Source organism: Colossoma macropomum, unplaced genomic scaffold (assembly GCF_904425465.1).
Source record: "Colossoma macropomum unplaced genomic scaffold, Colossoma_macropomum, whole genome shotgun sequence".
Lineage (NCBI taxonomy): Eukaryota > Metazoa > Chordata > Actinopteri > Characiformes > Serrasalmidae > Colossoma > Colossoma macropomum.
The window spans coordinates 34,525,605-34,669,783 of NW_023494789.1; the positions used below are offsets into that span (position 1 = coordinate 34,525,605).

Genomic DNA, 144,179 nt, shown 5'->3' on the forward strand with positions numbered 1-144,179 from the left:
AGCTACTATTAAACTATGGAGATTTCCAGGTTTAGAGGGAAAGGTTTGTGATTGGCCAAGTCAATTACCTGACCTGAATCATGCCTTTTGGGCAAAAAGCCACCAAAACAAGAACAAGATTTTGTACAATTCTTTATGATACAGTGGGGATGACTTATGATGTGCAAAAGGGTGGTTCACCCAGTACATGTGTAAATACTCCCAAATCAAAGCTAACATTCTGTTCTTTAACCTCAATAGTCTTTGTTTAATTTCAAATCCAATGTGCTACAGTACTGAGCCAAGTACCGAGAGTCAGTTACCTACTTACTGCACTGGGAATATCATTAAATTATGTCGAGTTTTGCAGCGAAAATATCTGTTTTGTCACACAAATATGTTTAAGTGCTCAGATATTAAACTTCATCAACAAGAGATGAAAATATCCAGTATTTGGAACATGACAAATGATGACATCCTGGAAAAGCTGGCTTTTGAATTCTGTTATTCCAAGTCAAATATATCAAAATAAACCTCTAACAGAAAAGAATTTAGAAGAATTATAGCTGTAATATTGTTTTACAATATATATGTCCTTCAAAGTACAAAAACGAGCTCCTTCTGCAGGTTTGATTAATGGACAAATCAGGGGTATTTCCATGTGCTGTGGAAAGTTGGGGTGTGCTTCCAGTCAAATATAGAACTGAGAGCATCAGTCTATTCTGAATTCTTCTCATAGAAGTTCTTGGTGCTTTGTACCATCTCCAGTGTCAAGTCCTTGATCTTAATTTCAGTTAGCTAGACTAAATCTGGGAGTCCATTTAAGGGAAAGAGCGTAACAAATGTTCATTCTTGTCAAACAAGTCTTAAAAGCAAATTAAGAGTTATGTATGTAAGTTAACATGAGAGTCTTAAAGCAGTGTGCAACCATTTCTACGATCTGATCACAGGTCATTCAGCCACGACAACGCAAACCATAGATTAAAATATACTTTCCCATGACATCCAATGACTAGCAAGGTTCCAGACTTGGTAACAGCTTCGCCTCTGTTATTTCACCACGGAAGTCCAACACGGTTCAAAGGTTTGCTGGTGGAGATCTGGAAGCTGGGGCCCGGCATCCCATGATGCAGTGGTCCACTTGAAAAACCTGAGAAGATGAAATTCTTGAGTGCTTGGCCGCAACCATGCCAGTCAAGTGAGATCCAGCCAGTCGGGCCTCTTATGTGGCTTGCAGGTGTGAACGTCCACAGTGTCTTCACAGTCGCTGCATTCTACAGCGCAGCACCACTTGAACTTGCACTCGCATTTGGTGACTCGTTTGACTCGTGTGGTGTCGTATCCGCGGCCGCAGCACATGACTTCGCAACCATCCATGCCCCTGGATGACTTGTTGCACACCCTCCCTGCAGTGCCCAGAGAACCTGAAACAGAGAGAGAGTAGGTCAGTGTGGGAAGTTTGAAAGAATACTTTGAAAAAGTAGTGATAGCTGAGTACTGAATACACTGCCCTACATGTGTTCTGTTACAACACATTAAAAAGTAAAGCACTGAGAATGCAGCTTAATTCAAACTGTTTCTTGCTGTTACTTGTTGGCAGTTTTCTTCAGGCAGCTCTTCTCCAAACGTTTTTTTTTTTATCAAAAATTCGCTTATCAACTGAAAAAACTTCCAAGATTCTCAGCTCCTTTTTCACTCATCGCTTGCTCCAGTCCACTGCTGCTCCCACACTCTGCCGAAATGGACTGCTGCCTGTCTCATTAACTAAGCAAAAGTGGGATCCACATGGAACCTCTTTTAGCTCATGCAGTTTTGTGTTGTTGTGAGATGTCACAAGCCTCCTAATATTTTCAGCTGAAGTGGAACAGTGTGTGCTAAAGTGGGACATCGCTTTAAGCTTGCAGGAAACTTGTTTAGCAAAATAAAACATTTCATCACATTCAGCTGAATCAACAACAATCATGAACAAAACTGGCTTAATGTTTTTTTTAAAAAATGAAGTGGCTTTGAAGAGTGAACATTTGAACATTCCCACAGCTTCCTCCTTCACTAAATAGTTAATATGCTAGCATTTTTTTAAAGATTGTATCCTTTTTAATTTAGTATGTAAGTATTCTAAAAAGTGCCCCGGCGATGGACTGGCGATCTGTCCAGGATGTTTCCTGCCCCCTGCCCAACGACCGCTGGGATAGGCTCCAGCAACCCCTGTGACCCAAAAGATTAAGCAGCTTAGATAATGTGTGTGTATTCTAAAATTTTAAAAACTGTATTCTGAATATGTCCTTTTTAAATGTTATGTGGAATAAACACTTAATATCTGTATTCTGAATATGTATACCATTCCATTCCATCTCATTGTGTTAATGTCGCATCCACTGTTTTTTAATCAGTCAGTGAGTGTACATCATTACCCATGTCAAGGAATGAAATGGTGGGTGAATGGCCTGTGCCAGGGTGTTTAGCTCTCTTCCTGGAGGGCTTTGAAGTCCGGCATAGTGTGAGCAATGAAATCACAGAAGTGTGCTGGAATCTAGGACCAGAGCTGGACACCCTTGGATAGGTCATTCAGGGGTATCGGTGAATAAGTTTGCTGTCTTTATAAAGCCCTCAGTTTATTTCTAAGCACATAAGATTTATGAGAGATTTTTGTGTACCATTTTCTTCCAGTCAGGCTGACGTAATCTAAACAAACAGGACTTCTGAATGCTTGGATTCCAAGCTTTCCACTTCTTATGCAATACTTTTAATTTCTCTTTTTTTCCCATTAAGCCAAAGGCTTCCAAAGAAGAGACCATAGTAGGCCATTCGGCCTCACTCGCTAAGACCATTCACCTACCTGCTGTTCGGTCCATGAGGCAATAGTCTGGAGAGCTTTCCACGTACACAAGATCATTTTTGGTTGTTCCTCGGAAGTTCCTGTCTGCAGCCATGAACCCAGTGCCATCCTGGTTCATTGTGACCTCCACGGCTGTGTTGTACTTCTTCCTCAAGTAGTCTCCCGTGCGGCGGAAATCTGACATAGCAAGCCAACATGTCCGTACAGCGCACGAGCCGCTGACTCCATGGCACTTGCATTCCAGCTTCATGAAGCGCTTCACTGCCTAAGGAAAGCAAGGGTTGATCAATAACTCCATACACCCCCTGAGTTTTAGAGAAGACCACTTTATCTTTGATTGTATCAATGCAATAGTATTTCAGCAAGATATCTGTTTTGTATTCAGTTATTTATGTGGGCATGAGAGGGAGGGCCATTGGCAATCTAATAAGCATTGCTTTTAAATAAATTGTGGCTTAATATGGAACAGACAATGGCTTAATATGACTTAATATGTTTTTTAATGTGCTCAACAACTGGCAGTGCTGATTTAACCCAATGGTACCAAGCCCTGGACCTGGAGAACCACTGCTCAGTATATTTTGGTGACCCAATTCAACTAATCAGCTTATTAGTCAGCAAATTAATTAGGCTTTATTGTGTAGGTGTGAGTGTGTTAGAGCAAGGAAAACATTAAAATGCACAGGGCAGAAAAAATACTCCAGAAACAGATTGGGAATCAGCCACTGTGATTGACCTTCCGCTTGCATGACCACCATCACCCAAACTTCATACTAGAATGGTTTATCCTCACCATCCTCCCACAACGGTTATTGTGCAGGTTCATCAGAGCTCGGGCATCTTTTACCATCCTCTCCCTGGCATCCACAAAAGCCTTGGCAAACTTGATGCCGTAGTTGACGTTGTCGCTGCAGCCACCCCAGTCAAAGCCCCCCATTTCGTCACTGGCTCTCCCTCTCTTGTGGGTGTCACAGCTGCAGGTCTTGAGCTCCCCCTGGCTGCAGGCTCTGGTGATAGCATAGACCACTCCTGCAGAGGAGATGGCATACACGAACGCTGCCTCTCGACTGCCTGGAAAGGAATACATGATTCATGAGTCATGACGCACAGTAATAAAAGGATTGTTATGCAGCTTTGGAAAGCACACAGATGTCTGCACCTAGATACGTTTTATTGAATCGTCTAAATGCTGTTTGTTTCGCTTGTCTACAAGCAACTACTTGTTGACTACTACAGACTTCTGCTTATGGTTCCACACTTGTGCTTGTGTGATATGGACCATCACCTAACCATCATCCTCTCAGGTTTAAGCTCTTGGGTTTCTGTGCCTGTTTGAGCGTAGGAGGCCACCCTGGAGCTTCCTGCCATCAGAGTGATTCAGACTGAACACTTCTTCACCTTCAGTTCTCTGGATGATTGCACTCACAGCCTTGAGGTGTGTTTTTCCCCTGCAGCGGAGAGCACAATGACCCCCATTCCCCTCATTTTTCATCCTCCCGCTTACGCACTTAGCCAAAACAGAGGGTGATATGTCAAAGACGGCAGCTTTGTCTGTCTGCCAGAGTCATCTTTACAAATATTTACATCTCCTATTACTGTTTATACATCAGCCGCGCTGATCCCCTCCCTACTCGCCACTTGTATTTGGAGAATATCCACTCTCTCTCAGACTCTCTCCCATTCTTGGAAAGCTGAGAAGTGTTGGCTGCTTTCCCTCTCTCTTGTTCTGGTACAGCCTATTTATAAGCAATGTATAATGGATCCCTGAATATATATGGATTATTTATATCAGTATTATCCATGTCTTATTAATGTGCTATGAAGCGTGCTATAAATAAAGGAGGAACGCACTGCGGAGCATGACGCGGCCGAACACTGTGTGGTCTCGTTCCAACGTGCTGCAGTTCCAGCGGTGGTGTCGGAACTGGTGCTGGCACTCCCGGATCCACTCCTTGGCTCCCTCGCCAATGGATTGCATCAGGTCTGGGTGTCGCTGGCACAACTGCCTCTGCTTGTTGACTAGGCCTGGAATGTTGTCGCATATAACCCGAGCACCCAGTGCACCAATATACCTGCGGAACAAAGTAGCCACAGAAGTAGGCCTATGAGTCTACATTTACCACTAATGAAATAGCGGTGCTATAAAGCAGTGTACCATGTACATGGGGATATACTGTGACACTGAATTTAAGGGTTATCAACTAGTTAGGTTAGTCTAAAGGGATACTTTAGGCAGAAATGTATACAGTTTTCCATTTACCCCACATATAGTTGATCAGCCAAGACATGTTTGGTGTTTTATAAGGCTAATGTAACTAACAAGAAATTGCAGCCTATTGTCACCTGTAAGCATCCGTTGCAAACTGTATGAATAAAAGATCAGACTCTTTCCTCAAACCATGTGTAGTTCCTAAATAATCTTAAATATACTTTTTTATGTAGTATCTAACACTGTATGATGTGTTGTTATTTACAAAAAGGAACAAAAGTGAACCACATAGCTAAAAATAGTAGCAGCAGCTTAGATTTGTTGTTTTCTGTGGATAACAATGTCGAACAGTGAGAGAAACCACATAAGCAAGTCTGTTTGAGGTTACTTATAAGGGAATTCATTTGTTTTCAAATTTCTGTATAAATAAATTGTAATCAAAGTCATTCAGAGTGGTTTGGCGTGAAGTTTGTCATTGACAGAAACTTACGTGCCCAGCATTCTTCATTATGGTGGGGATAGGAACCAGATGTCTGAAGCATTTAGTATCTCTAAAAGCTCCATCACAGTAAGCTGTTACTCAAAATGGTTACAAATTCTTCATTTCATATCTGAGACATTGTTGCATGATAGTTTTGAGGAAAAGATTTGGGTTAAAACACTTTTAAAGCAATTCATGACAGAGAGGTACGTGCATGTGTGTATGGCAAAAATAGTACCCAAAAATGAAACGATTTTTTTCAATTTTACCACTATTTTACCGTTTTCAGCATTACAGCTTCACTGGTCATTTTTCATTCTAAATGGAATGGCTATATTTACATTGCAGATGTCATGACCCCTTGTTCCTATCACCACCACTTTAAAGATGATCTGAGTCATTGAACCATTTCACCTCAAACCACTCTGAAAGACTTTGTTTACGTCTCAATGATTAAATTACACACAAATTTTGAAAAATTTCCCCTTAAAAACATTTCATTAAAAAATCAAAAATCAATTTCTCTTTGAGGCAAATGATTTAGGAATGCAGTTTGCACAATGCTAACGGGTGACTAAGCTTCCATTGCTTGTTAGCTACTTTAGCATCAGAGCTCCAGTGCAAAACTAAAGAAGGAAACCTGAGACACCAAACATTTCCTAGCTGATTTTTTAGGGGACGTTTGTGTACATTTATGGCACCACAATGCTAAGAGCAGTTGAAGAGATTGTTAAGAGTAGTAGGCTTCTGAACACTGTTTGGATTAGAGAGTTGTGCAAAATCAGGCCATGGGTGGCAAATTGGGGATTACAGTATCCTCCAGCTGACCCCACCAATTCAAATCTACCGCACACACCGCAAAGTTTATGCTGTGCTCACACAGCCTTGTCTCCTTCCCCGGATCTCATTATCCAGTCAGTCGTAGCCGGGTTTGTGTGATGGTGCTCAGATGAACCCACTGTTCAGTTTCCACTCCTCTTATGGACGTCCTTGTCCCTATCACGCACACGCACTGCTCCACAAGACTTATCCTTCTCACCAGCAACCAGGGAGGGCCTGCTCTGCAAGGCTGCCCTGTTTATCCTTCACACGCACACGGTCCCTACTGCAAAAGACTTATCAGCCGCGTGTGCCTGGAATTGAGAAAGAGTAATGCCTGCAAGCCAGAAAAGCACTGCGTGTGAATTGATTGCTATGATGACAACAATCCCCATAACTGTATAAATTACTGTAGGAACGGAGAGATATTTATCACTGCGGCTCACGCGGTGTTGGGCATGCAGCCATACGTGTCTTACCGGCTAAATCTCACTCTAGCAGCTCCCTTACATGGGGCAAAGGGCCCCATTTACACTATAAGATAGCACTCCGTCTGCCCATTCATGAATAGGTATAATATCATTGCCTGTTTGGCTGAGATAGAAGATCACATTCGCATTGCTGAAGGGGGGATTCCATTCAAAGAATCTAAAATTGGGTAGACTACTGAGACTTCTGTTGTTTACACAGCTGTAGGCCTCAAAGCAGTCGGCTACAATGTGGTAAGATGTTGGACTGTGTTGATATTGCTACCACTGAGACATGATGGAGGGCCCACGGACGCTGCAATTAGTGACAGAGAGAAACATTTAATTGAGAAATCTTGCAATGTTTCATCACATCTGCTGTTACAAAACCGACAAGTATAAAGGAGCTGAAAGGCAATAACCCGCGACCAAACTCAGACAAAGTCTATGGCCCTGAACAAGAATGTCGGATGAGTTTGCACATTGCAGTCGAGTACGTTTTATGGAACGCCATTGCGTTCATATTATATTTATATTTTCATTTTTCATGACAAGTTATGTTTTTAATACTTTAGGCAAGTTCGTGCACTGCTTCTGCACTTTTGCAGATGACTCAAAGACCAATTGCTATGAGGTGGACAGGGATAGTGCGCAATATTGTGTGATATAATATAGTGTGCTGCTTTGGTGGCCAGACGTTTACTGAAAAAGAATTCTAGTCTTAGCCTAGTTTACATGCTTGGTACATTTTGAATCCTGAGCTTATTATTCAGATATTAATCTTTTTATTTGTATTATTCAGTAACTTATTCAGTAACTAAACTCATTACAAATCAGATAAATTCTGCAAATTATTCACAGGCTAAATGCTTCACAGGCGTTTGCAAGATCTTCATACATTTCAGTTATGAGATAGAATTAAACATAAAGTTTGTGGTTTAAAAAACAGTTTTGTTTATGGAGTTACTTTAGCTGACGTTTGATTATTGAGTTTCATTTTTTAGACCTCAGCCATGCTAATCGGAGACACTGGTGTTCTTTTCTGGTGAGAAACTTCTAAAGTATGAATTCCAAACACATCTTCACTTCTACACGTCTTCTTAATACTTCTTAGATAAACCATTCTTTTAAGTGCCATAGTATTTCAGTAAATGCAAGTTTATGCAATCCCTAAAATGACCAGGACCTGCTGAATTTTATTACACAGTTATATAAGCAAGGAATAACTTGGCCAGTTTGCATTATAGTCCATATACTTACAGAACAATAAGCTTCAGCATATACAAAGGCTGAGAATTTTAAATGGCCAGGTCCCACTGGTGGGCCCAAATTTTTATTACACACTTCTATAACCCAAGAATATCTCAGCCGGTTTGCATTGAAGTCCATGTAGTTATTGAGTAATAAGCCTAAGTATGTAATAAGCCTGGGATTTTTAGGGGGGATTTTTTATCCCAACCTTATTGTTATCAAGAAATAATACCTATATCATCACATTACTACCAACAAACGCTCTCCAACACATTAAAATATGTGAGCTCAGGGCTGGGAAATATAACAATACATATGGTTATTGGGATAAATTGTGTCACAATACAATATGATTTTCTGAACATATTGTGGCTATTATCAGTACTAGTAAAAAACTGACCAACTGCATGTTTCATTATGAAGAGAGCAAAATTAGTCCTGTTTAATGGGATTTAATGCAGTAAATGTGAAATATTTAATACAAATCATAGCGTTCACAGTTTTGATAGTATGTCTTTGATAGTATGTAGCGCTACAGGTTCTTTTTTCTCTGTTGCAATCAGATGTATGAAAAAATAAATATCATGACATATTGTGTTTAGTAAAAATTTCTTGAAGTATCGCAATATTTTGCTATATCGCCCACCTCTATGTGAGCTGACCACCTTTTGTTTACTAAAAACCCACAAATGGTTGCATAACCTTGCTTGTTTTGACAGAAATAGACCAAAATTTCCTGAGAATTTACATTGCTCTGAGTAGTTTAATACTGCACTTGGCACTTCTACAGTATCGTCCATCTCAATGCATGACTTGGCAATTCCTTACAGTTCACTCAAGACGTAGTGTCGTTATAAAAGTATATTTTAACCAGTGAAAAGTTAAAAGCGATATTAAATCTAAGATCTTTGCTTGCCTTGTAGGTTTTAAAGGCCTGATCTGTCTGGGAAATGCTAACCGTGACCCAGAAAACGCATATTAGCAAGTGCATCAGCCGCTGGTTCAAAAAGCCTCAGGTTTTGCAGGAGTTGAAGACGCGCTTACCACCAGGAGGAATCCACGCGCGGGGTGAACAAGAGCAGCAGCAGGAAGAGCGGAAGGTAAATCCTCTGCACAGTGGCCGTGTCGGTGGAGCTGTTACAGTGAGTCCGAGCTGAAGCAGCAGCACAGCCGCCTTTAGCACCCTCTCCCATCGCGGGCTTAGCGAAGAAGGAGCAAATGAAGAGCAAAGCGTGTTTCTTTTCCTTCTCCAAGTGACCAGTGTAACGGTTCTGTACTGTTCTCTGAAAACCTCAGCTGTCCATCCTTCACTCCTTAGCCTACCTGTCCATTATGTCCTTTATGAAAGGAGTGAAAGAGTCCAGTTGCACTGTCTGGAATGAGCACAGCTATCCGAGTCCAAACTGAAGCCCCTCAGGCAGTCGGTCCACACTTTGCCCCTCAGGAGCGGCTGATGGAGAGACAGTGCGCTCAGAGCAGCTCAGTGAGCGCAGCGCAGTTTATGAGCTCCGGCATCAGAGTGAGAGCGCAGTGCGCGTGTGGGAGGGAGCGGGGCTCTGAGTGGGACCCTCATTGGATGACATCAGTAGTCAGTGTTAGAGCTCTCTATCTGAGTGAATGAGTTGGTGTCAGGGGCGATTTCCTGATGCTGTCACAGATAACAGCGTCTTATTTCCCTGAAACTCGTCTAATCCCTGACTGAAATCAAAGACTTCACTGAGAATCGCTAAGGATAGGCATAGAGACATGTTTAACAACAACAACAACAACAACAACAACAATAATAATAATAATAATAATAATAATAATAATAATAAAAGTGATGTAATACATTATTCACAATCTAATATATTTTACATTATACAAAATAGTTTTATTTGCAGTTGTATGTTTGTATTGTCTTTCTAGGTGAAAATAAGTGAACACACATTTATGCACATTTTCGTGCACAATTATTATTTATTTGCTGAATTTAACATATTGAAAAAATAAAAATACACAAAAGTTATTGCACATAATTATATATTTTATGTTTTATTTTTACCCAGTATGCTACATTCTTTAAAACAAATAAAAATATCAAGAAACATTTCATATTTCAGCGAGTTCCCTGTAGAGGATGAGTTAACTTATTTTCACTTATGAAATCAACAAAACAAAAAATACGAAACATAAAACCGGGGGTGGCTTTTGCAAACTTTTGCATACAACTGTACAGTGCTGTGAAAAAGTATTTGCCCCTTTCCAATTTCTTCTACTTTTGCATACTTGTCACTCCTGAATATTTCAGATCATTAAATTACTTTTAATATTAGACAAAGTTAACACAAGTGAACAGAAAATGCTGTTTTTAAGTGAGGATTTCATTTGTTGAAGGAAAAATTCTGATGAGCTCTACCTGGCCCTATGTGAAAAAGTAATTGCCCCCTCAGCTACTAAATCAACCATAATTACTGCCAGACCTGTTGAATCTAAACATCACTTAAATAGAACCTGTCTGCCAATGTGAAGCTAGAAGGTCTCAAAAAGCAGCACATGATGCCACGTTCGAAAGAGATTCAAATACAGATGAAAAACAAAGTCACTGCAATCTACCAATCTGGAAAGGGTTACAAATCCATTGCAAAAGACTCTGGGACTCCAGCAAACCACACTGAGAGCTGTTATCCAGCCTACCAAAATTTCACCAAGAGCGCATCAACGACTCATCCAGGATGTCACAAAAGAACCCAGACAAACATCTAAACAACTGCAGACCTCATTTGCCTCAGTTATGGGCAATGTACGTGATTCCACAATAAGAAAGACACTGGGAAAAAATGGCATCCATGGGAGAGTTGCAAGGCGCAAACAACTGCTGACCAAAAAGAACATAAAGGCTTACCACATTTGCCGAAAAACATCTAGTTGACCCCCAGGACTTTATTCTGTGTATTGATGAGTCAAAGGTGGAACTTGGGTTATGCAGCAGGACAATGATCCTAAACATCCAAGCAAGTCCACCTCTGAATAGCTCTAAAGAAACAAAATGAAGGTTTTGGAGGGGCCCAGTCAAAGTCCTGACTTGAACCCCATTGAGATGCTGTGGTAAGACCTTAAACAGGTTGTTCTTGCTTGTTCTTGCTGATAACTTTACAGGAGAAGGAAAAAACCTACTTTACTTTTAATGTAAGTCAATGGAACCAGACATTTTCCCAAGTCATTTTAGGCCGTTTCTTTTGGTCCATTCTTCATGAAATTTACACACAATGTAAAAAGCAACAGGCATTTTCTAATTATGTCAAAAACTGAAAAATGACAAAAGGAGATACGTGGTTTTCTTACGACAGCATATATATATATATATATATATATATAGTAATTAGCTAAATAAATCAATGAGTTACATCCATTAAAGTAAGATATAATGTAGCCAGTGACACTGATGTCATTGTATGTATTCTTGTGCTGTGTTTGTCTGGGTATCAACATGCCTAGAGCAGCTTATACAAGTCTATATATAGTGCAATGAATACATTCTCTGTGAAGATGGTTGACATTGCTCATTTATTTCGGGATGTGACATTGTCATTCTACATAATCACCCAAGCCTGCTCATAAAATGTTGGTGTTAGTAGGCGTATGTGCTGCTTTACACACAATAAAGTCAAATAAACCTTAAAATAAGACTCATTAAAAAGTCTTTTTTTACGGGATAGTTGTGACTATGGATGACTAGACAATCATGACCAAAACTGGAACTGGTTACACTAAGTGGTGTTTTTGCAGTGTGGTACACTGGTTTGTGTTCTCTCGTTCTGAAACTAGGCTGGCCATTTATATATACCATATTTTAAGGTATTTTTGCACTTCTTGAAATAAAAACAATGATTCGTGGAAAGTCAAAACTCAGAAACAGAGAAAACACTTGCAGTATGTCCTCTGAGGTTTCGTAACTCTTTATTTTACGCTTTGATTCCTGTAAGCTTGTTAGCTTGTGACTGACTCTTAGTTTGGCCACTTGCTAGGCTGTAGATTTTACTGTGACATCTCTATGACAAATGGTTTTGTGAGACAACTGGGACACGGTAGCCCTTTCAAACCACAGGAGGTGTCTGGCTATAGCGGGAGGAAATTCTAGAAACTTCCAGTAATTCTTTTTATGAAGAACTGAACTTCAGATAGTCTGCATTTTCTTTTGTAAATATTGCTATTGAGAATATTCTCGTTAATCTCATGCTGTGCCCTTTCGTAAGTGCTGAAAGGCCAGCACAGTTCTTTTGAGGTTGTTAGTGGCCTTTAAAAATGACCAGACTCACTCGTTGCATCATAACATAGAGTTCAGTTATTTAGCTTTGTAATCACTCCAGTATGATTGTCCTCTCCAGAGACTGTCCAGGAATGAACACACTGGCGGGATCGCGCTCATCAAAGGGCTAGCTGGAGAACTGGGGCTTGTGGCTGGGACCAGTGTCAAATTATTTGCAGGATACATACTGCTATGCTAACCCATAGAGGCTGCGGTCTAGCTATTACTTTTCCACTGTAAAAACGCCTTTTTGAATCAATATTAAATCCCACAGGATCTTGATTTGATGGTAAGCTGATCACAACCTTCAGCTCCTTTGGTGAAAACAGCCATGTGTAATTGGATGTCTAATGTAGCGTCTAATGGCCTCTTGATTTGCACGCAGTTGAAGCACATGCACAGGCAGCAACACTGCAGTGGAATTTGGGGAACGAGTAACATGTTCCAAATGCAATGTTGCAATGCAAGCTCGTAGTGGGACGCTACAGTATGATGCATTTTGTACATTAGCTTTAATCAAACTATCACTTTAACTCCTTAAATGGCCAAGGTCCACTGGTGGGCCCAAAGTTTTATTATACACTACTGTAACCTAAGAATAGCTCAACCAGTTTGCATTAAACACCTTGTAGTTGCTGAATAATAAGCCTTATTATATAATAACCCTGGGATTTTAAGGTGTTAATTCCATAGTACTATAATATCAGGTCCAAACCCATAATAATTGTGACTTAAAGGGGATTTTTTTCTTAATTTCTGCACAATTCAATTGTTGAGATATCATTCAGAGTGGTTTGATATGAAATAATTAATTGTAGAGAAACCTACTGACTCAGATTTCTTTACAGTTGTGGTGATTATAACCACTGGCTGCAATGCCTACAATGCAAATATAGACATTTTATTTACTATCCAAAACAGCGAGTGAACCCACAAGCAAGTTTTTACCTGTAATGTTAAAGATGGTAAAATAGTAGTAAATTAGTAATAGGTTTTTTTGGGGGGTGGACTCTTTTGCCTTACAATGCCTTGTATGCACCTCTCTATGTAGAACATGTGTATTTTAATGTGTTAATGTGTTTTACTGCAGTAATAAATGCCACTGTTGTTTACTTCTATTTACATGTATGGGATGAGGAAGCAGCGGTTCAAATTTGTTGTATTTAAACTATGACAAATATATTCTAATTCTAAAAATAAGTTTTAGACTAAAACTTGGCCTCTAAACTATTGTTAAACAATACCTCAGACATCAAGCAGAATATTTGTAACCATTTCATATAATAACTTTCTGTGAGGGAGCTTTTAGAGCATTATTCAGATGCTTCAGATGTCTGGTTCCTATAACCATCACTGTGAATGATTCTGAGTCACTAAGGTCCCGTTTCACCCCTTGCCCCTATCATTTGGCCCTTAGCCCTCTGTTTTGCGCGTTCACGTCTAGGGTTCGGGTGTCCCAATTTTTGTTGAGATAGAGGGGTATGGCGAAGTGTTAGGGCTACGTGGCCCTCCAAACTGAGGTTTTTCAGACACTCCAAACGGAGTGTTATCAGAAAAAAAGAAAAACCGGCAAGATGGCTGCGCGAGCGACCAAAGAAACCCACAAATGTGAGTATTTTCTCCGTTCAAAAATTACGATAACCATTGTATTATCTTAGTTTAATGTCCCTTCAATGTATTATGGTGGTTTTCTTCGTAACAAGCATAAAAAATCGCTAAAAGTATGCTAATATCTCGGTAGCTAGCTAGCTAATTTTCGCGTTCCACCTTAAATAGTCCAGCAGTTCTGACGCCTGAAGCGCCAGAATGTAACTGCTGCACCATTTAAGGTGGAACGGGAAAATTCGAACAAGAAGCTGGCGAATAGCTGACTTCAGCTTCGTATAACCAATAAATTGACGGTGGGCGATAATAAATAATTGTCTTATACCCCCTCTTTGAAAGCATATGATGCGTTAAATGTAACTAAAGCCCCGCGGCGAGGTGGCTGAACTTTTCCCTTCTCTGCTATCACTGAAGTCAGGCCGGGTCGCCTACAGAGCACCGCTAGTAGCCTGATAATGAAGCAATGTTTTTTTTGTTTTTTGTTTTTTTTTTTGAGGGTCCCATTTCTTAGGGCAAGATTTCAACCACTACCCCGTGTAGCTCCGTTCCAAGGTGTTAGGGTGACACTCGAAAACAAGGGGTAGGGGTAAAAAGAAGAAATGGGATTGGGCCCAAGTTTCTCTACAGCAGAGCATTTCACACCAAACCACTCTGAATCACTTAGTTTACATCTTAACAATTGAATTAAGTACACATTTGGAAAAAAATAGAGCAATTTCCCTTTAATTAGTCAATAAATATAGTATCTAGTGACAAAGCCATGTTGACTTCTAAACACAACCCCGACCCTGACTGCATATTCTTCTGACATCTAGACAATACTTTATGAATGGAAAACATGCTAAACCCTGCAGAATCCAGAGTAACTGTCCAAGCTGGGCATTAACCTGTGAGGCAGGCACTGCCTCTTCCCTACAGATGTCATTAGGATATTCTCCTGTCTTATGTTCAAGTACTGGTGCTCACAGCATCGTGTGAGGGAGGCATTCGTGGAGGCCAGGCATGCGTCTCTGTTGGTCTCACAACCCCGACGCACTGTCCCCAAGAGGAATGTTAATTGGCAAAATCCAGCAGAGGAGGTGACCACATCTTAATAGAGGATGTCTGCAGAGAAACCATAGTCAGCAAAAAGTAATGTTTAGATTTTAAAGGAGTGCTCCAGCATTTTTGAACATAATTTCCACTCACATACGGTTTCAGTGTGTTTTCCTGAACTTAGAAAAGAACAGAAAACTCCTTCACTTGAAGCACACAAGTTAAAGCCAATGGGCAGGTGCTGAAACTGAAGCACCTTGACGTAGCTTCTTTTGATTCAGTTGGTTTTCTGTTCTTGTTCTTTTCTAAGTACAGGGGAATTACTGTCCATGATGTTCTACACCACACCTACAGATGTTGCAGACAGAGATTACACTGAAACATGCTGGAGTATTCATTTAAGGGACAGCGCTGCAGTTAAAACTAATTCCTCCTGGAAATATCTCTCATCAGTGATATTTGGGAGGTGCTGGAAGGTGGGAGGTGTGAATGCACTGCTTGGTTGTGAAAGTTCTCCAGTCCAGCTCCAAACCGAATAAGCTGGATGTTCATGCACGATTGGCCCTCAGTAACACGGCTGTGGCGGGGGGAGCAAAGTGACACATACTTCATGCATGTTTGCTTCTCTGTCTCCCAGGCCACACATACTCACATGCACACATAAAGAGGGGATTTGGGATTTAGGGAGAGGCTCCTGGCTGGGTAAACTGTGATCCTCACCCCTGTTAGTCTCACATGGATGCCTGCGATGTTCACAAATTTTTCACACACTTAGTTCCGCAACATCAGCACTGGTGCAAAGGGTGACAGCTAGTGGTGCTAGCTTGAAGTGGTTCAGTTCACTCACGAGAGGTGCCAAAAAGAGTGTGTCCTCAGACATTGGAGATTAAGTTCAAGAATAACCCGAAATTACTTAAGAGTAACCTTAAATAATGAAAAAACAAACATATGATAAATGTTCTGTTTTCTCTGTATGACCAGAGTGATGACATGTATCCAGTCAATGCAGGCAAAAAAGCTTTTCACTGTGTTGGTTCAATGCTCTTAAATTATTTTCTGAAAACTGTGGCCATGAGCTACCAGTGCCCTCTGGTGGCCTAACATAAGAGGTTTAAGCATTGCTCATAATATTAGGGATGCAGGGTCAGAATCGTCCAAGATCAGAATATTTTCTCCAAACATGCAGTTGGCAATTTTTTATTTATTTGCTTTTTTTTGGCTGATCTTTGTTACTATTAATAACATGAGGCAGGTAAGTGCACTTGTGCTGTACCTGAGTGTTGCTGCTCACCTGAACCAAAATGTCACAGCATATCTATGCAGGCCTCATTGTGCAAATAGCCAGCTGCCTCTTACTTTCCATATAGCATCTTATTTGATTCATGTTATTTAAAATAACATGACCAATTATTTATTTACAAATTTAAAAATATGCTAGTGTGTTTCATGTGTTTATCTAGCCCACACAGAGTAAGCTTAGGGGTAAAAACAGGCTAATAAAAATCAGCCAAACTACTTTTGAACGACTGGGTAAAAAAAAAAAATCTATCTGTGCATCCCTAATGAATATATATACAACTCATACAATAAATACAAACAGTGATATTGAAAACATTATATTGTGTGACCACTGTGAAAAGTATACATTATCTGGATAGTGTATCACAAAAATAATACACTGCATATGTGAACCTCTGAGATAAACATTATCAAATATTATGAAAATCATGCAATCTCATGTGATTTCTAATACTTATATCACTGAATAGAATACTGCAGCAGAAGTTGAGCTAATAGTTGGTACATAATATTGTACAGATATACATATGCAAAATCTGCTATGAAAAAGCATTTGTCTGCACATGCAATCTGTTACAAACACACAATACAGTGTATTAACTAGAAAATGTTCTGAGAAGGATACAAACACAAGACACACAAATATAGATACAAGTACAAGACATAAAAATATGTTAATAAAATAAACAAGCTGTGCTGTGTAAATGAAATGTAAGAAAAGCTGAAAAACTGGTTACTCATAGAGGACCTTATACAATATACAAGCCTTTGGCACAATGACACAAAATCAAATGTAAAGTTATATGTGTTCAACTCTCTGAACATCATGTAGTACAAATACATAGAAGTCCTGAAAGTTTTCAGTCTGTGTGTAACAGGGAGAGTCCCATAGTACCATCAAATAAAAACTCAACAGTGCTCAACACATGATGGGGGAAAATGCAATTAACCCTTAAATGCAACCCTCAGGTGGTTAGTGACCTGTGACCTCATTCCCTTCTTCCCTCCCCCAACTCACCTAACATTGTGACAAATATCAATATGTAGCAAAATGTTTTCTAATACATTCAAGTAACTCTGTCACTGTGGAATAAACTTTGGACAATTTTGCATTAGTTTGCAGATAAATATAAGTGCTGATTTGCAAACGACACAAAATTCAGTACTGTGCAAAAGTCTTGGTCATTAAAGAAACTATTAAAGAAGTATTTTTCTTGGCAGTAATTGTGTTTCTACCACTATAACATTAAAATAAAGACAAATAAAATGCAAATGTCTGAACACCAGAACTTTATTTAAATTACAAAGTTCTATGTTTTATTTTTTCCCACTGTGTTAAATTCAGCAAATAAACAAAAATGTGTTAACTGTTTTTCACAAAACAAAACGTAATTTGAGGGGCCCACAAACTTCTGCATACAACTGTGAATACAGTAAAATGTAACAAGAATTGTTTTTTTTAAAAACACTGACTACTATCTTGGTTCAAAGAATACAGTAAGAATTACACACGTTTGTTGCTGACTTTTCGGTGCACTACAGTCATTGTATAAATTTGCTGAATTCCATCAGCAGTGAAGGTGAAGATGGATGTTAACTATAAAAACTGGGCTTTCTTAATTAGGGATTTGGAAACGGTTAAGCTAACACACTGACAGACATACATCATATATATCATAATGTACTCTTTATTTATTTATTTTTTATTTTATTGTTAAGTGATTTCTGAACAAATAAATGCTTACTGCCCATTTAAGTGTCTTTACATACCATTTTCTCAGATGCCTAAGACTTTTGGACAGAAAGAATGAATGTTTGTGATTCAGCTGTGCATTTAAGGGTTAACTGTAACAATTATGTCGTCCTGTTTTAACAGTGTAGTTACAAACGTGGTGATGAGTGCCAGCTAGCCGCTAGAGGACAGCAGCAGATCTGGTTCTTTGCTGTTTTCGGGTGTACTTTTACGTCCACAACCAGCTGACATCTGAGCCAAGTGGGCGGCTCGGAGAGTGGCTGGAGAGGGTGGGGTCTCGGCCAGGCCTGGCTTCTTAGGCGGGATGGGGGGTGGAATCCCCCTCTCAGCTCTGGGGATAGTGGGCGAGCGAACTCCAGGAGACAGGGCACGGTAGTCTGTGCCGAAGGGTGAGCTGTTAGGGGCAGCTGCTTTGGAGCTCTGCTGGCTGCTGAAGCGACTCAGGGCCTGGGTGAGTGTGCTGCGGGCCGCCTGTTTGGAGGCACTGCCCTCCAGTGGGGGAACTGGGGAAGCGCAGGGCGAGAGGGGAGGAAAAGGAGAGGTGGGCTGAGACTCTTGCTCAGCCGTGGACTGGAACTTGTGACGGGCTGCGTGGAAACGCTGATGGATGCCAGCCTGATAGGCAGCCTGAACGCTGGGGGAGGAGTTTGTTTGTGGGCTGCTGCCTGTATTGTAGGATGACAGATTGTCAGTATTCACATTAGACAGTGAGGGGCTCCCACTGATCAGTTCACTTTGGCTAGGAGTTATACTGGGATGAAAACCTCCGTTTTCCTCATTTTCCGTCTTCTGCCTCTTGCTACTGTCTTCCTGTTTTACAGAGGTGTGGTGACCGTTCATCTTTGTCTGGTTCTTACTCGTTTTCTCCACACTGCCCTCCAGAGCACCATTGCTCATTTGCATCTCTACCTGCTCCTCCTCTCCTCTCAGCTCTCGTGCCTCTCTTCTCAGGCTCTCCACCTCATCCTGCAGTTGCCTGCAGCGTTCCTCCTCCTTCCTCAGCCGCAGAGCCAGCAGCTCCCTCTCCGTGTCAGACTCTGCCAACAGTTCCTCCCTCATGGCCTCCATCTGCATGGCGCGCCTCTTCTCCTCTTCCAGCTCCGCCCTCAGGGTTTGACTGTTGGTCCGCTCACGCTCCAGACGGCGGCTGAGCTCTCCTGCCCGCTGTGCCTCCTCGTGGGCACGGGAGCCTGAGCGCTTGCACTCGCGGCCCAGTGCTGCCATCAGCTGCTTGTGCTGCACACGCTCGTCCTCCAGCTGATCATGCAAGCGCTTATTCTCCTTCTCTATGCGGGAGACCTTCAACTTCTCAAACTCCAACTAAACACATACAAAAAAGTAGTTATTATAAAGGAGTAACCATGACTACAAGCTATAGTTACTATAACTGCAAGGGTGGAAGTAACAAAAAATTAACTGATGAAAAAAAGATAAAAATGTGAACTGAAAACTAAAGTATTATATTATGAAATGATATGATAAAAGCCATTGATCATTTAATCTTTCATTCATTTAACAGTGAATTGGTCAACACGTTACTGCTGATGTCATCAGCGGACTGTCTCACTGAGAGGTGGAAGTGACAAAAACTGCTTGAGTTAAAAGATATATAAGGCAAAAACATAACTAACACTGGAAGATAATTGAGGCAAGTAACAAAAACGGTTTGAGTTAAATAATTAAGAACGCAAGAGATTCACCTCTATTATATGCATTGAATTTATTAAATTCAGTTTCACTTGCATTTTTGTACATAATCAAAGAACATTTCCCTCTTTTTCCATTTTGCTCACATCTAATGTTTCTTCCTTAATGGTTCACAATTGTACCTGAAAGTAACCCTTATCTGTCATTAGGATCATCTAGGACCACACCTGAAAGTGGCTAAAATTACATTTGAAAAAAATCTGATTTTTGTGTTGGCACAGCTCTGAAAATGTACAACCCCAATTCCAAAAAAGTTGGGACGCTGTGTAAAATGTAAATAAACATAAATAAAAACAGAATGCAATGATTTGCAAATCTCACTGACCCATATTTTATTCACAATAGAACACAGAACACATATCAGATGTTGAAAGTGAGATATTTTACCATTTCATGAAAAACATTAACTCATTTAGAACTTGATGGTGACAACGCATCTCAAAAAAGTTGGGACGGGGTAACAAAAGGCTGGAAAAGTAAGTGATACTAAGAAAAAACAGCTGAAGGACTAATTTGGAACTTACTCACATGACTGGGTATAAAAAGAGCATTTTAGAGAGGCAGAGTCGCTCAGAAGCAAGGATGGGCAGAGGTTCACCAACCTGTGAAAAACTGCATCTAAAACTATGAAACAATTTCAGAAAAATGTTCCTCAATGTAAAATTGCAAAGACTTTGGATATCCCACCATCTACAGTGCATAAAATCATCAAAAGATTCAGAGAATCTGGAGAAATCCCTGTGCACAAGGGATAAGGCCGATGGTCAATATTGGATGCTTGTGATCATCGGGCTCTCAGGCAGCACTGCATTTAAAACAGGCATGATTCTGTACTGGAAATCACTGCATCGGCTCAGAAATCACTGTCTGTAAACACAGTTCACCGTGCATCCACAAACGCAAGTTAAAGCTGTATCACGCAAAGAAGAAATCATATGTAAACAGTATCCAGAAATGCTGCCAACTTCTCTGGGCCCAAGCTCATTTAAGATGGACTGAGGCGAAGTGGAAAAGTGTCCTGTGCTCGAATTAATCAAAATTTGAAATTCTTTTTGGAAATCATGGACACTGCATCCCCCACGCTAAAGACCTCCCAGCTTGTTATTAGCACACAGTTCAAAAGCCAGCATCCACGATGGTATGGTGGAGCATTAGTGCACATGGCATGGGTAACTTGCACATTTGTGAAGGCACCATTAATGCTGAACGAAATATACAGGTTTTGGCAACATATGCTGCCATCCAGTTTCTTTTTCAAAGAAGGCCTTGCATATTTCAGCAAGACAATGCTAAACTACACTAGCATTCACCACAACAGCATGGCTTTGCAGAAGAAGAGTTCAGGTGCTGAACTGGCCTGCCTGCAGTCCAGACCTTTCACCTAGGAAACATTTGGCGCATCATGAATCTAAAAATCCGGCAAAGTACACCAAGGACTGTTGAGCAGCTAGAATCCTACATCAGACAAGAATGGGACAAAAACTCCAGCAATTGGTCTCCTCACCTCCCAGACGTTTACAGGCTGTTGTTAAAAGGAGAGGGGATGCTACATAATGGTAGACATGGCCCTGTCCCAACTTTTTTGAGATGCGTTGCTGCCATCAAGTTCTAAATGAGTTAATATTTTTCATGAAATGGTAAAATGTCTCACTTTCAACATCTGATATGTGTTCTGTGTTCTATTGTGAATAAAATATGGGTCTATAAGATTTGCAAATCATCATATTCTGTTTTTATTTACATTTATTTACATTTTACACAGTGTCCCAACTTTTTTGGAATTGGGATTGTAGATATCTGTCACATTTAGGGAAAGAATCAGATTTGTGCCATTCTCAACCCTGTAATTTGAACATATTCTTAATGTCATTTGTATTTTTGTTTTCTAAATGACCTTTCTCAGTATGACACAACAGTAAATCCCTGTAAATAAATCAATTTTATTTTAAATTAGCACAGCATTTACTGTTAATATCTTAAATATTTTTACAAAAACATAAAATTTTTTCAAGACACAAGCTCATGAGCTACAAAGCTCTGTACCTGCTGCAGGAGGCGCTCTCGCTCTTTCTCTAAAATACAGGTGACATCATCTCCTTCGGCTGTATCCTCAGCGTGCCTCCTCTTCTCTTCCTCTAAATCTGCAATGACCTGACACCAACACAGGGGGGCACCAGAGAAACAAAAGAATGCAGGTTAAATAGTCTTAATGCAATAAAACAGCGAGACAATCTCTCAGTGACCTGCTACGGTGTGTCAGTGACGGGAAAATCCAATTTGAGTGACAAACGCATGACAGTGTCACTGTTGATGTCTGTGATGTTTGCTTTTTTCCATGACATGTTAAAACCTTGCACAGACATCAGGAACACACCCCCTGATGTGTGGTACCTAATTAACTTTTTTAGCTCTTCTAAAAGAGCACAAGTACAGAATGCTATCAAAGGATGTTTTCCGTGTCTAATGGAGGTGCTCTATGATTACAGTTTCAAAAAGTACAAAAATGAATTTCAATACCACTCGTCCAGAAATGGAGATGCCCTTAAATAAAAGGTTAAAACCGTTTAACCAATAAAGGCTTTTTAGCTTCTCACTCCAAGAGTGAAGAGGAATTAAAATTTTCTTAAAACACATATCTAGTGACCCAGCTACTCATTCATTGGTCCCCTTATCCACCCATCCTTCCTTCTCTCTCTCCCCAATTCTCACCTTCCTGTGTCTGCTCTCAGCAGCTGCCAGCTGTTTCAGCATCTTCTCCCGCATCGTTCTGCAATGTCCCACCACCTCTCTGAGCATGGACAGAGGATCAGTTTTTTTTTTGTCCTCTTGTCTCTGGGAAGAGTTTGCTTCATCTTCCTTGGGCTGAGCAGAGCCCTGGAGGACCTCACTGTCCCTCTGCAGGGCCAGAAAAGGATTGCTCAGGTCATATCTGCCATAGTGCTCCCACACGCGTGCATCCCTGCGCTGGGCCTGCAGAGGAAGTAGAATAAAAGAAAGTAAAAGCAAGTATTAGTAGTAGCCTGTAGTTATTTAGTAGTTACTATTGCATTTTCACTAATATTTAATGTAAATAAGTCACAGTTATCACTGGTGAGAACAAAACCATGTTGCAATTTTATAGTAAGTATATTCAATCATTGAAACATCCAAAGAAATTCTATTGAAAGTGCACAATCTAAACACAGTACCATATTTGTGTTCATTAGAGAAGAGAAAGTAAAAGAAGAGATATTTTATGATTTCATGAAAGGTTATTGTTGTGCATTCAGTCCTGTTTTGCAGATAAAAAAAAACAACCTTGACATTTTTGCCATGTTTCTTTTTTCTTATAAATTTAATTGTGGCCAATTCCACTTACTAGATAGGTCTCCCCCTATTATACAGTGCTACTTTGCTGGGAGGGTGAAGGCTGGACACATGCTGCTCCATCACATCTTTTCTGCCACTAATGCAATGTGATTTGCACAGCCTAATGTGCTTGTGTCAGCTAACAGACACCTGCATTGGCTAGCATCTCACTGAGTGATGGGAGAGGGAGGGCCACTCTACCCACCAAGAGAGAAAGGGGCCAAATATGCTCTCTTGGAGTCCCAGTCACGGATGGCTGAGGCATTGTTGAAAATTGTTGAAGACATTTTTTTCATGCGTTTGTCATTGAATGGCATTAAAACAAATGGAAAAAAAACTGGCACAAATGCAAATCAAATGTAAATCTAATTTATTAAGTAACTAACAATGTATTAATTATGTAGTAATGTAATCACATTTAGACAGTATAGCAAAATAACAATGATATCTTCATACCTGTAAGGGTTAATTAACTTTCATGTCAAGAAATTCTTTCTTTTATCTTTAATCTGGGATGTGCAGAGAAGATTTTGCTGAATTCTTACAAATTCAGTACAAAACTGTAATTACAACCATGTTCTTGTGATCCAGGTCAAGGAGAGTGTTTTAAAGTCTGCCCTAGTCCCCTCTCTCTGTTTTTCACACACATGCTTCTCTTTCTAAACAGGAAACGTGATGATACAGAGCCCTTGACCCTGCCAAGAGCAACATAAACCATCCTTTAAAGCACAACATGCGTGTGAGCGTGCCTTCAGTCTTTTGCATTCATTTATTCAGGCAAGGTACGACGCGGGAGGTCCGCACAGGCAGAGAGCGAAAACTGCCTGGAGTGGGTCCCTGCAGGATGCAAGGCCTAAACAAAGTTTCAACTGTGGAGTCATTTAGGTCCTTGCAGCAGAGCACTTCACTGTGAAGAGCTGATTCAAGCCAGCACACAAGAATGGCACAGCTATACAGTTAGCAAAGGAATTATACAGACTACAAAGCCAGTCTAGATGGCCTAAGATGTTTGAGGGAAATGGGAAGATTGAAGAGAGGGTGGTTTCTCTGTTTTAAGGCTGAGCTTTGAGGTCACAGCTTTGAGGTCTGCACAGACAGCATTCAGGTCGTAACATGAACAGCCATCTGATAAGTGGTTGTGCGTGTGCGTGCATGTGTGTGTTTTTAACCCTTTGTGCCAGTTCAGCTGTGGAAGACAAGTGGATAAAGTGACCAAGTATATGTGTGCTCAGCTGCAGTTTTTTCATTCTGAAATCAAGATTTGATTGAACTGTCTTTATTCTACACAGCTATAATTATATAACTACTCAGACTGGTTTGGTTTAGATAAAGTTCTCAAACACCTGCTGTGCTGCCACTAGCAAAACAAGCCCCCAAAATCGCAGCCCCTAGAATGTCACGTAAAATCTCAGACATTTGAGTGTCGGCACAAGGCCCGCCTCCTCCCCACCCACCTTGTTTCAATAGCAAATGAGAGACGACGAGAAGAGATGGCATATTAGTGATACAGTTTTATATTTCAATACAGTTTCGAATTTGATTTTGCAATATTGTATTGAAATCGTTGCACTTCTACATCATACTGACATGAAATTCAATTTGTCTTCCAGTGCAGAAATCACAGAATGTTCTTTCTTTTAGCTACCCAGATCCAAGCCAGAAAGACACAGATGAAGACTGAACAGTGGTGGTGAGTCACCCTTCCATAATTAACGGTCTATTCTGCGGCCTTTGAACCTTCAGCGACCTCCATGGCACTGGCTCTACAAGAGACAGAGTCAGGCAATGCAGTTGTGACACAAAGACAGAGTGTATCACACTCCCCAGGACATGGAAGGAGCAGGCTCTGTGCTGTTCTTCACGGAGGAGGCTTTGGAAGCACATTCCTAGAAGAGCATTTTATTAAGCATGTGCTCAGTAAAGTGGCAGATTTTACCAAGAGTTGAGCTAAGAGAATGTGTGTGTCCCGAATATGTACAAAACCCCCAAAACAGGAGTAACCTATCTAGTCAGGAGCAGCATAATTGTCCAGACTTTGTAAAGTGTTTTTTGCAAAGACTGTATGTTTCATTTTTAAAACTGAAAAGGCACAAAGGTTCAGGTTTAGGATTAGACTAACATTAGACTAAGAAAATTCCTATTACATTTTTTAATGTTACATACAGGCCATTATATACTAGAAAATGTGGCACTGTAGATATAACAAAATGCAATGCTCAATGATTAGTTACAAATAACTACAGAAAATAATGTGATTAAACAAAATTAATTATTTTAATTGACAGCTCTAATAAAAACAAATGTGTGTTTTTAGAGGAGAGAGAGCAAGAGAAAGAGAGAAGGAATGCCCCCAGATACCGAAAAAAAGCCTTCAAACAGCAGAAAATCACGCAGCCAACAGGTGTGAGAGAAGAAAAAAGTCCAGTAAAATGCACTGTTTTACATGCCAGCACAGGTCAGAGGTTCTGACAGGTTTGTGAGAGGGGGAGCAGCCTTTCTTTCCCTCCAATGTAAATCAACAATGGCAGATGGGAAATTCTGCCTTCCACTTATATTAACAGCATCCAGTCACTCTAACAAAGTTAGCCACCTGGAGGTCTCATGAGTTCTACATCTTACAGAATTCCAAGGAGCCGGGGAATCGAGCGAGGACGAGATTGAGTTCTGATGAGTTGAGTGTGCTTCAGGCCACCAGTAGTTAGGCTTCTGGCATTAACTGACAGGGACAAGCCTGCTGACAGGCAGAGATAAGACTGGCTTAAGACATGGTCCTGAGAAAGAATGTGGCATGACATTATGATTTTCACAGCATTAGCCGATCCGTGCTGCTATTCACTATAAATGAGAAAGATTGTTCTTTATAAAAAGTTCCGCTTGGCCTGAAGAACAACTGGTCAATTGAAATGTGAAGGAGAAAAAAGAAACAGGAAAATAAGGAAAAGGCGTTTCTGAAGGAAATGTGATCCTATTGAAGATAAAGAACATGGAACTCTTACATAACGCATCTGAAGAAGAAAAATAGCTATATATTTGTTTACGGCAGGAGCCAAGGCTGGACAGACACAGTACGACAATTTGCGGGGCTATAACTGCCTCTCCGCTGTGAAAGCTCTCTCTCCACATTCTTTAGTGAAAACACCCTCACTTCACACAGAACAAAAACAAACTCCAACCAGGTCCCTGCATTAGGCATTTAAGCTAGAGCAACAAATTGGAAGCTGAGTTTGCTGAGGCTAGTCCTAATGAAAATACACTCGACCATCTCACTTCCTCCCGCAAAGAAAACACTGAAACAAGTGAAAGCACTTTCTACAGGGGTACACTATGCAACACTGCCGTGGCTGTTTTGATTTCAGATTATAGTGTTTTGACACTAATAGCTTCCTAAGTTATCAAAATTCTGTTTTTGTGTTTTTGTTGGAAATCCCCATTATAGTTGAACAAAGTCAATTCTCTCAATAAATCTGAGATCTAAGTTTACCAAAAATATATGCTACAGGTCAAAGGTTTGGAATCAGTTTTATTCATGTAAAACCAGGTTGCAGGTACATGTATAAAATGACTCTATTAAGTTGCTATCAGTCTACATATTCAGTTTTCAAGTAATTTGTCTAAAGAAATGTTAGATGTGTCCAGGATGAACAACAAAGCTTCTAATACGACAGAGAAAGCTGTACAGCTTTGATAATGAAGTTGTAATAAAATTCATTCAATAATACTAAAGTTAACATCCAGAAATACCTCATATTTTACAAGTGGTGATTAAATCTCAAGGCAGATAATGAATAAAGGAACAACTGTAAATACATGTTGAAGTATAAACATTGTTTCTTTCCCCCCAAAAAACGTTATGCTAAACAAAACATTTAATACTTTCAGGTGTTTAACTTACAGTATTTCAATATATGTGGTATAAGTTATTATTGAATCGAACAACAGCAATTATTTATATGACAAGTGATTCCAATTTTTTGAAAGTTGGTGTACTTTTCAGTAATTTAAGGGAAAACAAATCCAAATCACACAAAACACTGTGCTCACTTCCTGATTTTTTATTCCGCTGTATGAAATCAAACTTTCATCTTTCGGCACAAGCCAGAGCTAACAAAACAGGAACAATAACTAAAGTTTTATTACCAGCCTATTAATAATCCAATATTTATTGAAAATAATACAGCATTTCAATTGCATATAAAGATAGTGACTGACACTGAAAACATGGAATAAAGAAATCTGATTAAATTAAATAGAATTTTATGTAACTAACAGATAACATTTTAAACTTAATAAAGAACATCAAACACTTTACTGCTGATCACATCTTGTAATCTGTTATTAGTCGTGTATGTGTGAGTGCATGTGTACATATGCTCATGTATTTGTGTGTGGATTAAATCAATTATCTGAGGCCAGCTGCACAAGAAGAGCTTGAAGAGATTAACCTACTAAAGACTGATGAAGTTGGTTAGCGTCTTCCTGTGGCTCATCTAAAAGAGTGTGTGTGTAGTTATCATCCTTTGAAGGGGAACAGGCACATACATTATGAATGAACGATTTTTCAATTGTCAAGAAAAACGTAATTTGGTGTGGTCAGATGTCTGTTAAACTTTTGGTGCTGAGTACACTGCAATCCCCTGATTTCACTGCAATCCAGCACCAAAAGTTTAACAAGTTGTCCCCAGACATCTGACCACACCAAATAAATATCTAGTAAGTTATCTAATAAAATACTCATGTTAGCTAATAGAACCAATTTTCTCTTGCAAGAGGTGCCATATATTTTTACTGCATTTAATGAGTTCTCCACTCACACGACACACATCTACATGCTTAACTGGGGACTTTCAGCCATGCCAACTTCTGTAACATACATGTGTTAACAATAGGCTTGTTGTCTGCTGCATTTATATTAGTGAAGCGAAGCTATTTTCATTTCATTTCTATGGAGACAGATGGCCACTGTGGATTCAGGAAGTGGCAGCAGTACGAAGCATGCAGAGAGAAGGATAAAAAGTTAAGCTTTTCTCAATTTTATGCAAATGAGAAGTCAGTTTCACTGGGCAGCAGCCAGTCAGATTGTTACACTATGCTATAGTGTACCTGTCTACATTTAAACCGCAAGCTGAAATCAGCATTGAAGGCAGATGGAGGAAAATTAGTGGGAGATTTTTACATTCTACTTTAAAACAAGTGATACTGAAAGCTAGGTATTAATAATAATTAGGCTATCATGCTTAAACTACTCAAACATTCTACTACATCAGGAACAAATACACAGCTAACAACATCACATCACACAATGGGCATCTTCGGTATTTCAGGCTAGATTTGTTTCATGAATGTATAAGACTCCTTTTTTCGCTCCAATATCCGATTCAGGGTTTTCTGCTGATATTGGCCCGATGCTGATACCAGATGCTGGATAGGGGTCATCTGCAGTCCTACTTAAGCTGTAACATTAGACACAATGCCTTGCAATTACTTGATACTTGTTTTCACTAGCATCTCTTCACGCCTCACAAGAAAACAAATCATACAGATACTCTGACAACATAAAACATTTGTAGATTTGTTCTCTACCTTGCTTGCTTAAAGCTTTTAATCTTTTTGGAACAGACTCTTGTGGTGGCATGCAACTGGTGTCATGGAACAAAATCTACTTTTAGTGTTTTCCTTCAGCCACTGGTTGCTATTAGGGACAAACAAGACATGGAAAACATTATTTTCGTGTTGATGATTAGTTCCACTTCCTTTTTTTACTAGCAAACGTGTAAAAAAGTGCATCACTTCCACAACTGGTGTCAAACATAGAAAACATAGACTCAAACCTCAACAGCTTCATTTGCTGAAGTGTTAAGGGCTCGATTTGCAGAAGAATCATCTCTGTGTGGTTGGCGATTAGCAAACCTGTCCATTAACTCACAAAAATGTGACTGCTAAGATTCAAAGGAGTCAATGTTCATTGAAACCAAGACTCAAAGTGGTGTTTTTCACAGACACTTCTGACACATAGTGAGTAAACCTCAGCATACATCCATGATGGAGATGATCAGATGGGCTTTAATGTGTTCATTCAACACAGTAATGCCACTGTCATTTCAGCATGCTGAAACATGACCTGTTAGAAACCACACAAAAAACATTCAGAAGAATGCAGACGAGTTCCCATGGGCTGTATCAGCCAACTTGTCTGAAGAAAAAACATTAACCACTCACTATCATTATCTGATTAACAGCTCTCACAAGTCCAGAGCGCTGATAAACAAGCACATACATGCGCATAAATGTACCGCTGACAGCCGTCTGCACCCACAGCTGACGCAGACCCTTCAGAGGAACGCCAAGGTCACCTTATTGCTTTTATCCTTCCATCTCAGTTTGAAAAGGATCTGCCTTGTCACCATGTGCTTCATACACAAACACTCACTCACAAGTCAAGTGTTCCAAGCAGGAATCCATGAGATACCATCTGTAGCTACGCATATCCAGGACACCAAAGTTTACTCTAATTTCCCAGAACAGAGAACACAAACCCACAGTGGAGGAAAATGCATGGGTTTAACTCATGCTAACATGACTGGATGAACAGACAGCATTCAAATAAAGACACACTAACATCAGACCCACAGAGCTGGCATTACTATAGCTGGATGTGTTTGCGAAAAGCTTTCGGGAAAATAAAATTCTCTGTTCTAGTGACTTCAGTCTAAGGCTAGGAGGTAGAAGTGGGCCGTAAGAACTGAAACTTCTACCACAAGATTTTCCACTACTTGGACAATAACTTTTAATAAATAAAATGGAGTAAGTGAAGTTTGTGAGGAGGACTATACCTGAAGTCCCTCAAACGTCTTGTAAATTTCTGATCTCTACTTTTCTATTGATGAAGTTTTCGCACCCCACCCCCCATCTCCTCAGTTCTATTCATTTTTCCGTCCTTTTAACTCAAAGCAGAAGACACCCAGAACTCCAACCCAAGTTCTCAGAGTTCTCATCCCTCCTACAGTCATACAGTGTCTTTCTTATACTACAACTACATGTCTAAGTCATGGTTTGAATCATGTAAATAATTAATGAATTTTATAAGCCCTTTGTTCTCAGATGGTACAAAAAGCTGGCTGGGATTTCCAGCTTTAGCTATATAGTACAATGGGGTACATTACCTATTATATGGGCTGATGTCATACCAGTATTCACTTTTATACGGGTAAGGAAAGGAAGGAAACAGCCCAGAAGTTGATCCTCCAGCAAAACCTCAAAGTTTATTTGCTCACCCTATTAGTCTTGCACTGATTCATCCCTAAGGTCTGCACTTCACAACCAGGCAAACAAAACCCACAGTCACCTCAACTCCAGCAGATTCTGTTGCTATATGAAGCTAAGATGATTGTTATGTCTTGTGCTTGGCTGCAGAGCACATATTTAACCTCAGCTGCTGGAACTCGGCTGGGCTCAGAAGGCTGGTTTCTGTAAAGAGTGGGGCTTTAGAGCCAGTAGCGGAGCTGGAATGCAATAGACATCCCGGAATGAGAAAAAAAGCTCAATAACAATGGGGAAAAAAGGACAGTCTCAGTGTAAGTAATGACTGTTGAACAGTTTACAATAATAAAGGTACAAGAATCATTTAGTTTGAAATGAAATGTTCAGCAAGACATTACAATGCTATTTTTGATTAGGATTAGGATAGTGTTTACGTAGTAATTACTATTTACTGTACTACTCATTTTTCAGCATCAGAGAAAAAGCGGAGTACATATGTAAAACACAGAAAATTACAAAGAAGCCTCAGCAATTACATATAATTTTTTCAGTGTTTAGTGTGTTCATCCTTTGCCTTTATTACAGCTTTCATTCTTTTCGGGATACTTGCTTTCAGTTTTTTTTAAAAGAAACCTACAGAGATATTTTTCTACCTCAAAAGTTCAGTCTTAGAGGTTGGTTGCATTTTCTGCTTCTCATGATCCAAGTTAACCAAAAACACAGCAAGTAATGTTGAGGTCTGGACTCTGGGGTGGTCAGTCTTTTGTTCTGAAAATATCAGCAGATTCTTCATTTGTTTTGCAAATTTTCCTCTTGTTTGTCGATTTTCTTTTTTCAGTAACAGCTTCTTGACAGCTACACATCCTTTCAGACCCACAGTGTTGGGTTGTCTTCTCACTGTGGAAGGATGGACATAAACACCTGTGGATTTTTCCGATCTTAAGTAAGAGTGGAGCTTGATTTTCTCCTCTCTCTCAAAGATAAAAGCTCTTTTTATCTGATGGTGACAGTTTTGGTGTCTACCAGGTCTTGCATGGTTGTTAGGAGTCCCATTTTCTCTATAACTTAAGTCATTTTTTAACTCCAGTTTTGTTAACTCCTGTTTTGTTACCGATTTTCCTTACCTACTTGCCCCTTCCTTATGGAAGTGAATTATCATACATCACCTAAGAAATATCATCTGAAAAAGTAATAACCTATAATGGCTTAATGGCTGGAAGTTAAATAAATGAAGGGTGGTCTCTGACTTTTGCACATTACTGTAAGGTATAAATAAGAATGACTACAAGAAGGCCTTGTTCTCTCCATGGCTGGTGTTCAACCAAAAGAGATAGACTGCTCTTAGTTATGTTTCCATTAAAATGCCAGGAAATGGTAAAAGACAATACATTTTAACTGCAATCAGAATCAGAGTTCATGTCTTCAGCAGTAATCCCATAATACATATGTGTCAAGAAAATGGCAAATCTAGCACTTACTTTAGATGTCAAGCATTTTCAACATACAAAAAGTAGAGCTGTGCACTCACATTAGCTGTGTTAGAGTTCTAAAGCACTACCAGGACGTTAGTATTAACATCTGAAGGCACGCAGCTGAGCTATGTGCCAGATAAACATCTGGATTTCATTGAGTGGTACAACTGTAATATCTCTCTGGGGCATCCTGCATGCCATACAAAACTCTAAACCTGCCTGGTGGACAACAGCCTAATGTCAGTGAGCTGCTCGCAGTCTGAAATTAAAACTAAGTGTAATTCTGGACCTAATTTAATAGGTAAACAACATGTTTCCCAATTAGGCACTGCACATTGAATCTAAAGTCTAAATGTAAATGACTGATGTGCACTAATTCCAGTCCAGGCTGCTGTAACTGAGCCTCACCAGTTACAGTAGTTAAACATGATGGCTGCAATGACTAGTTGACAAATCGACAACGTCAATTTTGAAAAAATGTCCTTTATGAATTTTACTGTCAGTGTGTCATTTGCTTAAAAATGCCATATAACACTCATATAATGGATATAATCATCTTGACAGATTGTAATACACTACAGGAGGCATTGAGGTAACATAGTTTCTACTTCTTGTTAAAGCATAAAAAAAGAAAGTGCTTCTCACACAAATGAAACTTTCAACAATGGTGGTGGCACAGAGAGAGGAACCGAAACGTTATATGAGTAGGCACATGAGCAGATGAAGTAACTGAAAAATACACTATGTCTGTACATTATTATTTCAAAATATTACAGATACCTGCTCATCCAATGTTTCTTCTGAAATCAAGGGTATTTATAGGACGTTTGTCCACTCTTTGCTGCAGTAACAGCCTCTACTCTTTTGGGGAGGCTCTACACTAGATGTTTGAACATTGCTGTGAGGTTCCTCAGCCACAAAAGAGCATTAGTGAGGTCAAGTACTAATATTGTATGATTAGTTATGGATCATAAACATCACACCACCTCCCAAAGAAATTGTATGGTGCTCTTAGGTGACCTCTTGGTGCCTCTCTCTACTGGCAATGCTTTTCTGTGTGCACAACTGAACGTCTGTGTCAGCAATAATTGCAAATAGTTCAATTCACAAATTCAGAAGGGTGTCTGAATACCTTTGGGACATAAATTGTATCCCTCTCCTACTTTCAGTTATATCAGGATAAGATGTAAAAAAACGTATTGATTTTACATGTGTTGGCATGTAAACACATGCAAAATATAACTAACTAAAGTACCAACAAGGAAACGCTGCTACCAGGAAAGCACTTTTGGTTCTGCAACAGTTTCAAATTCCAGCAAAATACTGCAACATGTTCTTTAAACTAGTCACAGGGTGTTCGTGGTGCTGTTTTAGCCATGCCTGACTGGGGCTTTAGAATAGAAATTACCCACTGTGGGTGCAAGACACCAAAACTCATTGGCAACTCATAATGTCTTGATATGCTGCCAACAACTGTCTGCACTAGTATAAGGGACTGCTGTGTTGGACCTCGAGCAGTAGTGAAGATGCTGCACTCACTCACCCTGAGGGCCTGGATGACGAGGTCTCGAGCCTCCAGCTCTCCCTCCAGCACACTGAAGAGCAGCAGCACATCTCTCTTACTCAGAGCATCCACATTCAGCCTGGACTCCTGGCAACATCACACACAAAATAAGAGCAAATAAACTATGCACATATATTTCCTTTTCCCATTTTTTTTCGTACTGTAAGTAAAGGGAAAGCAGGAGAGTGAGTTACACAGGCCAGAGCCACCGTGTTTCTGCCAGCACTTCAAACGGGTAGGAAGTAACATTGGGCTTATACCAACATTTTCATTTCTCAGTATAAGCAGGGCTTTGAGGTGGTGAGTTACAGTTACGGCCACAAATGTGATTTGCTTTCTTGTCTGTCATCACGCATGTTCAAGAAATACATAAAAATACATCCTATAATTGAGAATATATGAGTAACCTTTAAAAGTCTTAAAACCCTTAAAACCCTCATGAGTTGTTATTGTCATTTTGCTGTACGTTCCATTCATGCCAATTACATAGTTATCTACAAAGTACACTACTTAATGAATTTACATTTATTTTATAAAATTTACATTCGTTAAAGTCTCAATATTGAGCAATGATAAAAGACTGAAAAACTCTCCCTTCCCAAATATAATATCAATTGACAGTTTAAAACAGGGGTGTCAAACTGGGTGACTTCTGGCCATGGCTCTACAGAAATTTCATTTTTATATCATTCTGAATTAAACTTAGAATGGCTTGCTAATTAGCTGATGAGTTGAATCAGGTAGAACGTTAAACTCTGCAGAACTGTGGCCCCAAAGGAACCCAGTTTGACAATCCTGGTTTACAATCTGCACGTCCGATAGAATTTCTCTGCTTGTTTCAATAAACTAAGGGTGAGAAAAAATGTATGTCAAATCATAACACACTTCTCTTATTGCCCGTGATATCCGTGATCTCCAAGGGTCAAAACGCAGTTTTTGATGAACTGAATGCTCATTTGAAATAGCTAGAGCTGAATGGAGTGTGGGAACACACTGTTAACTAAAGTTAACAAAAATGTTACAATTCAGCAACATTACAGAGTAATTATGTGCATGATGGGTTAATCCCTTCGGTTCATTAGGCTGTTCTGTGAATGCAGGTTAGTGAGCCTACATCACATTCAACAGACTGCGGTATATCAGTGTGCTTCACTTTGCCAACCAATGCTGTTTATAGTTTTATTCTGAATAGCACAAGTACTACAATTCAGTTCATCAGGTTAATCTGCAAACTTAAATACATTTTGTCCTTCATCTATGCACTGTTTTATATCTCTTTCTTTAATACTTTGTAATGAATGAACTATATGTGAACTGTGACAAGCCCTCGGATACTTTTTAAATATCATAAATAGCAAGGCAGTAACTATGAAAGAGTGATGTGCAAACTTGCTTGGCAGTACTTTCAGTGTTCTGCCGGTTTACCACCAGACCTATTATGATAAAAAGAACCAGCATGACAGCTTTATGAGCCATTTACTGCCACAATTCAGGAGACGCTTGCAGGATACATTACAGCTAGCGGGAATTCCTCTTTAGGTTAAAGCTGGCAGTAAAATGTCTCAGCAAACTCAGTCAGCCTTGATGTCAACAATGCCTAAAAATGTCAATTGAGGGGAAGTGTTTCTTTGAGCCCGTACAATCGTGTATTACTGGGAATTTTGATTTTTCATGACCTCCACTGTTCCTGGTAAGTACTCCACTGTGTTATGACTCACAGGCACTTGCATGCTGTAACAAATCAGAAGCCTTTCCAGAACAAAATTATCTATTCAAAAATGTGAGATCTTTAAGCACTTCAATTAATAATCACAAGATAACTACAATGATCATCCTGGGCATAGATGAAGCTACATGTGCTCGATACTGTTCTGATTATTCTTTTTGGAAAAATCAAACTGACCTGACTAGACCTCTGTTAGAGAAATGACTGCCAATGTCACAATCACAAAATTAGCATACGCCTGACTTCGTTCATAACATCTAGGCGCTGACGTGGTAAGTCAGCTTTTGGAGGCATCTGTGGGTAGGGATAAACTTAGCATAGGCATATGGGAACAATTAGCCCAGGTACAAGACTGATCATAAGTAGTTCCACTGTTTGGGTAGTAGAGGAGCTGCCTGTTATGGACCACTCTGGCACCAGGGCTTGGGAAAGAAAAACACTCAGGGTCAGACAAAAGGAGTCAGGGGAAATCTGATGCTTACTGTGTAGCTCACTAGTGGAAGCCATAGTGCTGGGAATCCCCACTCCTTTATGGATAAACACTACACACTGTTTTTCACTTCTGCTGTTGGTGAATTTTATCTTACAGAATGTCTCTGTTCATCTAAAAGATAGTCAAAGTCACTAGAGCATGGGAACTGCTTAGAATTTCTTCAGTGGTTTTGTTCAAAAGCAAGGCAGAAATGTCTGCGATGTGGTGAGGTCTTGGTGAAGTTCTTGCAGCTATTACTTACACACACATACACACACCCAAACATGCAAAAACATCTGGATGGTGCATCTCCTTTTCTGTCATAAAGTTCATGAGAAAGAAGACCCATCACTAGTGAGAGAGGGCAATTTTTTTCCATTTTCCCCTCATGAGTCAAAGCCATTTTCCATACCATTAAAGCTGGGGGGGTTCATGTCTTGTCTCAGGGGGTTTTGCTTGTTTAAAGGCTAAAGCTGAAGTTCCAATCTTCACACATTTTAAGTCTCAGTGAGCAAACACAACTCTGTTCTCATCATAATGCAAAAGGGTGCATGGAGCCTGTTCACCAATCTTGTTTCTTTGGTCTGCCGGCACTTCTGCAGTGCTGCAAGCTTGCGTTGAGATTTGTGTGGTCAGCCAAAGTTTCCACATCATGAAGTCATGAGGACTGTGTTACATAATACGGTCTGAAACTTTAGAGCTTGGGCTACTGTACTAGATCAGGAATTCAGGCTGCACTGAACTACAGCTTCCCCCCGCCTCATCAAACTATTACCACTAATCTCAACACGGCATCATTAAAGCTCTCTGCATTAACAGTAATAGCAAGTGTTTTTGTTCAGTTACGCTATTTAATGTGTTTTGAACCAACTTGTTAACAAGCTTGATATTATGTTTTTTTCTTTTATGTGGCTCATTGCACCCAGTAGATCTGTAGCTTTTAAAGGCTTTGATGGCTGCTGTGATTTGTTGTTTAACCACACAAAAACAGATAATTAAAAACATATGGCTCTCAAAAATAGTGCATTTCTTTTTTTCCAAAGATCAGCCTTCATGCCTCAATTAAGGGGAAGATCTACAGGATCAAGATGTAAACAAGCTCACTTACAATTTAGAAAATCTTATGAAGGTCTTTGGCTGGTTTGAAATGAAATATGCGAGACAATATCACTTTCTGCTTTCAAATATAAACCTGTCTTTTTCACTTTTTGTGTCTAATCAGCAGATAAGCACACATTCTTATCACTAAGGATGTTTTTATCAGTCGCCCTCTCTATTTGCAGTATAGAGGTCACTAACCTTTTGCATTTAAAACTCTGCCGTCGCTGTAGGTCCCAGTCATTTCATTTAGAAACACTTTCCCTTGGTGTGATGCTTAAAGCACAACACTTCTAAGATCAAGGATGCAGAGAGAATCCAAATATTCCCACACTTTCAAAAGGTCCCCCTCCCCTAATGCTGGCCCAGAGGCTCTGGTGCCTTTTTATCCATGTTTGTTTGAAGCCTATCTTCTAATGTTCCTTATATGGCTGAGTAATATGGCATTTCCTCCTCGGCCCTCAGCTTTCAGGGGCACTATAGCGTTAAACACGCAGCACCACTCCAGAAGTGAGTCCACATTCCTTCAGGCTCCACAGGCTTTCAATCCAAACTCGCACAAATCTTAGCACAGATTAGCCTCTGAGTGAAATAATGCCAATGCCATTTCCCGGCTGCTGATGCATCTGGCTATTGAGGACATTAATTATTATCGAATTATTTAATAATAGCCTTTTTTGCTGACTTTATCAGTTGTTTCAGCTCTGGGAGCCTCCTATATTCGTATATTCATTTTTCAAGACCTAGTTTAAAAGACGTCCATAAAACTATCATAAGGCTTACTTTGAAATAAGACAGTAATGGCAAAGCTATTTTAATCTATATTAACAGAGTCCAGGCAAGACTAGCTTTCAAGTCATAGGTACATCAATGCAGGGCCAGCACTGCTGTTAAAAACATTAGAAACCGGCCATATGTAGGCATTTTTTGAAGATTTGTTCTTATCTCTATTGCTAACAACCTTAGAGTCTTGTCATGAATCATTTGGCTATTGGATAGCAGCAAATACAGTTAGCTAGGTTAACAATGGTTGTGTCAGCACACCAAACAGTGAAACAGGCTAACTTCCAGACAAAGCCACAGCATTTAACTAGTGATAGTCAGAGAATTTGAATCTCGTCAGAAGCAGCATCGTATCGACTTAAGCTCTGCCAACTGGCTAACACAATAACTTCACTGTATTCTTTGAATCTCCTGACAGTTTGCTAACTTAAGTCCTGCTAAACGGCTGCAGACTAACGGTAAACTAATTTAGGTTAGCGTACTGAACATAAGCTAAGCAAAACTTCGCAAACTACTACACTTGCAACACAAGCATGTAAAAGAGTTCTTTTAAAAGCTTTTTAAGTAGGCTAAAAGAGTAAAGGAAATTCCTACCGTGGTCGGTGCCATTTCCAGCTTTGTTCAGGTCCAGCACCGGTCATCGAATTTTGATTTAGAGCGGATTACATACCGCAATTCGTGAAGAAGAGAGAACGCAACGGAGGAACAACAATTGACATCTCTGACAGCCAATGGGGAACAGTCATTTCATATCGTCGACCAATAGAAAAGCACCTTGGGCAGCAGGAGGCGGGGACTGAGCAAGAAGTTCAGGATGCAGAGATTTCTTTGTGCAGCCAGGCTCTGTCTCCCTCTTAACGAACCACTGTTAGTGCGATAGTGTGGATAGGATGATTTTAATGTTAATTTAAAAAAAATCGACAAATAAATAAATAATGCATGCGGAAGACTTGTTGAAGTGTTGCTAGTAGCCTGCTCAGTACACAACCTGGCCCAGGCTGAGGCACTCTGAGAGACATTCTCATACACTGCGTTAAGTGGGACTTTTAACTACATAATTGTGATTAATCTGCAGTTTAGATTTTACTTGCAGTGTTTAGACCATATTTGGTTTTTAAATATTAATGAACATGGCTTTTTAAACGTGTGCTGAGCAGTGAAGAACCTGTGCGCCATCAAGTGGTCATACATGGACACTACGTTACAACGCATTCAAGCGCTTCATGAATATGGAATACCCGGGCTGCATCTCGTCAGGTGTTGTCGCGCTCTCTAATTAAAATGCAAATATATTCATATACAAGCTTGCTGATTGGATGTAAGACGTCACGACGTGTAAGCACGATTTTTTTTTGTTGCCTCCACAACCGCATTTGGGCACGTAATGTCTTTGCTTTTTAGACGTTTTGGCCCCAAATACATGCTGAATCATCAATGTTGTTGACTCAAAACAGTTTTGAGTCAATGGTCTTTGCATTGAGGGGAATTTCAACTTAAAAACTGCATTTAATGTTATTTGCCATGTTCAACATAAGTTATGTAATATTCTGATCAACAAACTCTCAAAACAATACCCAGCATACATTTACGTAAAGACGTCATACAACCATTGGGACCCCCACCCCACCCCCCACCCACCCAAACTCACAGTGAAAGAGAAATCCTGACTGCTAGTGTAGCAACTGATGCAGAGGTTAATAAACACAAACATGATGCATCATCAGAAGGGGATATTCTTAGTGTTTAAACAGGAAAACCTCACTCTAGAGACTATTGCTGCACCTCTGTAGGAGGTGAACTTGCATGTTTACAACAGATGTAGTAATGGTTCAACTTTTCATTTTGCCTCTTTAAAGCAAAGGTAACACCAAAAAAATCAAAAGACACAGTCTTCCGCTTATCCCAAACACAGTCCATCAGTCAAGACATGTTTGGTGACTGAAGTCTGTTTCTTTAGTTTTGCACTGGAGCTACAAGGCTACAAATTAGTTTTTTCTAATTATTTTTTGACAAGCTGGTCGCATGATGCATATAAATGCTCAATGTTCTACTAGAAAAGATGTGCAATAAGACAGCAGCAACTTTTTCCTCATTTAAAAAAAATGTTATATTACAAATTGAATGCATTTGATAAATACAGGCATTTCACAAAGTATACTCAACAAAAACACAAGACATGATCACATTCCTGTCTAGCAACATACACTGACAAATCCAGGAACATATAAAAGCACACTTTATCATTCCAAAATCTCAAGCAAAACCACAAGATATGACTGTGCCATAGGGCGAGTGTTTGAGCTGTACTTTGTATTGATACAAAAAGATTCCAAGGAGGTATAACCCAGTAAAGGCATTGCTGAAAAAAGATATCAAACTTATGGCCTTTCCATTGTAAAACTGTTACAGTAATTTTTAATGGCATATGATAACAATTCTGAACAACCTAATGTAATGCCATGTTTGATATTCAATTACTCCCATACTTTGACCATTTTGCACATTTTTTGTGGTTTAACTCTCTCTCTTTCTATCTCTCTCTCATTCACACACACTAACACACACACACACATATGAATAATTTACTTGAACATAATTATACAAAAGAATGTACAAAAAGAAAAAATAATTTCTGAAATCAACAATAATATACAATTGAAAAGTGTGGAACAGGAAGCCTGGGACAAGGTATAAAATTACAAAACTTCTTCTAATATCAGTACAGTTTAAGCTGCTGTGTTATCATGCTTGGGCTGGATCTGAAAGTTTGGACCTTGATCCATCTGTAAGCTGTGGTTGTTTTGACCTGATACGTCACCTGCAGACGTACTGTACTTCAAGGTTTTAATTCTATTCCAATTATGTTCTACAAGATGAGAGGAATGTCCCCAGGACCTGTGGGTGGACCTCATTATTTGTGCAATTCTTCATCAGAATAGTCTCTGATAGTCTAGCTTCAATATTCACTTTCATTTCTCAATCTATGTGTCATTGATGTGTGATTTGAGCTGTAGCCCAAATATATACTGTGCCAGGAGGGAGTTTAAAAAAAAATTTGTAGTGCATTTGCATTCATTAGGTCAAATTTAGGTGACCTTAAAAGAACACTTTCTCACACACACATGCACACACACCCACACCCACCACCCACACACACACTGCCTGCCAAGGCTAGGAGTCTTTGAGCATATTAATGCGGGCAAAGATCTTGAGTGCTGGACCCAGTTTGATATTCATGGCACTCATTAGGTGGTCCTCCTTCAGTAGCAGCATGGCCTGTCCATCAATCTCCTGAGAACGGAACTCATCTGCAATCTCCTGACAACCTGGCACGGGAACGACAACAGGCAACAAAATTTAGTGTTTGTCTCAGTATTGCTAAATTGATTTAAGTACGTTTTTTTAAAGGTGCACGTTAGCAAAACTCAAATTCATGGCAAATTCAAAGTCATGCTTGGCGCCCAAAGTCTGCTGCTTTAACTTTGCACTGGGAGGCTAATGTAGCTCACCGATTAGCATATGTGTCAACTTTATCCTAACAGAAATATGGTGATGGAAAACTTGTAGAATTTGATAAAAAACTGTGAGCCAAACTGTCTCTCACCCTGTTTCCTGAATTCTTCACTCTCATTACCCCTTTAAATGGCCATGGGCCTTCCAGTGGGCCCAAAGTTTTATTATACACTTCTATAACATATGAATAGCTCAACCAGTTTGCACTGAAGTCCTTGTAGTTACTGAATAATAAGCCTTAGTATGTAATAAGCCTGGGATTTTAAGGGGTTAACTAGGCCCTATATGAATACAGTTTAAACTTTTTTTGTTTATGACTGTCATTGACAAATTGCACATTGCTCCCCTAGATTAGACTTCATAATGTATCATACTAAATACTGAATTTTTAATTGCATATGTGCACCATTTAGATGTGGTCTGATTTTGCTTAGCATCGGTTTATGGTAGGCTTTTTAAATGTCAGCGCACAAAACCAGTACTCTGGTGTTTGTGAGGTGGCTGTAATAGGCAATAATGTTGGGCAGTGTAATCCAAATCCACAGATGCGTCCAGTTTGGGATGTTACTGCAACAATGCTGCGAGGCACACCAGAATTTTGTGAAACAAACTTTATTTTGAGAATGTAAAGGCTTGTGAGATTCACATGGCCGTGAGACTGCACAAAATATCTGTATCAGCCTCCACAGATATGTACATGAAAATACCAGATATGGGCACCTGTCCACGAGTCCCATGTCCATGCATTCCTACTTGTTTATGTGTTTTTTTGACACTGTACATATGTGCAGCGAGTTATTATCATACTTTTTATGTCATATTATAAAAAAGTACATTTCATATATAAAAATAGTAGTAGCAGCCATCTTGAAGTATGTGATAACTGAGGCATGCAAGTAGCATAACCCTAAATGGTTATGCAACTTGCAAGCCAACTATACGCTTGCATTGCAATCCTAGCTACATTAGCCTCGTAGCTCCAGTGCAAAACTAAAGAAGATATGTCCTGGTCAATCGACTACATTTGGAGAGAGGATAAAATTGTGTAAATCTGAGAAGTACAGTTTAATTGTTTATCGTATTAACTATGAGAAACATGGTATGAAGTTATACAAAGTGAATTATGCTGCCACACTGAGCTTCCAGCATCTCTCTGTAAATAAAGCAGCGCCAGGCTGAGTGAGCCACTAACCTGGCAGTGAGCGGATGAACTCAAACACTTCCTGCACATTCCACTTAGTGGGGTCACACGGCAAAAAATGTTGGCTGAGCAGAGGAAGGTCTTCCGGGTCTGAGGTGGTGACCCCTCGAGGCGGCCCCACAGGGCCAGAGCTGGCGGCGGACAGCGGAGAGGGGGGCTCTTCGTAGCTGGAGATGTCTGAGCAGGGGCTGGACTCCCCCTGACTAGGCTGAGAGGGGAGTGGAGAGGACACGGACTCTCCCTGAGACTGCTGAGACACAGATAACTTCTGCAGAGACAGAAACACAACAGCGTGACTGAGAGGGCACAAATGCGAACAGCTCCAGAATTCACTCCTGAAAAACAACATTTTAATGTTGCAACAGTTATTTGTTCGCTCATATGACCTAACATGTACATCACAGGCAATTCTTTAGAAAGCAACAATAATTTTATAAAGGAAAACATGAATTTTTCAAGAGATATTGGACAATGTTAATTGACATTGAACAATGGCAACAACTGATTCCTAGTGTGTTTTGTTCCAGATTCCTAGTGAGTTTTATTGCAGCATTAGGCCTGCTCGATCATGAAATTTTAGCTGAGAATGAAGTGCCATATACATAATTGGGATTAATAGTTTGTCATCTTTGTTCATTGTGTGTAACTTAATAAAATGCAATCCTAAAGTGGCTAAGTTTGCTGATTAACTGTTTGTTTCTTAGCTGTGTGCACTTATTAGCTCCCAACAAACAATACTTACCGCTGCCCTCTAAAGGTGTTATTTTAACCTATTGCAAGTTAGAACTTGATATAATAGTAATAATAGTCTCAATAAATGCGCTTTCTGCTTGCTTTATTAACATGTATTTGCCTTAAATCAACAGATGAGATGTAATTCTGTTCACATTCTGTTTGTTGCAACAAAACCATGAATGTAAAAGTTAGCAGCTGTGGAAGATAATTGCAATCATCTTAAATAATTGCGATCGGGAGATTATGTAATAATTGTGACAAGCCTATCGTAGCCCTAATCATATGCACCTGCTTCTCACACTCAAATGCCCCTGATAGCTTAACTAACTGAATCAGGGGTGTGCATATTTAAAAACTGGTGTTTTTCTCACAAAACAAGTTGAACTATGACAGTGTTCCTAAATTTCTTCTTTGCAAAACCTAACAAATGACACTGTATGTTGCACTGGTTGTTGGCAATATACATTTCTAAAACTTGAAAATCACTGCTTTTTTTCATTGCTTTCTTTTGGCCTATATCGTTCATTAACACTGTTCTTCAATGCATGTATTGATGTGGTGCACTAAAACCGGATAAGTCTTTGTGCTGTTTTGGGAATTTGCTAACCTGTTTCTTCGTCTCTGTGCTTCTGCGACCTCGACTGTGTGACCTTCTTTTCCACCGATTGGCTGTTTTGCTCCGGTCAGGGTGGAAGAGGCCAATCCGCTTGGAGCACCCTACGTTATACCTGGTTAAGAGGAACGAAAGCTTTCACACACAGAACACATAGATTTCTTTCCTTATCTCCCACCATTGTTTAATGATCTGAAAACAGGCTTTAACACTTAATTGCTTTACCTTTTTGCACACACCATGGAGCAGAAGCGCTTGGAGCCTTTAAACTTATAGGCAAAGTCGACCCAGCCACAAAACTCACACGTCAGCTTGGGCTCATCTGGCTCCTCCTCATCCCTGCCCCCTGCATCTGAGGAGAACAGGTCAAACTGTGTATAAATCAAATTGCACTGACCAGCAAAATCAGGTTTAAACATAAGCTCCTTAACTGTTACCAAATGAAAAAACAGAAGTTGGCTCCTAGGATCATTAACCTTTGCCCTTGTGGGCCCACAATTCAATTCCTCAGTGCCATACCTACACTCACTAGATAATACAGATTTATCTAGTAAGTACCACAGATTTATTCAGAGTAATAACTGTATAATAAGCCTGCAAGGGATGAGCTGATGTTTAATCTAATATCCTAAAATCTCTAGTATATAAAGTATCAAGTATTAATGACTGTGTGTAAACTCTACACAGAATAAATTTATCACATCTAAGACACAATCCACTCTTCCTACATCAAGATGCACTTCCCACCTTGTTGTGCAGTTTCCTCGGGCTCAGAGTCGGTGGTGTTGGGGGCGTTGCTAAGTGGGGTTTTCTCTGGGTCAGAGGGCAGCTGCTGCTCTGCTTTCTTATGGCTGTCAGTCTGAACTGGAGGCCGTTCCACCTGCAAGAACAGCATATTCACTTACCCATCAATGCCCTGTGCTCTATCTCATTCAAAAAGCAGTCTGAACTGAAACACTCTGTTGTGAATGTAAACTGTTATACATATATACAGATATATGTAAATATATCTGTTTTTGTGACATCACAAAAAATATTCTTTAAAGACTGGGCAGTGAATTGTAGGTTTTAAAACTTTTAATGTTTACATACAACACCAAACGCTTTCATTTTGAAAAAAAGTGAGGAAAATTTGATTTTCCATGGTATGGGCCCTTTAAGGTATTTCAAAATTATATAACTGAGACTACTTGAAAAATGTTGTCTTCATAATATTTTGCATTTTTTTATTTTTGCATATTTGTGATGTGGCTGGATCGGAAGACATTGTTTTGAAAACTTTTCCACATTTATCCAAGGTGCTTCCTCATTTAAAATAAATTCAATTTGACTATTTTGTCTAGTAGTAGCGAGTCATGAATTTATTTCACCTGAGGAAGTCCCATGGTTGAGTGAAACATCCTTAAGACTAAACCAAAGTTCTGTCTCCAGACTTCCTGCTCCTAGACAAGTATGCAAAAGCTGTATCTTAGGGTTCCAAAGAGTAATGTTTGTGGAGGACTTTTTCTTTGACTCTTTAACATGCAGTTGTGTCAGTAACCATATTAGGAGCCCAATAAAAACTTCAAAATATAATGATTTTTTACTAGGTGGACACGAGAGGGCGCCAGACTGTTTGGGTTTTAGGTTCCCAAACAGGGGAGTGTGTGTGTCTGTATGTGTATATACACCGATCAGGCATAACATTATGACCACCTCCTTGTTTCTATGCTCATTGTCCAGTTTATCAGCTGCACTTACTATACAGGTGCACTTTGTAGTTCTACAATTACAGACTGTAGTCCATCTGTTTCTCTGCATACTTTGCATAGCCCCCTTTTACCCTGTTCTTCAGTGGTCAGGATCCCCGTGGACCCTCACAGAGCAGATACTGTTTGGGTAGTGAATCATTCTCAGCACTGCAGTAACACTGACGTGGTGGTGTGTTAGTGAGTGTTGTGTTGGTACAAGTGGATCAGACACAGCAGTGCTGCTGGAGTTTTTAAACACTGTGTCCACTCACTGTCCACTCTATTAGACACTCCTACCTTGTCAGTCCACCTTGTAGATGTAAAGTCAAAGACAATAGCTCATCTGCTGCTGCACAGTTTGTGTTGGTCATCCTCTAGTCCTTCATCAGTGGTCACAGGACGCTGCCCACAGGACGCTGTTGGTTGGATATTTTTGGTTGGTGGACTATTCTCAGTCCAGCAGTGACACTGAGGTGTTTAAAAACTCCAGCAGCACTGCTGTGTCTGATCCACTCAGACCAGCGCAACACACACTAACACACCACCACCACATCAGTGTTACTGCAGTGCTGAGAATGATCCACTACCCAAATAGTACCTGCTCTGTGAGGGTCCACGGGGATCCTGACCACTTAAGAACAGGGTAAAAGAGGGCTAACAAAGTATGCAGAGAAACAGATGGACTACAGTCTGTAATTGTAGAACTACAAAGTGTACCTATATAGTAAGTGGAGCTGATAAACTGGACAATGAGCGTAGAAACAAGGAGGTGGTCATAATGTTATGCCTGATCGGTATATACCGTGGCGTGTGTCTGTGTCCGAGATATAAACCGGCTCGTCTTGTGTCTGTCCTCTGACGAAAGCAGGCCGTACTCACGGGGAACGGTTCCGCTCCCTCCTGGATGACGAAACCCTCGATGACATGCGTGAGCACGTGCGGCTTCACCACGGCCTGTGGCGGTCTGCTGTCGGCGCTGGCCGGCCGCGCGCTCTCCGCCCCTGACGTCATGGGCGCGCTCGCGGTCCCCGTCTCCGCCGAGCCTGCGCAAGAGAAGCACAGCGGTCTGGTCCCCATAACAACCACACACGCTACACTCCCGGGGACGCGTATGAGGCTGGTGGGAAGGCGCGTGAGGCAGAGAGGCTACCCTGGCCTGTCATTGGTTAACGTGGATTTGTAGATTCCAGGTCTGAGTATTTTTAAATGACAATACTTTGCTTATAGCTTATGACTTTCACTTGAGGTTTTTGGGAACTCTGCCTTAGATAATGATCAAATAAACGATCTCTGGTCCACAGTAGCCCACCTCTTTAACAGATACAAACCAATGGAAAAGTATTCCAGCTCTCTTCCTCTCTATCTCTCCCCCCTCTCTCTCTCTCTCTGACATCTGACATGAAACAAATCACTTGGTAACAACATGCAAGAAAAGGCAAAGCTCACCGAGGAAGACTAAAACCTGCTTCTCTTTAGCAGCATTTTCAAATTCCGCCTCAAATTCTGTCGGTAGTCTCATTCCATTCTGTGTTCAGCGCACCGCTGGAGATGTGTATTCCCAGCACGCTCTCGCGAGGAGCTACTCTGTCACTACTTCTGCCTCCTCTTTCATGGGAAAACACTCCCTCCTGCTCGCCGCCCCCTTCCACACCCACCTCCTCTTCCCCAAAGGAGCACACATATTACAACAAATCCACTTCATCATGTGGGAGGAAGAAACAAAGTTTTTTTTTTCCTCCAGCTGTGGTTGCGACATTCTCTGAATCACCAGCTCACTCTCTGAAAGAACAAACACATGTTTTGCTTTGGCAGAGCCTCCACTGCTTATCCTAAATTCGGAACTGAATGTCTTGTCACCTTCCTGGCTATGAAATTATGCAGTTACAGCAGTCAGTTTATGGTATAATCCAGATTATAGAGTGAATTAAAGGGCACATTTTCCCCTGAGGTCTACATATGACTTTGATGTGGTTTTAGATACTAAAAACAGCTGTAATTCATTTTTACGTGACCAATTTCCAACCTCACTATATGCCTTCAACGAAACAGGCTGTTTTCTGTTACTGTGCCTATAATATTTGCAAATGACCTCTGTTTTGATTGGCTGCCTTGTATTGGTCATACAAAAACTTGCCCAGATTGAAAAAGTTATTATACTTTCAGCATGAATGGTGGCTAAACTGCTGTCAGCTGAATAGTTGGACATATGATACTACATCAAACTCTTTCATTAAAAAATAAATTAAGGAAAATTAGTTTTTCCATGATATGGACCTTTAACCAAACTACCTATGAGGTTCCTTAAGTCAGCATTGAATATTCTGTCATTAGCTGTTATATTGTTTTGAATGGCTGTTTTATTTTTAGATCTGGAAGTGGTCAGCTTGTTTGGAGAAGTGTGTGGGTAGGCGAATCTGTCCAAGAGTCTGAATCCAGGAAAGCACACCCTATTCTCTATAAAGAGCTTTTGTATTGCCACTTGTTCCACTTTAAGAAGAAAAGCAACAAGAGTGACAAAAGAGAAAAGTCACTGACATAGTGTCTCATTACAGTAAAGCCTGATATCAGATGAAATAGGGTTCACTTCACACCACATAGACTGTAGAAGTCTTGGACATTGTACCATCTGTTTGGCTTGTGGTTGTCCCTGTGTCAGCTTTGGGAGGCTCTGGAGGATTGGTCTCTTGGGATGGGGTGGATGTGGGGACCTGCGTGACCAGTGGTGGACAAATCTCTCTCATTACCAGGGATGTGGGTTTATCCTTACTATCCTGAGCAAGTCTGGAAGCCTGTGAAAAAGATGAGGAAAGATGTTGGGGTGTAGAATAGGTGAAGACTCATTACTTATTTTCAGTTGTTTCAAGTTTACTCAACACATTCTTGGTGACATTGGATGCGTTAATGGACGGCTTGCTAAAGAAGTATTTTTAAACTTGAGCCGTGTGATGGTAAAGAACGTTTTTTAATTTTCTGCACAATGTAAAAATACTACACTGATTCATTTCTCCTATAACTGTATATCCAGGCCAAGAGCCTTTTAGGAATCTTTAATTTTTGAGGAGTATAGTCACCTGACTGCTGGTTGCTTGGTCAGTGCTGGCGGTACCATGGCGTACCTGGTTGTGAGCAGGCTGAATCTGCAGGTTGATGGCTGTTAGCTGGACAGGCTGAGCTTTGGGTTGGCCCAGGCCGGAGTGGGCTCCATGCTGGCTCACTGTTGAGTGGAAGATAGTGGCCTGTTGGCTAGGAGCCGTTCCTTGGTTGTGATTGGGAGGTTTGGGCAGGACGGGGATGGGTCCAGAGGAGGTCTGTGTAGAGCTCTGGATGCCCAGTGAGGCAGTCTGTGCGTGTGGCTGGACGGAGGCTGTCTGCAGTAATGTCTGCATCCGAGGAGTAGGCGGAGCTTGGGACTGAATGACGAACTGTTGAGGTTGCTGCTTGATCAAAGCTTGAGGTTGAATCTGGGTGTACGCTGGCAAGAAAACAGATGTACACAAATGTGAATGTCTTACTCAATAGTATCCGATTGCCGCAATACATTCGTTGATATTTTTTCCTTACAAACGGTACTAAAGGGGAATTCCACAGATATTTCAAAATTCAGGCATAAATCAGTCATGAAGAAAGACACTCTGTGTGATTTGATGTTAAATCAGTGTTGAGAAACTTACTGATTCTGACTTCTTTACAGTGGTGATAGAAACCAGGGGTCACAATGTTTACTACAAATATAAGCATTTTGTTTACTATCAAAACCACTAGTGAACCCACATGTGCCTATTGAGTGTTTATACATAATGTTGATAACAGCAAAATAGCAATACTTCTGAAAAGTCTTCTTTGCAGACAGATCTTCCCTCACAACACATGCATATACCTTTCCACCAAGAACATATTTGAAAAGATACATTTTAGGACAAAACTATATCCCAAAACTGTGGTTAACAATGTCACAGACATCAGGCAGCATATCGCTGCTGTTGAAACAAAACCTCATATCTCCATTTTTGTCATTTTTCAGTTTTTGACATAATTTGAAAATGCCACTTGTCCTTTACCTTGTGTGTAAATTTTATAATGAATGGACTAAAAGAAACAGCCTAAAATTACTTGGAAAAAAGTCTGGTTCCTTTGACTTACATTACAAGTAAAGCATGCTTTTTGTTCTCCTGTAAAGTTATCATTTTTGAGATATGAGGTTTTGCTCCGACAGCAGCAATATTCAAAATCATTTCAAGTAACAGTTTTCTGTGAGGGAGCTTTTAAAGGCGTTGAACAGTTCAGACGCCTGGTTTCTATCACCACCACTGTGAACAATTCGGACTCTGTAAGTTTCTCTACAATGAAGCATTTCATACCAAACCACTTTGAATGACTTTGCTTACATTTTAACAATGTTATTTACAGATTTTTTGATAATATGGTGGAATTCCCCTATAAGTGAGACGACACAACTAAACCTACAGCTTTGGCACAGTGTGTAAGAAACTGATATGACCAGTTTGGTTTCACAGAGAAAAACTCAAACAAGGCTTTTGCTGGATTATAAGGTGCACAGGAGCAACAACTGCAAATGAGAGGTGAAAAATGAACAGACTGAGAAACAACCTGAGTGAAGAATGTGTTGTAAGTTAAGCCCATAGCTATGTAAAATTAAAGGCATTGACAGTATGTCAGTGGACCATGCAGTATTTTATGTATATTTCCCAATGCTAGTACTCCAGGAGTGTCCACTGTTACAACACAAAGCTCATTTGGAAATGGAAATAGGAACTGTTTTGGCACTGTTAATAGGTGTGAGACTGCTCAACTTGCTGGAAATTGTGTTCAACTATGAGGTTGACTCAGCACAACTCCAGGCCCCCAGCACACACAATGTCCTGAATAGATCACTTTCGAACACTGCAGTGCTGAGAGAGAACAGGGATGGAGTGGGAGGGCTCCTCCTAAGTCCACTCAATGCCGGAAATTAGTAACAGAGCTGTGGGTCACACTGAGACTCCTAATGACAAGCAGCAAAGATGTGAGAAAGAATGTACTTTTCTCTCTCCTCTCAATGGCGTGGGATAGTGGATTCAGATGACTCAGTCCTCCAGCCGCTGCTCTCTCTCTCTCGTTCTCTCACTCTCTCTCACTCTCTCTCAGAGAAAAGGAGCTGATGAGTTAATCCCTCTGGACTGCGGAACCCAGCCTTGGAAAACCCCAGACTTTCCGGCCTGGCCTTTCAGCAAAGCCACAGCATGCAAACATTATTTTAATATATTGGCTACTTTATGTCAATGTCCATTGTTATTCTTTGATATTCTCATTCTCCTCATAGAAAAAGAGATTCAATGTAATAGATACACAATGAAAAGTGCAAAGGAGGACCCACACACAAACAGCACTCAAACCCCTCTGTGACTCCTCTTAGTGTTTTGTCTTTCCGTTGTTGTTATACTATCATCTCTAGACAAAAGAAAAATGTGTTTAGTTACTGTTTTTCAGCCACAGACCACATTCCTGAGGTTTTAGTCCAAACAAGAAAAAGTGTGTGTGTGTGTGTGTGTGTGTGTGTGAGAGAGAGAGAGAGAGAGAGAGAGAGAGAGAGAGAGAGTACTAAAAAAACAAAAGGTGCCAAAAAAGGTTCTTCGGGGGATGCCATAAAATAACCATTTTTTCAATGTACAGTACTGTGCAGAAGTCAGAGACCACCCTTTATTTACTTCATTTTAGTTAAAATGTCTATTGAGTACAATTTATTTATTTTTTTTGTCAGGAAAACATACATTTAACAGACAATGACATAGAAGCCTTAATATGATTTTTCAGTATTATGTTTGTCTTACAAACAGATCTGCAGGGATATTTTTTTCACACCTCCAAAGTTCAGACTTACAAGTAGCTATGTTGTCGCCTCACAGTGGAAGAAGCTCCAACTCCAGTTTTAGAAACTCTTGCTTTTTCACTTTTTTCTTTGACTTTCTTTTTTCTTATATGTGTGGATTATATGAGATTACAATACTATACAATACTCCTGGATTATATTTAATCTCCTCAGTAATATCTCCTGACAATATCTCCTAAAAATATCTCCTGAATAACTTGGAAATTAAATAAATGAAGGGAGGTCACCTGATTTTGCACAGTATTGTAATGGACCACAAACTGAGATGTGAAGGGCTTTCTTAAACTTTAAAGAATCATCACATAATCCAAAGGTTCCACACTAGTTAAAGGTTTTTTGAACCACACATTCAAGCAAAGAACCAATTTGGAATCTTGATTTTTTAAGACTGTGTGCATTAGTTTACAAAGTGAAATATGGCCTTCTTGTTACAGTAAGAATGGTGTGCACCTCACTACGTCCCAGATACTTGATTTATGTTATGTTATAAATGGTAACTATAGTGTCTAAACACATGTATTTGTTTCCCTTCTAGTTCTGGAGAGATTAGACTCGACAAGCTTGATGATAGAACCACAGCAGCTTGCATGTGATTCAAATTTAAACTGATAATACTGTTATTAACCTTAAGGCTTATTATTCAGTAATGACTATGAATATGTGGTGATTGGAAAAATTGCAAGCTCTGGTAAATACTGCAAGAATTAGTTGAATTTGCGTAAATTCTCATGATCATAAGATCATAAGCAGCAGAGTACAATGAATATGCCATCAAATTTTAATTTGACATATCATTCAAATCTAATCATCTGTCCAATGTCAATAATTTTTTAAAGCAAGTATCTACAAATTCCAATACTACACTGTATCCCTATTTACAAGGATTCAAATCTCAACAGTTAAATGAACAATCACTGCATTTGATTACACTGTAAAACATGTAAGGCTCTTTAGTAGTCTATGCAGTCAAGTAACTTGCTAAGAAGTTAATGAGAGATTAAGTTCTAGCTCAGTGAACACCCGCCTTATTCCCAAAATACAGAAAAACAACTTCTCTCTGGAGCTTTACTACCATGGCAACTACACCTGCCCTAAAGCTCAGTACACTTCTGCTGATGCTTCCACTCTTCCGAGACTGCATTCATTTTACTATAAAAGACACAGCCACTATAACACTGTGTCAAACACAGTCACACATGCACTGGCAAAACACACCTGACCAGTCCCGTCACCGTTCTGTGAGCAAACACTCACCAGCTTAACTTACACAGCTGTTGAATGAAGGGCATGTGTGCGTGTGTGTGAGTTCCTAAAACCAGAGATAAGAGATGCGTGAAGTGTTTTCATGTAAGAAGAAAGACTCACTCTTCCCTGAACTTCACTAATGGTTGCCGCAAGCCTCAACACACCGCCAATAACAAATCCGGTCTTAAAAAAAAGCAGTCTAAGTCTTTGATGAGTTTAAACATGGGCTTGTGTTTCAGGAGGTGCTGGCCTGTTGGCTGAAGTGATGAGGGGTCTGTTTATCAGGGCCACAGACAGAGGTGATGGGCAAATAAGAGGAAGCATGTGTCATGCAGTGTGGAGGATTACGGGGCTGTTACTGGATGCCTGCAGGCTCTGCACCACGACTGAACAAATGTAGACATCACAACAACAGAGATGTAAAACCATCAGCCAATTAACATTTATTTGTAGAGCTCATGTTGATCTATTCTGTTTTATACAGTCTCAGCTGGGCACAATTGCAAACCTCAGTGTACTCCTTTAGCCTACCAGTGCTAAGTCAAAGACCTGTGGTTTGTGGTATGGTGCTCTCGCCTACTAACTTTACAGTTAGCTGAATGTGTACAGTTTGTAGGTTGTTAAGCTCTCATTATTAAAGCTGGGAATACTTCAGTATTTATATGGCCGACCAGATCACTTCAATACCAAATTTCAATATTTAAGTATCCATGAGTCAATTAACATGTTGTTCTAAAATCCAGAACAAGCTGATTGGAAATTACACTCTGTAAATATGTTATTAAAATTGGCAGTTCTTCATCAATGTGGAACCGGCTACAGTCAGTAAATATACCCACTTCCCAGCCCTTCATATTTGTTTCTGGTTTAAGGCTCACTCACTTTCAGTTTGTAATTTAAAAGAAGGTATCGCAACAAGTTTCATTCAAGAATCTGTACTAAGATCCAGGTGTCTGTATTGGAATCCGTATCAAAACATTTCAAATGGCTCCCAGGTGCACTGGTTGTCTTTGGGGCACAAGCAATATATCATCTGGCTGATATTAAGGCTTTATGGACATTGATAAAGCACAGATTTATATAAGAAACAAGTTTTGTATTATATTTAACAGATACCAGCCTTTATAGAGACTGCTAAGCTAATAGTCATCCACTTGCTGACAAAACAGTACCATAGTAAAAAACACATGTAAAATGTACCCAAACATAACCTACTACATAACACTAACACTAGCATGGAGAATGTTAAGCTTTACTTTTTTTTAGTTTTTCAGTCAACTTGAATCAGAAATCATTACACATCTTCCTTTTCTTATTGTGACATATTTCAGAGTGAAAAGCGATATCAGGGAGGGACTCTGAACAAGAGTGTCTCTCAGTGATAGGTGGGGTTGGTGGGTGGTGTGGGTGAAACTTGGTATTCTTGTGTAATATTATTTTTCACCACTTGCTATGCATGTTTAATCAAAAAGACGTGTTAGAAGTGGGTAAAAGTCACAACACATCGGCCAGATATTATGAAAAAAACAAGAAATTTCCCTTTTAAATGGTGTAGAATGATGAATCATGCTTAATATGACCAGGAATGTCAAACAACGCAGTTAAAAATGGCAAGTCTGATTTCAGGCTGACATTAAGATATTTGACATTTGATAATGATTATCTCATTTGACCATTCACAGCAGACGACGGGCAATCATAGCAGTTGGTAAAGCACTGTTTAACTAAAGCTATTTGAATCTGCTCATTTTTTACACCCTAAAGAAATTATATTGGGTGATTTGATTATTTACTATTTATTATTGGAAAATTTAGCAACTTAAAATCAGTTTCATTACTGGTGGTAAAATCATATCGGTTTGGCCCTAATAATAATAACATCCATGTTTTAGTACTTTTGCCATTCATACAGCTCTTACCCGGTGCGATAAGGGGATGAGAGGATGTGACACTGCGGCTCATATTCACTGCCTTGGCCTCTGTCTCTCCTCCACTCTCTTGCTTCTTCCCTGCATCTCCAGAAGCTCCAGGGAGCACACCTTTCCCTGTGGTGGTCCCCGAGCTGGTGGCTCCCTGGCTGGTGGTTTTGATGAGTGGGGTGGGCTGGATGGAGACTGGATTCTGCTTCAAGCTCAGGGCCTGCAGGCCTGTGGACTGAGAGGAGGAAGATGTCCCCTGGTGGCTGCGCAGGGCAAGATTCTGCACCTGGAAAAAAATATGTAAAGAATTTGTTTACATTGCTCATAATATCTTTTATACATTTCTGACAATAAGAATACAATGATAATAGAAGGACATGTGTGCAGTATGGTAGCACAATGTTCAACATGTTAATTTGTGAATTATACTGTTTTGTTTTTTCTGCCTGCATTTGTGAATCTGTACCTGTGCAGATGCGGACGAAGTATTACTGTTTGTACCGGTGTCTGACTGGAGAGCAGTAACAGTAGCTGTAGGAGCGAGAATGAGCTGGGGGGAGAGAGGAACAGCGCGGCCTAGACTCCGAGCTACATGAACCAGGTTACTTTGCTGAGCCTGCAAATACAGACACACATACAGAACTAATTAATCTGTAAGCTTTATTTTACCCATCACTGTCTTTCTTTCTAATTCATCTGCACTGATTCATTTAGAAGCAGATCATTTATTTTCTCCTTAGTATTTGTCCAAGGAATATACAGTACAGAAAAGCTGTTTACAGTCATAAGCAAAACTTTGGGAACCGCTGGTCAAATTATGTTTTGTTGATTTTAAAAGTAAAAATAAATTAACACATCTTCCATAAAGAACACACTTCTGTATTTTAATGCATAAGTGCTGGCAATAGAACATACTTTAACAATTCAATGTGATGATGGACCTTCAGGGAGAAATCTGAAACTAAGCTTGTGTTCTCATAAGTAGCTTAAATGCTTTTAGTTAGCAGCAGTTGAAAGCAAAAATTCTTGATACTTTATACTATCACTGTTTAAGTTTATTTAATGTTAAATGGTGGTTTGTATCCAGCAAAAACATGTATTGCCATGATAAATGGTTTTATATAATTTGCTTAGGTGCCTAAAACTTGCGCACTATAGATACAGTTTTCCTACAGCAAGATTTTAGGAAGAGCTGCTGAGCTGCTCTTAAAGTTTTATCCGTACAGTTTTGGAATAGAGGCTTTTATCCTGACAGGTTACTGAAAGATCTTATCAGTCCTGAATCATGGCATGATAAACTGACACAGTATGTCTCAACTCTAGCCTGAGACAGTATCAGCACCCGGACCGTGTTTGTTTTCATGTGTATGGGTGTGAAAGCTCACCATCTGGGCACGCAGGTACATCTGTGCCTGGCTGGCGGTGAGGGTGGGGCTTGAGGCGTTGCCTAGCAGCACCGCCTGCTGTGAGATCCCAGAAGGGGTGGAGTTTACACTCTGGGCGCGGCTTATTAACTGAGCGGTGGCAGGAGACGTGGTTAGATTAATCTGAGAGAGAGAGAGAGAGAGAGAGAGAGAGAGAGAGAGAGAATGTCTCACACATGGCCCTTGCTCACTTTAAACAGCATACGCTCAGTCAGTTTGTTACCATTACTACTGAAAGGTCGGGCATTTTCAAATGCAAATATCCTAATTTTTAAATGTTTTGAATAGTATTTAAATATTCCAGCGAGGAAATATTTTATACTGTTATGAATCAAATATATATAGCTTTGCTTAGAAGTTGTCCTTATGCTTGACAAAAAATGCAGTATTAGCTTCTTATTTGCCAAGATTCTCTGTGAGTATGCTCAGCTAAAAACTTCACATGATAATCCATGATTCATTTCACACTTTATTCTAAACTGTTTTTGCCTTATTGGAATATTCAACTCTGTATCCCTATTCTTTAGCTGAACTAGTCAAGCTGGGCTCTGTGTGCACTCACTGTAGTCTGTGATGATCCACTCTGGGTGGACGAAGTCCCATTCTGAGTAGAGTTCTGTCTACCAGCAGCTATACTGGCCTGAGAGAGAGGGAGAGATAGAGAAGGTAAATATAGAGTGCTGGTCTTTAGTGAACGGCCTTTCTAAGGCCACTACTGTACCATTGTCACTGACTAAGTAACTGGCAGCAAGGCTACTAGTGACCAAGCAAGCTACCTTTTTATTAGCATTTAAAGTTGGCCCACCTGCTGCACGGCTGCCAGACTCTGTAGCTGTGCTGTGCTGAGGTGCTGCTGCTGCAGAGCTGCTGTCTGCAGCATTAGGTGCTGCTGCTGTGCCGCATACATCTGCTGCAGATACTGCGCTGCTGTGCTGGGCTGCCTGTGCAAGGCCTGCTGAATCACCTAAAGGACAGAGAAAGAAAGAAAGAGAGAGAGAGAGAGAGAGAGTGAGAGCTTGTGTTAATTACATGAAGAGAATGGATATGCTTTTGTACCTGCACTGACTGTTCCAGCCTTCTGCAATTTAACCTTGAAACTGAGCATTTTCCACTTTAAAATTCCTACAGAGTTGTTGTGAGTTCCTGGATGAGGATTTTCTTTGTGTTTGTCACCCTCTTTTGGCCATAAAATGAACAACTGAAGTACTCACTGAAGTTAGACCACAATCCTCAGATTTTGTTTTTACTTTCTGTATTCTTAAAACTTCTGATATCAACCATTATTAAAGGGGAATTCCACCGAATTACTTTTTTTTTGCATAATTCAATTCTTAAGCTGTACACATGGCAGAGAGGTACATGTAGAGTGTTGTAAGGTTAAATAGTTTTTCAGATTTGTGTCTTTTATTATCAATCAAACACATACAAACCTCTAAAGAACTAATATATAGGTTCACAGGTCATTTTGAATAGTAAATAAAATGGCTATATGCTTTGTAGACATTGTGCCCCCTGTTCCTATTACCATCAGTCAGTAAGTTTCTCTACAATAAACCATTTCAGTTCAAACCACTCCGAATGACTTAGTTTACGTCTCAATCATTGAATTATGCAGAAATTTTGGAAAATCAATCAAATTTCTCTTCAATGAACATGTCACCATACATGAACAAAAACTCTATTTGATATTTTCATCAAAGCTGCATTAAGATGTATACCTATACAGTAACTGCAACCAATAATCAGATTATGATGCATTCTAATGAAACAGACATGATTAAATATATTCTTAACAAAAGTCCAGTAGTTATAATCATAATATAATAATGAAAATAAGAAGCTATTTAAAAATCTCAAAATGTTCATTATAGCAAGTATTCAAAAACACATACCTTTAGTGAGCTGAGTCGAGTTCTTGTTCCCTGAAACTAATGGGGAACAAAAAGCTTGGGCTAAAAAAAGCAAAAACTAAGCCACTAAAATAACTGAGATTCACTTGGCAGTTACAGCAGTGCATCAGCCTACAATGTCATCCTTTCTCATGCTGTCCTGACACCAGTGAATGACACAGTGTGAGTCCTGAAGGTCTTTTCTCTGTTCGCTACTGGCTGCTGGCTGTTCCTCACACCTCCTAGCTCCTCCCCCTACCTCAGCTTTCACACGGGACTGGCCGCTACTGTACAGTTGCTAGGTAACAGCGAGAGGAGGCTCTGACCCCTGCTCTGGTGTGAGTACAGCAGAGCGTGACCTGAACACACCACACGTTCAAACTAAGCAGATAATACACAGACCACATGCAGCCGAGCATGTTATGTACTGCGTCTCAGAGCAGGAGTGCTGATCCATGTTTGGATTTTGTAGAAAACTCATTGTAATATCTAGCTGCTCTGTGCTTGCTAATGTGTAGGGATGTATTTGGATGGGTAGTAGTGTCCAAGGGTCTGAGTCTACTGACAAAAACTGTTTTTTTATTTATGAGAAGCAGCGTAGTTTATTTATTTAGCTAAATTGCGTTCCTCAAACATCATTCTTCACTGACATGCTCTGAAGGTAAATCTGTCACAGTAACTGGCACATCCACTATTTGACTTACTCATAGTTAAAACTTGATTTAAGTTCTGCAGAATAGTACAGTATGTGTTGTTCCAGCTGTTTTAAAGAATCAGATAGTACATGGAGCCGGCATGATGTTTACTCTTTTTGGCTTGACTGAAAAAAAGTGATGCACTGAATTTACTATATTCAAATGTGCGCATAATTTACGCATGTAAAACAAATATTAAGTGGTTGGGGGGTGGGGGTCAGGGGGGCAACGTCAGGAGTCTATAGCCAACAAACAGCAATTCAAAATAAAGCTGTGTAAACACAGTACAACTACAGCTTATCATATTGATATCACATGCTTTACATGTCAACATGAAAACACAAAAATAAACAGCATTATTAATAAAAATAATAATATAATACATCAATCAGAATGGCAGTTCCATTGTGTTACTAAAATTCTTAGTTTGTATGTTGATAATAAATATAGTTAATAAATATAAAATATAAAATAGCAAAATAGCCCAATAATGATAAATATAATGATAATCAAGAAGAAAATGAATAACTGTTATGGGCAGTTATTGCAAACTATAACTTAATGAAACAAAAGCCTACTTTGGGTTTATTTAGAGTTTATACTATAATTGACAACTTTTTAATAATTGATATTTGACGGTTTTTGCAACAGCTAATTTTTTCAACAGCCAACACGCAACCCCTAAAATTATCACCAATGACATCAACAGTTTTGCCTTTGATTTTACTTACTTTGATTTCATGTGGAAAATCATTTAAATCAAGTCAATTCAATGCATTACTTTTTAAATGCTCCCAAACATGGGATTAATTCCTGCTGACAGTTTTCTCAAAAAAATAGTTCAATAGTCTCAAATAGTTCAGAACTGATCTGTCTCAGTGAACGTATCAGTGAATAATAAGTTACAACTGAGTAAAAATTGTGGGTTCATTTTGGGTTTGTGATTAAATAAATCCAGTTTATAGTGGACTCATCATTCACAGTCATTAGGAGCCTACTGTAACTGATTACGTGTCTGTATGTCTAATGCATTGTAGGGTAAATTTGTGTAGATGACTAGATTCTCTGTTCTTGCCATTGCTGTCATTTTAATTATAAAATAATAAATGATAATCTTTATAGCCAGCCCACTGAATTCAAGACTGTCACCAAGGTCAGCTAGCAGATTAACCAGGGGAAGATTTGCCTCTGAGGTCAGAGGTCAAGGTTGATGCAGACTAAAACAAAGAGGGGGCGGAGAATGTAAACCACAGTAACCTGACACAGTCATCAGCAAATGCCTGCAAAGATCTTGATGCGACAAGGATAAAGCATCCCAGCTGAGCAGCTTCAAACAGTACGAACATATTTCTTGATATTTTGTGCACTTCATGCAGTTTCAGGGTTGTCCAGCAGGAGGCAGCACAGGTAAATTATTGAGAGATGCTCACTGGCAGCCTTTCTATGAATGTAACACAAATTTAACACTCTAAAATAGGTGTGAGTGAGAAGTTGTGAGGGTGAGGTTACAAATGTGATTAAGTGTGAGTGTGTACCGCTGTGTTTGTGTTGCCTTTTTCCAGCATGACAACACGGGAGTTCATATCAGTTGTGTGTTCAAAAAATGCATTGAAATTACTTGATTTACATATGTACATCATTTGTACATTAATAACATATATTAAATCAACACCAGTGTGTCTTTCAGTTTAAGTAGTTTTGTGTTATTATCATTATATGATATGTATATGATGTATACGTATATGAATGTATATGATTCATGCCAAAATGGTGTACCTACTTGAATCAAGTATTTAGTGCATTTGTGCATTTAAGATTTGCATTAAACCTTATAAACCTATGCACTCCATGTACAGTTGTATGCAAGCGTTTGGGTGCTCCTGGTCAAATTACATGTTTTCTTGATTCTCTAAGTGAAAGTAAGTTAACACATCTTCTACAGAGAACACACTTCTGCACATTTTAATGCACAGTTACTCTTTATTTGTTGAATTTAACATAGTAGGGAAAAATAAAACATAAAATGTGTCCTGTGCAAAAAGTTATGGCACACTTTATATTTTACGTTTCATGTTTTTAACAATTTGTGAAACTAGTGAAGTATAAAGTAGTTTTAAGTATTCAAAATGTGCGTACGACTGTAACAGCATTTACTTGTCTGTTCCCAACAAAGTAGACTGAAAAACACTGAAAGGTTATTCACGGTTCATTACTGTTTAATTAAGTCTATTTTTTGGTTTGGTCATTTAAAAAAATCTTATTACTTGAAAATGTGTACATTATTAATAATATCACTTTTAGTGACAGCCCACTAACTGCTTGTATGCTTCCTCAGGGTGGAAGCTGAGTTGTGAAAAGAGGAGATTTTGACAGGTTTCAAGGGGCATAATCAGCAGCTCATAAAAATGAATCAAGATGACAAATCGGATAAAGCATATTCAGTGTGTGAGCTCGTATCCTCTCTCAACCAAATCTGATATCCCTCAACACATCTGAACTGTAGGGTTTAGTGGCTGAACTGTAACTGGAGCTGAGTGCTGCTGTGCTTTGATTGGCCTTCATGATACAATATTCTTCTGAATATTCTACATTTAACCCCTTGACAATCCAGGTCTATTTCATACAAAGGCTTATTGTTCAGTAACTACAGGGACTTCCATGCAAACTAATGGAGCTATTCTTAGGTTATAGAAGTGTGTAATAAAACTTGGCTTGTTAACGGGTTAATAGGGCTTTCATCTACTTGTTTTACAAGCTAAAAGGCACATTTTTCACTCTCTGGGTATTAAATATGAAAGTTATTTTTTTAATGAACTCAAGTAAAAGTACTATAATTTAATTCAACTCAAGAAGTACTGTTACAGGGAAAATGTGCTCGAGTACTGTAAAGCCACAGTCACACGACTTGTGGTTTGCGTCGTTTTATCAAATGGGTGTGATTGGCGATGAAAAAATCCTCCATGTCGGTGCAGTTAACAAGCTAGCTAACTTGCTAACCATGAACAATAAAAACACAGTGAAATAATTATATCACGTAATTAGATGTAACAAAATGATATAGTTAACTAGCACAGTTCCTGCGGTGGTGGGACAGTTAGCCATGGGGCTAACATCACAGTTAGCAAAAGTATAGCTAATTATACAGCGTCATGAAGTCTCTCTTTCATGTGTTTATTTATAGCCAGTGAGAAAGAAATGTTTAAAGGTTTGTGCATATACACTTGTGAAATTAGCATTTCCTCCATTTTGGAGGTTCAGTGCTATGATACAGTGATAGTTATAACTGTAATTTTTTACTTTATAACTGTACTTTTCTACTTTTTTGTTTTTAGTGTATTTATACTTATTCAGTGTATTTAATATATTCTTATACTTTATATTTTTTTTCTAAGACTATATTGGTGAATGGAGGAACAGCAAAGTAAGAATTTCATTGTACAGTGTAACTGCCTGTTTCTGCTGTGCATATGACAAACTCTTGAATCTTGAATGAAGGGCCACCAGTTCAGAGGTCAACACGTTCAAAGCAGTAGCGCTATTAGCTGAGGATGCAAATTTGCATGTCAAAGTTGTCCAGAGTTGAACCTTACGTGAAATTCTGCACACAACCCTGGAAGTCTACAATGTGAAATCACTTGTTGTAGCAAATTCCATTGCAATGAAAGTAATTTCACTCATGAAAATTCACAGGCAAACACTAGTATGACTGGGCCTTAGCACAAGTAAATGGAATTTTAACTTTCCAACACTGCATGTGCAACTAAAAGTGTCAGAAATAAACATAGGTGGTCTCTAGCTCTGTGTTTGTGTGTGATCTCACCTGTACAGTCTGCCGGTCAGGTATTCCGCTGTACACTGAAATCTGTGGTACGGTCTGTCTGCTGCTGCTGGTGCTGCTGGCTGAGCTGGTACTGCTGCTGCTGCTGCTGGGGGTGTTTGGTGGGTTGGTGGCGCTGCTGGTGCTGGTGGTGGTGGGGGGAGTGTTGGTATTGGTGGAGGAGCTGGAGGTGCCTGTGTTGCTGGCACTGGAGGCAGGAGGACCCTGCTCGCCCTCCATGGTGCCGCCCCGACGCCTCACCTTTGACCCACGACTGCCCCGCTGGCACACTCTACGCAAGCTAATAAGAAAAGGAGATTTGGAGTCAGGATGAGTAAACACGTCTGAAATTAGCTTATATCTCAGTCAGTGTCTGCTATGTACTGTCAAATTAACAACAATAAAATAAATCACCCATTAGCACCATGCTGTGTAATTGGCTTTGCAAGGAAACTGAAATACCCGAGTGTGGAAATTTAGTTAGAGACCACAGAGACAGCTGAACACTGACTGAGGGCTCATATTACTAATCAACTTCTATTTAAATATGAACAAATAAAATAACAGTGTATTTCAGTTTCAGACTTTTTTTTAGTTGATCAGGTTTCACTGGTCTAAATATCTCTGAGGCAGTTGAGTTTAATTTTAAGTCAGTGGACCTTATTGGTCACAGTGCTGTGCATGTGAAAAGAGTCCATATGTTCCACATGTTTAGGTTAGCAAACTGATGTAGCATTAATTAATCAAAGTTCTTTGGACATTTCTGTAATACTGAAGGCCGAATGATCATTTCCAGAAGATTCCTTGCCATTATACAGCTGCTCACATATCAAACCAAACAGTTTAAACAAACATCTGCCACACCAAGGGGGTGGAGAAATTAGGGAACATTTTTCCAGCCTTCTGCAGTTTTGCATTCTTTTCCTAGTCATGACTATTCTACACTCTCAGAAATAAAGGCACAAAACTGTCACTGGGGCAGTACCCCTCTTTTCACCGGGGTGGTACCCTCAAGGATACATCTCAGTACCTTTAGTCAGGGAACATAACTGTACCATAATCCATTGCAATTATATTTTCTGAGCTGTACTGACTCCACTCACCCCGTCTTGTAGCCAGGCTTTTTAATTTATTGTTCTGTTGTAAAACATTCAGTTATGAAAAGATACAAATAAGTACTTTTTTCACTGGCAAAACGTATTTAAGGCACACAACTGGACCCTTAAAACCACTGTTGTACCTTTGAGGGAACATTTACATTGTTTGTACACTGATGAAAAAATGTACCTGCACAGAACCTTTATTTCTAAAAGTATAGAAACAGTCCCAACTAGCAAAGATGGTGTTCAGCCAAAAATACCTGTAAATATATTTTTTGTTTCTATAGGAAAAACTTGTATCTCCAAAACATCAACTACAGGAGAAGGAGAACATATTCTAAACATTTGTTCTACTGTTCTACTGATCTATTCATCATGAAAGGTTTATGTAATATAAAGAGCACCATTTTCAAATGATGTAAAAAGAAATAGGGCTGCACAATGACATCAGAACCTTAGCAGAATCTGCACACATTTGCTTAAAAATCGTCAGCTCTGGACAGATGTTTAGATTCGACTGATGTTTGGCTGAAATATTGGATATCAGTATCATTCTTATAACCAGGGGTGCACGTTTAGTTTGACAAATGGGGGTGATCAAGGTCAGGTGGCTAATGCTTGCAGCAATTCAAACTTAATAATGGAAAAATAAAGTATGCCAACAATTACACCTATCATATTGATATCCTATGCTTGATATATAAATATTAAAACACAAAAACAAATAATATTCTTGACAGAAATAATAACAATATCCTACATATTCATTATAGAGATGTGGTTTTGTGGCATTTTTTTTTCTATGTGCATGTTGCTATAAATGTTTTTACAAATGCAACAATGATAAATATGAGAAGAAGTACACAGAAAAAGGAAAGACTATTAATAACACAGCATAAGTCAATAAACAATCACAGTACAGTAGTGTTGAAAATGATTTCTGAGCAGGTCAGTGCATTTTTCTTTTTGTCATTACTGAACATATCTAAACAAAACAGGGTTCAGTTAGAGTTTTAAACAGTAATTAACAGCTCCAAAATAATTGATATTCAACAGCTTGTATTTTTTCTGACCATGCATAATTTGCAAAAGCGGAGGAGACCTGCCCCCCCCCAACACCACCCTCCCATTTTTTGCACCATTGCTTATAACAGTCACACAAAACAGCAATCATCTTGAGTAAAGACACAAAAAGGTACAAAACATGCCTTTTCCTCAGAGCAAATGACATCACTGCATTGTTTGCTTTTCAGTGTAACTCTTCCCAGACAAAAAAGCCCAAAGCTGAGAGTTAAATAAACATTTCCTTCACAAGCCTCACTTTCCTGCAACAAACCCAAACAGCCTGGACAGAGAATTCTGCTTTTAATTGTGGGCCTTCATCTAGCAGCAAAGGTCAAGGTGCAGCTGAATGGCAAAACTCTTCAGGCTGTCTGAACCTCTTTTTGAGGGATCTTGGCTCCTTTTTTTTGATCATTATCTTGTTTGGCACCTAGCCGCCAGTGTTTTCTTAAGAGCCACGAGGAACAGAGCTATCTCAGACGGAGATGGTCACGCTGATGGGGAGATATTTCAAAGTCACTCTCACCGCCCTAACAATAGCCATATAATCATAGCTAATCAAGGATAATGGATGGGAAGTGGCCACTTGGACTGAAGGGTCATCTATCTTACCCAAAATCTCAACACACACACATACACATGCTGGCTTAACTTCACTATTCTGTTAATAGAATTGTGCGCGTCCCCGGTCCCCTGGAGAGAAGCCCAGGCCTGGAGGTTAAGAGCACATGGAAAGAGGGGTAGAGAGAGATACTGGGACATTTGGGGAACACTGAGCGGCTTCTGTTCCCCTTATTTGCTTACACGCACACACAAAAGCTACATCCCCCACACTGCTTACCTGAAACGGCCTTGCCCGCCAACCCCCCCTCCGCCACTTCTGCATCCAAACCATTAGCTTCACTGCACTCCCAATCTGTCAATCACTGTTTTTTTTTAGCTCAAACAAATTATCATCTGTATCTGCCGTTTAATTGGGACATGACATGAGACACAGTTGCTGTATATCTCAGTCCCTGCAGACAATTTTCCTACACTACGAGGAGTTAATGAATTACAGCCATGGTAATTACATACTCTAAATATAAGCCCTGGGTCTCATTATTTCATGCGGGTGAAAATACATCAGGGAAATCACACTCGCAGGATGATTTGAATAGTGCTATTGTGAGATAAGGCCCAGTAATGGTTTTGTGACACAAGATACTAAGAAAGTTCCATCCACCATCAGTGATGTGTGGGGATTGAGGATATAGGATGAGATTGAAATAAATAACTTTCTCATCATCATCATCATCATCATCAACCTCATCATCATTACTATCTTCATCACACTAGGGCTGATATAGGAATCATTTTTATACTGAAATTGTGATTTGAATGAGTGCAATTTTCAAATCACAGGCGCTGCAAATTTTAATTATAGCCCATATTATTATCAACAATGTTGTCTTACCAAGTTTAAGGTAAACTAATAAGGTAAGAGCCTGAAAATTGCCTGTAGATACGTTAGACCAACCAAAATCATCCATGTGCTATGATATCACAACCACAGCTAACTGGCAGTCTGGCACACTATGTTCAGCCAAAGTGGATTTTCTGTTCTTCTTGTCCAAACTACAGGCCTGGCCTTCATTTCTAGAAAATAATTGTGATTTAAAAATTATTCGTTCGAAAAATTGCAATTTGTTATTTTCCCTAAATCATTCAACCCTATGTCAAGTAGAGCTGCACCATATATTGTTTGTTAATTATTATGCTCTTGCAATACTGATCTCAGACAGCTGAAATATGCAAAAAAATACTTCTAGCCAGCTATAAACATTCTGACCAATCACAGTTCCAGATGACAGTTTCTGTGAGCATCTGAATGAATCAATGTATTGTTTTAATCCAACAAATGTAAATTATATTGTTCCAAATAATGCAGGCCAGTCCATATATCATATAGTTCATATATCGCGAGACATTTTGCATTTGCTATATGCAGCAATATGATGACAATACTAGAAGTTCATTCATGATTTTAACTAATTCTAAACAATGTAGTCTCCTCAAAAATGGTTCAAGCCTGCATAAATAAATAAATAAAACAATGCACATCAAAGCCTCATCAAAAACCTCTGCTGTCATCCACAAAGACAACTCCAGCACCCGAATCTATAAATATCCCCGCTTGGAATATCCAATAAGAAAAACTGTTGGGTTCGTCTTCAGTGTTTGCTCTGAGAGGCGACTTGTCACACTGAGTTGAGCTCCAATGCTCTCCTCTTTCTCTTTCTCTGGGTGTCAGAGTAGACAGCCCACCCAGCTGCTTCCACTGTCTGTGCGCATCTCTTCCTCACAGCAGTGAATCTGCTGGGGCAACTCCAGCGCACAGAGAAAAAATTTTGTCCAATGGCCAGATTGGCGGTGATGTGGACACAGAGGTTGGAACTGGACAGAACAGGACTACAACTGAGAAACACACACAGATTAAAAACAGAGGCATGCTGAAAGTTTGAGGGACGTGTGAAGAAGACGGAGGGACTGATGGATGGAGAGAAGGCAGGCACATGGAAAGCTGGGAGAGGACAGAAAGGAAAGAGCTAAAATAAACACACAGGGCCAGTTTCTCACACACATTAAGTCTAGCCTTGGACTGAAGTGAAGTGCCAATGGTAATGTCCCATTAAAAATCATCAGTCTAGATTAGGCTAAATTTAACCTCCTAAAACATTGGCTGGTCCAGACTCCAATTCCTCACTCTCACAGCTACACTAAAAAATGCAACAAGAATTAACTATATTACATTTATATTGTCTTTCAGTTCACTTACTTTTGGAAATATTTGTGCTGACACTTTTCTGACAGTAGTTACATAGTAATTACTGAGTAATACGCCTTAAGAGTAATAACTAAATAATAAGCCAGTTTCTCAGAGCAAGACTAAGTCTAAGTCTAAAAAATATAGGTTTTTTAATGGCGAAACACCACTGGTGTAGCAAATAAGCCCAATACTAGTTTAATCCATGTCAGAAAAAAAACAGTCCATAGGGTTTAATCTGGGTCTGGAAAGCCAGGCCAGAGATGGATATTTTACATAGATGTCCAGGTTTAGCCATAGAGAGAGAAAGGGGGAGAGAGAGAGAGAGAGAGAGAGAGGGAGAGAGAGAGAGAGGGAAGGAGAGAGAGAGAGTTCCTCTGCTAGACAAAGCCCAGCTCCTACCTCTTCTGCGGGGCAGTGCGAGCTCCTGTCGGCCCCGTGCTGAGCCCCATCCCCCGGGACCCCGACGCTTCTTTGTCTGACGTGCCTGTGTGTATATATGAGTGTGTGTGCGCGCGTATCCCGGTCCTGCCTCCTCACAACGAGCGCCCGCCGTCTCAGCCAACTCAGTCTCCCTCTCTCTCACAAACACACATCATCCACACGCACGCACGCGAGCCCTCTCTGCCTCTTTCCACCCCGATTATGTGGTCTCCTAGCGACAGCCAACAGGGGGATGCCTTTCGGAATCCCAACGCAGGGCCGTGTGCTGATTGGACGATTGGGTATCCACTAATGAAGATGATGGTAATGAATTTTTATCCTCTTCCACAAGCATTACCAACCCAACCCCCCCTCCACACACCTACCCGTACAACCATCACTAGAATATTCACTGGAACTGGAATAGAGGGTGGGTGCTGCCAAAATGCAGGAAGAAGGCCAGTCCCAAGAGAGAGCTCACAGTAAATATGATCCCTGTCCAGTACTTGATGTCTGGCATTCACTATTCAGTCTGAGAATCCATTAATTTGACAGACTATGTGGAACGGAGGAAGAGGATAGGACTAATAATAAAACCTTTCAAAATGAATCCGTTTAAAGGAGGACAAGGAAATTTACAAGGTCACGCTTAATTGATTGCTCCGCTTAATGAGGTCTTTTCTTGCTCATTAGCGCTGCTGTAAGTTTATAGTAAATGATTTCAGTCAGTTGTCTATGGCAAAACGGAGCGTTCCTAGGTGAACTAGCAGGGGAATATAATTTTTGGCACTCTTCAACTTGCATGGCACCTTATAACACTCAATAATAGTGGCCACTTTTGAGGAGGCACCTCAAATTGAAAATAAACACAAGAGCCTCAGTGAAGGAAAATAGAGCCTATTATCAAAGGAGCTAAATTGAGCCACTTATTCTTTCCGTGTTGCGTCTGATAGAGGCTACGGCACCCTGACCGAAATGGATTTCCCTCATATGTGAGTAAAATATCATATTGATTGCAGTCAGGCGGGCAGGAACGTCATTGATTGCGCTCTGCTTATTAGCATATAGATTAGCTGCTGGTGGGGGCCGATAAATTAGAGCGGAGGAGTGGAGTGTGGAAAGGAGGATGCGGAGAGCGAGCACATCAGGGAGAGTGAAAAAAGAGAGAGATGAGAGAGGAATAGATAAAGGGGATGGAGAGATGGAGAGATGGATGGGTAGAGAGACAGGGACAAATGAATAGGATTGGTTAACAGAGGCAGATGTGGGCATAAAAAGATAGAGGAAGATTTATTAGGCAGGTGTGGAAGCTGAGCAGAATGAAAAAAGCTAAATAGCTTATAAGGTACCTGGATGGAAAAGTACACAAAAGGGTTCTTTGGAACAACCACTTTGGGTTCCCTAAGTAACCTTTCAGTGGATGGTTCTTTAAAAAAGCATTTAAGATGTGACCACGAAGAACCTTTTGTAAAGTTCAAAGAACCTTTAAAAGAAGGTTCTTTACAGATTGAAGATTTTTCATAAAAGATGGCTTAATAGAATAGAGTAAACCAAAAAGAGAAAGAGAGACGAAGAGAGCAGATAAGAGAGGAGAGGGGGATGGAAAGGTAGAACGCTATGAAGTGATGGAGGGACAGAGAGAGGAGGCTGTGGAGGCAGAGACATGAGGCTGCAGGATGAGATGGGATGGGGTGGGGGGGGGGTGCTGTCTGTCTGCTGTGGGTTTGATCCACATTAGTTACCCACTCAGCCAGTCAGTGGGAAATGAGTGGGGGCAGGGCCTGCAGCAGAGGATGGAGATACAGATGCAGCCGGAGAAGGAGAGAGAGAGAGAGAGAGAGAGAGAGGGAAGAGAGAGAGAGAGAGAGAGAGAGAGAGAGAGAGAGAGAGAGAGAGAAGAAGTAGAAGTAGGAATAGCAGGCCTGTGCAGTTTTCCCATCCCCAGATTTGTTGTCATAACACGTAGATTAGGACTGCAACCACTGATTACTCTGACAATCCTAAAAATAATGCTTCCTAAAAGGCTCTTGGCTTGAGGACACAGTCATATGCAAAAGTTTGGGTACCCCTGGTCAAATTAACACATCCTGTACAGAGCAATGCACATTTTAATCCACCATTTATTTGCTGGATTGAACACATTGGGGGCAAAAAAAATGTGGCCTGTGCAAATGTTATGGCACATTTTATATTTCATTTTTTCCAATATGTTACACACAAAACAAATAGAAATTGTGTCCTAGAATTTGCAGAAAAACTGCATATTTCAGTTTGTTCTCTGTAAAGGATGTGATAACTTATTATCAATATATGTCATTTAACCATGGTGTACAAACGTTTGTACACAACTGTATGGTTCTAGAAAATCCTTTTATTGGTATAGAATCTTTACGTTATGCGGAGGTTCTTAAAATTAACCTCTTGAGCCCTAGACTCGTTATTCAGTTATTAATCTTGAGACTTGTTATTCATTAACTACTACAGATTATTCAGTAATTACTAAGAAACTAAAGAAGCAAATGTAAGTATACTGTTAGAAATAAAGGTTTTGTGCAGGTACATTTTTGTTCATCAAGGTGCAAACAACGTAAATGTACCCTCAAAGGTACAGCAGTGGTCCAGTTGTGTACCTTAAATAATTTTTTCCCAGTGGAAAACTAAATAATTGCACCATTTCAAACCTAATGTTTTCAAACAGAACAATAAAATAAAGAGACTGGAGACAAGACGGGGTGTGTGGAGTCAATACAATTTAGAAAATATAATTTCAATGGATTATAGTACAATTATGTTCCCTGACTAAAGGTACTGAGATGTACTCTTGAGGGTACCACCCCAGTGATAAGAGGGGTCCTGCCCCAGTGAGAGTTTCATACCTTTTTTTCTGAGAGTATAGATATAAAAGTGAGAGATTAAAGTTAAAAAAAAACACAACCGCATCTGGTTTAAACAGTTAAAAAGGTTCTTCACACTCACATCTCATTTACAGAAATGCTTCTTTTAGAAAGACGGTTCTTTAAAAAAGAACACTTTTTGGCACATTTTTTCAAAAGTTGATCTGAACTCAAAACTGACTTTAACAGATGAAAAATGCTCATATCATTTAGTAGACCATTTGAAGCTCTATATGTACCATATAGCAGGTTAAATTATTCCTTTTTCTACATTTTCAGTTTTTTTGCCAATTTTTACCCCAATTCTCATTACCACAATGCACTCACATATCGATTTCTCATTACCGACATTCATCATTTTTTTTATATTATTCTTTAATTATAAAAAAATGAGTTTGTATTACTTTTAACTGTTAAATCTCTTTACTTTAATGTGTTCATTGTAAACTATGAGGATATGAACCAAAACAACAAAATATTTTGTGGCACAAGCGAAAACAAATACATTAATGGCTGCCAGTGTGTTTGCCGTAATGACCTAAAATTCCAAAATACATATCGTCGCTGACCAATGAAAAACAGCATCTCCAAAATAGTTACTTTACAGGAGAAGGCAAAAACACTCTTACCTTTCAATGTAAGTCAATGCAAAAAGATTTTGTTCCAAGTGGTTTTAGAGCATATCTATTGGTCCGTGCATCATGAAATTTTGGCACAACGTAAAGGACAACTGGTGTGTTGAAACTATGTAGAAAACAAAAATCGACAAAAATGGAGATGCATGGTTTTCTTTGGACAGCGACGATATGTTTTACGAATTAGCTTTAAAATACTTAGGCTGACAATAGTGTGAGAAAAAGAAATGTTGGGAGAGAAAAAACTTATTCAGATTTATCTTCAAATGTGTTCTGGTAATGAGAATTTAATAAATTAATGAAATATTTAAGGTTTATTTTTACTTATTCAACCAGACATCACCGTTTGTACATCCAAAAAAGAGGTTGATGTAAATGATGTGGTTGATTAAGGATGACGTGATCTGAAGAGTTGCTGATTAGCCCAGTGATGATGGCCTATGCTGATCTCTTTGACTCATCATTGCAACATCCCAGCCTGCAGGCTTCAGATGCACTTGGTCAACTCTGTCCATGGCTCTTAGCCCACTGAATGTTTGTTTATAAAGAGCAGGTCGTGGGTCGGCCTTGACTTAGACAAGCGTAATGTTGTAATCCTCAGTTACATCACAGCACGCATACTCATAAACTAGAATGATTTGTTGTCTGAAAGGGTCGACACATCATAACACTGAGAGCTTTATCAGCCTAAAACAAGCAAAAAAATCACAGGGCAATAGATCTTTGATTCAAGTGTAACTGCAGCCTGTCAGACTAAAATAACCCACACAAATATAAACTCTCATAGAGCTTAAATGACTCAGCTTCAAAGGAGCTGCATTCAAATCATCAGTCTTATAACTTCACAACAGTGTTACTGTCCCATTAACTTTGGGTTCTCTAGAAAATGCAGTAAGAGATTAAGAAGCATCAACACATACTGAGCTCCTCATCATACGCTAAGAAGCATGACCACTCAGCCAAGTGAATTGATTTGGGCTTTGGGAACCAGATTTAGTTCACAATAGAGGCCTGCCAGAAGTGGGTCAGCTCAACACAGCCTCAGTGGTGTCTGTCAAACTGTGAAATTTGTCTGAAATTAGCAAAAATAAATTCCAGATCTTTATGTCTTTGATATGCTATAACACAGTCGTATGCAAAAGTCTGAGCACCCTGGTCAAATTATATGTTTGTTGACTTTGTAAGTTTACAGTTTCAGTCATGGCATTTGGCAAACGCTCTTATCCAGAGTGACTTACAATCTGATCAATTTACACAGGTAGGCGAATGTAGTGTTAGGAGTCTTGCCCAAGGACTCTTAACGGTATGCTGTAGGGCGCTTGCCCAGGTGGGAGGCTGAACCCCAGTCTACAGTGCAGAAGGCAGAGGTGTTACCCATTACACTATACCAACAAGTAAAAATAAGTTAACACATTGTCTACAGACAACACACTTCTGCACATTTTAATGCCCAATAACTGTTTATTTGCTGAATTTAACATACTGAGGAAAAAAATACATTTATATTGTATGTTTAATTTTTTCCAATATGTTAAATTCAGCAAATGAATAGAAACTGTGCACAAAATTTGCAGATCATGTATGATATATTGTTAACTTATTTTCACTTAGGAATTCAACGAAAACATATAACTCTGGATGTGTTCAAACCTTTGCATATGCCTTTATGTCTTTAAATCTTACCAGACAAAAATGATGCCCACCAATATATACTCTCAGGTGCACTACACTTGCTGAGTCACTGTGCTATTCTGGCAGCTCTTTCTTGACTTTTAAATGAGCAATAGCATAATTAGGCAGCAGTGCACGTGTATGGCAAGTGTCCCCATACCCCACTTTGCCCCAGCCCCCGAGGCCTAGTTAATTGGTATCCCTCTGCTGCCTCACTCAGTAGGAGTGGAGTTTATACAGCCGCAGACATGCGCTCCCCAGCGACCATGTGAGTCTCGGGGGAGCCGGAGATCAATGCAGGGGAGCTGGATGAAGTCTGGATGTGAAGGCCATGAATAAAGTATACCATGAGTTGGGTTACCTGGGGCCTCCTCATTTTTATTAATGGGGATTAGATTATAAAAGCCAGTAATGAGATCCTCTGGACCCCAAGCCTAATGTAAGGATTACGGAGATGGGGGTAATGATGTTTTGCAGGCCAAACTGACTTATAATGACAGCAAAGAGCACTGTGAGTAATTCTCTTTAGAATGAGTGTGTATGAGAGTAGTACTATTTATGTATATTTACACTATAACCTTTTATATTATATATATTACATCATTGGAAAATGGCAGCCCTTTACATCATTGTCTAAAGATGTCATGATGAATGCACCAATTGAAATGGTCCAAAATGACATGACTTGCATTCAAGTTAACAACACTTTTATGATATTGGTGATATGATCACTGTCATAACAAACATGGTTAATTCATGGTTTATACATACAGTTGTATGCAAAAGTCTGAGCACCCCTACTTAAACTACGTATTGCTGATTTTCTAAGTGAAAACAAGTTAACACAAATCATTTACCGAGAACACACTTCTGGTCATTTTAATGCACAATTACTGTTCATTTGCTAAATTTGACATATTGGAGGAAAAAAAACAAAAATAAAAAGTTATGCCACGTTATATGTTTTAATATTTTCCAACATGTTGCAAATGCCATATTTAAGTTTGCTGCTTGTGGAGAATGTGTCAACTTATTTTCACTTAAATATGTGATCAGCATTATTCAAACTTCTGCTTTCGACTCTAATTCGTTACTTTATTTATTCAATCTCAAGTACCAATGACAGAGCCTTCAATGCCCAGTTATGATTTCTGTTTCTCTATATGCTTTATGACATAAGCTGCTAAGTTTATGTGACCTTAGATAAATAACAGAGTTTCAGAAAATGTATTTTGACATTTTTTCTGTCTTGGTACATGATCTTCAGTGCTAAGGGCCCTTTTTAAAGGATCTCATGGCCAGAGGAGCTGTTCTGGCAGTTGCTTTGCCTTCAGCACTGCTGGTTTCCCATGACAGCAGAATGATCTTCACAAGTGCTGACTGACAAAAGCGTCTGGTCTGTCTGCGATAGGTCTGAAAATGTCAGCCGCTGTTCTCTGAGTGCGAAGCCTCCATTCTGAATGTCAGAACTCTGGGAAGCATAGAGAGCAATGTGCTGTGGCCCAGCTGGAGAATGTAAACATCAGCCCAGGAGGATCCTGTCAGCCTAACAGCAGGCTGAGGACACTGGGTACACACACGGACACAGCAGAGGACTGCTGGGAACGTGTGTGACATTTAGGCCTTTCTCCAGATGCCCTGTTGCCATGCATTCATAGAGATGTCATTTGTACAAGTGCGTGATTTTGATCTACCCCTCTTTCTGTCTCAGATTGATTCATTCTTTGACCTCAGGTTAGAAGGACAACACTCGAGCCCCTAATTCCTTCATGTAATCTGTAGTTAGGGTACAATGCCTTAGTCCCCCTACAATCAACATTGAGTCTCTGTCCCTGAGCATCTGGGCTACGACACCATGAGCTCAGCCAGATTATTAGATAAAAGCACTTTCACTGGAGAACTGGTGGGAAAGGGTGGATTTCTATCTATATACAGCATTAATCAGTAAAGAACACTACAGTTTAGCATGTATTTTATGTGATGATAGTGTGCTATAAGGTCTAGTGGGGAACCCTCAGAGAAGGCCGAGTAATTTCTATGAAATTCAGCAATAAATATCTGAATTTTTAGTTTATTGTTATTTAATAGTGTTCTAATTTCTTTCATATTTTCTGTCTGAATGTAATGTAATAATATTCTTATTTCACTGTACATTTTGGTGGGAAACAAAAGGGTTAAGTTCTTGAAATGCCCAAGAGAACATTATCAAATCATTTTTTTCTGTGGTATCTATGTAGATGCAGCCAAGCTAGCTTTCCCATTGGTTAGAACTTCGGGAGCTGAACTGAAGGTCTAACACATCAGATTTACCACTAACATAATCTGAACTGTGGAATCAAGCAATCACGTTTTGACCTCCAACTGGTGGGTCCAATTTAGTGAGGAAAAAAATCACTCTAGGCTAGATCTGTTATCGTTATTGCAATAAAATCACAATATGTCACAATAAGCTTTTCTAAGCTGTCCAACTGCATGTTGATTATAAAGAGAGCATACTTAGCCCTGTTTAATTTGATTTAGTGCAGCACAGTATGTGAAATGCTTAATACAGTTGGATTCATAGTGTTTCACAGTTAAAAGTAAATGTTGTATCATGTATCTTAAAAACTTCTTTAAGTATCGTGATATTACATTATTGCCCAGCTCTACTCTAGCTCTTGGCGAAGTCCTAGATACATTACCGTCAGCCATAGTCTAAACAGGTTTCAGTAAATTCTTAAAAATGGAAAACAGCGGCCGTACGCCAGGCCTCATTACTGAAAGAATCACTGTAAAACTGCAACATACAAGGCAAAATATATGTGAATATGACTGTTAAAAGCTTCAAATAAAACATGGAATAAATGTCCCTGTATAAGCTAAAACCACCAAAACATGGTCATGTGACTCACCCTATGAATAGATCTAACTTACTAATGAAATTTCATAGGCATGGAAACAGCAATTAGCAATATTGTAGAGGTGTTTTTTCCCTCATTTTTGGGTTTTGACATTTATGGCCCAAAATGAAGGCCTAGCTTTAGTCAGGGTTTGCCAGTGACAGTGTCTGTGGTAAGTTAACTGACATATGTTGAGAGAATAAATGAACTTGATCTAATCAATGATTCTGAAATGCAAAGATTCAACAGCATCTTCCAGGTACCAAGTACCATCTTCTAGGTACTTCACGAAGACTTCAGTGGAATCCTTTGGTCCGAGCGTAAGGCTGTAATGAGAAATAGTTTACAAATTCCTGCTTTAATAAAATGCAGAGTTATTTTGTGGCCTGGCCTGGTTAAAGCATGTTTCTAATTCTTTTCAAGCCGAGGTGCAATTTGGCTGAAAATCCACCTCGGCATTGCCAGAGAAAACCGCACATTAAACACACACGCACGGCTACACAGATACCAGCGTTCAATCTGAGCAGTGTACAGTGATTTGGTGGACACATTCATTTCAGCCTGACCTACTGTGCATTGCAGCTCCAAAGGGGGCCGTGACCCAGCCCTGACCCCTGACGCTAGCCTTGTGGCGGCTTCATACACACATATACAGGGCTTGATGGCTTCCGAGCTGTAAAGGAGCAGATTCAGAATCTTATAACTTCAAAATGCTGTTTGCATCTCATCAGCTTTGGCTTTCTCCAAAAACATTCTGAGCCCCTCTCCATCATGAAGAAGCCTGAAAATTCACCATGGGCTCATTTGGGCTTTAAGAACTAACAGAAGCAGATCTAGTGCAGAACAGAGGTTTGGCAGAAGTGGGTCAGATGTATTGCAGCCTCAATGCTGTCCGTCAAACTGTCAGATTTGGTGAGCGCGCTCCTCTCAAAAGAGCCTGGAAGCATGCTGGCTCTCAGCGAGAAAACAAACACACACACACACACACACACACGCACGCACGCACACACACACATACACACACATATAGTCCATGACTTCCGTAGAGCCAAGTTTAAACAAAGGAAAACAACAGAGCCTCTTGATATTTAAGCCAAAGCTCTCCTACCTTTAGCCTAGGCCTTGTCTTTCCCTCCTAGGGTTTGATTTCTTCCTGCTTTCCTGCTATCCTACACCATTTCTGGGCTGCGCTCTCCACAGACCGCTCGCTACAGACCAGAGACAGCAGCAGGAGGGGGGTTGGGGGGAATCCAGGCATTAGCATTCCAAAGGTCACATGTAACCTGGCTCCAGCCAATCAGAGGGCGCGGTGCAGCACCACGGAACCACCCATCGCCTCGAAACTCCTCCCCCTTCCCTCTCGCTCTATGCGGCTGTCAGTGCACAGCCTCAGCTAGTCTGTGGAAGTCGCCATAGCAACACAGAGATTTAACCCTTCAGTGGTGTTTTATGGCGCCTTGCTTGAACCAGGCGAGCATGCAAATAAAAGCCCCCACTGGGGGGCATGCAAAGAACATGCAAAAGGATCTATTACCACTAAATCAAGACGTTTTCTTAGATATATTTAATCAATTGGTTTGTGTTAGTTTACTCCCCTCTTCTCTCTCTCTCTGCCTCTCTGTTTTATGCATATTCTAACAAAATATCACCAATAATAAAACATGTGACAATAGACTGCTGGGTGCTGCAATATGTTCAGGCTAATCACACATCCTCTCTCTTCTTCCTCCAGTCAGCTGCGAAAAATTATTAACAATGGCAACTTAAGTAGGGTCAATACTTAAAGCAGCCAGATGAGGCTTTAATGCCACTGCATGGCCTTTTGATGAGCATGCATTACTGCCCAATTGAAAGCTTTTGAATATGATTTGGGTACAACAGGCCCACTTGCATAACATTCTTAACACAATCACTGAAACTGAAAAGCTTGTTTGCCCGGTTCACAGCAGAATGATGAAAGATGATAATGCTAATGCAGTTCCCACCAAGCTATTGCACCTTCAGCAAAGCTAATATGCATTGTTAGGCCACGTGTTCTGCATTATTGCACGCTCTGCTATTACTCTCCTGTGATCTGAAGGAGTGATGCTTGTATTTTGAGGATGGGGGAGGGGCTGCATGTACTGTGTGTTCCAATGTATGCAAATGTATTCAAATGATGGGGTATAAAGATCACAGTAAAATGCAGGCTTCGGGGTTCAGGGGTTAAGCTGATTGGTCGAGGGGCTAATTCCGGCTAACGTGATTGGTCCAAAGGTTGGTATCCTTGCGTGCCTGTGGTTGTGAGTATGTGTGTCCCCGAAGGTGTGTGAGACAATGACACAGCTCAGGCATGACCTGGTATCTGTGCATGTGTGTGTTGGGTGTTGTGCAGGTGCGTGTGTGTTGGGTGTTGTGCACGAGTTTGTGTGTTTTTTATGACCCATTCTGAAGAATTGCAGCACCAAAAATTGAGGTGCAAAAAAGGCATTGAGAATTCAAATGCTGTTATCTGGAAACCACCCTTATAAAAGAACATAAGAATGATTATGTGTTTTTAGACACTTTCATTTTGTGAAAAATTTAAACGTGGGAAAAACCATGTGATAGCATGGAAAACATGATCATGTGAAAAAGTGTGATAATGTGAAAAAGTGTGATCGCATGTGAGATTATGTGCGATCATACGTAACACATATAAACATATGATGAAATTAAAGTTATGATAATGTAAACAAATGTGTGATTTACATGTTGTACCTGTCCAAAGAGAAACAAGGATCTCCAAAGTAGTGAGCTTACACGAGAGGGCAAAAACATTCCTTACTTTAAATGCAAGTTCATGTAAAGAGACTATATTGCAAGCAGTTTTGGGGCATTTCTATTGATCCAATCATCAAGAAATTTGTACAATAAAAAGGACAGCTGCTATTCAAATAATGTAGAAAAGTAAAACAAAAAACAGAGATACTTTTTTTTGGACAGTGACAATACAAAAACATGAAAAAATCACATGAAAAAACAGGTCTTCACATGTGCCCATTTTAGGGTCTGTCATGTCTCAGGTGATCACATTCGCTACACCCAAACATTAGCTCTACTGAACCCCTCTACACTCATCTTTGCAATATAACACTGTTCCACAGCAATGGAATAGCTGAATTCTCTTGTAGAACAAAAATCAATTTCCTCTCCATATCCTGAATCAAATCTCCAATATGGAAAAATGCTGCCGTCATCATCATGCTAATACTAAATAATTCAATGGTAATATGACTTATTTTGTTTGACCAATACTTAATTATCTAGTCCCCAACAGCTCCCTAGATACTGGGCTTCCGGACACAGCGCCCCACTGCCTTAACCTCTTTTCCAGTAAGGCAGTAATTCCCATAAGCCCCGCAGTGGGAGGCTGGGGGGACCCGCCACAGGATCACATGTCACCCGCACAGTGGATTTGATAGTCGTCAACCAGAGGAGCAATGGGCCTCCAAATTGACGCAAGCATCATATTATGTGGGGATGTAATAGAGTATGCATAATTCATAGGAAGGCAGATGAAATATTTATTGGCGGGGGTGGGGGGGTGGGGGGGCTCTCTGCGCTATGCTGGTCCCGCTGCTACTGTCACAGTGCTGAGAAATGTGTTTAGTGATACTCTTCTTTTAAAGGTCCATAGGTCTATGGGTTTCATGCCATGTGAACAATTGTAATATTAGACTACACATTTTTACATGTTCCATTTTGCACACATAAATGTATGTACAGTGTTTTTGAGTTTAAATTATGCTGCTCTGATTGTGTAATTATCTACCAAAGCAAATACCATCAGTTAAAGGGGAGTTCCACTGATTTTTCAGCACAGTTCAATTGTTGACATGTAAACAAGGCCATTCAGTGTTTTGATATGAAAATGCATTGTAGAGAAACTTACCAGCTCAGATTTTTACAGTGGTGTTAATGGGAAACAGAGATCACAATGTTTACAGTGCACATATAGACAGATTATTTACAATCCAAAAAGATCGGTGATCTACATGTGTCTTCTGAGTTTGTAATGTTGATAATGGTAAAATAGATGTAAATCCAAACTACTATGTTTCATTTCACTACCATTTTGCATTATACTGTCAGAAATAAAGGTTCTGTGCAGGTACATTTATCATTAATCAAGGTGCAAACAATGTAAATTTACCCTCAAAGGTACAATAGTGGTTTTAAGGTCCAATTGTGTACCTTGAAAAAGTTTTTCCCAGTGGAAAATATGTATTCGTGCCTGTTCATAAGCTAAAGTTTCAAAACATAACAATAAAATAAAAAGCCTGGAGATGAAACGGGGTGTGTGGAGTCAATACAACTTAGAAAAATTTCAGTGGATTATGTTACAGTTATGTTCCCTGACTAAAGATACTGAGATGTACCCTTGAGGGAACCACCCCAGTGACAGTTTCGTACCTTTATTTCTGAGAGTGTACAACATCCTACATGTGCGCCTCCACCATGAATGGATTAAATATTTACATTTTAAACTAAAATCTTATCACAAAACTATCATAGAAACAATGTGTCAGTCATCTACTTGTAACCATTTTGTGTTATAACATTGTGAGGTAGCTTTTATAGGCATTAAATGCTTTGGATGTCTAGTTCCTATCACCACCACTGTAAAGTATTCTGACTCTGGAAGTTTGTCTAGAACAGAGCATTTTACACCAAACCACTCTGAAAGACTTTGTTTGTTTTGTATCTTAATTTAATTATACAGAAATTTAGGTAAATTACTAGAATTCCCATTTTAACATATGCTTTTGGTTCTGATTCTAATCTTTTTACTGGGGGAACTGGCTCTTCTAATAATAAACTGGCAAATGGATAATATCTTTTTATACATTACGTGCTGCATCTTGAAAGGTATGCTAGCATTTTCCAATCTCTCTCTAGCATACAGTCATTTACCACACACAATTTCCCTGTACTTACCTTCAGCAACTTCCCACTGGTTTCTATTATAAGTATGTTTTGAGTCAACAAGCTCTTTTTTGTTTTACTCAGTGCAGGGAAGTGTGTCAAAATTATTACCCATGGTAACTGACAGTAAGCTGCAGATGCGGCAGATAAAGATTAAAACACTGAAGGTTTCTTTTAACAATAGTGAGGGAGAGTGGCCGTTTATCAGGTTGTAGGCTCTAGCGTCCTCTGAGTGCCCTAAACTGACCCGTCTTCAGTGGTAAAAAAATGACCTCAGAGTATGTAAGTGCACTGAGAAACAGGCACCTCACATGAACTCAAGAAAAAAACACAAGCCAACAGAAAGCTGTGTGACGTCACTCACTGTGCACTGCCCTCAGCATATACACTGCTCATTACTCATTCATAGAAATAAGGACAGCCCTGTGTTGTAAGTTACTGTACAACCACACTTCACTTTGAATCTGGCTGTTGGTGTGAGTGGAGTATTACTGAAGCACCAAAAGTAGGTCAGTATAGAGGATCTGTTCTATGTTTATATGCTGCCATCTAGTGGTCATCATTAGCATTGTTTTAATTTAATTCAATTGCAAGTGGTAGACCTTAGTATTTGAAATAAATCCAGTATTTCAAATTATACTAAATCTCTCCAAACACCCTTTATAACTGATGTTTGAAGACTACATTTGGCAGTACTGAATGATATCACTCTATTATATTGTGCATTGTAGTAGCAGACTACATGTTACCTTTATTCTAAGAACAACAGACTCAGTAAAATGATTTCATTGCATTAGATTAATTCCTTATTTGTTTACTTTAATCTTCCCATGTTTTTAAAAGTTCATGTGGTGTTTTGGGCCAGCAAAAGGCTTGCCATAGGTTTGCTAAAATGCCTGAGAGGAACCTGGTAAGGTAATGGCTAATTAGCCTTTAGAGCAGGCTTCCTTGACATGACAGCTTGTGTCAAGTACAGTTTAGCAATTTCCCCATTCTAATGTGGCTACGAAGCTTGTTGGTTTACTAATTGGGTTAAATAAGACAGGGGAACTGCTAAACTGTGCTTGACACAAGCTCTCTAGGACAAGAGTTTGGTCATTGAAGTCTGTTCTAAAGGCAAATTAGCCATTAGCTTAGCAAAGTGGTTCCTCTCAGTCACCCTAGCAAAATTATGGCAGGAACAGTTTGTCAATTTCCCTGTTCTAACATGTCTACTAAACTTGGTGGTTTACTAATTGGATTAAATAAGGTGTATTGGACAGGGAAACTGCTAAACTGTGCTTGACACAAGCTCTCTAGTACAAGAGTTGGGTCCTTGAAGCCTGCTGTAAAGGCAAATTAGCCATTAGCTTAGCAAAGTGGTTCTTCTCAGTCACCTTAACAAAACTATGGACAGTTTAGTAATTTCCCCATTCTAACGTCTCTACTAAGCTTGTTAGTTTACGAATTGGGTTACAAATGGTGTATGGACCATGCTGGACCCACATGGACCCAATTTAGACTCTCTTGTGATGATAGGAGAATTCCTTTATGTACACTCAAAGTCAATGAACTTTTATCACGAACCCCTATTCCACTTTTCTCCTTCTCCTCGTTCCTCCTTGCGCTATCTCTGATTCGTGGCCTGCTACATTTTCCCACATGTCCCTTTCCCTTGTGCTCTTCTCATTTTATTTGCTGTCTGTTCTTTCAACATGAGCCGCTTAAACACTTAAACACTATTGGAGTGAAGCGGCGTCAAGAGAGCTCAATATGTTGCCACAGAGACCAAAAGCCTTGAGAATAGATATCACAAACCATAGCTAAGAGGTCTTTTGTTAATGTTAAGAGGGTTGCTTTTTGTCACTCTCAGACAGGTTAGTTTCTCTTTCAACAATGCTATCGTAGATTTACTACAAGCTGGTCATAGATCAGCACTTAATGGAGTTGGGGCTGCTAATTTGTAAAAGGCTTTCTGATTTTGACATTAGCAGCATCACTGAACTGCAGTAACCTCCGCTGCTCTCGATGTCACAGTGACCTGACGTGTTCTGTAGGCTTTTTATGGCGTTCCTAGAAGAGGTCACTGTCTATCAGAGACTTGTTCATTTGTCAGCAAGTGGGGTGGATGATGAGGGTCAGTGTGAAAGCAGCTGTGGCATTCAGTGTGGTGTCATTCCCACAGAGTACGATGGAGATTTACAGGACCTTGTGTGGCCTGTTCAAGGCCCGGTCTCTCACGCCACACTTGCAAATCTGAATCCTGTGCTCCACAGATGCATCTGCACAAGTTTTAATAAAAGGACTTTACTTCATATACAGGTATATGCAATATTTGAACACTCTCAGTCAAATGACATATTTTCTTAATTAAATGTCACTTTTCTGCAAAATTCAATGCACATTTTCGATTTATTTGCTGATTTGAACATGTTTGAAACAAATAAAGCATAAAATATAAAATGTGCCATAACTTTTTCACATATCAGGGGTTTTTTATTATTATTTTATTAAATTCACCTTTTTGACATCCAGTGAACTGTGAGTTAAAATAGTCAAGTCACAAGAAATTTGAACTCCACTGACTTTTATTTTCGGTTGTGATTTCTAGAATCTCACTTATGTCTAGTCTACATTAGTTGGGCCTGAGCTGTGGAGCGCAGGCCTGCCTGATAATCAGCCACCGACTCCTCTGAATAGGCACATACAGTGAGTCTATTTCCAGAGCTGAGATATTTCCTCTCTGTCTGTTTTCTCTTCATTCCAGATGCCCTTCTGCAGCGCTATATATGGCTATGTGGATTCGTAAGTGCTTTCGATAACCCATTTATATTTACATCAGTGTTCACAAGATAGAAAAAGGAGAGAGCTGTTGAGATGTGGAATGAGACCTTGGATTCTGAACCTTAAAACCTTACTGGCCTAGCCTACACACCATGTATTTCCTGGTCTTCCTGTTGAAAAGTTGCTGTTCTTGTTAGTCTGCTTATGCTTATCACTTTTCTTTTTGCATCAGATTTCTAAACATGTCAGTTCTTAAAGTAGTTGAAATTTAAAATTCAGCTTGTTTTTGTGGAATTCTTAAAAAAAGCACTAGACACTTCCAAGTAAAGTCTGATAACCCAAATACAAATGGTTTAAATAGAGGGCTTCAGACCTCCTGTGGGTTTAAAGGTCACCAGATTATAAATGCTTGTAATAATAATAGATAGGACAGTATGTGTGCTTTTCTGTTGTTTTTTCTGTTATAGCTGGTATAACTAACCATTTGAAAATGATGAACTTTACATCATGCTGTCATGACAAAAAACAGTTAAAGTTTTGAAAAGTAAATCTCTAAGGTTTTTTTCAGAAGTTACATTCTGTCATTCAGAGTGTTTTGATGTGCAACAGGTCACTGCAGAGAAACTTACCCACTCATATTTCAATGCAGTGGTGGCGACAGGAACCAGTGGTCATGATGTCTACAGTGCAAATATAGCCATTTTATTTACTATCCACAACTAGCGGTGAACCTACATATATATGTATATGTATATATATATTTTATATGCAATGTTGAAAATGATAAAACAGTGGTAAATCTGAACAAATACATTACTACTTTGCAGCTTTAACATCCTGAATGTCCCCCTTTGCCATTAATGATAAAAAAAAACACATTTTAAGCCATAACTTTCACTAATTGTTAAACAATGTCTCAGGCATCAGGCAGTGTATTTGTAACTATTTCATGTAACAGCTTTCTTTGAGGGAGCTTTTAGAGGCATTACATGCTTCAGATGTCTGGTTCCTATCACCACCACTGTAAACAATTCTGACTTGATAAATTTCTCTAGAATGGAGCAATTCACATCAAATCAGTCTGAATGATTCTATTTACATCGTAACCATTAAATTAAGCAGAGATTTTGGAAAATCAGTAAAGTCTCCCTTTTAATTGAACATTTTCTTCCTTTTCCTACAAAGTTACTAAGCTATAGAGGCTTTCATGAGATCGTGACAACTGTTTATTTATTTATATGTCATCTGTATAAGTTCTCTCTGCTTTCATTTCTTATTTGGATGCTCAGTAGACACATATACACATGGGCTAATTTTAGGTGAGACAACAGCTGTGACAACATTACTAGACTGGGTGACCCCGTCAGTCAGATGCTGCATTCATACAGTGGGGCTTTTTCTGCTGCCTACCAGTCATAGCAAAATATAAGCTATATTTCATTGTAAGTATAGATTTATCATGTCTTTAAATAATTTAACAACATTAGCACTGATCCCAAAACTTATCCAACTGATTCAAAAAGACCCAAATTTAAACCAGCCAGTATAAATCTGAAATCTGGAATAGAACAGTTATTTATTAAGATATTCACCTGTTTGAGGGCAAATGTTACAAATCCAAAATTCAACAAAATGGGTCTACAGCTCCAATTACATGTATTCATTTTTTCATTGTTATTGTTTTTTTGTACATATACACTCGTTCCAAATTTGACGCCTGCAAAAAGTTAGAATTGGAGCACGTCTAACATTACATCACCTTACCTTTTAACAACACTTGATAAGTGTTTGGGAGCTGAAGGCACCAATTGATCCAGTTTTGAAAGCAGAATGCTTCAGCTGCAAAACCATACAGGGTCTCCATTGTCATTTTCATTTCCTGATGCACTATACATTTTCAATGGGAGAAAGGTGTGGACTGCAGATGTTAATACACCCAATACCATGACAGAATCTGGCTTTGGAACTTTACACTGGTAACAATCTGGATGTTCTATTTGTGTTTTGCCTTAGAGACTCAACAGACATCATTTCCATAAACAAACTGAAAGGTGAACTTGTCAGACCATAATACATGTTTCCACTTTGCATCAGTCCATTACAGAGGAGCTCAAGCCCAGAGAAGTCAGTGGCATTTCCAGACATGGTTGACAAATGACTTTCGATGTGCAATACAGTATAAACTAGCGCTTGTGTATACAGTGACAAACTGTGTTTACTGACAGCAGTTTGTCAAAGTGTTTCCGAGCCCATGTGGCGATATCCATAAAAGATACATGCCACTTTTTAATGCAGTGCCAACTGAGGTATCAAAGGCCATAGACATTTAATTGTGTTTTTCTTCTTGCTCTTTCTGGACAGAGATTTCTCTGGATTCCCTGAATATTTTGATGATATCATGCACTGTATAGGGTGAAATCCCTAAAATCTTTGCAATCTTTCATTGAGAAATGTTGTTCTTAAACTGCTGGAGTCAGGACACATTTTTTGGCAAAGACTACTGACCAATCCTTGCTTATAAAAGACTCGGCCTTGCCTGGGTGCTCATTTTATAAACCAAAGAATGATTGCATCACCTGATCACAACATTTTACATTTTACCTGTTCCAACTTTTTTGTAACATTCTTCAGGCATTGATTTCAGAATGAACATATATTTACAGGTCAAAGTAGATTTATAAACCACTGCTTTCTGTTTTTAGTTGAGTTTCACCTGCAGTTCCAGTTGTTCTAGAACTGAAGGTTGTATATGTTTTATATACAAACCTACATCAGCTCCTTGAACTTTAAATGTGCTATAGGTGCAAAAGTATGATACTTCTTCCATATTGAGCTTCTCTTCTTTATTCTTTTTGATAATTTTTCACCCCGCAGGCCTCTGTCCATTCTTTAATAATTCTCCTGCCACTGTTTTTCGGCCTAGCAATCCTGGTATGACACCTCAGGCTTTCGAATCAAACTATGCTGTTGCTTTTCCTGCACCATTATATTATTTCTCCTTTTTCACATCTCAATTTTTCCACATCTTAAGACACAATTTATTTCTTAAAGCCCTCCTACTCTTACAGTTTTTAGACAAAACATACCAAGTAGGTGCACAGTAAGTATATACATAAAATCGTAAATAATTTGTGTCCATTTGTGTCTGTTGTCTCATTTTTGACCCTTTCTTTTGCTACCTATGAGGTCTATTCAGTTGTTCTACTGCAATTAGGACAAATATCATTTTGGAGTTCTGTAATTTTGGTATTATATGCTTGTGACCTACACAGTGCTTTTTTTCTCAGTGTTGAAATGCAATCTTTCTACCTAAACTACTGTTCAAAAATTTGGAATCACTTTTCATATTAATAATTGCCATTCAATAATAACCTCACAGTGTACACTCCATTTCTCCATGTATGTAAGTCCACTACTGCTGATGTTTGCAGTGTCATTCTCCATAAGCTTTCCTACAGCTTTTTATGGCTCTGTATTTAAACATTGGCAGCTACATGAAATAGGGTCATCTGAGAATACAAACTGTCCCTGATATTTCCAGGCCGGCATGTGGAGTGCGGCTGTGTGGTATGATCCTGCTCACTGACGCCTGGCAGGGCAGCCTGTGAAATACTACGCTCAGGACACACACAAAGGTGTGAGTTTATCTCAGGACACGGTGTGAAAGATGACGCTCAGTGCACACTCAGTGTTTATATGTCTTAATGGCATATCAAAGTCACAAAAGGGTGCTAAACAATGGCACTGTGATAAAGAAGCACACATTGTTTAAAATGGCATCTGTTTTATAATTACCTTAAGTTTAAATGTAATTCAGGGGAGAGAGAGCTCTTCTATTTAAATACCTTTCAAAAAGCAGTAAGCTTTTCGCTGTAAACTCTTACCTTTAATGTGAAACTCTAAAACATTCATTATGAGAAGTCTCATTCTGTCCACATGAGGGCGCTTGCATTCTTTCATTCTAAGCCACTTATCCTCCTGGGTCGCAGGGCTGCTGAAGCCAATCCCAGTGCTCTTTGAACTCATTGCTCATTGCAAGTCCATAACAGGGCAGACACATAGACATACACATTCACGCACACCTAGGGGCAGTTGGCCTGACTATGGGGGGAAAAGCAATGCAGACACGAGGAGAACACGCAAGGACTCTGGAAACCTTGAGAACCAAACCCAAGCCTTTCTTGCTGCGACAGCGCTATCCACTGTGCCACCATGCCACCCAGTGCGCCCCTTTACTGTTTTACAAGAGTCACATGCCTGATCAAAATACCCTGTGGTTTGAAATTAATAATAATAATAATAATGATTAATATAAGCTGCTGTAATATTATAGTGATATTATTAATATTATTATAACCGTCCGTGTGGTGTGACTGCTACTGGCTGCTAAACTTCCTTCTGGATCAATAAAGTATCTATCTATCTATCTGTCTATCTGTCTATCTGTCTGTCTGTCTGTCTAATAATAATCAGCTCTATTTATGTATTTACTTAGTAATTAGCACCAATCTTGTGATTTGAGCTCTGTTTAGGCAAAATGAAAATAAATTTTAAAATGCCACCATTCTCAGTACTGTGAAGAATCATCTACATCCTTATTTATCAAATGGACAAGAAATTCAAAAATTTTGTATTTGTTTTCCAGTTTTATTTTCTCCATCTTTGAATCCAGTGAAGTTGCACAGTACATTGTATATATGACTTTGCTACAAAATTTATTTTAAATCTCAATTCCCACCTTTTGAGCTGTAGTTTACTCTTCCTGTACTGCCTCAACCACTTTAAATGTAAATGACAGCAAACAAAGCTTTTTCACTTTGTATATTTGAGTTCCAGCTGGAGGGCTGGATCTGAACCCTGCAGGGTAGCAGAACTCAGGGAGTGGAGAATGTTGGCAACACTTTATTAGAAGGCGACCTATATAGGAATTTCATAACACATGCATAGGCATTGAACAATATATTTTTTAAAGCAATAAGTGAGGGACATTCCTTTCATGCCACTGTTATGAAGCCTTGTTCCCAAGAAGTGGGACCCTTAAGGCAGAGGCCTAGTGCAGGGCTCCATATATTAGTTCTATGGAAAATTCTGAATGCCCTTAACCTTAAGTGATAATTTATATTTATTTTTATCTATATGCATGAATGTTCTTAGACATATACATTTTCATACAGTACATACAGCACACAAAGTCACCTAAGCACATTGTTTAAAACTATTTCCATGGCATATTGCGTTAAATAGACTTTATTATAACATGGCTATTAAAAAATTTGTCTCTTTTGACTTGAGACTTCATCAGGGACAGTGTCAACACAAGCACTATACAGGTGCTCTAAATACCCACATTTGACATCTGTTGTTTTGTATTGTGACATTTGTAAATCACTCAGACTTCCAAAGTCAACAATGTCATGTAGCTAATCAACTGTGGTTATTTAGAGCACCCGTATAGAGCTTGTGTTGACACTCTCCTTGATGAAGGCTAAGGCCGAAACACATTGAGAGATTTTTTTGTCTATAGTCGTTTTATAATAAAGGCTTTTTAACTCTTTTTAACTTTGACTTTGTTCACTTTTTTGTCAAATTATGTAAAAAATTGTAAAATAAATAAAGTCCAAAATACTTAGCCAGCCAATAACTAAGTAATGTTAGCATACAGTTAGCGCAAAGCTAACTGGTGTTCTAACACTTCTTAAGAAGCAGCTAAATTGTCCTCGTAGCATCAGTAAAAAGGTTTGGCTGCTCGACTACATTTGGGGCAAGTGGGGAAAAGTTTACATTTGATTTTTTGCCAAACTAATGCGTTATATTAGCTAGCTGACCAGTTTAACGCTACGGTCAGCTTGTTAGCTAGCTAGCTAACTTAAATCACCATTTGGGGGTTTTATTTTTGCACATTTTATTCTTTTTTTTTCTTAATTCATGAGTCAAACAAATGAAAAAAAATTGTGTCTAATGCATATCAGTATATTCCACCAAATGTAACATAATACAGAAAAAAAAAATAATAAAAATGATTAAAGTCACTTACTTTCTTCAGCTCGTTCTTCTGCTGCAGCCTCTTCAGACGAGAGGGAAACCAGTGTTGAGACATTATGTTATGTCTGAGGAGTGCTGGGTTATGAAACTACCCAATAAATTACAAAATAACCCATAAATGTGACTCAGTTTCAGTAATTTAGCCATAGGGTTGTTGAAATAACCCAGCATTTTTTAGAGTGTAGATGAAGGATTTCTTTTGTTCCAAAGTTCATTTTAACTACAAAATTACTTGCGTCTTTGAAATGTCCTAAATTCAATTAGAGTTATATTATTCTGATGATCAGTTGATCATAGCAGTTGTATGAATGCAACAAATGTCTGCCACTTTAGTTTAGGGCCCCTTATGTCAACACAACAACATGTACTTCATAAAACATCTTATGTCATCTAATGTCATCAAGTGCTGCTTTATAAATGTGTTATCCATTGCTTATGCATGTGTTGTGAAGTCCCTATGCAGGTAGCCTTCAGACAAAGTGTCACCAGAATGTTGATGATAATAAAACTTTAGCAAATTTTAAAAGGCAAAATGTTTCAAGCAGACCTTAAGAAGTGATTGACAACATTTATGTTTATTGTTGACTTGATATGTGTTAAAATTCACGTAGCACAGTCAAAATACTTTGAAATGCCACTCAACACCTAATCAGAATAGGCCAGTAAGTCTATGAAGTTTCAGAATGAACCACTTCCTGAAGTTTGAGGTAACAAGATGCTACAGCATGGCTGAATATTAATCAGTCAGTGTGAAGGAGGCCGTGTAATTCATGCAAATATAATATGTATATATGATTTGCTTAACTGGAAATACTTACAATGGAAATACAAAGACAGCACTGAGAGGCAGTATTTTGCGTCTAGGAGCAGATAGATTATGTCCTGCACAAACGTTTGATGATTCATCATTTTTCCTACATATTTCCAAAACACACATCTGACTATGTGTACATAACCGGCACTGTAGCTGTGATATCTGTGGCAATATGGTCACATGATTTTGGCCAACTGACAGTAGATTTTATCCTTGTTCTTGGCCTTTTGGGTGTTTAGCTGAATAGGGCCATTCATGTGATTCACTATAGTAAATCAATTTCAGACCAAAAAACTGCATTATCATCCAACTTTGCATGTTTGTAAAATGCTGCCTTTGACTACATAAAGATACTTTCTACAAAGCTTATGAGAGAAACAAATTACAGAAACAAATTGTTGCTGCCCAAAAAAGACAAAAACTTTCTTTACTTTTAATGTAAGTTAATGCAAAGCGAAATGTATTCCAAGTAATTTCAGAGCATTTCTATTGTTCCATTCGTCATGAAAGTGTCACACAATGTAAAGGACAGATGCTGTGCTCAAATGATATAGAAACATAGATATCAACAAAAAAATTGAGGTTTTTAGGACAGTGATGTAATGCTGTCTTGGCAATCCTCTTAGTCAGGGTATTCAATATTATCTTACGTTATAACATTAAATATTTGTATCTACTGAAATGACCATCTACTGGTGGATCATTTTGTTGACAAGCATTCTGTTGACAAGCAAAATGATCCACTAATGATCTACTAATGAGATAAGATCATTTCACCAGATAAAATAGCTTAACCCCTTAAATAGCCAGGGCATGTCAGCAGGAATAACTCAGCTTGTTTGCATTAAAATACATGTAGTTACTGAATAATAAGCCTTAGTATGTCATAAGTCTGGGATTTTATGGAGTTAAAATGACCTTATAATATTCTTACAACAGTCTCATAATGAGAAACATTGCATATTTTGACTATTTTTAAAATGTTTCTCTTGTCAAGGTAGCCTTTCTTGCAGTGCAAGTGCATGACAATCATTACGATAATGCACATTAACGATAAATTTTATTTTTCCACTTCATTCCCTTCATTAAACCGTTCCCAACTGAGATGAATCACAGCAACTACTGTAAAGACAAGGAAATCTTTGAAGAAAAGAATAACATTGTGTGTAAAGGATGTGCTCACTGGGACGTGACTATGACTAACATGTATTCTGGAGAACACTTGCAAACATAAATAAAGAACAGTTCCAGAAACAAAGGCAAGTCTTTTCCTTGGCTCGCTTGTCTCATACACGTACGGCAAAAGTCCGGACTGATAGTTGCCTCTGAGAGTTTCTGAATGATGGAAAGCAGCGTGGAAGGCACTTTGAATCTGATTGTTGGTGAGACTGTTTATTTGGATATGAATCCTCAGGTCTCCTCTGCATTGTTACAGGTTTATTTAGTTGGATGAATGGCTAAAGCTGTTGGTGCTCAGTCAGGATATCTGGTCTAACGTGGCCTGGCTGTGCCTTTCTTTGACTTTTGATTGAGCATGACAAAGCATCAAAAGAGCCTTCATCTTTGAATGCGTGGAGGGTTTTCCTGCATGGGATCCTTGTTCCCATGGGTGTGCAGGTAGATGGAGAGGGGGAGCGTAGGCCACTGTGTGTTTTTTCTTCTTCTGTCTTTCTGACAATCTCATTATTGTCATGCCAAGTTTTCACAAGATATATACTCTAAAAAATAAGTTGTTTTGTAGTTAAAAAAGTAAGTGACGTAGCAACATGACTGCCTTTAAATTTAGATTTTATTCAAATAATAGCTTGAAATAACATGTTGACAGATTGTAAGAAAGTTTTTTTTGTTGTTGTTATCTTGAGGTTTAAAGGGCCCATATCATGGAAAACTAGACATCCCTAGTATTTTTTAAATAATAGTATTTTAACTATTTTGTAAACATTAGTTAAGTTTTAAAATGTACTATTTACTACCCAGTCGATTTGATCCATTTATGAAAACAAAGCAGTAAAACAGCCCATTTTTATTTAATCATTTTTGTGATGTCACAGGAACCAGCTGAGGCTCTGGAGCCACATACGACTCTTTTACTGCCCTGTTGCGACTCCACAGCAGAATTTGTTTTTTAGGTAATAATAAAATTGTTCTAATACAGTTTTTATAATAAATTGTCTTAAATACTGGAGTTAAAGTAGCCTATAATTGCTATTTTACCAACCTTTAACACTGACAAATGGCACGCAGACTGCTGGTCACCACAGCAACGACAACAATCTCGCCTTTAAAGTGAACATCGAAATCTGCAATGAGAAACTGCCAAAAACTAAAAAGTCACAAAGCTGTATTCAGCTTCTCATTTGCCAGCTTCTTATTCGAATTTTCCCATTCCACCTTAAATGGCGCAGCTGGCGACTGACAAGCTGATGTAAAAAGTTGAACATTAAGAGACACTTTTCAAAACTACTTTTGAGGAAAAGTTTCCTGTCGGAGATGCGAGAAAAGCGGCTGTATCTGAGCTAAAGCTTGAAGCAGAGCAAAGTGAGTGTTTTTGTTTATATTTTTAGCCTATACTAGTGCCTTAGCACATACTGAGACATATTTACAGCTAAGGCGGTAAAATGACATGAAATGTTGTGGCTCCCAAGGTGGTTTGATTTTTGCAGAAAGGACAAAATGGCTCTTCTTAACATTTGGGTTGCCGACCCCTGGTATATACTGAAGCTTTAAGGAGTGTTTCATTGCTTTTAGTACATAAAACTACACAAACATTACAAGTGGACCTCAAAAATAAATTACAATGAAACTGTAGCATGTTGGCCCTTTAATGAACTCACTGTTTTTGGAAACCAGCTAACTTCCTTTTTTTTCAGCTGTAGCAACAAATCTTTCTAAAGTGGAATTAGGATTGTGGGCATATCTTACAGCTCAGTTTGGTTCTGTATAAAGCCACACCTTCCTCCTGAGTGTGTGACTAGCATCACCTCATCTCAGACCAGTGTTAAACTCAGCATTCATTTGTTCAGCTGCTAAATCAAATAGAACCCGTCTGCTGATGTGGTGTCTGGATGGCTGTTCTGGTGATGTAGCTTTCTCAGCACTAGCGTGTCAATGCATGCTGGGAAAGGCCGAGGGCAGAGAGAGGCCAAAGCCTGATTGATTCAGTACTGACCACTGCAAGGACCCAGTGATCATCATCTGAATACAGTCTCTGTGAGCTCCAGTGTGAATGGATTCTAGAAAAGCTGTCTAACTGCTCAAGCAGCACTTTGGCTCTATAATTGGGCTGATAGATCTACTGATGCCAAGATGCCAAACCCTCGCAGCAGTGCTCCACTCTTTTTTCTAAGACTGCTGTTTGCTGAGGACTGTGTGTGCATGTGGGGAAAAGAGTATAAACGTAGCTCACCATGTCTAATACAAAATAAACAGCACTTTATTGCAGTTTGTGCAAAAGGATGAGTTTCAGTAAAGGCTTTATTCAGCCCTCAGGGCCTTCTAGGTCTTCAGAGAAGGCCTAATGATTTCTGTGAAATAGAAAAAAAATACATGTCTTTAATTTATCTTATTGTTGTTTAATACAGTCATCACATTCCCTGGATTTAATATCTGCAAGTATTATAGTATTACTCTTGTTTTATTATATTATTATGTTTTGGTTGGAAACAAAATGGTTAAAATCTTGAAATGCTCACCAAGAAATTGTCCAATGTTTCTCTGTGGTATCTGGGTAGATACAGCCAAATGAGCTCTCCTATTGGTTAGGCATTTTGGAGCTGGATTGAAGGCCTCATATGTTAGATAAACCACCAACATAATAAAAAATTCACACTATCCATCTGATCTTACTGTAACTTCTATCTAGCCAACCTATACCTGCACATATACATCTTATACATTTTCTATCCATATCTTATCTGGATATCTGGAATATATATGTATGTACGTATGTGTGTGTGTGTGTGTGTGTGTGTGCATATATATATATATATATATATATATATATATATGTATGTATATATATTTTTTTTTCTTATATATTTTTTGTATATTTAAGTACTACAAGGGGGCTATGCACCTAAGATTTTCACTCACCTTCGCTCCTACTTTGTAGGAAAAAACACCACTCTAGGCCTTCTGGAAGTTCTAGATATGTCACTGACTCTGTTTACTAAGCCTCACCAATGTATTTCAATCAGGTGGGAATAGCAGCAGCTCTATGTCAGGGCTCTGGAAGAGTAACTGTCAAACAGATATATTTTTATATTCAACTTCAAATGTCAGCGAAAGAAACAGCACACTATGGTTGCTATCAGAAATTAGCATTATTGCAGAGGTGTTTTTTTATAAATAATATTTATGGCCCAAACAGAAGGCTAGCCTACATGCAATTGGTCCAGTCACCTGACATCAGCTGACTGCATAAAAGCCACATATACCAAAAAGAAAACAAATACATAAATCCAGAAACATAAAAGATATATATAAGTGCGCCAAGCATGCCCAATAACACTATCAATTATATAAGTAATCGAGTAATCAACAGATTATTTTCATGATTAATAGAGTAATCAGAGTTTTAAAGAAAGCTAATACTGAACAATAACAAACTAAGCAGAGCTTTGTTCAAAGATTCCAAAATACATTATTGTAAAAAGATAAACTAGGAGGCCTGTAAGAGATTCATCAACCCTTGTTAGATAACCTGAAATGCAAATTTATCTGTTTTTTCACTTTGCTAGTTTAAGGCTCTTGTCATATTAAGCACAGTTTATCCATTTAAATGACAGAATTCTGTTTTTGATTCAAGTGTTTTGACTTTTGCCCACCTCAAAATGTCTTCTGATTTTTGATTACATTATTGTGCACTAGTAAACAGGGAAATAGAACAATAACCAATACCATGTTTTTTCTCCCACTCCCACCATCCCCACCTATCATTGAGCGAAAGCACCCAGTTTGCTCAGAGACCCTCACTGAGGCTGTTTCACATGGAAATATGTCAAGGTATGAAAAGAAAAATGTTTTGATTTCCAATTCATGTTATTTTTCAAATAATCAGGACATGCCTGCGAATCCTCACTTCTATTACACACTTCTATCATCTAAGAATAACCTGGCCAGTTTGCATTGTAGTCCCTATAGTTACTGAATAACAAACCTTAGGATGTAGTGTACTTGGAAATTTCATTGGAGTAAAAAAAGAAGACGTTCCCTATCACCACTACTTTTTAGAGGCCCAGAGACCTCAACAACCTCATCCTCAGGATACAAACCAAGTGTGTTTACGTGTCTGCCAACAGACTTATTGTTATGACATTTTTATGTTCACCTGTTCTAGTATTCAATTCTGTTTTGATCTGGCTAATGCAACACAAAGCACACGGAATTTGTGTAACGTAAGCAATAAATAAGGCATGTTATTCTTCCCTCCAAAGAATATTGTTTTTCCAGTAGGGGAATGCACAAATAAACTCCTTTTTCTCATTGCATGACCAATTGTGTAACTTCTGCCTGGGAAGTTACCGGGAGGGAGAAATAGACACAGACAGAAAATCCTCTCCATAAAGCCTCTGGATTTCCTAAGCAGACAACTTGGCCCTCCAGCTGCTTTAAAGAGCTTTTCTACATTTTCTACTAACTCTACATTTTTCTTTTCTTGTATTTTATTTTTTACACATTTGTGTTTTTTTGTGCCAAAAAATAGTTGGAAATCATTTTTACATAACCATTTTTAAAACATCTCTTTGACCCTTACACTGTAAAAAAATGCTTTTAATTTATAGTATGTATTTTACAGGAAAACAGGTTTACTTTTCAGAATCAAACTGTAAAAAATTGGGTCCTTAGATTGGTGCATTCGTTTACTGTAACATATCAGATAGTATAATATATTGTAATTAACTGGCAGAGGTACCAGTAAGGCACATTTAAAGCAAATTTAAAATACAGTAAAATACTGTGAATATACAGTATTGAACTGGGAACTCTGCTGCCACTATATTACTGTAAATTTTACAGTACTTTTTTACAGTATGGGATTAAACAGTTAGCTTTCTGTTACCGTGTCTCTATTGTGCTATAATCAAAAAGCAGTCTAGGCTGAAACACTCCCCTTAACTTCAACTTGAATGGGTAGAGCTTAACTGATAGCCTGTATAAGCAGATATATGTAAATGCATTGGTTTTCATGACACAAATTTTACTTACTTCTTTAGAGGACACGTCCTTCACCAAGTTTTATTATCCATTTCTAGCAGAGAGGTTGCCACATCCCCAAATCTTACACAGTGTAGTTTTAATATGTTTAATTACTACATCCAACTGTTTTAGTTAAAGAATGAGAAAATTCTTTTTTCCATTAGATGGGCCCTTTAACAAACACAAAAGCCATTTGTCCTCCTGTTCAGTTCTATCCTCTGTCTCAGATCCAACAGAAATCTGTCTGACAGGCACTTACAGCTCCTCTGTAATAAGCCACTTCTCACACTCTTACAATGAATATAAACTTTCTTTGTTCATTCTTTTCCATCCCATCTGAACCTTCCAAAGTGTTTCCCAACAATTCTCTAAAACTTGTTGAACACTGCCTCTGCTGTTCCAGATGACATCACAGCACATTGAGGGTAATGTAACACGCTTAAGAAAGAATACTGAAATCTGAGGAGGCGGAGGAAAAGTCAAACTAAACCACGTTCATGTGCTGTAGAAGGAGAGTTCATTTAGGGACACTTAGTAGAAAATGTGTGGACTGACCCTAAACTGAGCTGCTTTCGGTTTTGTTGTGCCATTTCTGTCTGTGTGTGTACGTGTTTCAGAGTGTGAGGGCACTTTTGAATGGTAAACGGGTTCATCTGAGGCGAGCAGACAGGAACTGCAGCCTTCATGCGTGCTCTGTGGGTTTCTGGTGCAGAAATGAAAGTTTACAGCAGGCTGTTCAAAGTGCCAGACATACAACCCCCACCATGTAGTGCTTCAAAGTCTTTAAGAAGGCATTGTGGCAGGTACTGTCATGTTTTGTAGCAAGAAACAACATCATACATATGTTTTGCCATTTGTTTTTTGTCATTTTTAACACTGAAACAAGAAGGAAAACAAATGCAAACTCAAACCTGTCAATACAAAATGTACAAGAAAGTATGATAACCACATTTGGTTCTCTAAAGGACCTTTTAATGGATGCTTTTTGGAGAGCTATTTTTGTAAATGAGATTTGAGTGTGAAGAAGGCTCCTAAAGAACCTGCACCTAAGGCAACAGTTCTATGAAAGGCCCTTAAATTGGCTGCAAACCTTTAAAAGGTTCTTCTCATTTTCAGACATTGTTCTTTAAGGAACCAAAAGTGGTTCTTCTGTGGCATCACTTAAATAACCTATTGTGGCAGCAATTTTTAGGAGTGTAACTGTAATTTGTTAGGTATCTAGATGATTAAATGTGTAGTTTTGTAATTACATGTAAATAACCATGTAATATAAATCAAATGTTTAACAAAATAAGTAATAACTCTAAATTTTTAAGGATTAGAAGAGATAGATATTTGAAATGGTTATTGAATTATTATTTGTGATATTTAAAGGGGAACTCGAGTGTTTTGATGTGAAATGGTGCATTGTAGCGTAAACTTAACAACTCAGATGTGCAGTGGTGGTGATAGGAAGCATGGTTTGTGATTACGTTACAAGTAAGTCATTTTATTTACAATTCAAAATGTCAGGTGAACCCATACATATCTTCTGAGTTTATAATAATAGTAAAATAATAGTAAATAATAGTTAATAATAGTAAAATAGTGGCAAATTAGAAAAAAGAACATCAGTTTGATTTGAGTACTATTGTTATTAACCATGACCTACATGTAATCTACCATGAATGGATTAACTTTAAATGGCCAGGTCCCACTGGCAGGCCCAAAGTTTTATTACACACTTCTATAACCTAAGAATAGCTCATCCAGTTTGCATTGACGTCCATGTAGTTACTGAATAATAAGCTCAGTATGTAATAGTCCTGGGAGTTTAAGGCGTTCAAGATAATACATTTTACATCATAACCATTTTGCAAAACTAAGTATCAGCCATCAGGAAGCACATTCATAAGCATTTTATGTAATAACTTTCTGTGATGTAGTTTTTAGAGGCGTTAAACCGTTTGGATATCTGGTTCCCATCAGCACTGCTGTGAACAGTTTTGTCTCAGTAAGTTATTCTACATTGGAACGTTTCACATCAAACCACTCTGAATGACTTCTGTTTACATCTTTACCATTTAATTATGCAGAGAGTTTGAAAAAATCAGTAATTCCTCTTTGATATAACTCACATTAGGGATCATCAGAAGGGTAATTTGAATGGGATTTTGTTATTTATTACATAAGTTGGATTTTTAAGCTTAAGACTTCAGTAACAATGAACATATGAAACTCATATGTAAAGTCGATAGGAGAATGAGGAACTGAATTGCGTGCTCAAGTACAGGTCCTTCCAGTTTAAGGGCTTAACTCTACAGCATATTTCAGTGGAGCTACCAACCCACATCATTTTTTCCTCTTGGCTGATTTTGAGGTTTGCAGTGAGGATAGTTATTTAGGCTCACAAACCTTTTTTTCCACCCTTTTATTTATGCTCTGATGACTGGGGAGGAGTTCCCCACCAACAGGGCTTAAAGAAACAGAGCTGTGTGTGTTCTGTTGGTCCAGAGTTGTACCTGCACTCCAGCACGCACGCCAGCAGGCTCAGTTTTCAGTAAGTGAGCGCTAATCGCCTGCAGGTGACATATTAGTTGGCAGGAAAAAGAGGGTGCGTGTGAGTCAGAATGAGAAAGAGCGAGCATGTGTCAGTGAGGAAGAGAGAGAGAGAGAGAGAGACACTCTGCACGTCTTTAATGGACTTCAGAAAGGAGTGGAGTGAGGAGAGAGAAAAGAAAAGTAGAAAGAGGTTGGTTTGGGGTGCCTTGTTAAGAGTGTTACTGAGAAAGTGATGGACAATGAAGAAAACAAAGAAAAGGAGGAACAGAGTGAAAGTCTGAAAGTGAGAAAGAAACAGAGAGAGATATGAAATACAAGATAGAGTGAGAGACAAAAGATGATAAAGAGAGTGATAGGAAGAGAAAAAAATGAGAAAGATGAGAAGAAAAAACAAAAACAGAGATACAGAGTGAGACAATATTGGAAAAAAAATAATAGCAAAAGAGAGAGAGGGAAAAATATGACTAAGAGAGAGAAAGAGAAAAAACCAGAAAGAGGAGAGAGAAATAAAGAGAGAAAGAGAAAAAGATGATAGAGAGAGAGAGAAAAAATTAGACAGAGAAAGAGAGAGAGGGAAAAGAAGGGAGAGACTGACAGAGAGTGAGAAAGAGAGACAGAGAAAGGAAAAAAGATGATAGCGTGAGACAGAAAAATGAGAGAGAGAGAGAAAGAGAGAGAGAGAGAGGGAGAATATGATAATACGATAGAGGCAGAGGGAGAGAAAGAGAGACAGAGAGAGAGAGAGACAGAGAAAATGTGATAGAGAGAGAATTTGATAGAGAGAAAGAAGATGAATGAGAGAGAGAATATGATAGAGGGAGAGAGAGAGAAAGAGAGAGAGAGAGACAGCAGGAGAGGGAGAGAGAGAAAGAGAAAGATAATAGAGTGAGAGAAAAAATGAGACAGAAAGAGAGAAAGAGGGACAGACAGAGAGAAAGAGAAAGAGAGAGAGAGAGAAAGAGAGAGAAAGAGAGAGACAGAGAGAGAATAAGAGAGAGAGGGAGAGAGAGAGAGAGAGATGTGAGAAGTTGCACGCAGTCTTTGCCTCCAGCTTGGCTGCACGTGATCAGAAAGCCAAAGCATGCGTTTCTTCTTAATTTCTTGTTTCTTTTAGTCTTAAAATAGTGCAGTACGCGATCTCCTGATATTCGAGATACCACCCTTGTTTGGGATATTTGACTTTTTTCAGACTGCCTTGAGCTTTCGAGAGAACTTTTTTGGACCCTAGCAACAAACCATCGTCTCTGTTTTGAAGTCAAACAGGCCACATGCAAATTCCTGAGACACTCAGACACGAATACGCGAATGCTCACCCCCCCCGCCATTTCCAATGAAAAACCAGCTTCCTGCATCATGACTCAGTGACGTAATTCTTGTTGACTCACATGGCTCGCTACGTGAGGGAGTCCATAGTTTATAGACATGAATGTGGGTCATCACCGATGCACATACAGAGGAAATAAAGAAACCAAATTCCTTGACGGCTTTGTAAAATGCAGTGCAACAACTTTCTATTTGTGGATCGTTACAGCGTAACCCTAGATTAGGCTAGAGTAAACTAGATTAGACTAGAGCTGTTGTTGTTATTTGATTCACAGGAATCATCAGTCATTCTTTTATGTTGATGCAATTACGTATAATTATTTACATGTAATTACATAATTTAATGCAGAGTTACATGATTAATTACGTATTCATTGCATCAGTGGGTTTGAATCTGAATATTTTTGCATTGTGTTTTTCACAAAACACAAAAATGTGGTTGGTTTTTTAGACAAAGTCCCAAGCAAATCTGGACTCAGCTGAAGATGTGGACTTCTCACTCCAGTGGAGGACGAATCTAGGATTCTAATGGACTTTGTGCTGGATGTGTTCAGTCTGACTGTGGAATTTTACAGCTTAGAGCTCACTCACTGCTTTTGCCCTCTGTGGTCTGGGCCTCCAATGAAGCTCCAGTAATTTAAAAACACAGTGCCAGGCCTAATGAGGGCCGACAGGTTGTTTTTATACTGTGCCAAGTGGTTGGAAAGAGCAGAAGAGACAGAGGCCTAATAGGACATAATGGAGGCTGGAGAGTAGACACAGGGGAGTGGTGCCTTTATGACTAAAGGTGTGGTGGAGGAGTGGTGCCTTCATGACTCAAATCTTATCCTCTAATCATATTGCTCTTGTTGTGTTATTGCTTGCTATCTGGTGTTAACCAGTGGAGATTTTATTATAATTTTTAGGCAGTTAGGTTAATGACTTTTTCGGTTTAAACACCAAATCACAAGTGTGCTTATTTGTTTAGCTGGGTCAATGTCATACATTTTTTTGTGTCCAAGTCATTGTATAATGTAAAACATGTATGACACATATCTTATTAATCTACAATATGTCCTTCACACATTTAAAATCTAAAAAAATAAAATGTTATGCATTTATGCCCCCAAAAATATAAAAATATTTGGTGGTGCAAACATCCATATATGCGTATATGCAGATTAAGCAAACTATGAAAAGGGGACGTTAGTCAAATAAACTTCTACATAAAATAGAATAAAATAAAATGTGGCATGTTTTATATTTGAAAACTTTAAAATCATAACAGCTTTCAAAATATGGAAGCTATAAAAGTATTTATGTCATTGAAAAACTTTTGTCTAAATTCTGATTTCTTCAAATGTCACTTGACACAACCAACAACAAAGGACTTTTATTCTGACATGCTTTTAAAGAGTGAGTAAGTTATTGTATCATAAAAAAAGACCCCAAGTCACCTTCATGGTGCAATGGCAAGGTCAGTAGCTGTCGAAAAAATTTTGAATTTTGAGTTACAGTTAGACTGGGTCAGTTTGTGAAGTCCAGTGGTGTGACCTCAGAAGACTAGTAATGTTTAGTAATTGAAATTAAAAAGCGTGTATAAACTTGAGTTCCAAAAAGTCTATTTCTATTTCATATCTTAAATCAGATTCTGATTAATGCAGTTGTCCAAGTACAAAGACTAGTTCATAGCTGGACATGTGGTTGCACCACCTGACATTTTCTGGGTGGAAAGAAATATTATATTTTTAATGAATTTATTCAATTATTAAAGGTGTGAAACAAATATCAATACATTGAGCAGATGTTTGGAGACAAAAAAATGCTAGTGCTATCTAAAAAAGTATGTCATATTGATTGAAAACATTAGTGGCAGTAGTAGCATCTATGTGTCATGCAGAAACCACATAAGCAAGTCTGTTTGGGATTACTTAACAACTCCATGTAGTTTGAGCCAAGTGTGTCATATTTCAGCCATACAGTTTGCATGATGCTAATTGATGGGCAATTAAATTCCATTAGCTACATTAGCCTCACAGCTCCAACGCAAAACTAAAGAATCTCTGGACACTAAACATGTCTCGGCTGATTGACTACGTTTGGGGTAAGGGGACACTTGACTACATGTGAGTTTTAGCCAAACTATTGCTTTTACGATTAGACTGAATATGGTGTTGTGTACATTCCTCCCCTCTCAGCAATTCACATTAGTCTGGATTAGTGTTAGTAGACTTGGCTGTGTGCCATGCTGTGTAGGTTAGCGCTCGTATATCTCCCTCTGTTTGTAGCCCGAACATATAAAAGCTCACCATTTGTTTTACACATTGGGCCAGTAGAATCACAAACTGTAACCAGGGCAACGTTTTTAAGAGGGAGGCCTTTGCATACCTCTTGTCAGGGTTGGATAGATTTCTTGTTTTGTTTATGCCAAACATGGGTTGCAGCTTTCTGTATCTTGACCAGTGCACAATAGGTTTCCCCAACAGGCCTTCATGGTTCAACCATAAAGAAATCCATGGAGACCCTTCTGATTGCTTATGGAGTTGGTACAAAAAGGAAACTAAGAGAAATTAAGGACACTATAAAGACATTTATATAAAACTCTTTGTGTTCCATAGGGGCAAGAAGTGGCACATGACCTTCTTTAACACAATTATTGTAGATTCAGGATTTAATGAGCGTGGGAAAGTACAGCAGAGCATTAAATCATTGCAATAAAACTCTGTATTTCTCTCCTACTCTCCATTCCCCTTTATAGTTTAAACCAATCCCTCCAGCTCCACAGAATTACTGATTTTCCTTTGAATTGGGTGTGACTCAAGAGCAGGGAAGCTGAGCTCCTTCCTGGAGCATTCTAAGTAATGAAGAACTTTGTAAGAAATTCACTTTGGATTGGATTGGATTGGTATGCTGTAGATCATGTCTTTATGATCAGTGATCCAAAAAAACAGGCAGCCAAAAAAAGCAGCCAGGAAAAGCCCAAAAGATGTGGGAAGTGTGTCAGGACGTTACATTTTGGAGCTCTTGCAGCGGGAATTGTGACTAAAAATGAATTCATACTGATTCATCAGTCACAGTATATGAGTTCACTGTTATGGGCATGTAGGGGAAGTAACATAGAGCTCCAGAAAACCCACTGCATCATGGAAAGCTTCTATATATGTTTATGTCTAGTGGCCATTGTTGTAATATGCAAGATTACCTTCTTATTTTAGTCTTTTGAAGAGCTGAGTTTACTGTGTTTCTATGCTCATTAATCATTCAGACCACATCCTCCAAAGTCCTCCACAGACCCTGCAGTTTTTTCTCTACGGTTCAACTGTTGCTAAGGCCCCAAGTGTAGGCCCAAACAATCTCTTTTGTAGGGTCGCTAAAAACCACAACTGATAGACATCTCCATGCCAGTCCAGCACGTCAGTAATGAAAGAGCATTTGAACATAGGTGCCATCAGGCCCGATCCAGTCTTAGCTGCTTCTTTCCGGTTAAATAACCAAGTGTCCACTAACAAGGACCCCATTATACTGTCAAAAAGGTGCAAAATAAGCAAAAGCATGACTGAAGCAGAGCCATCCTTTAAATATATAATTATATTTAGGATCTTTTTGCAAGCTAAATGCATTTATTCACACGTCTCACCAAGCAACACCCAGGTTGCAGCAATCCACTGTAATCCAACTACAGATTGGAAGTCCATATAAGGAAGTAAACTGAGTGTATCTGCCAGCATTTGGATGACAAGCCATTGTTTGCCAAGACCAGCCAGAGCGTGTCTCGCTGAGCAAATTCCCTATCTGTCAATGGAGCAATTGTCAAACATTCATAATAAATTTATTGACAATGGTCATGTGCTTTATGAGGAAATCTGTATGGGCTTTGTTTGAATAGATAACAGGCTGGAGCTGGATAGTCAGGTGGAGATATTTTGTCTTTGTCTGTCTGCTAACACAATTTACATAAAGGTATGTGCCAAACATACAGAAAGTATATATCAGCCATGTGTTTAACCCTCTAAACCCCAAGGGCCTGAATGTAGGCCCACAATTTAGTTCCTCACTCTTATAACTACATAACATATTAGTTCCACAGTAGACTCTGAATAAGACGTATAATTAATAAATGAGCAACAAGCCTAGGATTCAGTTCAAATGAAACATGACCCTTTGAGACCCTTTCAGATAATGCACTTCTATGGTAGATTGTTTTCAATGGCTGATCTTAAGGCTTAATTTTCAGGTACACTTCATTTTTCTTCATAACTCTCATAACTCTCATAGTTATTGTGTTTCTGCTGTCCAGGGTGGAATAGAGAAGAAGGGATTTCCCTTTTGAGTCTTGGTACCTCTTAAGGTTTCTTCCTTATGCTGGGTAGTGTATTCTTGCCAGCATTGTTTCAGTTTTCTCATTATGGGTCTAGACCCAGAAGAAAAAGGTTTGCGATAACATCCGTTGTAAATAAACACATTTGAATCTAATTAAATTCTAAAGAAATACTACACTCTCAGAAAAAAGGTATGAAACTGTTACTGCCCTTTGAGGGTACCACCCCTTTAGTCAGGGAACATTATTGTACCACAATCCATTGAAATTATATTTTCTAAACTGTATTGACTCCACACACCCCATCTCGTCTCCAGACTTTTTATTTTATTGTCCTGTTTTAAAACATTAGGTCATGATAAGGTGCAAATACATACTTTTCACCTGGAAAAACGTATTTAAGGTACACAACTGGACCTTAAAACCACTGTTGTACCTTTGAGGGTACGTTTACGTTGTTTGTACCTCAATGAACAGAAAATGTACCTTCACAGCTCCTTTGTTTCTATCAGTGTAGAGGAGATGATATCTGACTTTGAGGACAGAGATCAGAAGGTGTGGCATGTAATGTTCATCACCAGTGTAACATAAGACTGTAATGAAAGACTGATTCATAAAACCTGGCCGTGTTCGGTGTCTGATTCTCTTCCCTCCTGTCTCAAGGTCAGCCACAGACTGTGTTAGCCATGAAGATGTGGCCATTTGTCACATAGCTAGCTCCATAGCATGCATGTGTCAGAGCTACAGACGGGTGACAAACTAAAGTGACGCTCATGCATTAGTGTAATGTGTAAGGAAAAACAGAAAAGCAACTCTTCCCAGGTGACTGAGAACGTCAATGCAGAATGTGATCAGACTGTGTGAGCAAGAACAGCCCAGGCACAACTACACAGAGGGATATTATAATAAGGTTGTAGTGCTTAAACTCCTCATTTCAAACAGAAATGAAAATGTAATCATTCAGAAGTGCAACAAATACAGGAAATGGTATACAGAAGGGTGGAAAAAGGGATATGATCAGATGAGTCATTCTTTTCTTGGGTGAGTGCATGTGTGGGGTACACCAGGAGTGAATTGTTGACCCCTACAGAGAGGAGGCGTGGTGGCTTTGTGATGCTGGGAGGGGCATTTTGCTGGCAAGGTTTGAGTCCCCTTAGAGGGAAGAGACACCACAAATCAATACGAAGTTGTTCTGATTGATCACTGTTAATCCTATGAGGAAACATTTCTATCCTGATGTGGGTGGTCTCTTCCAGGATGACAGTGCGTCTATTTACGGGGCACAAGGGGTCACTGAATGGTTTGATGAGTATAAAATCATATGCTATGGCCTTCATAGTCACCAGATCTCATACCAGCGGAACACCTATGGGAGATTTCGGACTGACGTGTTTTACAGCTGCTCCACAACCATCATCAAAACATCAATTGAGGGAACATCTCTCGGAAAGATATCCCTCCAGTGCAGTTCCAGAGATTTTAGAATGTATGCCAAGGTGCACTGAAGCTATTCTGGTGGCTTGTGGTGGCCCAACACCTTACTAAAACATTTTATGCTGATTTTTTTCCTTTAATTTCTCACTCATCTGTAGTTCCTGTTGCTTGATGCCTATGAATTTACATTGACCTTTGTAATACTTACTAGGACTGAAATGACAACGGTCAGCACATGCCTCCTGACAATCACACATGGTCTGCAGCCACATCCTTCAAACAAACATTGCTCAGCGTCTTAATATGCTGAAAGGAGAAGGCTAATACTTAGCTTGCCATGTGATTATCCAGATTACAGCAATGTAGGAGAAAAATAAGTTATATTTTCATCACAGATGCCGCTTGAGTCCTCTGGGACATGAGCCTCAGACAGCATATAAAACTACTGGGACTTGAACCTATTTCACAACCGTGGAATGCAACTCTGCACTACTAAGCTGGACTAGCACAAGAGTTTGTACATAGACAAGACTGTTTAGATGTGCTAGATGCTACCTGAGTTTTCTAATCTTCATAGTTCCAACTAGTTCTAATTTTTAAATCTATTTTTACTAGCAGTGAATGGTACCTCTCCAGTGAGTCTTAGAACTAGAGGCCTGAAATGAAGTCTAAGTGTCTTCTAGATTTGTCAAACCACTTGCAGATGACTTAAAGGTGCTAGCTGATGTAACTATGTGACACTTTTAAATGAAGACTCTGTGTGGTATGCCTCTGCCTTGAAATACCAGAAAATCTGCTGCTGTAATGTAGCCAACCCTCATTTAGACCAATTCTGCAAATGCCGCTTTGACAAGGTTTTGGCAAGGCAATATCACACTGCTTAAATGTTGAATGTGGCCGTGCACACTGCCGCACAAGATTGTCTATGTAGATAACAAAGAGAAAACCACAGTTTGATTGATTCTGAAAGTCAGGTAGCAAACAGGCCAGGGCTCAGTGAATCTTTTGCCAAACAACAAGGCTGAGCTTCAGCATGTTGTCAAAGTAGTGCAGCCAGCATCCTCTGTCTCTGCTCTTTTGAAGTTAAATGGAGCATTATGACGCAAAGTTTCTGTCTGTCAACTGTGTGTCAAATCTGTATTGCATCAAGCACCCTAACACTTTGTACGTATGCCTACGGTATGTACCAGTGGATTTGTTCACTTTCCTCAGATTAGCCTTTTAAGCTATAAGCAGACGTTATTGTGAATGTGTTGATCTTTGTAAGGAATTTGCATTATTTACTTGCTTTTCAGCACAATTTAATTTATCATTTAATTATTATTTAAGCTATTCTGTAACCTTCAGCACATGTCCAGTTGAAGTAGAGTAAACTGACTCTGTATTTTTACTTAAAAGGAAAAAATAAGTTAGCATGGCTGTTTTAAATTTTCGCTTATATTGAACTTCAAATAATGCCTGAACAGAATGTAACACACCATTTATTTTACCTTAAATTTACTGTTAAAAACCCAGAAGATTAAAATTTGAATGCAACTTTCTGAAGTTAAAACAGAACAGTATATGACCTAAATCTTCCATGGTTACTTCTGTGCACCACACTTATTCCCAAGAACGTTATCTCTGACGCACCGGCGCTTCGTTTTAAATATAATCTTCCATTTTTCTTTCCACCCTTCAGATCTCTTAAGTTCACCTGCAACACTAAATGGTCAAAAACCATCAAAGGGCTACACAATCACTGCTGTGATAGAATGTAGGCTTTGTAAGGAGTTTAAATTTCAGCTAATCTGGTTATATAACACTGTACTTACCACATTTCCAGTAAATGCCTGATTCTAAATCCTCCATTCTACTGGTAACAATAAGCATAAACAAGTGCAACAGGCTTAAGGGGTTTAAACTTGATCTATCGTGACCCCAAAAGTAAAAGTAGCCTCTGCAGCTAAGCTGCCCCACACTGTTCATTCCAAATCCCACTTTCTGTATTAACTCTTTGTGTTCCACATCTATGAATTACTGATGTATAAAAAAGGCTGAAATGTTCAAAGGTCAGACATGCAACAGTGCTGACACTGAGGAAAATGCAACCCCAGCCATACTTACACAAGCCCAGTGGGTCCTCATGGGGAGGGTTGGGGATTAGCAATAGCAACATTAGCAGAGTGACGAGTGTTCATTTCGAGCGGAGGTTGCAGATGCATGAAAAAATGTTTGTTAATCTAGGTGACAGAGGGCCGCTGGACAAAGAGACAAAGCACTAACCTGTTAAATCCATTTGCTCATACTGTCGTCAGCACAGCATTAGCCGTTAGAGTTTCAAGTTTGCTCACTGAACTCTGAGTGAGTATGAGAAGTTTTGAAATAAGGTCATCTGGGCCAAACGTTACAGGCTGTCCCTACTGGTGTTTTCCCCTTTCACTCTGTTCTGAGGAATCGGTGTAGCAAAACTAGAAACCGTTAATTACTCATACTATTTTTAAGTCTTTGTGTTGAACATAAAGCACAACTAAATTTGCAGCACAAATAAACAAGGTATTATGGTTAATTACGTCATGTGTAATCATGTGTTTACATAATCGGAGGACTTAGTGGACTGTGCCTTTCTCTCCCTGTAGAAAATAAGAAGAGTGTACTGTGCCACATTAATTGCTATAAGACTTCAGTGGCGCTTGATGCTTGTTGTTGTTTTTTTGTGGTTTTGCATGATCATGAATGCGGGTCATTGCTCATGGCTGGTCTCCCCTGTACTGCTACAGTGTTTTACAGCTCATACTGTCTCAGTCAGTCTGGTAAAACCTGGATTAAACAAATGCAAGGGCCTACATCAACATTATATTGTATATCAGTGCAGAATGCATAAAGTCTTGTAATGTTATACATACATTTTGTTGAATAGATGTGATAGAACAGATCCCTTATATAGTACGGTGCAAAAGTCAGAGACCGTCATTCACTTATTTAATTTTCATTTACATCAGCCATTAATTACAAATGGTTATTTATCATTGTCAGATAAAAAATTAAGCATTAAGTACGTTTAAACAAAAAGTACACAGAAGCATCAATAACTAAATACAATACCAGATTTTTCAGAATTTAGTGTCCACTCTTTACCTTTATTCCAGCTTCCATTCTTTTCAGAAGAATATTTTTAATTTTTTCAAAGAAATCTGCAGAGATATTTTCCACACCTCCAAAGTTCAGTCAAAGTTGGTTGTAATTTCTGCTGCTCATGATCATAGTAATCCCAACACCAGAATGCCAGCAGCTTCCCTGTTTGATTTGCAAATTTTCTTCTCTTTTGTCTATTTATTGTTCTCAGTTAGGCCTTCTTGACAGCTACACATCCTTTTAGACTCATAGTGTTGAGTTGTCCTCTCACAGTGGGAGGATGAACAAAAACACCTGTGGAATTTTTCAGATCTGAAGCAACAGTGAAACTTGATTTTCTCTTAACTCTCAAAGATGGAAGCATTAAATATTGTTTATCTGATAGTGAGAGTCTTGTCTAGTTGTTAAGGGTCCAGTTTTGACTTTTAACTTGTCTCAGTATGTGCTAATGTCCTAGTATAGGCTAAAAATATAATATAAATGAAAACGCAGACTTACTTTACTTTGCTCTACTTTAAGCTTTAGCTCAGCTATAGCTGCTTTTGACGCGTCTCCAGCAGGAAACTTTTTCAAAAAGTGATTTTTTACGTCAGCTTGTCAATTGCCAGCTTGTTGTTAAAATTTTTCTGTTCCGCCTTGAATGTAGCTAACTGTTGCACCATTTAAGGTGGAATGTGAAAATTCAAACAAGAAACTGGTGAACAAAAGCTGACTTCAGCTTTGCAACTTTTTAGTGTTTGTCAGTTTCTCATTGCAGATTAAACGTATCAGGAAACCAGCTGGAGTGATTATAAATGCAAATAAGTCCATTCGTCTCCAAGTTATTGATGTGTGACTTAAATCATTCTATTTGCCATTTCATTAGCTGCTAGCTAGGTGAGATTGTTGTCATTGCTATGGTGACCAGCAGTCTGCATGCCAATCTTCAGGGTTGAAGGGTGAATTAGCAGATACAGGCTACATTAACTCCAGCTTTTAAGACCTTTTATTGTTAAAACTGTGTTAGAGCTGTAGTTTACTGTAAAAGAGGATTATTTTATTTTTACCTAAAAATCTAATTCTGCTGGGGAGCTGCAACAGTGCAGTAAAAGAGCTGCATGCTGCTGACCCCTGATTTAGTAGTTGCTGAACAATTTGCAGTACTTACAAAATAACACATTTAAAGATTTATAACTGAATGACAAGCTTGCAGTTTGAGGGGTTAAGGACTAGATGTACAAATGTGTGTAATACAAGTTAAGCTTTTATTTATACTGCTGGTAAATCTAGTGATGAGGAAGATAATGTTGTGTGTGTGCAGAGCTCTGCTGGCACTGTAGAGGAGGTGTGTGCCATGCGCTCTTTTCTCACTGGTCCAAACAGAGGTCCATGATTCAGCATTTGTGCCTGTAGGGCTGGGCCTGGCTGCCTTGGAGGGCATTGGGAGGTGTTTCAGCGTGGGTACTGTTGTAGGCTTTCATGTCAGACGTGTTGGGTATGTTCAGTGTTAAGATTCCATTGTCAAGAACAGACTTGGCCTACGCTGTTGTGATAGTGACATGTGACTATGTGACTGTTGGCATAAACCTCAGGTCAGCAGTCAGGTAATCAGGTACACTACCATTGAAAAAGGCATTTAAGCAAAGACCATGCATTACTTGGCCAAATGACACAGCGGTATTCACAGCCCAAAAGGGGCAGTGTGCCTGGGAACACAATTGCTGTCAGATACTAGGAAGCCAGCTGGCTGAGTATTACTGGGGACAGCTACAAAGATGGATTAGGGTTTGCTCTGTGGCCTTAGCTGCTCAAAAATCATGTCCCTGAGTCACAACACCCAATGATCCAGCCTGTTTAGCTACATTCTGCTGGCTCGTCTCTCTCATGTCTCCACACCCAACTAAACCATGCTCTACCAACAAATCCTAATATGGCAGCAACTGTTGCTAAGGTGGACAAGCTTTATGGAATGTTGGGAAAAATCCTACTCAACCAAATGAGAAATTGTAGCTCACAACAGTTTTGCAAAAGTTGTTTGTGGAGATTTGTACACCCTTGGTCAAATTATATGTTTTGTTTAATTTAACACAACTGCACAGTCCCCAGACTTGAATATCAGTGAAAATCTGTGATTATATCTTAAACATGATGAGCATGCAAGATGATCTATGAATAATTCTGGACTAGAAGTGCTCTGTAAGAAAAAGTAGGAAAATTTAAACCAAATCAGGAAAAGAAAGACTCTGACTACAAGAAACATTTGAAGGCTGTGATTTAAGCCAAAGGGGTTTTACCAAGTACTTACTGAAAGGGTGTCCAAACTTATGCACAAACTTTGTGTTTGCACAAACTTTGTGTTTTATTTTTTTGCATTATGTTAAATTCAGCAAACAAATAATAATTGTAAATTAAAATGAGCAGAAATATGTCATGTTTAAGTGTGTATTTAAGAGATAGTGTTAACATCTTTTTACTTAGGGAATAAACAAAATGTGTAAACACTTGCATAAAACTGTATATCTACATTTAGAGTGGATTATTAATTTCAAATCATATATAATGATATTTATTTTGTACACGTGTGAAAGTTTACTGCTACAATAGTTTGTGGCAAATTCAACATCATCTCCTTCAACCTGTCTAGTTTCGATTAGCTACGTCAATTTCTCATTAAGTTGAATAGGATTTTTTGTCATTGATCTGTAAAGTTACAAACTTTGCTGTGAAGGAATGCCATTATAGACAGAGCATGGCTAGACTAGGTCTGTGTTCCAGATTGGTCTCAATTCCACTTCAAATCATTTGGCTCAGGAATGGCATTCCCAATCTGAATATACCTCGCTCAGCTTCTTGTGGACAGCAGCAACTTGATACCTGCCTTAGCTGAAGTAAACACAGGGTATTTATATATTCATGCTAATAATATGCCAATTGTATAATTTTGATTGTCTTCTTGGCAACTATGGTGTGATACACATGCTGGCAACCAAACTCAGGTTACTAATACCACAACCAAGCAGTGTCACTCCCAGAAATATTTATGATCTACTAGAAGTGAAAAAGAAGGAGGTTCAGTAACTCACATTTGGAACACAGTTTTACTGTGTTTTTACTAAGATCAAAATCAACAAGATAATCAAGAATATGTGCAATATTATTCAACCTGAGCTTGCTTTCTGCAAATTGCTCCCAGGATCCAGTGGGATAGGTTTCAATCCTTTCAGTATCTTAAATAAAACACCTCTGCCTTTTAGCAATAGAAATGTTAATGTGGGTATGTGCTAACATGGGTTCATTTACATTTTAACACTGAATTTAAAAAAAAAGAGATTGCAAGTAAGGATTTCTGTATTCTAACGATCCAATGGCCAACAACTGAGATAAGGCACTAAAAGTCAATGGAAAATTGTCACTGAAATAATAGTGTTGATATAGTGTTGATAAGTAGAGCAGTATTGTCGAAAAGTTCTACGATTGTGGACCATAATAAAAAATAAATATATCGCTGCTGTCGGAAGAAAACATTGTATCTCAATTTTTCAGTTTTGACAGAATTTGAAAGTACCTGTTGTCCTTTACATTCTGTGTAAATTTCATGGTGAATGGATCGAAAGAAATGGCCCAAAATGATCTGGAAAGAATTCTGGTTCTATTGACTTACATTAAAAGTAAAGTAGGTTTTTTTCTTCTCCTGTAAAGTTACCATTTTGGAGATACAAGGTTTTCTTCCGACAATAGCAATATCTTTTAGCAATATCGTTTTTGATATGTACAAATTGAAACAAACCCAAATGAAGTCATTCACAAAGAATGTCCCTGTTTTCATAATAACTCTTTAACTCTTGTTTTTTTTATACCCCCTAATATACCAAACAATATGGTGTGGTACAATAAATGAAGGAAAAGTGATGTTAGTTCTGGGTGAAAGGCTGTAGGTTAGTTGAGGGTGAAAGGCTGTAGGTTGGTTCAGAGTGAAACGTAGGCCAAAGGAGCACCCAAACTGCTATGAATCATAACGTCCTTTATCATCACTTCCTGCCCCTGCCATTATTACTTAGTGAAGGCACCTTTGACTTTATTGGGTTTCTTCCAACACTCAAAGCACAGCTTAAGTAACACAGGTAGCTCCCATTTAGTGCAAACACAATGTCTCATCTCACAATGAACATACATATGTGAACCCCCCTGTATTCAGAACTTTTTCACCTGGTTTATGTCTCAAGATCTCACATTTGTTGATCAATCTCAGAACAATCTCAGTACTGAGAGAGTGAATAACTCATGGAAATGAAGTGTGAACTTTGTAGGCATGTAAGCAAAGAGATTACAGTAGACTCAAGAGGATGATTTACTTGAATTAAATATAAAATTAAAAAATGCACAGCTTTATCCTATTGACTCCCATTTCTGAGAATACATTTCCTTCCATCTGTTGTTCATATTGTACCCAAGAATGAAGAGACCTTGATCCCAAAAGCCCAAAGCTCAAACAAAATGCAGAGACAAGACCTTTGACATAGTTCCCCAATAAAAAATGAGCTTTTTAAAAGTTACTCGGTTCTTTAAAAGACCAAGGCCCAGGCAAGGGTGTCTCCATTGTGTAGACCTAGAGCAGTCGAAGGAAGACCACCCACTGGATGCAAGGTGTGATTATTTGTCTATAGTAAACTCGCGGCGTAACACGAATACTATTGTTTGAATTCTGGCATCAGACAAGAAGTTGCTTGGACTTCATGAATGAATGTCTCTTGGGAGATCAAGGATCTGTGTACCAAGTTTATTGTTGGAAATACGCTTGTGTCACGGGCAGTTATCAGTTACATATGCAGTCAGTCGTGACCACAGATGTATGAGAAATGTTTAGTCATCATATGATCCAGTTTCTAGTTGATATTCAAGGCATTTTAAGGTGTCTCTTTCATTTTCATTTGGGTTTCAGGCCCTATTTTGGATTTTAAAATTCTAGCAGATGTTTCTTTACAACACTTTACCATCTGTTCTTTTTGTCTTCTTCCCAGAAAACCATTTTGCTCATGACAGTCATCAGATGTTTCTTTATTTGTATCACCTCAGTTAAGTTGCATCACCAGGACTGGGATTTCATAGCTACTTCATTGCCATTTCCAGTGTACTTATTAAACTCTCAACCGTTTAAACTATAAAAGACCATATGAGCTCATTTGCATAACATATTAACGTAGATTTATTTAGATTATTTTCATAGTATACTCTTAAAAACAAAGGTGCCAAAGAGGGCTCTTTGGTGCAGTGCCATAGAAGAACCATATTCGCTTCCATATGGTTCCATATAGGTGTGAGTTATTCTTAAGTTGTAAGAGTGAAGAATGAAAGCCCGGACAGAGCCTTTTGTTTTAAGAGTGTAGTTGCTGAATTATCAGTTTAAAGAATAATAACTAAATAAGCCAAGGATTCAAGGAGTCGAGGATGTCCAGGAGCTACCAGCAAGTCCATGCTTCCATTCCTCACTCCTATAAGTTGAGATTCAGTTTGGACTGTTTTCCATGCAGTTACTCAATAATAAGGCTTAGGATATTAATTGTAAAAAGGTAAGACTCTTGGTACAGAGCAAAGGGACTTGCCATGTGCTATTTTGCAAAGTTCCTCCACATACAGTGAGTCTCACTGAGGCAGAACAGGGGGAAGTGGCTGACGTGCAGTGCAGTAAGGCCAGTGATGGCCGTTAAGCCCAGCATTAGTGCAACAAAAGACCCAGTGAATGAGATCAGTTATCCAGGTACGTGCAGGAGTCCACTAGCTCAGCCCAGTCCAGCCCACAGAGCTCACAGCTACTGAGCATGCATTAGACTGACTGGCTCGGACACAGTCATGAATAAGCCCAATGGACGTTTGGCTGTGATCAGCTCTGCGGTAAGAATCCAAGTAGTCTCAAAAAGTGTTTGGGCACCCCTGTTCAAATTACATGTAGATTTTCTAAGTGAAAATAAGTTAACACATCCTCTACATACACACAATTATTGTTTATGGACTGAATTTAACAAACTAGAAAAAAATAAATGTGGCCTTTGCAAGGGTTACGGTACATTTTACAGCATTATTTATTTCCAGTATGTTAAAGAGCCCATATCCTATTTTTTTCTTGTATTTAATATATTTCCTTGAGGTCCATTTATGATGTCTGTGTTTTGATTTAGGTTTTTACATGGCCATATCCCTGAAAATTAAACAGGCTGTTTTTGTCAATGTACCTTTAAGACTGATACACATAAATTAGCTCTATTCTGATTGGCTACCCTATATTGTGCCTCATCCAAAAAGCAGTCCAGGCTGAAACACTCCTCATAACTTCAGTGTGAATGGGTGGGACTCGACTGCTGTATATATATATGCAAATGCACTGGTTTTCATGACATCACAGAAACAATGAATTCAAAACTAGCTTAGTTACTATATATGGACTTTATGGATTGAAAAATGAACAATATGTTTCTAAAAATTTAAAACTGCTCACAACCCACATCAAAACTCTACAAAATGTGGGTAATTTTTTTTTCTGTGATATGGGCCCTTTAAACCCTGCACATCAGTAGAAATTGTACACTACAATTTACAATTTTGACACTTTAAGTGTGTTCGCTGTAAAGGATGTGTTACTTATTTTCACTTAGAGGACATGTCATTTGACCAGGATTGTTCCATCTTCTGTACATGACTGCATGATCAAGGGTGTTCATGTTGTTGACATTGCATTTAAAGAGGTTAATATTCAGCCACACTGTTGGTTCCCATTATAACGCATTATATAGCATGAAATAATGTAATCATGATGGCATTGTGCTCTATAGTTCATCTCTGTCGCCCAGAATATGAGTTATGGCTCAGAATGCCAGATTACGTAAAGACTTTATTTATTTCATTACTGAAGAATCTTGTCAATGCTGTCTAGACAAACTTAAGACTGCAATTTTCCATTCAGGAGTGTGGGATGGACCATCCATTTAATTCAAAGCACAGGGTTCCAACGAACTCATTGAATTAATAATATTTTTCACAAGTGCTGGGTGAACAAGCCATTGCATGAAAATGATATGCAGATTATTTGGCAGATTTCCACAATTGATTCATGTTTTTTTCCAGACAACAGAGCTAAACATTTGGCCCTTGGATTCGTATTTTTATTTAGCTCACAATGGCACCCAACTTCAGAAACACGGATCAGCTATTGTTGCACAAATGTTTGTTGTTGTTTTCATTGGGGTTTCAAAGCAAATTCACAGAAACACAAAAGAGACCTGGCTTGATGTCTTTCGATCACTGTGCGATTGTGCCGCTCTTTCCTGCACCTCTCTTTGCCCGTGCGGTAAACGGATGCTGTAGCATCTCAGAAAAAGGGGTATGTGCCGTAATAAGTGCGAGTCATTTTCCTCTTCTCTCCCTTCATGCTCTGACACAAACTGAAAATTGCAGTGGGATCTTGTGAGACAGAACCAGACAGAGGCCTGTGGCTGTGGTGTCGTAGACAGACCTGCAGTTCAGTTTAACCTATTAAAATTCCATATATTGTGTTTTTCTTCAATTTATTATTCCTCTGTAGTCCACTTGGGTTTTATCCACTATAAGCCATCTGATATACAGTAGGTGAAATGATCTCTGACTGACTGTTCTGCATTCTTTATAATTGCTAACTGAAATGGGTTGAATAGGTGAATATATTTGTGAAATATATGCACTGGTTTTTGTGATGTCACAAAACTCAAAATGGGCTGTTTGGCCAGCTTAATTTCCATCTATGGACTCAGGATGGTAATTACACATTTTGAGACTTACTTACTACATCAAATTTGTTAGTAAAAAATGCAAGGAAAATTTATTTTTCCATGATAGGGGGCCTATAACATTCACAAACCTGCTGATAGGTCCAGACATCATTTGACGCTCCTATAGCTTATTAATGAGCCTTACTATGCTTACTATACTACTATAACTTACATAATAAGCCTTAGTATCCATGATATTTATGTAGCTATTGGGCTGGCAGATGCTAATGTCAGTAGAATTTGATGCTTTCAGAAATGGAGCTGGATAATCTTGTAGTTCTTTTTGTCTTTACAGAGAAATTCAGGGAGCACAGACCAGTTTCCAATTAACTACAACTGTAATGTACAGAAATCTGCTTTGACTTAAAATAAATGATTGCTCCTTCAACATCTAAAGTGTTTTGAACATGAGGTTAAAAACACTTTGTTTTCAAAACATCTCCTTCCAAAGTTGTCAGGACAGTCGTCAAGGCAAACCCCATCAATACCAACTGGTAGGAGCTGATAACAGACCCAAGACACATAGTGGACACTACCAGCAGAATTCAATGTGCATGTTTGGAGACCAAATGTAAGCCAATGTATTCTTCTTATATTTTTAACAGTCTTATTAAAAAAAAAGAAAGAGCAAAAGACACCAATGTTGATAGCACGAGCTGTTAATGTTACTCATACTGATTAATTTCCCAAAAATAAACTACACTGTAAGATACATGTGATATCCTTTCACTCACCTCCACCCACGTTTATTTGTTTTTCTCTGCAATTGTTCTTGTTATTTCAAAGGGCCAGACGAGCCCATTCTTTGTGCTTATGACAAGTTTGTCTTTATTCCTCTTTCATTTGGGCTGTTCAGATGTCTTCCTCATGATTATTTTCTTTCTCTTTTTTTACTCTCACGTACACACTCTCCCACAGACTCAAACAAAAGAAAGACCAATTCTGGATTATTTTCTAAAAAATTATTTGTTTTTACAACCCCTGTCCAGTGTACATTTGTGAGAAAATTCAGTATTGAGCCTGGGCACTAAACTGAACTGGGCCTGTCAGTTTTGGATGGTTATTCAAGATTAAAAGTTTTATACTATTGTTATTATATTATACTAATATAACGTGTAAGTGTTGCACTTTTTTCACCCAGACCTATCAACACAGAGCTCACATCAGAGCAGATGGCTTATTAATAGTCTATTACTATATTATTAGACTATAATGGTCATTGGTAGTTCTACTGTTGTGGGCGTGTCCTGCTTTTGTTTTTCATTTCTGTTGGGCTACAGGAAAACTGGATAACTAAGTCTTTAATGGGGTTATCTGCGTTCTTTGTGTTGCAGAAAGTGCCGAGAAGTCTCTGGTGTGAATAGTCTGGAACCAATCGCTGCTGTCTGGTAGTCCAGCCTCCAAACACACCTCCGGGTGCGGGCGGAGTCTGTTCGTTGCGTCACCAATACGAAAAAATATAATCACCGGCGAGGCGGCCAAGTAGCAAAATTTCGGCCTGAAACTGCGACGGGTAAAAGCGAAGTGAAGTCCGGAGCCAGGACAAAAAGAAGAAGAGAAAGCGGGAAGAAGAAAGAAGAAAAAAATTAAGGCGGTTTTCGTGTCATTAAGATTGTGAGACGAGGATTCAGCAGAGAAGTTGTCTGAGGGCATTTAGACAAGTTTAGTGTAGGTTAGTTTTCTGGTCCAGCTCGAGTTTGTGCTCTGGAAGCACAGCAGTAGCCAGCGGCTTTTTTTAATTTGAACTTTTAAATCCACGTTAAACCCGGAGTGTGAGGAGGACCGGCGGGGAGAAGAGGTGACATTTCCTCAGTTGCGAAGCAGACGTCAGCCCGAGCGCGTGCCTACCCGAGTGTACACACTCCACGATGGAGGGAGACAAGGTCAGTTAACCGCTAGCGCTAGCTAGTTTTTAACTAGTAATTACCCATTAATAACACAAGTCAGTGGGATATCTAGGCGAAAATGAGCCTATGGGGGCGGAGGAGGGCCGTTTCGACTCCCCCTTTTTGTGCAATGTATGTGCTGGAACTTAAGAGTGAAAACTTTGTGAGAGAAAAGAAGAGAATGCTAGCCATCTGAATTAGCTAGTAAGCTAGCTAATTTAGTTTAACTAACTAGGCAGGTGTTTCGAAGCTGATAGGGTTTGCTAGCTAGTTATCTGAATTTCACAGAAAACTTCTCTCTTAAATTTATTTCAGCTTAATACAAATAAAATAACTTTTGCCTTTAAAAGGCGTCCAGCGGCAACCTGCGACACTGAAGGGAATGTGAGAGAGCCGGTTGAACCGGTGATATTGTCACCCACTTTCATCATCCTCATCATCATGACCAGCACGACTGTCACCTCAACAGGTGTCAGCTGATCATCTCAGCTAATACTGTTAATATTTAGAAAATATTTAGCATGTCTTCATTATTTGATGTTAAAGTGAAGGCTCACTTCGAATTTGATTACGTCAGACCGGTTGAGCTGAGGCGTTGCACGTACTACACGACTCCCTGTTATTTGGAGGGGTCGTGACTGCATCCCTGTGATGAACCCCAAAAATTCGTCAGCTAGCTTACTTAGATCCTACAAAATGTCCCGGTACAGACGATGGCTGTTTTTTTCTATTAATCAATGTATCTGCTAGCTGCGCTGAGCGCGTTTAAAGCATCCTGCTTTGGTTTTAACTAAACCAAAAAAAAAACAATAGTAAAGTGTCTGTAGATGCATGTATTGGAGTTCCCATTGATTTGTTTCTCCAAAGTGTAAATGGTTTGTAAATTAAACTACTACTAGATTAATGTCATTAATTAGGTTTAACATAACCAGAAAGTTGCTCATTTAAACCACTTATATGGAGTAGTTACCAAAATGTTTCATTACATTTGCCAGCTAGGTTTAATCATAAAATCATTAAATCATACATTGTGGTGTAAGCATGCCATAAATAGTCGTAGGATCATCTTGTTAGGACAGGACCAAGCTATATTATGACTACATCCAGCCCAATACAAATCAACTAGAAATAATTCTAAAGGCCTGTTCACAAACATTTATTGTTTTAATTGTATTTTTAGTTATAATGCAGTTATAACTACGTCCAGCCTAATGTAAATCAGCTAGAAATAATTGTAAAAATTTTAAATTTTCATGAATATTTGTTGTTTTAATTGCAGTTCAGTGCATATTAAACAAGCCTGTAACGATGGCCAAACATGCAAACACATAGTCAATAGGCCCTGGATGGACAAAAGGATGGACAGAATTACCATAACCTGAGAGGCTCATACGTGACTAGTAGTCTCTTTGGTATGGCTAACCTCACCACAGTGATGACGGTGTAGTTGGTAGTTTCCTGCCTAGCAAAATTACTGGCTCTTCTCAGGCCTAGAATACAGTTTCAAATTCAGTTTCTGAGTAGAAGTAGTGGAGGAAGACAATGATACAGAGACTTTTGGGACCATTTGTGGGAAATTAAAACCGTCTTTAGCCATTTTGGAATTAGCTCAAGCTCACGGGGTTGTGTTGCTTTGATGAGAATATTTTTGAAATTGAAATATCTTCTCCTTCAGTTGTTGTCTTAGATCTAGATCACAAATATAGCTCTGTATATGTGGCCTTGCTACAACACAGATCTTGATAAGGGTCTTAATTGTGGAGGTGATGGGAAAGGTCTGAATTATCCTTAGGGAGGACAGCAGCACAGCTGACCATTTCAGGCAGGGGAATACAAGACAGCCGCTCGAGTCACGGACGTGCTCTCTTCCCATCAGGCCAGTGTTGTGCCTCTGTTTGAAGCTGTCACTGAGTCGTAAACACATGCACCCGCAATAGCTTAATACCTCCAAAACGTGCACACATGTTCCTGGTGCTTGTAAGACCCTCGTGCTAGCGCTTTTCATACCGAGTTGCCTCCTGATCCCCCTGATGTTCATGTGAGGAGAGGTCGGGGGGAGGGCTTGGTTGGGGAGCAGTAGTCTTTGTGCTGGACAGGGCATTCAGTCCCGGACATAATAGTGACTGAAAAGATGCACAGGACACACTGCAAGTGTATACATTGTGGAACATGGACTGTTACCTTTGACTGAGGGGGATTGTTTGTTTTTTTTAGGTATAGACAGCTTTCTCTATATGTGTAAATGTTTTCTAAACTTTATTTTTAATCTTTACCAACCAATTTAATCTTTACCAAACAAGTCTGACTGTGGGCAAAACACATTGAGGCGGTGGTTAAAACTCTTACTCCTCACTGCAGGGTTTATACCAGAGTACAGCTGGAGTCCCTTTGTTTGAGTGCAAGGGTGAAATCAAGTAATTGGGGTTAGGTGTACAGTTGACCTGCTCTTTGACAAGCTGAATTAACAAATTTTCGGCAGAAATCCAAAAAATAAAAAAGAAAACGATGGAACTGACAGTCAGAAATTTTGATTAAGCTGAAAGCCAGCTTTTTCCCTGCTTCCCTTCCAAAGACTTAATTCCCCTTTGCTCCTGAAGTCGCTTCAGTTCTTTTCCATTTCACTCATGCATGACTGCGCCTCGAGTATGCGCTCCATTGTTGCTGTCACCTCCTCCTAATGAGTGCTAATGAGGAGAACGGGATTAAGCAGAGTTTGATGAAATCTGAAGTGGCACTACAGTAATTCATTTCCTTGAGAAAGTGGACAGGGAACTGTACTTGTGTAATTGTGTTCATGAAAGGCAGACTTTTGTTCCAGGAAGCCAGAAGAGTCCAGGCGGGTGCTGCTGTAGGCTCACATGTCCTCTATGACAGGATGGAAAGGGACTGGGTTCCAGAACTAGGACAGCAAGTAGTACAAACCGGTTACTGTCTGTGGTGCAGTCACGATGCGCTCTCAGGTTGCCGTGTGAAACTGAAGGGAGATGAGGTTAGAGAAGGAGGACGTGCCTACTGTGGTGTCTCACTAACCAAGCGCCAGAGAGGGCGGGAGAGAGTGAGGAAGGGAAGAGAGAGCGATGCCAGGCCATTTTGCCTTAGCGGTGTGGCAGCTTCCGCATTCTGAAAGCTTATGGCAAACTTTTTATGACCTTGTTTAAAACGGCAACATAAAATGCCATAAAGTTTTAAGTTTAACAAACTTCAAAAATTAAGTCAATGGCACTTTTTTGTGTTAACCTATAGGAGAAGTGGAATTAACTTGTGTTTAACTTTTTTAGTTAAAACAGTATTTTGCAAAGTGTTGCATTGAATTTACATGATTCAAACGTAGGTTCCAGAATAATAAAATACATTACATCAGTGTAATTCTTACCAAAAGTAAATAAAATGAACAAATTGTTTTGCAATACATTTCATTTGGTAGGAACCAGTGTACATATTAGAATGAAGTGAATTCAAAGCAATATTTTTTTTCAGTGAACCAGTCTACTTTTGTTGCACGTTCATTCACTCTGTTTGAATTACATCTTAAATAACTTCCACAAATTATAATGGTCTACATATATCATGTAGTGTGAACTATGACAGTTACATTTGTGTCATCGTTTACATACACATTTTTAACAATGACTAACATGGACGTTATTGTAACTTTACATTGTAAGTTTCAGTTTTATTTTGTCTGGCTTGTAACTACAGTGTGTGACCTGAGTAGACCTATTTCTCTGGAAGTGTGAATGATAGAGCTGTTGAAATAGGAAGTAATTCACTCTCTGTGGTGTTTTGTGTCTGTGGTCAGTTGTGTAATACACTTTGCCGTGCTCTGAATCAGAGCATTGATGTATTCTATGTTAAATAAATTTAGACCAAATTTAGATCAAATTTACAGTCGGTCCACTGAAAAAAAACGGTGATTTGAGTTGACGTGATTCAGTTAATTATGTCAAGTGGTTGCGCATAAATAAGATGTATTACATGAACACAATAAACAACTGAACGTAAGGAAAGCAATTGTGTTGATGTAATTTTTTTGTATGCGACCACTGTACACAATAAAATCATGATTTTTTTTAGTCGCGTTTATAATTTTGGAATGTAGTGTGAATTATAATCTTACTTTTGTCCTTGCATACCTTCTCCAGGTAGGCCTCCTTTTTTCCACACCCACTTTTTAAAGAACAGGTTTGTGTTCCTCTCTCAGCGTCAGTGCTTGTTCCTTATTGCATCTGCTCTGTATACAAGCATCAAGTGCTGGGAGTTGGCTGCATCACGTGGCCTAGTCAAAGTAAACAAAAGTTGGAGTAAGGACGTAATCGGAGCGAGGTGGCCTGATCGCAGTGGAACTTGTGTTTACTCAACAATGAACAGGGACACTTAAACCTGAAGAGCTTCATTTTTGCCAGTGTGGCATGCAGTTAACTTGACTAATGTCATCAACATGTTATACCACCAAAGCTTTTAGTCTGAGTGTGGTTATGGTCACTTTATCTTCATGCTGGTTGTTAAAATGAACACACAGACACATGCTCTTACACAAACATGCACATAAGCTCAACTCACAGACCACATACATCTCGAGAATGACGTAAACATTCCAATTTTCCGTCCCAGAGGCAGTGAAATATGAGATATCGCTCATTCAGAGGGAGGATGTTTACAGGATTAGCCTAAACAAAGTGTGAAAAGTGTTAAAAGTTTCACATCACTCTGACTCAGCCAAACTCCTAGAAGCCTGCGCCTCTTCTCATAATGGGAGGGGCTTATTTGCATTCTGGTTTGAACCTGGTAGTTTGAACTGCCGTGTGAGGACATGCCTTTTAGAGTGAAGGAATACGACGTCTCTTCAATTTCACCCTCAGAAAACTGTCTTGTCAAAGGGAGACCATGATGAAATATGAATGCTGTAATAGATTAGGTGTGTATTATATTCAGACAATAACAAATACATGTACAAGTTTAGTAGTAATAGTTTGGACATTGCTATTGGAACATTTTATACTATGATCTTTGCTACTGTTTGAGGAAGCAAACGGAACGGATAAAACAGCAAATGGCATGGCCTCATTTTCCTCCAGCCTTTCCAGGAGTTTGAACCATTGTCTACTGTAAACTAACATCCTGATTTATACTGAAAGAGAGTCTCCCTGCCAGTGTGTGGCATTATCAGCTGAGGGGTGTGAGAATTTACACTAACAACCACTCCATCCACACAGTAGGGGAGAGCGAGAAAATAAAAGAGATAGAAAGAGACAAGCATTTGTCCCCTGCTGAGATGTGGAGTGTTGGAGCATATGTTATGGCACTGATATCCCATCCCCCACATGTGCTCTGTACACTTAGAATGGAATTTATATGTGCGTGTTATGCACAATACGTGCGCCGTGAGTACCTGTGTCTCCACATTTGTTAGTCTGGAGCTGTTGAGGCTTGCAGGGGCCACGGGTGGGGTTTTACCTCGTGTGTTCTGTGCTCCTTCTTCAGCTGGGTGTTTGTAATGGCGTTTGTGACCATGTGCGCTTCCGTGTCTGTGTGTGTACTGATTTTTCTCTTCGCGGGAGATGGCCTTTTAATGTTCTGGATTGTTGTGAGGATGCCTTGTTAATGCAGGCTTAAAGCATGAATGTGACCGAGAGGCATTTCATAGAGGAACGTGAACACGTCCCTCTTTCGCAAGAAGAGAACTGAAGTCTCCATATTTAGAATTCTCAAAGCCCAGATCTCTCTTAAAGAGACACGCACCTACTCTGGAGCTTCTACTTCCAACAATGGTGTATTGCTCAGCAATGGAGCTGCTGTTGTGAGAATAGGAAGGATGTAGTTAAGTTTTAAGGGAAGTTGGCTTAGCTATCGTTTTTGTGTTTGTTCATGTTTCAGATGCCACATAGAGGATGTTCCTAATCCAGACTTACATTATTAACCCCTTAAATGTCCAGGACAGAGTTATAGAGGTGTGTAGCAGGTTCAGACCTCTGTAACATAAGAACAATCTAGTTCCGTTTATTGTTCTTGTGTTTCACACAACAAAACCTGCAGTCCATGTAGTTGCTGAGTAATTTATCTAAGGATGTTGTAAGTCTGAGATTTTAAAGGACAATTCCAACGATCTTTAAAAATTTCTAAAAACTTGACTCATCGAGATGAAAACAGATTATGTCATAGCAGTTTAATGTGAAATGTTGCATTGTAGAGAAATCGGATTTCATGCAATAACTTTCTTGTGAGGTATCTTTTAGAGGCAGTTAACATCGGGCATTTCACATCAAACCACTCCAAATTACTTTGTTTAAAGCCTAACAATTTAATTATAGAGGAATTTTGGGAAAATTGGTGTAATTCCCTTTTAAGGGACAAGTATGCCCACGCAATGTAATTAGCTGAAGGTGGCAAAACTTTATAGATAGTTTTTCTTTTCTGGTGCTTGACTCAAATGAAAGAAGGTGCCTTTAAGACTTTGCCCACAGAGCCTCTTAGAGCTTTGTGTGTAAGTGTGTGCATGTGTGTGGTCACATCCTGTATTAGAGCTGGTTAAACAAACCAGTACTGGACTCGCTGACCTCCAGCAGCTCTTTAAACATGGAGTCTTATTGGCTGACAGCCAGAAAAATGGGCGTATATAGTTCCCGTATTCTTCTCTTTCACCACTAAATTCACCGGCTAAATTCTGCGAGTGTTGCGTCTGTGGTTCGGTGTGTAAGTGTGAAGGAGTGGCGTCCATGTGTGAAGTGAGATCTATGACTGCTTTAAACACACATTGACTTCTTCCAAAACATAACCTCACTCTCTACGTAGAGACTAAATGTTAAGGAAAAGTGTACTGGCTGCTCTGTTTACGATCTCACTGATATACACACAGCACCCCAGCTACAGCACAGAATGCCTTTTAACCCTTTATACACTCTGGATCTGCTTGTGGGTCCAAGCTTCCATTCCTCAATTCCAACAACATAGTAACTCAGTCAGTTTTTCTTGTGTTCCATGTAATTGCTAAGTACTAAGCCTAAAGATTAAATAGGCTTGGGAACTGGAAGTAGCTCTTCGTAAAATTGAGTGTCGTTTTTCTCGGGCCACTGAAGAATGTGGTTGAACCTGCTTGTGTAAGAGATAATATGGATGCTATTAAGGTATCTTCTGTGCAAATAAATCACTAACACAAAGGTTTAGCGATGCCTTTCTTTTGTGAAGCTTTTCATTAGCTTTTAATTCAGTTTGTGTAATATTTATAATCCTAAGCAAAATGTTGTGTGAACTTGCAAATCATCAGATCTCTACACCTGATCATATCAAGGTGAATTTGAGGCCATCAGCATATTGTAACATTGCTGCAAGTTCAGTCAGTAAACAATGGAAAACTACTACATTCTGGCCCCACCTAGACTGCTAATCAAACATCAGTTGTATGAAGCCATTGTTATATATGTGTGATAGTATCTAAAGTCAAAGCCTTTTTTGTTTCAAATGAACACTGAGATTTTAGTCAGTGTTCAGAAATCTAGAATACGCTGAAAAGAACTCTTTAGATAACAAATACTTTAGTCGTGGACTAAATTACACTGTCATTTGAGATTCTCCAGTGAAAATGTAGTGCCAGGAAAACTGGCCCCTTGGGTCTGGATTTTTTTAGTCTGTTTTTGCAGTACAGGTTTAGGGACCGTGCTTTGTGATTCAGCATTTGGTGTGGTTTGTTAGCTTCATGGCATGTGGAAAAAGATGTCTGCCCAGGCTCTCCTATGGGATTACACCAATGAAGTGTTCTTCATAATAACAGGAACTTGGACAATGATTGTGCAGCTCAGACGCAATCACCCAATCCCCCCCACCCTCGTGGAATGTGAGCAGTGAGGATGAAACATATTCCAAGTAACACCTCAACTACTAATGGAGAATCTAAAATCCATCTGTCCTACTGACCGGCTGCATGATCTTCTCTCTAAAGAGCTAATCTAATTTGTTCAAAGTGTCATAGCTATTAATTAGCTTAACACCAACATTGATAGATGCATTACTGTGTTACCCAAGGCTTTTTTTTTTTTAAATCAAAAGCAAATAACAAGTAGTTTAAAGTATCATCTTATAGCTAGTCTATAAATACAGCTATCATAGAGCAAAATATGAAAAACCACAATAGTTATCCATTACATGATGTACATTAGGCTGGGGAAAATCACAAAACATGTTTGAAAACTTCTTTGGATGGATGCCTCACAGCTAAACTGGGCTGGGTTGTGAGCTGTCTGTTTTTTAAGTCATGATCAGCCATGAGAAATAGAGTCAGACAGAGAGAACAGTTGTGCAATGAGGGACTGCTTGAGTTTCTTTTCTACTGTCCTCAACTTGTACAATCAATATGTCCCTATTCACCTTTAGCATTTGGCCAGTAACAGACTATTGGGTGTAATATATTTCATCCATCTTAACATGCTTGTGCAAGTACTAGCAGGTCTAGACCAGAACGCGCTGGCCTGATACTTGTTTTTGTTTAGATGTGGAATGAGGAAGAGTCTGTGGGGACAGCTCTACCAGCATTTCCTTAACCTTTTTTGGATCAGTGCTCTTTTTGCGCTGTTAGATAAAGATCAGAATTCATATTCTTGATCTGCTTGATCAATTGAGGAACCATGTCTGTGGATTATCATACAAAGCCTTTCTTCAGAAGACAAAATTAAAGCGTTTTGGATGCTGCAACTGTACCGGATTTCCTGTTTGGCAGCCTCTATTTTCAGTCTTCACTGTTTAGAGCCCTTTAGTGTGAAACTGAGGAAGAAATGGTGTCCTTATATGGCTCTAATGAAATAGTGGAAAGTCTGAGCTTGTTATCACACACTCCCCTACAGACAAATTCATTTTCAGGTGTAGATTCGGCTGTTAAATCTGAGAAATGGAGCCCTTGGAGGCAGAGAGAGAGAGAGAGAGAGAGAGAGAAAGAGAGAGAGAGTGGGTCTGCTTCAAAGCATTCTGTTGTGTTCCATTGAAGGGGGCATTTTGAGATGAAATATTTCATGTCTTCATATTTCAGTCACCTCCACCTCTGTCAGCTACTTTGCATTACTCTCAGTAAAGTGAATGTGAATTGTATATAGAGTTGTGACGGTTGCATTGCGCAGTGATAAAACTGCTTTTCTTTTTTTTTTGTCTGTCTGCAGAAGGTGACCTTCCAGCTGATGCTGGCTGTGGGAACGGCTGTGATCGGCTCTCTTCAGTTCGGCTATAACACAGGTGTCATCAATGCACCTCAGAAGGTGAGTATACACACACACATACACAGACTCGTACATGCACACAGTCACATGAAGCTGACCCCCCAAAAGAGAGTCATGCAGAGAGACTAGAGGCTAATTTTAGAATTTAGCTTCTATGCCAGCACTGACTCTGAGAACATCTAAGATCATGTGAGATTATGTGGACATAAGATTACATGTCCAGCCTCTGGAGGTGTCACATAGTGGGCATGTGTGGATTGACCCTCCAGACAACCACACATACTCAATTATAGAAAGCAGCACACATATTGAAGTATTCTTTAGAGGCCATTTGTTTTTTCTTCAGAGGATGAGTCTTCTACAGAAGTGTCAGTTTACTCAGCTCAGGCGAGCTAGGACTGTATGAATCTGGTGTTAAACATTTATTAGTGCCTGCCAAACCCTGCAAACGAAATTTATAGCCATCAAGAGCTGTAAGAGCTCTAAGGAACAGGTTTATCAAACCACTTGCTGACTGGAGCATGACAAATTGCCTGAATCAACCTTCTGGCACCCTTCCTGATCAATGACCTCCTTGTCCTTTTGGTCAAACTGCTCCCCTTCCTGTGCCTTGCTCAACATATCAATCAAACTCTCATATCTCAGAGTTAGTAGTTCACTTCTATACTCTGTATAGGAATATTTTACTTGGTTTAATAATGATAAGTAGAGGCTAGTGGACTATGATAGTAAATTAGTTTCTGACAAAGTATTCTACACTTAAAAAAAGCTGTCACAAAGGGTTCTTTGGGTGATGCCATAGAAGGACTACTTTTGGTTCCCTTAAGAACCTTCACATAATATAATAGTTATTTACCAAATATTTACCAAAAGTGGCATTTCACAAAGAATCCTGTCTGGCAGGATATGTCCTTTGCAGGATATGTTTTAATAATAAATCCTTGACCTTTGAACCAACAAGAATACTCTTGTCCCCACCAGTTTACGGCAGTTTATTAGATTAGTTCAGGCAGTCATTACACAATGTGTATGTGTGCTGCACAAGAACGATTTAATCAGCATTAAACATGGTGGTTGTGGCGAGACGTCCTCTACTTGTCACTAGAATTATACTATATAAAACAAGTACTAAAGTATGGCAGTTAAGTGCTAACTTAAGGTTGTCAAAGTTTGTTAGACATGTTGAGAAAAGGAAAGGAAGGGGAAAAGGCTGACCAATGGACAAGAAGGTCATTGAATGAATGTGAATGAGGCTTTACTGGCAGTAATATAGTGGATCTAGTGTAAGGCACTTACACACACACACACACACACACACACACTGGAATTACCTATGCAATGTTTTGGGCCTCTTTGTACATAGAAAGTCTCTGATAAGATTGCTGCATCCTCAAGGGCTCCCAGTATAAAACTAAAAGACATTCACACACACACATGTACAGAAAGGACTTATCAAGAGGACGGTGTCAAAAAGAGTTACACATGTTATACTTCAGTCAGCCTCCTGCTTCACCATGAATGGACTGTGTGTTTGATTATGGCTAGTTGGATCTGAGCCATTCTGCAGCTGCTGCTTCATAATTTATTGGGCTTCTGTTTGAAAATTGAGATGTAGGTCATGTGAGTAGGTGAGGGTGTCTTTTTGTATTTTGTTGTCTTTTAATGATGCTGATATTCTATTTAATGGTAGTATGTATCTCTAAGCCATAATATTAGATTTAGATAACCTTATTGAGATCCTGTGAGATGTTTTAAAATGTTTTTATATGATACTTATTGTGTTTATAAGTGGCTCTCAGCATATGCAGTGCAGTTCAGGAATAATTAGCACTTAAACTAAACTAAATATATTTCTTTAATTAAGGATAGCATCCTTAATTTAAGAAATATACCTATATTTGATGAACCATGTAGAAATAATTGCACTTTTATATTCCTCAGTCTAGGGCACCGTAAGTAACTGAAAAAATTAACATAATCTTAAATAAATTGTCACGTTCAGTACTTGGTTGCAAATCCCTCATGATGCAACCCCACAGACATCACCAGACACTGGGTATCTTCCCTCTGCCAGTCCTGTAATGCACTCACTCATTTCAGTTCCTATTTATTTTGGTGGCTTCAGTTTTTTCTTCAGTAAGTGAAATGTTTGTCCAGTAGGATTCAGTTTGAGTCACTTGACATGGCAATTGACTGCTTTACTAATATCAACCCTTCCTTGTTTCTTATGTTGAGAGTTAATAGCCGCAGACCCAATAAATCTGCAAATTTCTTACCTAAGATTAGCTTGTTTTGACATTTTGTTAGCTCTCTGTGTACATTAATGATGCAGTGAGTCACCAAGAAAGAACTAAGCACTACTGTATAATGTCAGTTCATGGGGGGCAATCATAACAGAAGCACATGATGTGGCCTAGATATGCGCAATATTTTGAAGCTTGCCAAAGAGCATGGGAAGGCTCATCTTGTACTCACAGTGAGTGCCGGGGGGGGGAAAGAGAGAGAAAGAGTGAGAGAGAGAGAGAGAGAGAGAGAGAAGAAGTTTGCCTTACTGGACTGCTTGACACACTCTGAAAGTGTGGAAACTTGATCTTACTGAATGGTTGCCCTGCTAAGCCTCTCAGCACAACATAGCGCTGTTCCCGTGATACCTCACTGCAAACATGCAGTCCCACCACCTTCAGTACACTCTTTTATTACTCTCTCACTACTCATTTTCTGAGTTGTTTTATGTTGTACTTTTTAATAATCACATACTCTCATACAATCTTTAATCTTTGCTAGTAAGAGATGCTGACAAGTCTTCAGAGTAGACATATATAGAGAAAGACAGAGAATATGAATAAGACTTAGGACTTCATGATATGGACATAATATTATACTGTGATTACACTAATACATATTACTACAGTGATATTTACCATTTATTGCATTATATTAAAACTCTCCGGTAAAGCATTAATGTCACGTGGCGTTCTTTGGACCAAAATTATTTGTTTGGTGGATCATGTGAATTCCTTAATTCATCACATCATGCACAGAACACTCACCAGAAACATCTGAGGTTGGTCAGGGTGCTGACAGCACACAATTAAAATGTGCTGATTTGTTATAGGGTTCATCCATGTATTGCAACATTTGCGATGTCAGTACTGTAAAGGCCAATTACTTTAAACAAATGATACATTATACCTTCCCAATGAGCCCTTTCTTCTGTGGAAAGCTTCTGCTCTTTGTCTCAGTCTCAGTGTTTGTCAACAGAGACGTGCCATTGAGGAGGCGTAACTGTAACCTGACTTCTCTTTTGCCCTTTTTCTCATTCAGCCTTAGCTGCAGAACTTTGCCAGCAAAACACTGAGCTCACTGCCACCTGCAGGACAAATCTGGCCACGACATTAAACGTAATTTTAGCATAGCTTGTAGCTCACCAAAAAAAGCTGTTTCAAGACAGTACCTTAAAATGGTTCTTACACATAATCAATCAGTTAGTTATCAAGCCCATCATTATCTGAATCTGTCCAGTGTTTTGATATTATAGAACTGAATTTGGGCAAGGGTGAATATTATTTAGAGGGAAAAATACAATCAGGTGGGTATCATATAAGTATGCATTGCTAGACCATTGAGGCACTTTATAAGAACTGTGTGTGTGTTTTTGTGTGTTGTAGATCATTGAGAGCTTCTACAATGAGACATGGTTTGACCGGTATAAGGAGCCCATCACTGAAACCGCCCTCACATCATTGTGGTCTATCTCAGTGGCCATCTTCTCTGTGGGAGGAATCTTTGGCTCCTTCTCTGTTGGACTTTTCGTCAATCGTTTTGGAAGGTAAACCTCAGAGGCACTGCTAACCAATTGCTACAATTAAAGCATTTAGTAGTATATGATGTCTTGAGTTAATGTCTTGACTATTGGTGAAAGCATACATGAATTTAATACTTCTTCAAAAATTAAAAGAAATGTGCATTCTTACTCATTCTTTCTTTCTCTTCTTTTTTCTGTCTGCCTGTGTTTCTGCAGGAAGAACTCAATGCTCTTTGCCAATATTCTAGCCTTCATTTCAGCAGCACTGATGGGTTTCTCTAAGATGGGGGCTTCATGGGAAATGCTGATTATTGGACGGTTTGTGGTGGGACTCTACTCTGGTCTCTCCACTGGCTTCGTGCCCATGTATGTGGGTGAGGTGGCCCCAACCGCTCTCCGAGGAGCCTTGGGCACTCTGCATCAGCTAGGCATTGTCATTGGCATCCTTGTGGCCCAGGTGTGCTTTAGACATTGTTTTACTCCTTATTCGAACTCAAGTATAAACACTTGTTTTATCCTTTCATTCTAAACATGTTTATGACATAGTTGTCATGGAAGAATAACATGTGAGAAACTGTATGGGAAGAAGACCTAGATGAGAAAATACGCTGCTTCTTTCACAGCACAACACAAAGTTCTTTAATTTGATGTTGTTTGTAGCTGATGTTGATGGTGTGAGCTAGTTACTACAAGTTGTTGCCACAAATAGGAAAACTATACTGTGTTTGTGTGTGGTGCAGGTGTTCGGCCTGGATATGATCATGGGCAACGCTGCTCTTTGGCCTTTCCTGCTGAGCTTCACCTTCATCCCAGCCCTACTGCAGTGCGTCCTGCTGCCCATGTGCCCTGAGAGCCCCCGCTATCTCCTCATTAACCGCAACGAGGAGAGCAAAGCAAAATCAGGTCAGCACTCACACATACATACACGCCTATCAGCCCAACACTTGAATGATCGAATTTGCTGCTATAAAACTCCTTTTTTACTGGAGCAGCAAGGAACAGTACCAAATCTTCTGTTCAGAGCAGCTGCAGGTTTAGTTGTACTTGGTTATTGTGCTATTTGTCCTGCTAAATTCTGTTGAATTAAATGAGGCCAGAATCATTCAGGCCCTATTTTGTAAGATAGCAATAGCTTTATAACTTTTTTTTTGTGTGAGTAGTGTTGAAAAAGCTGCGTGGGACCACAGATGTGAGTGCGGACATGCAGGAGATGAAGGAGGAGAGCAGGCAGATGATGAGCGAAAAGAAAGTGACCATTGCAGAGTTGTTCCGCTCCCCAATCTACCGCCAGCCTTTGGTCATTGCCATTGTACTGCAGCTGTCCCAGCAGCTGTCTGGCATCAATGCTGTAAGAACAAACACACATATACACACACATTTTAGAATCCTGTTTATTAGCTCATTCTGCAGTTTTGTTGCTTTTTAAGGTCATAAACATGTGAGGTCATGTAATTTGTATGTCAGTAAAATAGGCCTATGATGAAAAATAGGGAAAAAAATAGCCATCTCAATACAGCTCAAAAAATTATCACATTTTTTCTTGAGAAATCTGCTATTTGAGTTGATTCCCACTCATATTTGGCTGCAGAATGCTATTGTAACAGTTATCTTAGTACATAGGCTTGACAGTGTTATTTATGTGTGCAGGTGTTCTACTACTCAACTTCAATCTTTGCGAAAGCTGGAGTGGAGCAGCCTGTCTATGCAACTATCGGAGCCGGAGTTGTCAATACTGCTTTCACTGTGGTGTCGGTAAGTCACACGCCAACATTTCTAGTCCATCCACTAGATAGAATAGAATATGAAAACTATATTGCCTTAGTATTGTGGGTATAATGTCTGCTTTTCCTTTCTCTCCTGTAGTTGTTTTTAGTGGAGAGAGCTGGGCGCAGGTCTCTGCATCTAATAGGTCTCCTTGGCATGGCTGCATCTGCTATTCTGATGACAATAGCCCTAGCCCTCCTGGTATGTTCCCACATTCAAATGTGATTGTATCTCCCTTAACACTTTTTGTCTCATCACTGTTTATTTTTTTATCTTGTGCTGTCTTATCGTGATAGTTCATGTATTATGAGGGGTTATTTACGCTGGTGTGTGTCCCTCTCACAGACCCAGGTGGAGTGGATGTCATATGTGAGCATTGTTGCTATTTTCGCCTTTGTGGCTTTCTTTGAAATTGGGCCAGGTCCAATTCCCTGGTTCATCGTGGCAGAGCTGTTCAGTCAAGGTCCCCGGCCTTCTGCTTTTGCCATCGCTGGGTTCTCCAACTGGACAGCCAACTTTATTGTGGGAATGTGCTTCCAGTATGTGGAGGTGAGACGCCAGCAGACAGACATCATTATATTTGATCTGGCTTTTTTATCATGTGTAGTTTGATGGTCATTTGTAGACTTAGAAACTACATGAACCTCTAAAACAATTTCTCTCTCTCTCTTTCTAACAGCGTCTTTGCGGCCCATACGTCTTCATCATCTTCACCATACTGTTAGTGATCTTCTTCATATTCACGTACTTCAAGGTTCCTGAGACAAAGGGGCGGACATTTGACGAGATCTCCGCCGGTTTCTCCCAGCAAGCAGCCGCAAGGGCGGGGAAACATTCGCCTGAGGAGCTCAACAGTCTGGGGGCTGATTCTCAGCTCTGAACCCTGCCTCCAAGCCCATCTCCTTCATTCCCTGGCACTCATTTACAAAACTACTGAGAGAGGGGAGCGCTGACGGTCAATTAAACACATTTTCCTTCTCCTGACTGCACCTGCCTCGCAGGTTTGCAGTGCTTCAGTGCTTCTGCGCCCCCTTTCCATGCAGAGACAATTTGAGCGTTGGGATATACTGAAAGGTGGGAAGTAGGCTGGGAAGAAGTTATGAGATTTTCTTTTAGACAAGAGAATGTTGTCAGCCTTGTTTTATGTGTACATGAATGCGTCTTTTATTTTTTCACTTTTATGTCTGTTACTTTGTGCAAATTCATGTTTTTAAATGCGGTTAGTCGTTCCTGGTCTCTCAAGCTGCAATGCCACCAACTTAATTTTAACAAAGACTTTTGGCTTCCATCATGATAATTTTAAACCGTTTTAAATTTCAAGTATTTTTCTCTAGTGGTCAGCAAGTCTGGAAGTCTTTTATGCTTTCGTTTCTCACTCGGAGCTCGATATAAGACTACATTGTTATTTTTATTTTTCTTTATCTTGCATGTCAGTTTAGCTCACCTGAAAGCTCTATTTATTGCACAAATTATTTTTGTATACTACAGGATAAATTGGACAAATTTTTATTCAAGGATGAATTTTAAAAAGCTGTTTTACTCATACATTTAGAAAGGTATTTACATTTTTACAAATAGTTTCATTTGCTGTCTCCAAAAACAAAAAATTCTTTGGCGTGCACTGAGAAAAAAGAGAACATTTCCAAATGATTGAGATCAATTCTTTCATGGTATGTCAGCAATATTACACAATACCACAGTACAAGAGAACGCACACTGTATAGTTCATAAGGAATTTAGCAAGGGTGAACTTTATCATCAATACATAACCAACAAATAAATTTAGTACTAATGAACTCCACACTGATTCTAGAGGAATAGTTAAATATTGAGGCAATACAGGATGTACATGCAAGCAGACCTACACATACTTTAGTTCACTGGAATCAGCATGTTGACAACTCTAGAATTCCTTCTTTTTATGGTTTATGGCTTTAGAAACAGGCCATCTGAGGCTTTAGGCCTGCCTAGCCGTGACTATGTTCCCATAAACTCAAATCCACCCAGATAAAAAATGAAATATATTGCATTATTATCAAATCAGAATCAACTTTGATCAGAATCATAGAATCAGGAGCTGGATGTAGTCACATGCTGATGACATCTGTCTGGTGTTCGCGAATCCAAGACAGCTTTTTCTATGCAGATACTGATCGTTGTAGTATAATGCTCTCTATCTGTGTGGGGTTTTTATACTGTACCTGCTTTCTGAAACCTGCTGTATGAGCTCAGTTGTTCGGTCTTTTTCTGCAGCACTTTATCACACATATACCTTCTGTAATCTTCTTAATCACACCTAATAGCACCTGCATTCTCAAGGTTTGTTAGAAAGCAAAAAAAATCCCAGTTGTTACTGTAGAAAGACTGAAATACGATGACGTTATCGCTTTCGGCATGACGTCACACGCGACTGCATGCGCCCATCCCCTGCCTCGTAACACTCATTATTTTTGATGCGTATGGTTTCAGGCATGAAAAAAAGATGACTCATAATGAGTTCTGAATTCATTATCAAATCTTGCATGGCCAGTTTCAAGGACAAATGGCATTTTTGTGAAATAGGGGGCTTGCAGCATAATTAGCAAATACATCACCCCAAAGCATTCCACAGAGAGTTGGGAGCATACATTGAGAGTGTTTGTGAGCGAGGATGTGTGTGGGTGTAGAAGCGCGTACATGCGCATGAGTGTATGTATCTGTCCCCATTGCACATGTAAAGCACTGTACCATATCAGAGTAGTGTTGCCACCAAAGTCACACCTATAGTTTGCATGTAAAAAGGCATCTGTTACTATTTGCACCTGAATCAGAACACCTAACAACACTGGAGTGTGATGTAAATCTATTTTAAGCACTCTGTGAAACACACAAACACATGCATACACAGGGTGAGCTCTTCATTGCCTTAATAAAACGTTGTGTCCATGACAGTGTAAATAAATGTAAAAATAGAAGCGAAAGTAAACTGTATAACAATGTTTGCAAAAATGTAGTCTGATACGATTTATGTTAGCTGTTGTACATCTGTATTTTTTCCATGTAAGATGCACTCTTGCCTTTATTCCTTAAGATACATTGTTCTATTGTAGTCAGTACTGTAAATGTAGGTTTAAATTTCACTTTGTATTTGTTTACTGGTTAAAAAAACATTGTATTTATTAGTTTTCCTAATTTATTTAGTTGTTGTCTTTGATTTTACCATTACATTTAATAAAATAGCTATTAAAAACTCTTTGTGTGGTAGTGAATAAGGTTTTCTGCCATTCTGCTCACTTTATAAGAGGTTGAGGATTCCGACTCTACCCATGTCGTTGCCCACCCGTGGGGAAAATCTTGTTGAGTCCTGCAGTTAAAACCCTCTTTGGTCTTTCTCCATGGAGGCAAACAGCGCTGCGTGTTGTTGCACTCTGGGCAGGCTTGCTGCTTATCTAACAATAACCTTATCAGGCCTGATTGACTGGCAGGCAGACAGGTTCTGGTCTGGAAGTGTTTCCAAAATGTCAGCCGGATTCCCTGCATAGCCACAGTTTGGCAGCATTCAGCACAGCATTGGGTTTGCCTGAAGTTCTTTGCTTGTCCTCAAGGTGGCAGTGTTTGCACAGATTGTTCTCCAAATCTTTCAGAACACTGATCAGTTTCTTGAACCTTCCTAACCAAGCTGTCCAAACATTTTGCTGTTCATTAGTTTGTTCCAGGCAGTAATAATGAAGAAGGTCTGCTATGATATAAATCTTTAATTAATTTAAATCTGTAATTATGATGCTGGATCTGGACGATCATTTAGGCCTGCTGATTCGAAATGGCTAGTAGATACACAGTCACAGCTGGATACTGGACAGCTGGTTCAGAGACTAATGTGCAGGTATACTTTATTATCATAACAGTAACATACCTTCTAACAAAACACTGTTGTAAAACACATTTCAACACCTGTGATTTAAGAACAGGAAAGTAGTGACCTCTTTGTATCTAGGCTTCCAGAAATGAATTGGCTTTCTTTTTAAGATTAACATAAATAAAATGGTTTTAAAACTACATCATGGCTTCAGGGAGTGAGCAGTGAACCTAAAAGTCTGAGCAACTGTAGCAGGCTGTGATCAGAATATTGGCCTTGTCAGTGCTGAATAAAGATGGGGTCAATCAGACTTTATGGAGTAGGCTTGTTTACGCCAACAGGCACAACTGAAAGATCAATATGACTACAGTGTAAGATATCCACCACAGAGAAGACTTACAGGAACAGTTTGGCAAAAAAAAACTTCAGATATAGGTATTCAGCCAAGAGTTGCTTGTCTGGTATTGGGCACTGTATGAAATACTGTAATGTAAAAAAGTGCGTTGCATAGTTAAAACAGTCATCTTGAAGACTGAATTTTGCTTGCCATTTTATAGATTACCGTACATCATAAAGTGTCAGAAACCATGCAAGTGTGTTAATTCCACCAGTTTTTCACAATTTTGCATAATTACATTTTTAAGATGTGAACAAAGCTATTCATACTGGTTTGATGTGAAATGCAGTGTTCCACAGAAACTTGCAGAGTCAGAATTGTTTACAGTGGTGCTGATAGGAACCAGAGACCCACAGAGTCTAATGCCTCCAAAAGCTGCCTCACAGAAAGTTGTTACATGAAATGGTTATGAATGCCTGAAACATTGTTTAACGGTAGTTACTTTAAAAGCTGTTCATTGTGCATACGTACATGCAGGGTCTTGTAAGGCAAAATATTCCCAAGAGAAACCTTTTTTTTCAGATTTTCCACTATTTTCCCATCATCGACATTACACATAAAACTCGTATAGGTTCACTGGGCATTTTGCACGATAAATAAAATGACTACGTTTGTATTGTAGATGTTGCGATCCTTGGTTCATATTACCACCACTGTAAGATAAGATAAGATAATCCTTTATTAGTCCCACAACGGGGAAATTCTCAGTGTTACAGCAGCAAAGGGAGAGCGAGGCACTCAAGAAAAAGAAAAGAAGTAACAAGAAGAGAATTAACAAGCAAGTAATTAACTTTGTTAAGTACTTAAGGTTTTTTACAGTTTGTTACTTGTTACTATATAGACAATGTATATAATACTAAAAGTGAAAAATAAGATAAAAACTCTATCCTTCACAAAAAAAATAACAATATAAAGAATTATAAATAAATAAAAAGCTAAGATATTTACACTGTAAGGATATTTTGCCCGAAATTCACATGGAGCATTGAGATAGAGCTAAAGAAATGGAGCTAGTTTAGCTGGTCTGGGGCTGGTTTAGCTGGTCTGGGCCTAGTTTAGCTGGACTGGTGCTAGTCTGGAGCTAGTTTATCTGGTCTGATGCTAGACTGGGGCTGGTTTAGCTGGTCTGGTGCTGGTCTGGGGCTAGTTTAGCTGGTCTGGTGCTAAACTGGGGCTGGTTTAGCTGGTCTGGTGCTGGTCTGGGGCTAGTTTAGCTGGTCTAGTGTTGGTCTGGTGCTGGTCTGGTGCTGGTTTAGCTGGTCTAGCGCTGGTCTGGTGCTGGTCTGGTGCTAGTTTAGCTGGTCTGGTGCTGGTCTGGGGCTGCTTTAACTTGTCTGATGCTGGTCTGGTGCTGGTCTGGGGCTGCTTTAACTTGTCTGATGCTGGTCTGGGGCTGGTTTAGCTGGTCTGGTGCTGGTCTGGGGCTGGTTTAGCTGGTTACTCTGCATGGTCATGCTATTTGACTAGTGTACCACCTTCTGAAACACAACATAAGTTAGTTTTGCTGGTGAGCACCGATGCTAATTTATGCTGTTTTTTTCAGCACAGTGGTCAGTAAATTTCTCTACAATGCACCATTTTAAAGAGGGACATATTCTTTAGCACCACCTTACAAACAGGAGGATAATAAGGTAAAAAAAAATAAATAAATAAAAAGGAAAGTTAAAAAATAAGAGAAATTCATGTAGCCAAGTGCATAGAATTAAAACTTGTTTAACCACTTCTAATTTGGTCTATCATGTTGATTTCTTTGAGCACAATGCTAGTTCACTACCAGGGTCGTTCTTATTGAGGCATGTCTAATGCAATCACTGCAGCAGATGTGCCGTCACTATCACACATCCTGCTATTTCTCTCTCTCCTCTCTCTCTGTCCCTCTCTCTCTAATGCTGTGTCTGCCTGAGTAAATGATCTGAGGTTAAGTGAGCTATCAGCTCTAATGCTGTCTGGAAGAAACGGGGGCTTTGTTTGAAACCCCTCTCTCTCCCTCTCTCGCGTGCCGGAAACAGTGGAGAAAATTGGGTTCCAATTTCAAGCGCCTTAGATGGACAATAGACCATAGATCAGATGCTGACCTTTTAGGGAGGAAACACACTGAGAGCGGTCAGGGAAATGCACTGATTCATTCAGACAGCTGTTGCAAATTGTAGTGTGGCGCTATGATGAGAGCTTGGACGTTGTATGAGAGTTCTATAAATATACAAGCTGTATTTTTAGATTTTTCTTTTTCCACTTCGATTATGAAACACGTTCTGCAGTGATCATCCTCAATGCTTTGAAAAAGGCAAAGCTGCATGTTACTTTAATCGTGTGAAAGTTTGACTTGTGTACAATAACTTCAGCAACAAGGTCAAAAGTTTGAGGACACTTTGTCTTCTTTTTAAATGTAAAGATTCTCACTTTGAAGGGTGGCTTAGCATAAAACAATTATTTGCTAATATTCTGGATATAGACTATATGACCAAAAGTATGTGGACACCCCGTCATTATTGAGTTCAGGTGTTTCAGTCGTACTCATTGCTAACAGGTGTATAAAATCCAGCGCATAGCCTTGCAGTCTTGATATACAAACACTGGCAGTGGAATGGGTCATTCTGAAGAACTCAGTGACTTTAAACATGGCACTATCACAGGAGGTCACTTTTGCCACAAGTGAGTTCAAGAAATTTCTGCCCTGCTAGATCTGCCCCTGTCAACTGTAAGTGCTATTATTGTGAAATGGAAGCGTCTAGGAGCAACAACAGCTCAGCCCCAAATTGGGAGACTTTGTGTTTTCACTAAATGGGCACAAATTCACACAGACACAGTGCAAAATATTGTGGAAAGGCAATTATAGATGTAAAGGGGTGTCAACTCCATATTAATGCCATAGTTTTGGAGTGGGATATCCAACAAGCTCACATAGGTGTGATGGTCAGGTGTTCATGAACTTTTAGCCATATAGTGTGCTTTGTAGTTTCACTTTCATCATTCTGGATGTATTCTGGATATGAAGAGTATGATTTGCCTAAGTCATGATATGACTATGATTTTAAAGAGATGATTTAACATTAAGGAGGGGTGTAAATTAGCCCAAATGATGTCTGATGCCGTAGTATGCTCTGACCCCATGCCAGTTCAACATAACGATGAAATCTCCAGCAGTCTACGGTCACTAAACCGCTGGTTGTCCAAATGGCGCTGAGAAAACTTTTTGAGTACTATTTTGCCTTTTAAACACCCTACACGTACCACTCTACCATGAATGTGTTTAAAAACAATGTCTCAGACCTCAGACAGCGTATTCGTAACCATTTCATATTGGTTTTAGAGGCAATAACCTCCTCAGGTATCTGGTTCCCGTGACCACCACTGTGAACAATTCTGACTCAGTAAGTTTCTTTATAATGGTGAATTTCACATCAGACCACTCTGAAAAGCTGTTTACATCTTAATGATTTAATTATACAGACATGTAAAAAAATAGTACAGTTTCCCCTTAGACACCTTGAAGGTTTGAGTGCTGGCATCACAACAAGAGGACAAAATGCGCGGCGTTTGGCATTGTTCCTAAGTAGCATTGTTACAAATATTGTTACAAATATTTACATGTGTGTGCATATTTTTATATTATGTTTTATTTCTTACTAAAAATCAGATGCGCTCCTTAAATATTTATAACAATAAAAAGGGGTGCATATTGCACCATGTTGCAACACTGGTGATGGTGTTATGTGGCCTGCGGGGGTAGAAAGGGGGCGTCCTTGTCTGATCTGCCTGGAGCACTGAATGAGCCGCTGGTTATGCAGTCCACTCACCTAGCTTGGTTTTAATTATTGTGGCAGTACAGACCGAGTGCTTTGCTCAAGGGCATGGCATGCTGATTACAAGTGCTATTCTGCAATTATGTCAGGCTATTAGAGTATACAGTGTTTCAGAATATGACTTTTTATGATTCAATCAAAGGACAATCAAATCAGAGGTAATCTATCACACACACAGAGGAAGAGAGACCATGTCTCAAAATTTGATTGTCAATGACATGCGACGGTTACCAGGGAAACCAATGTGTGTTTATGACCGTGTATGTGTGTGTGTGTGTGTGTGTGGACAGATGTGACTTGCTTCAAAGAGGGCTTTGAAGACCATGTAGGAGCAGGGGTCTGATGTCTTTCTGTCCATTGTGTCCACCTTTGGCCTGGTCATTCTTCTCAGCAACATCTTATGGTTTGTTCACAGTGTAGAATGTAGATTCTATTAGATGTCATTCAATTTTGTTGTTAAGGTCAAACTCCGCCAGAAGAACAAGATACTTTTGGAAACAATGTACTCATTCCTGACAAAAGTTTGGGCACCCGCAGACAAAAAATATTTTGTTGATATTTTGTTGACACATCCTCTACAGAGAACACACTGCTGCACACTCAATGCACTACTACTGTTTATTTACTGAATTTAACATATTGGGGAAAATAATAAAAAACAAACTTATAAATATAGTTTGTGAAAAAGCTACTGTAGATTTAAATGTTATGTTTTTTTTCTCAAATATGTTAAAATGTCATATTTAAGTGTGCTCTCTGTAGAGGACATGCTAACTTATTTTCACTTAGAAAATCAACAAAAAATGAAATCTGACAAGACATGCAAAAACTTTGGCATATGACTGTAGCTCTGCGCACAGAAAGGATCATTCATGTACACTATATTGTAATATTTCATGAGCTGTGAAAATACATACATATATATAGTTTACCACAATTTAGTGGTAAAATATTCTATTTCTCCAGTGTATAGTTAACTAATGTTTTATTATGTTTACTTTTCATTGTATTAAGCTTTTTTCCTGATCAAAAGTCTTGATCATACTGTAGTCCACAAAATCCATTTTTGTCCAGCCCAGTTTCAAAGTCAGTTAGAGGCTGGGGGAGAAGGGGGGCATTGGAAAAGTTAAATAGAACAGGTCTAATCTTACTGTCCAGCTGTCATAATCAAAATAAATGATAGTAATAGAAGTATAACATGGATAGACTGATCTTAAAGGGAAGTACATCACTGATATATGGAACAGAGGGCAAAGCCCATTTGGTTACATACCATTATTGGCTGAATACTATTATAGTAAAAGTGATAAAGAAAACATAGTTGTTTGAAACTATTGAGCAAAAATGAAGAAAAGACTACATCATTTGATTAGAGGACAATCCATTCTCTCAGCACCAACTTTTTTTACTAGCTATGATTTACTTGAAAAGTACTGAAACAGAGTGACATATGTACATTAGCTATACAGAGCATGTTTTCACTGCTGTCTCAATAGCATCCTACACCACATGTACAAATGTATCCAGACACTTCTTCCAATTACTGAATTTAGTTACTTTAAGGTGCACCTATAGTTGACACAGGTGCTCCGTTGTGCACTCACAGCTTGTTTAATCTCTGTAGAAAAGCTTTGCTAATACAATGGGATGTTTTGAAGCAGGTGCACATCAGCCTAAGGTTAACTGTCGAGTGTCAAGCATTGACTAGAGGGGCACAAAGCCCCACAGAATTGAGCTGTGGAGCAGTGGAACTGCATTCTCTGGAGGGATGATGCACCACCCAACACCTTTGGGATGAGAGGGAGTGGCATTTGTGTACCTGAGCTTACTGATGCTCTTGTGACTGAATGCAATCAAATCCTCACAGCAATGTTGTAATATATAATATATAGTCTTCCCAGAAGTGTACAGGCTGTTACAGCAGCAATCTGGATTTCAGAGGAAACATTGGTTAAGCAGGTGTCTGCGAACTTAGTAGTTCGATCAGTTTACTTCCTTCAAGCATTATTTCTTGAAACAAGCTAAGGTATCTGCCAGTAGGACCGTTTCACTTGATACATTGCTTAAAGCAAGTAAAAAGGGTGTAGAAATAGGTTGTACGGTGTAATAATATCCTTACAACAATCTCATAATAGGAAATATTAGATATTGCCTACAATTAAGACGCTTTTGCTTGCGAAAATAACATTTTTTTGCAGTGTACAACAAACGAGACACTAAGGTTTTCTCTTTCCTCCAGAGAGATGGCTTCTCAAGGTCACACCCACCACTATGGACCTTAATGAGATGCATGAGACAGAGAGACAGACAGACAGAGAGACAGCTCCACCCACGGTCATGCATATGGATGTGTTGGAACATGAGCATGAGACTGCATCAGTCTTGGGAATAGCGGGGAGGAGGAGAGCGTCTCTGAGGAACAAACAAAGATGCTTAACAAGTGTAAATCTGATGAAGAAATGCAACGGTACAGGCATTTCTCGTAAGGAAAGCCAACATTTTTGGGGAAAAATAGCATGTTTGAGGAAAATTTCACTAGCACTGAGTGTAAAAATTCCAATCCCAGTGCTGCACTTGATCTTCAGTGAATAGAGCGAGATGGAAAAATTCTAAAATGTGGTAAAAGAATCGCCTGGTAAATTGTCTGAGTGTTCATG

At 39.2% G+C, this 144,179-nt stretch overlaps 4 protein-coding genes across 5 annotated transcripts; 1 reads left to right on the forward strand and 3 right to left on the reverse strand.

Annotated features, from left to right (window-relative positions):
* Nucleotides 1-608: 608 nt before the first annotated feature.
* On the reverse strand, nucleotides 609-9,544 carry wnt2ba (wingless-type MMTV integration site family, member 2Ba). Its single transcript, XM_036571096.1, has 5 exons — nucleotides 9,087-9,544; nucleotides 4,667-4,887; nucleotides 3,609-3,886; nucleotides 2,816-3,080; nucleotides 609-1,403 (listed from the first exon to the last, which is right to left on the reverse strand). Exons 1-5 carry the CDS (start codon nucleotides 9,233-9,235, stop codon nucleotides 1,174-1,176), a joined length of 1,143 nt encoding a protein of 380 aa, XP_036426989.1. The 5' UTR covers nucleotides 9,236-9,544; the 3' UTR covers nucleotides 609-1,173.
* A 6,768-nt stretch (nucleotides 9,545-16,312) lies between these two features.
* cttnbp2nla (CTTNBP2 N-terminal like a) lies at nucleotides 16,313-38,152 on the reverse strand. The gene is made up of 5 exons (XM_036571097.1): nucleotides 38,044-38,152; nucleotides 33,350-33,457; nucleotides 22,439-22,699; nucleotides 21,773-21,880; nucleotides 16,313-19,342 (listed from the first exon to the last, which is right to left on the reverse strand). The coding sequence occupies exons 1-5, from the start codon at nucleotides 38,056-38,058 to the stop codon at nucleotides 18,176-18,178; spliced, it is 1,659 nt and encodes a 552-aa protein (XP_036426990.1). The 5' UTR covers nucleotides 38,059-38,152; the 3' UTR covers nucleotides 16,313-18,175.
* Nucleotides 38,153-39,542: 1,390 nt separating this feature from the next.
* phc2b (polyhomeotic homolog 2b (Drosophila)) lies at nucleotides 39,543-76,813 on the reverse strand. Of its 2 annotated transcripts, none has more exons than XM_036571099.1 (15): nucleotides 76,696-76,813; nucleotides 62,121-62,418; nucleotides 56,522-56,680; nucleotides 56,279-56,356; nucleotides 55,678-55,839; nucleotides 54,759-54,908; nucleotides 54,293-54,578; nucleotides 48,358-48,713; nucleotides 47,865-48,030; nucleotides 46,121-46,284; nucleotides 44,259-44,391; nucleotides 43,737-43,863; nucleotides 43,506-43,626; nucleotides 42,155-42,431; nucleotides 39,543-40,775 (listed from the first exon to the last, which is right to left on the reverse strand). In XM_036571099.1, exons 2-15 carry the CDS (start codon nucleotides 62,355-62,357, stop codon nucleotides 40,621-40,623), a joined length of 2,571 nt encoding a protein of 856 aa, XP_036426992.1. In that variant the 5' UTR covers nucleotides 62,358-62,418; nucleotides 76,696-76,813; the 3' UTR covers nucleotides 39,543-40,620. The 2 variants fall into 2 exon arrangements, with proteins under 2 accessions (XP_036426992.1, XP_036426991.1); XM_036571098.1 differs by having other exon boundaries at nucleotides 48,313-48,713.
* A 41,467-nt stretch (nucleotides 76,814-118,280) lies between these two features.
* Nucleotides 118,281-135,960, forward strand: slc2a1b (solute carrier family 2 member 1b). Its single transcript, XM_036571100.1, has 10 exons — nucleotides 118,281-118,718; nucleotides 127,862-127,957; nucleotides 131,587-131,747; nucleotides 131,940-132,180; nucleotides 132,464-132,626; nucleotides 132,884-133,071; nucleotides 133,371-133,475; nucleotides 133,587-133,688; nucleotides 133,833-134,036; nucleotides 134,167-135,960. The coding sequence occupies exons 1-10, from the start codon at nucleotides 118,704-118,706 to the stop codon at nucleotides 134,365-134,367; spliced, it is 1,476 nt and encodes a 491-aa protein (XP_036426993.1). The 5' UTR covers nucleotides 118,281-118,703; the 3' UTR covers nucleotides 134,368-135,960.
* The last annotated feature ends 8,219 nt before the right edge of the window (nucleotides 135,961-144,179 follow it).

Excerpts from the sequence above, each read along its gene's own strand:
- phc2b (XM_036571098.1), bottom strand. The coding sequence starts at position 62,357 with ATGGAGGGCGAGCAGGGTCCTCCTGCCTCCAGTGCCAGCAACACAGGC. Across the intron at positions 55,840-56,278 it reads GTGGATCATCACAGACTACA|ATTAATCTAACCACGTCTCC; the intron begins GTGAGTGCACAC and ends TCTCTCTCTCAG. Across the intron at positions 44,392-46,120 it reads AGGGAGCGGAACCGTTCCCC|GTGGAACGGCCTCCAGTTCA; the intron begins GTGAGTACGGCC and ends CTGTTCTTGCAG.
- slc2a1b (XM_036571100.1), top strand. Across the intron at positions 132,627-132,883 it reads GGAGAGCAAAGCAAAATCAG|TGTTGAAAAAGCTGCGTGGG; the intron begins GTCAGCACTCAC and ends TTGTGTGAGTAG. Across the intron at positions 133,072-133,370 it reads AGCTGTCTGGCATCAATGCT|GTGTTCTACTACTCAACTTC; the intron begins GTAAGAACAAAC and ends TTATGTGTGCAG.
- cttnbp2nla (XM_036571097.1), bottom strand. Across the intron at positions 22,700-33,349 it reads TCGTCATCCAGGCCCTCAGG|GCCCAGCGCAGGGATGCACG; the intron begins GTGAGTGAGTGC and ends CTTCCTCTGCAG. Across the intron at positions 19,343-21,772 it reads GAGAGCGCCTCCTGCAGCAG|TTGGAGTTTGAGAAGTTGAA; the intron begins GTACAGAGCTTT and ends GTATGTGTTTAG.
- wnt2ba (XM_036571096.1), bottom strand. The coding sequence starts at position 9,235 with ATGGGAGAGGGTGCTAAAGGCGGCTGTGCTGCTGCTTCAGCTCGGACT. Across the intron at positions 3,887-4,666 it reads CGGCCGCGTCATGCTCCGCA|GCAGTCGAGAGGCAGCGTTC; the intron begins GTGCGTTCCTCC and ends ATTCCTTTCCAG. Across the intron at positions 1,404-2,815 it reads CCTCATGGACCGAACAGCAG|GTTCTCTGGGCACTGCAGGG; the intron begins GTAGGTGAATGG and ends TCTCTGTTTCAG.